At 41.1% G+C, this 133034-nt stretch overlaps 9 protein-coding genes across 10 annotated transcripts; 5 read left to right on the top strand and 4 right to left on the bottom strand.

Annotated features, from left to right (window-relative positions):
- The first annotated feature begins 2018 nt into the window (after positions 1-2018).
- On the top strand, positions 2019-10958 carry LOC131290926 (protein white). The gene is made up of 5 exons (XM_058320113.1): positions 2019-2154; positions 4442-4768; positions 8753-9702; positions 9769-10108; positions 10173-10958. The coding sequence occupies exons 2-5, from the start codon at positions 4703-4705 to the stop codon at positions 10917-10919; spliced, it is 2103 nt and encodes a 700-aa protein (XP_058176096.1). The 5' UTR covers positions 2019-2154; positions 4442-4702; the 3' UTR covers positions 10920-10958.
- A 961-nt stretch (positions 10959-11919) lies between these two features.
- On the bottom strand, positions 11920-12388 carry LOC131291234 (migration and invasion enhancer 1). Its single transcript, XM_058320420.1, has 2 exons — positions 12328-12388; positions 11920-12247 (listed from the first exon to the last, which is right to left on the bottom strand). Exons 1-2 carry the CDS (start codon positions 12357-12359, stop codon positions 11986-11988), a joined length of 294 nt encoding a protein of 97 aa, XP_058176403.1. The 5' UTR covers positions 12360-12388; the 3' UTR covers positions 11920-11985.
- Positions 12389-13619: 1231 nt separating this feature from the next.
- LOC131290481 (NADPH--cytochrome P450 reductase) lies at positions 13620-19965 on the top strand. The gene is made up of 8 exons (XM_058319629.1): positions 13620-13748; positions 14872-15078; positions 15207-15399; positions 15469-15618; positions 17713-17837; positions 17917-19012; positions 19087-19244; positions 19311-19965. Exons 2-8 carry the CDS (start codon positions 14906-14908, stop codon positions 19453-19455), a joined length of 2040 nt encoding a protein of 679 aa, XP_058175612.1. The 5' UTR covers positions 13620-13748; positions 14872-14905; the 3' UTR covers positions 19456-19965.
- A 10846-nt stretch (positions 19966-30811) lies between these two features.
- Positions 30812-64619, top strand: LOC131290647 (potassium voltage-gated channel protein Shaker). The gene is made up of 11 exons (XM_058319809.1): positions 30812-31053; positions 52232-52355; positions 52442-52610; positions 53162-53258; positions 53521-53716; positions 54047-54168; positions 54242-54395; positions 54479-54650; positions 56983-57112; positions 63838-64028; positions 64174-64619. Exons 1-11 carry the CDS (start codon positions 30929-30931, stop codon positions 64617-64619), a joined length of 1926 nt encoding a protein of 641 aa, XP_058175792.1. The 5' UTR covers positions 30812-30928.
- An 11869-nt stretch (positions 64620-76488) lies between these two features.
- Positions 76489-89664, bottom strand: LOC131290916 (disks large 1 tumor suppressor protein). The gene is made up of 17 exons (XM_058320104.1): positions 89646-89664; positions 89005-89136; positions 88802-88923; positions 88433-88576; positions 80806-80838; positions 80462-80737; positions 79782-80389; positions 79617-79692; positions 78820-78957; positions 78585-78733; positions 78217-78493; positions 77990-78092; positions 77779-77820; positions 77398-77544; positions 76991-77273; positions 76819-76910; positions 76489-76749 (listed from the first exon to the last, which is right to left on the bottom strand). The coding sequence occupies exons 1-17, from the start codon at positions 89662-89664 to the stop codon at positions 76643-76645; spliced, it is 2748 nt and encodes a 915-aa protein (XP_058176087.1). The 3' UTR covers positions 76489-76642.
- Positions 89665-97860: 8196 nt separating this feature from the next.
- On the bottom strand, positions 97861-102537 carry LOC131290920 (protein stoned-B). The gene is made up of 6 exons (XM_058320108.1): positions 100330-102537; positions 100009-100237; positions 99163-99921; positions 98661-99081; positions 98181-98573; positions 97861-98002 (listed from the first exon to the last, which is right to left on the bottom strand). Exons 1-6 carry the CDS (start codon positions 102535-102537, stop codon positions 97861-97863), a joined length of 4152 nt encoding a protein of 1383 aa, XP_058176091.1.
- Positions 102538-102628: 91 nt separating this feature from the next.
- LOC131291269 (protein stoned-A) lies at positions 102629-105212 on the bottom strand. The gene is made up of 2 exons (XM_058320457.1): positions 104102-105212; positions 102629-104001 (listed from the first exon to the last, which is right to left on the bottom strand). The coding sequence occupies exons 1-2, from the start codon at positions 105210-105212 to the stop codon at positions 102629-102631; spliced, it is 2484 nt and encodes an 827-aa protein (XP_058176440.1).
- Positions 105213-108482: 3270 nt separating this feature from the next.
- Positions 108483-111245, top strand: LOC131290702 (surfeit locus protein 4 homolog). 2 transcript variants are annotated; one of them, XM_058319866.1, is made up of 3 exons: positions 108483-108718; positions 108789-108998; positions 109862-111245. In XM_058319866.1, exons 2-3 carry the CDS (start codon positions 108948-108950, stop codon positions 110621-110623), a joined length of 813 nt encoding a protein of 270 aa, XP_058175849.1. In that variant the 5' UTR covers positions 108483-108718; positions 108789-108947; the 3' UTR covers positions 110624-111245. The 2 variants fall into 2 exon arrangements, with proteins under 2 accessions (XP_058175849.1, XP_058175848.1); XM_058319865.1 differs by having other exon boundaries at positions 108483-108668.
- A 976-nt stretch (positions 111246-112221) lies between these two features.
- On the top strand, positions 112222-116812 carry LOC131290648 (TATA element modulatory factor). The gene is made up of 4 exons (XM_058319810.1): positions 112222-112311; positions 112403-112901; positions 112977-115934; positions 116558-116812. The coding sequence occupies exons 2-4, from the start codon at positions 112455-112457 to the stop codon at positions 116810-116812; spliced, it is 3660 nt and encodes a 1219-aa protein (XP_058175793.1). The 5' UTR covers positions 112222-112311; positions 112403-112454.
- The last annotated feature ends 16222 nt before the right edge of the window (positions 116813-133034 follow it).

Raw genomic sequence — 133034 nt, forward strand, 5'->3', positions numbered from 1 at the left:
CAGCCACATGTTGCCGCCTACACAGTGTTTGGCGTCGGTCAGACAAAACACCGTCGGCCTATCTCCGCCGAATCCATCGAATGCTCGACCAACTGGGAGTCGAACGGTCTCGACATGTACTAGTTGCTGTGCAATGTGACGCAAGCGAAAAGAATTTATATGAACGACACATATTCAATGTCATATAAAAAAAACGACAAAATAAAGCACAAAACACATCGGGAACGACATCATCGTTCACCGGCGTTTAGCCCGGCCGGCCGTCAATAAATCGGGAACCACAGCATCCGAAAAATGAAAGGTTTGGAGTTCGCATGCATTCCAAAATAGGGAACCATTTTTAACCGTTTACATTATATGACGTATTTGATATTAAACTTCTATAAACCGTGCTCAATCACCCAGATTTATTATAGAAGCTTGCAGCTTGCTGAAAAACATTAGAATGGATTAACTTTATTATATTTAACGACGTTGAGGGAACGTATCATTTAACAGATTTTACTACATGGTGTTTTGGCACATATTGGGAATGTTATATTGTAGCTTGGCAATGGTACAGGCAAAATTTGCCTCAGCGAAATGTTCAAGCCTGCTATAAGTAATAGAAGCATTCTTCACTATTGAGTTAAAGAGGTTTTGATAGCGCGCGGCATACTTTTAATAGATCGACGATAAGCACTAACGTTTGTAATCTTATTCTGGTAAACATAATAATTCCGGTCGATAATTCAATAGCTTTTCACGGACATCGCATATCAAAAACTTGGCACAAATGATGTGCTCGCAGTAGCAACCCATAAATAAAAAAATAAAACCAAAGTATGGAAGGAACTCGTTCAACCAGATAGTCCGTTGCAGAAATTGATCGGCATCAGTAAGGCGTCACCGTGCTTCGGATTATCAAAATTGAGGAAATGTTTCAATTTCTGAGACCATCCGCTCGGTTCTTATTTGAAATCAGTTCGAAATGTTCGGGGATTTTGATGGAACGTCTTTTTTTTAGCATGGTAGCAGTTTTTACCTACCAATTAATGCGTATAACTTTGGCTAATGACCTGGCGGATGTGTAAATATCTAATTACCCGATTACAAAAGCTCTATGTCGTGATGTTGGTTGATATGTTTGATTGAAACTGAGATTTCAGTCTTGCGCAATTTTATCTTGTATGTGGAGCTTTCATGTTCATAATGAACTCTATTTTATTTCTTCTCAATTTCATATAGTAAGATTTCAGCAATATATACATTTCTAGTTTATTTCGTTCAAGACACAAATGTAGTAAGTGGAGCTTTATGCTCCGATTTACCCTACCTACACATCTAGTCTCCCTCATTAGACAATGTAGGGGAACGAAACCCTTGAAGTCTATATGTTGATACCAACCTCACGTTCTTCAGGATTTTTTAACGGAAATAAAATGTATTTTTTACGTATCATATAGGATCCTAGTAAAATTAAGATGTCAGGTGTAGTATGTAAATAAATTAAATGACCAAATTCGATAAAACAAATCGTGTCTTATCGCAAATGTCTGTTAATAATGTTTTTTTGAATTATCAAAACATAATAACTTCACTCCGATCGTGAAATGATGTAAACTGAGGATCCAACTACCGATATTCGAAAGTGTAGAAAGTTTTAGTTGAATAAGAAAGAATTGAGATAAAGGAAGAACTGTGTGGATGACCTGATTCCCCCGTTTCAAAAGAAACGATCATAAACTAGTACGTGGTTTTTGTATTAAATTTGAATTTTTGCAATCCAAAATTAGTTCCTTTTCCTGCAATAATAAATTCACTTTGAGCGATTGACACGAAAATTATTTTCTACCTACATTTGCCTTTAAGAGTTAGGACGGACGTAATACTATACTGCTGTATGCGTGAGCTTCTGTACTGTTCCTTTTACGTTATCTGGCCTCCGTCATCACACAAACAGCCCATGCTGTCGATCTATCGATCCCATGCTCAGTTTCCTTCCCGGCGCTCGGGCAATCTGCGTTCAGTTTTGAATAGATCGTTGGCAGGAGTGGTAGTGTGTACTGACCGCAGGAGCCGTGTGTATCGCAAAAGCCTGTCCTTCGACGAACTCCTTTCGCGCGTTTGACGAACCGAGAACGAATTAGTCTAAGTAGCCTGCGACCCTCGAGTGTAAGTGCGTGAAAGAGTGGATCACATTAAAAACTAGATTGATTTAATGTTGTGTAAGGGTTTATCAAAAGCATATAATATAATTACATCTAAATAGTACAGTTCTGAAGCGAACGTTATACCGAACATGTGAGTGTATTCGAGTGCAAGCACTCCAACATATCAAAGACTCGACAAAAGAAAAAAAATCTTTCGTCTACCAAAGCATTTTACGCATCGGAAAATTTTGTTAAAGTGCAGAACCATTGTAAAAAACACTACGACATATAGATTACACGATGCGGGAGACCCGTCCAGCTTCAAGGATATGAGGAACATTGAACATGTCCTCGGAAACTGTGCTTAGAAAACGTCATCCAATCAAACGATCGATTGAAATCATTTCATCTTCCACCATGATTGTTGGTACCGTAGGCGATACAACTCAACCAATCAACCTGCAAGTGAAGCAAAGAGAGAAAGAGGATGTCGAGAGATAATTAAAAATGTCTACGATCCGATGACTTCGAGAAAAAAAAGAAAGTAGAAACTAGGACTAAAAAGTAGACAAAATCAGTATCGCATGCTCTTATCGCGAAATGTTTGGTTCTTCATTTTTTTTAATAGGCAGTTAACAAAATAAATTAGAAAAAAACCATTGAAATTTTTTCCCGATCGCATAACCTTTTTGCCAGGGATTACAAAATTCCGGAGAGTATTATGAAATTGATTGCAAGGCATGCAATAAGTACTGTTAAGGTAAATGTGAATGGTTTTATGGTAGAAAAATGTTCCCCCTACATAAAGAAATCGAAGCCTGAACGCCAGAATCTGTCGAACTGTGCTTTAACAAGTCGTTAAGGCTATTTAGAGGTTCTGAGTGAAAACATGTCGCTTTTGTAAAAATGAACCTTACTCCATTTTCTACCCAGGTAGTTGCGTTCAAACAAACAAAGTTGTAAGCTCTTGCAGGCGCGACAAGAGATTGCATGTTCAAGGCTTCCCTAGCTTCAGAGAATATTTAGTTACACAATTTATACAATAATCGTGACGCGTCAATACACAATAAGGTTACACCCCAACTTTACTTCAAATTCAAAGGAAATTTTATTTCTTAGGTCTCTTGAAGGTGTACGCTTCTAAGCTTCTCGGTCTTAACGATGTTTTCCTCCAGTGTGTAAATTTTAGTAAAAGTGGTCCAATAATAGGTTCATTAATGCAAAATGCTTCCAACAACGTAAAAGAATACATGGTATAGTTGTTTTCTATATTGTACAACTTTTCAAACGAATGAAAACACCAAACGTCTCTGTTCACAAACTGTTCAATTTCACTTTTCTTCGTCAATTCGCGCATTGGAATGTCAATTGAAGCAGTGCAGACATCGTGTTATTTGACTTATGTTTTTGCTGTCGTTTTGGATTCGATTACAGTAGCGTACCAACACGGATTTCATAAAACGTAAAAGCAGAGAGTTAATTACAAAAAACGAAGACCACGACAAAACTAATCGGAACTCGAGTTCGAATTAAATGCAGCTTCAATCGCAAATGAAGCGAACACTAAAAAAACAAACCTTTTTTTAAGGCTTGGTTAGAAGTAAGTTAATGCTGATTGTGAAACAAAGTTGTAAGAAGAGTGCTGTCATGTTGGGCGGGCATGATGAAGCGGTGGATTGTTAAAAGGAATAGAATGTTGACCACGCGAACGGGCGCAAGAAATGAGGTCTTGGTTTTTTTCAATTAATCATTAATTTACGATCATCTTGAATTAAGAAAAATAGAACAAAACTTTTGCGATTGAACGTGCAATAGAGATTGAGACAAGTGCGATTATTTAAAGTAAAAATGATCGGAACAACGTGAAAAGCGCTGTGAATTAATGATAAAATGAAGCCATATACCAAATGCAGGGAATCCGTAGTACCAATGGCCATGTTCTCTTCATTGTCAAAACCAGCGTGGCAGAACATTTTTGATGTTGAGGTAGAGTTCAAATCAAACTGTAAACAACATGTGACTCAAGCTGATGGGCGCGCTTGGATCGAAATAAACTAGAATCAAGCCTTTGGATTTTTAACAAGGTTAATGAGCCGACCAGAAAACACTCGGAAAGCACTGAGGGTGATAACGGACCTGGGCTATAGCGAGCGCACATAAGAGGAATCGCGCAAAGAAATACACAAGAGTCTGGGTGGTCAGGGCCTGAAGAAGTGAAGATGGGAATGAATCTACACTTGTTTCATGATGGTATAAGCCGCTACTGTAGCACAGTGCAATAACAAATGTTGTGTGTCTTTTACTTCCAGTGTTGAATTGCAGCCGGATCGGTTCGAACAATCTATTGCAGAAAACGCAACGGTTTGAGACGCACAGCCTCTAGTTCAGAGCTGCAGGGAACAGTGCAGAAGCAACAACATATTTCCAACAGAAGATTCGTTCACCTCTGCGGTTCATAACCGAAGCGCTACAAGGTTAAAAAGCGACTTGTAGCTCCGTGGCAAACGAGTCAGTCATCGTGGAAATCATATCTTACGTTAAGACAGCCGGAATCAAGCAGCAATAATACCATGACAATCAATACCGATGACCAGTACGGGGATGGAGAGAATAAATCCACTATCAGCTCCAGTCGGGTAAGTCCGAGGTTCACAAGCATTCTCGTTTTGATAGCAGCAGGTAAAATATGTCCGGTTCGAAATTGAGAAGTGGATTGATGTAACTTACAAACCGCATGCTGTAAAATGTATTGGATGTTACTGATCCCCAAGAAGTATTATGAAGTCATAATAATAGTTGTTGGAGTTAAGGAGAAAATTTAGCATACGGTGAAATTGTAGTCTGAATATATGGATGAATTTCAGAAATGAAATTGAACAAACCATGTAAAACAATACCGTAAATCCGTACCAGAGTGAGGCATTCGTTTATTTCCTAACTACATTCTTAGTAAAACCCATTAGTCAGATCGTTTCCGGTAGTTTTCTGAGGTACATCCGTTTTTTTTTATAAACTAAACTAGCGCAGGAAGGCTCAAGCACCCTCCGACTTGTTGTTCGACCGACTTTCGTTTTCGCTGCCATACCGATGCGTCGGTTTCCAAGCGGTACGGTGTGCGTTGAGGCATAACGAAGCCCAACAACACCGGCAAACCGAAGATGTCACGCGTATCGGGCTGTTATAGTTTCGACCGGGGGAGGGTAGCGTTACAGCGCCTACTTTGAATGTGCTATTAACAGGTCATGTAAGTTGCTGTATTTGAAATGAACTAAAATTTAAGTAGGGGAGTACTGGCTTTTTTCGAAATTCTGACGAACAGGATAATAAATAACGTTCAGTCAGTTGGGCAATTACAGAACCAGAATCACTTTTCGTGACTGTGTGTCAAACGGAGTGGCTGTAGTTGTACAGTTTGCAAAAATAGTTTTATCTCACCTATTCGAGTGGTATTCCGTGTTAGGAATAACCACAGCAGAGGATCGTACCACTTTGATAGATGACACCTTGTCCTAAACTCACAACTCGACTGTTCTAGTCTTGTACGTTAGGGTAGGTTAGCGCTCTGGCACATACAAAGCGAAGAATGATAGCGATGCAGTCCCAGTAGCCCGTAAGGTCAAAAGTGTACTCAGTCGTTGTTTTGAACTCTGATTACAGGCACCACTGTTGGGTTGGATTCTTCTTGGTCGAGTAAGGAACAAATAAACATATTTTGATGCGAACGTATTCGTGTGAGAATATTGTTTCCAAACTCTTGACCAACAATCAAAATGGTTTACCTTTCATTTGTGCATATGTACGTTGTTTTTCATCAGCTCCCAAAGGAGTGGTTGTAATGATGCATGGTAGCCAACGCAATTTGATAGAAACATGTTCGTGAGTTGGCAATGGCTTAAGAATTATTTGAAAAACTCCAGCACTGGGACTTACCAATCTCTTAAGAAACTGATAAGCGTTCGTGGTTGGCGCTAGATTTAATCAGTTGGGACACACGCATGAACATCTTCCACTGATTTTCCAGAGACGAATGGAGGAAAAGATAATGAGCAAACGACGGTTATCGATTGGATTCATTCCGCCACTGTAACATTTCGTATGCGGCAATGGTGCGGTGACTTCATAGACAGGAAGCAGTACAGTAATCCCCCCAAACGGCGTGAACGGCCGCATCGATGTCCAGTTCCGACGACCCCGGACAAAGCTGATCGAGTGAGCTAACACACGCAGACGGCGTAGGGGGACAGCCACCAGACAGAAAACATCGTCATGAAAGTGGAAACTCCGGTTAGGCGAATTCACACCCCAAGCGACGGAAGGCACCTATGCTAGGAAGGCACACAGCGGTGAAACACGGTGCCGGCGTAGTTCTTGCAGCCCGATAGAGTTTGTATGTTTTCCTTTGCGGACGGGTCCAGCCGGTGTAGGTTTTCCCACACTGCCGCCTCGCTGCCAGCGGCCTCAAACCCGATTTCGTTGCCGACAAAGACAACCATGTTAAACCAATAGAGATTCTGGTCGTGGTTGGTGTTGAGTTTGAGTTGACATGAGAGCATGTGCTTCGCTGCGTATGTTTTGGGCTTTCCTGTTAGCTTCACTGTACCATTTTTGCTCACAGTGGTTTGCGTTTAAGACAAGACGTTTCTTTCAAACCGGTACGTGGATAGTCTATCGACGAACGGACCAAGTAAAAAACAAATTTGTTTAATTAAGTCGTATGCTACCAGGGCATTCGCGAATCATTTCGCCGACTGCACCTGGCAGCATTAATGTAAAGCCACCCGGTGGGACGAGAAGCACCCGGAGTAGTATTGAACGAAAACCGCAATGTGCTGCCCTCTTATTTGCTTGCTGCCCGCTCGGAATGCTGGTGGAATGCACCGCTTATTTTTTTTTTGTGGTTTCCACCCAAACCAATGCCATATTTTTGCAACGTTTGTCGTTGCTGATTTTGTTGTGGTTGTTTTACTTTTTTTTTTTTTGCTAAAGCATATCAAATTTACCGAACAAGTGCAGCATTCGAAGGACTACTGGAAATGTCTGTAGGTCAAGACGACTGGTTCGGGCTATTGGTTCGGGGTGACTAAAGTGAACCATTTTAAAACTCTTAAAGTGACTGTTATTACATATTCCAGAGATCCATTATATTTAAAAGTTTGGTTAAAGTTAGAGAAACTGGTAATGTTTCGGTAGCGTCATGCTTTATAAAAAAGAAAAGATCACTTTCCTTCAGCGAGGATCGAAAATTGAATATTTTTTAGATGAGTCAGGCTAGCGATTGGAAGATCGAGACTCGCTGTCTAGGTGATTGCCAGCATAATGAGCTACCAAATTGCAAGCTCGGCAAAGCAATGCTCGTAGAAAAATCAACCTCGTTTCCTTTTTTTCTCATTACTCGTTTTCCGTACGGATGAAATGCTTTTATACGGTAGATTGTTATCAATTTATTGTAACATACTGTGTACTGTAGAATATTCCTTTTTCTTTTATTACAAAAAAAGTAAATTAACGAAACACATTGCCGAAAATCTTAATTACATTCGAAAGTATACAAGAAAAATAATACACTTTTCACACTCGATTAACTAACGCATTAAAATGAAAATAAAAGAAGTACACAGACGACGAGGAAAGTGTAAAGTTTTGATGGGGGAAGATAGATTAGCGGTTTCAAGCATACATTCCAATGGAATTCTCATCTTCTCTGGTGAGGTTTGTCATTGAGTTCCTTTTCTTTTCGATTGATTTAAGGTTTCAAAGGGGGGGAAGCAGTGAACATGTGAACACTCGTTCTTCGGCCGAAGTTACGATGGTTTGGAAAAAAAACCATCAAGCAGTCACTATCGGCAGGCTAAAGCAGGAAGTCCTGCTGCCAAGGGAACGTTAGCTGTTCATTATTATGCACAGCCATTAATTAGACTACAGCAGTAAAAAAGGTTCTAAAAGATTAAAGAGAGCCTTTTTTTCCCTCTCGCTGGCTCCTCATTCATTACCTTATCGGGCGCGTTATATGACAACCGTTCGACTCGGCGTGAATCAAATGCAACCAAGCCGTAGCGGTTGCCCAACGTTGCCCAAATAGCTCCCGAAGGAACCCGACGAAAAACACTCTGCGCTCGTACGATCGAATGTAATGGTAGATCTTTCTATGTTTTTCTCTTTCTCTGTCTGCACACGTGTCGTGACTGGCTTGGCTGGGTTGATCCTTTTCGACTATTTCGTGTCCAACTCCGCCTGTCCCCGGGGTGGGGGCCAACTCGCTTGGAGGCAGCGCGAGATCTACGAGTGCACGTGGAGGTTGAGCTGCGAGTCGACAAATTATTACTTTCCTGTCACCTCATACGTAATTGTGACGCGTGCCGTACTCTGGCAGCTGGGGGGGGGGAGGAAAACCCCAAACCTGTCCCTATTTGCTACTTCCGATTCCCCTTTCCTGTGCCACGCTTGAGCCTTACTTTGTCACGCTCAACCAGTTCGTACTAGCCCGCATCCTGGCTCTTCCCTTTTCGAGGAGGAAAGGAGGACAAGGGAGTGGTTGACAGTGGCTCAATGATATTGTGCCGCGACTGGATTGCACTCGCGTTAACGGCAGATTCTTGCTTGCTTCTTCTACACCCATACAGCGCTACAGCACGAGCAGCTACCAGGACCAATCGTTGGAAGACGATGGCATCAACACAACGCTGACGAACGATAAGGCGACGCTGATACAGGTGTGGAAGCCGAAGAGCTACGGCTCGGTGAAAGGTCAGATACCGCAGCACGAGCGGCTCACGTACACCTGGAAGGAGATAGACGTGTTCGGCGAGGCGCCGACCGACACGAAATCGCGCGAGCCGTTCTGCAGCCGGCTGCGCCACTGCTTCACCTCGCGCCAGCGCCGGGACTTCAACCCGCGGAAGCACCTGCTGAAGAATGTGACCGGTGTCGCCCGGAGCGGCGAGCTGCTGGCCGTGATGGGCAGTTCCGGGGCGGGCAAGACGACGCTGCTGAACGCGCTCGCCTTCCGCTCGCCGCCGGGCGTGAAAATCTCGCCAATCGCCGTCCGTGCCCTCAACGGGGTGCCGGTGAACGCGGAGCAGCTGCGGGCGCGGTGTGCGTACGTGCAGCAGGACGATCTGTTCATCCCGTCGCTGACGACGCGCGAGCATCTGGTCTTCCAGGCCCTGCTGCGCATGGGACGGGACGTGCCGGCCAGCGTGAAACAGCACCGAGTGCAGGAGGTGCTGCAGGAGCTGTCGCTGGTCAAATGCGCCGACACCATCATCGGTGCGCCCGGCCGCATCAAGGGACTGTCGGGTGGGGAGCGCAAGCGGCTCGCGTTCGCCTCCGAAACGCTCACCGATCCACATCTGCTGCTGTGCGACGAACCGACGTCCGGATTGGACTCCTTCATGGCCCACAGTGTGCTGCAGGTGCTGAAGGGGATGGCGATGAAGGGCAAGACGATCATCCTCACCATTCACCAGCCGTCGTCGGAGCTGTACTGCCTGTTCGACAAGATACTGCTGGTGGCGGAGGGCCGGGTGGCGTTCCTCGGCTCGCCCTACCAATCGGCAGAGTTTTTCTCCCAGTAAGTTGTCCTGCCTCCGTCCATCCTTGGCGCATCCTTCGTTCAACAGCTTTCTCTCGCGCACAGACTCGGCATTCCGTGCCCACCGAACTACAATCCAGCGGACTTCTACGTACAGATGCTGGCGATCGCTCCGGCCAAGGAGGTTGAGTGCCGGGAAACGATCAAAAAGATCTGCGACTCGTTCGCGGTCAGCCCGATCGCACGCGACGTGCTCGAGACGGCTTCGGCGGTGTCGGGTAAGACGGGCTCCGATGAGCCGTACTTCCTGGGACCGGCTGAGGGCGTCGGTAGTACCGGCTACCGTTCGAGCTGGTGGACCCAGTTCTACTGCATTCTCTGGCGATCGTGGCTGAGCGTGCTGAAGGACCCGATGCTGGTTAAAGTGCGCCTGTTGCAGACGGCGGTAGGTGATACGGCATCATCGTGAGCAGTGGGTGACTTGTGACTCATGTTTGATCTTGTTTCAGATGGTGGCCACCCTCATCGGATCGATCTACTTTGGCCAGGTACTCGACCAGGACGGCGTGATGAACATCAACGGCTCGCTCTTCCTGTTCCTCACCAACATGACCTTCCAGAACGTGTTTGCCGTTATCAATGTGTTCTCCGCCGAGCTGCCAGTGTTCCTGCGAGAAAAGCGTTCCCGTCTGTATCGCGTCGATACCTACTTCCTCGGCAAGACGATCGCCGAGCTGCCGCTGTTCATTGCCGTCCCGTTCGTCTTTACCTCGATCACCTACCCGATGATCGGGCTGAAGGCGGGAGCCACCCACTACTTGACAACGCTCTTCATCGTGACGCTCGTTGCGAACGTGTCCACCTCCTTCGGCTACCTCATATCCTGCGCCAGCTCATCCATCTCGATGGCGCTCTCCGTTGGGCCACCGGTGGTCATTCCGTTCCTTATCTTCGGCGGTTTCTTTCTCAACTCCGCGTCGGTTCCGTCGTACTTCAAGTATCTGTCCTACCTCTCCTGGTTCCGGTACGCCAACGAGGCGCTGCTAATCAACCAGTGGAGCACGATTGTCGACGGTGATATCGCTTGCACCCGCGCCAACGTAACCTGCCCAAGGTCGGGTGAGATCATCCTCGAGACATTTAACTTCCGCGTAGAAGACTTCACGGTCGACATCATCTGCCTGTTCGCACTCATCGTACTCTTCCGTCTCGGTGCCTTGTTTTGCCTGTGGCTGCGCTCTCGCAGCAAGGAGTAAAATTAGGAATGATAGTGCACTGGCGCGAGGAAGCACCCCCCAAAAAGCCGCCCTCCCTCCACCCACCACGTATAAGCATTTTTTTTCAGTCGTTTATTATGTTTTGTATTTGTAAAATATGTGGCTTTTGTCTATTTTTGTTGGTCTATTGGCTCGTTCAACGCAATCGATTGCACGCCAACCAATATGTGCCTTTTTTATTAGGTTTTAAAAGCACCAAAGCTTCTACATAAACCCGTCATCCGATGGAAGACTATAAGCATGTAATAATCCTAGAATACAGCAACAACTAGTTACCGAACCAAACAGTTTTCGAGTAATTTTGTGTTTTGGTTTTCCTTATCACTCCCTTAAGCATTTCCCGATCCGGACATAGCATTTGAAGAGCAATAATCCTAAATTATAGAGTCTTGTACATCCAGCTCAGTTCGTTAACTGATTTCTATTAAAGTACAAGGTGTCATTATAACGGCGAACTGGACGTCTACCAAAATACTAGGATTCATCGCTGTGAATAAACGCAAAGCACTCACTACATTAAATACGAACGATCGTTGCAGCAGTTTTATCTTCACCTCGTTACCATTTAGTACCAATCACGCAGATCAAGATTACCAGGAGACGTTTTAAGAGTAGTGACAATTAACAATCAACATTGGTTGTACCATGATGTTGGATAATAAACATAAATATACACTTAAAATAAATTACCGACTGACTGCATTATTATTTCAATACAACAAGTTCTCACCGCGTTAAAAAGATTAACTACGACAGGGCATTTAAGACTTATAGAAATATTTAAATTTAGAGGGTAGGTTTTGCGAAGCTTTAGCTAGATATGTTACTTACCTGCGATAAAAGGTAACAGGTTTAATAAAACAGCAAATTAATTTCGCCACCCTCGTTCTGTTACGTTTGTGTTAGATTTCGTTTGGCTGTTTTGTATCAGTAAATATTTAATTTATTGTAAAAATTCAACTAACGGTAACAATTTCTACCTTACTATCTGGTAGGTACATGCATTTAATGCATTGTCGTTGCTTCAGTGCTATTGCATATCGTATTACTGTACTACGCAATCGGTGATTGGTTGCTGGGCAACAGTATGCACTGGACGACCTTCTTTGGCGTTCTGAACGTTTTTCACAACCTGCTCATAGTCTGGGAAAGCGAGCGAGCTAAGCTTCGAGTGCACCAATGTATCGTTTATCTGCACTTCAAACGAGCCCCGTCTTCCGGAACGGCAAACGACTTCCGCATCTGGTATTCGCTCACGAATGATGCTTGCGAGCTCTAGACACTGTGGCTTCGAATTGCAGATGTTACTATCGGGATATTGTGTAGAAATGGAAAAGTATAAATAGACTTAAAGATCCTTTAATGTAAGTTTTATCTTTTAACTCACCAATATTCAATTTCAACCAGTGTTTGCGGCATAACATTAATGTTTTCATTTTTCACTGTGTTTTCCATATTTGACAGCATAAAGCATAAGAAAAGACTCAAGCTGGGTCCACACGTGCGCGGTGCATCAGCCAGCAGCAATGTCAAAACGTCCATTGGCAAGCAATTTTTGATCGTAATTGCCAATAAAGGAAGGTAAAAGAAAACTTCGATCAGATTATTTGATCTCGTCTTTGAAGATTTCAATATGAATCCGATTGGATTATCGAAATATACTAAATATCATGATTTGACCATTCGGTGCATCTAGATGTGGACGTGCTTAACTTGGCACTTGGTTTTGGTCGTGTTTCTCAACAGGTAGCGTTGTTTTTATACAATTTCACAGGCAATCTTTTTTACTAACTATGACATACCAAAAAAACGTTGAGGTGCTAAAACAGATACGCCTAATTTAGGCGAGACAAAAGTGCGCGTCTAATATTCAAAAAAGGAATGAAGAAAACAGGAAAATTGTGTTTTTTGCTTTCCAAATGTCAGCCGTCGACACGTGCCATATCTTCTTCGTCTTCGTTTGTGTACGTGGATCAGTCAATCTGCTCATACCGGGGAGGGCCCGGTTTCGTTTGGGATTCGAACCCACGAGGCCGTATCCCTGAAGCCCTAATAAATTTCCAGGTATTTTTCGTCATAAACTTACCTGGCATATTGCATTGACCTTGCAGATGAGGCCACGGAATGAAAAACAGCCTTGTTAGTTTGACAGCTAGCATATATGTACAAACTGGCCAACTGGGAATTGACTGATCGCCTTGCCAGGTAGCAATTTCTTTAAAAAATAACTCAGTGGGAGTTTATTTTGCTTCCGAGAAAACTTTTTAACGCTTGCAAAAGATTTGTAAACAAATTGTCGTTGAATAGTATGCAAAAAAGCACGTATTTAACTCTACGTTCTGTTTGAAACGATTCACTTCCGTGGTGCCTTTGGGCAGGTTGTAGATTGTCGATTGGAAGTTGTGTGAACGAGGTATAAAGTAGCTCTTGCCTTCCAAAAACTGTTTCCAGTATGTTCGGTGAGGTTGCTTGGTGCTAGTGGAAGCGGACTGCGCATCACGACCCAACACACATGTGCGTAGCAACAGCATAAAAGCACTTGTGGCATAGAGCCGCCGTCGAAAGCTGCGTGTGCGTAAAGTGAAGAGTACAACCATTTTTGGTTGAGCATACAATCTCACATATATGCTGACGGCGCCGTCTGCGTTAAGGCGAAACACACAGGTTAGTTAAGTTTCAGTGTTCATCCGTGTCAGTCGCACTTGAAGTGAAAGCCTCAAACCGGGATTCGAGCGTTCGCATTGAACACCAACTGGGTTTAGAGATTATCACTTGAAGTTTGACGTTGGTGCCGAGTTGCGAAAAAATGTAAGAATTGCTGTGTCATTCTTATTTGCTCAATTGATAATATATCACGATACTGGTTCGTTTTGGATCGATGTGCGATGTAGTTGATGTCGTTTCGTTTCAAGAAGCCTCGTTTCATTATAAACAACTAGGATCTAGGGAAAACTGCCTCAGGTTAATCGTTTCTAAGTCAATTCCACCGTCCTCGTGTCTAGCGGTTATAGCGGCGTAAGGTTACAAAACTCTTACTGGAAAGTTCCTTCTCCTCGTGTATCCATTTGCGTAAATTACTTCGCAACGCTGCTAAACCACCGTGCCTATTTAACCGTCGTGGCCTTCGGCATCTGACGTCACATTCGACGTCATTCATTAATGTAAGACAAATTACAGGGTAACCGAGTATGTTTGCGTGCAAGAAACCTCACCGCTGAACGACGATAGTGCCTGGAAAAATAAGGAGATGATTTGCAATTTTATATTGCTTCGATAACAAGGTTCTACCTGGTTGGTATTGGTTAAGGGTACCACTGGAAGGGGTATGGTCACTAGAAATGGGAATATTTCTGAGCATGATGAAATTAGTTGTACCATTTCGGCGCACTCAACAGTTGTTTATCATCGTCAGTTTGCAATCGGAGGACAGTTCTGATCGCAGAGAACGTTATCAGAAGTCATTCAAATTGAGCAAAGGTCGAAATCATTTAAGTGTTGTTACAGTGCTCCACCGAATAATAATTCTGCACGCAGAACAGATCCAGTCATAAGCCCAATGCCAACGTTGAGCTAAACGTAAAGCTGCACACACAATCCACAACTTATTTTGAATTCATCCGAGAAATAACATGTAGACATTCTATCAACCGGAGATCAGAGTTGTGCAGTTTCTTAATACTATTTGTGTGGAGAAATAATACCATTGAGCAACCGTTCATCCATGCCAAATGGATACTTTCAATCAAATACGTTCCTGTACAACATCATTGGAAATTAATTTGCGCAATTCGTTCACGACAGATATTTTTCCCGTGCACTTTGCCCACGATGTGGCAAGCTCTAAAATTATAATATTGAGTTTAACGAAGAACCGAATATAATGCTGATAATGTAATTCTTCTTTTCTCTGTTTTCAAATCTTCACTGGTAGTGCGTGGTGTTGAGGCATACACATCGAAGCAACTATGGCCGACCAAGTTGAATCCCAGGTGCCAGCCGGAAATGGCAATGATGAGCCGTTTCTCGGACCATTAGATATGGTTTTGCTTGCTAGTCTGGTTGCAGGCGCAGCTTGGTACCTTTTGAGAAATCGAAAGAAAGATAATCAAGCAAGTCAGTTCAAATCGTATTCAATCCAGTAAGTACAATCAGCTGATAATGAATTTTCACGTGCATGCAAGCTTTGTGCCATGATAGGAAGTTCTGAGTCGCTCGTGCAAACTTGCTATTATATTTCTAAATTTATCATTAATTCATTTTAAACAGACCTACAACGGTTAGCACAATGACAATGGTGGAAAACTCATTCATCAAGAAGCTGCAATCCTCCGGCCGTCGTTTAGTCGTATTTTATGGTTCGCAAACAGGAACAGCAGAAGAGTTCGCGGGACGACTTGCGAAAGAAGGAATACGTTATCAGATGAAGGGTATGGTAGCCGACCCTGAAGAGTGCAATATGGTAAGTGTTAATTATTTATATCACCAAAAACATGCACCAATGGTCGTACTATGTATTTGTTTTCTACAGGAGGAGTTGCTGATGTTGAAAAACATTGACAAGTCCCTTGCGGTGTTTTGTTTAGCGACCTACGGCGAGGGTGACCCAACCGATAACTGTATGGAATTTTACGATTGGATCCAAAACAATGAAGTGGATTTTACTGGATTGAACTATGCGGTATGTTTCACATTAATGCGTACAATTTCCCTATATGTTTTTCATGTTTTATTCGACCAATTTCCTTATTATGTAATTCATGTGATCTAAACCTTATCTTTCCAAGGTTGCCTAACGCAACAGTGCTGAAAAGCAAACGTCATGGTGAATTTGTTAGACATTTGAAAATCTCATTGTGAGAGGAGAGGGCCACCTTTTTTGTAGTGCGTAAATGATAGCAATCAAGGTCCCTTGAGATAAGTATCCGTTGAATGCGTTGCATATTACTTTTCCGGGGCATAACTGACACTGGATGTTGAATTCCGGCCACGCGATCAATCGGGTGTAATCGCGGGGCATTCAAACGCAAAAATACGGCCATACCGACTCTATTGATACAGGAAAGATCCATATTTAGCATGTACCCAAAGCCAAATACCCAAAGCACACGAACTATATTATGCGTTAACATTCTAGTATCCTAAAACTGTCCATGAGATCATGTACACATGCAATGATAATTAAACAGGTCTCTTCGTAACACGCTGCAGGTCGGTTACGTGCTGAGCGACATGTAGCACGAAGCAAACGCATGGTGCTGGCAAACCAAGGGCCGTGATGAAGCCCCGGTTAAACAGGCTGCAAATAGTTAAAGACTCTGGTGATTGCCCTTGGTGAATTATACACACGTGCAGAACAGCCTTCGCCGGTCATTTAAGTGCAGCCATCCTACAATGCTGTAGATGGTTATCTTGATCCCTTGGTGGCTTCAATCTACGATCGATTTTCAGTACTCTGAATTTGTTTGAAATTATAATGAATTTAGATGTGTACAGCACAGCATGAAAAGGATGGGATTTAATTACTCCTTGAATCAATCTTCCATTTATTGCACGAACAGTAAATTATCAGACGAACTACTGCGTGTTTGTCACGATGGTAAAATGCTTCATGAATCGTTAGAAAAATGATTTTGAATATCTAAATAATCTTCCTCAATGTGTTAACCGAACAAATACAGAGGAAGCCCACCCAAATGTCCAGCTTTCCGTTGATTGGGAACATTATTTCTTTGTGCACTTTTGCACCATCATTGCGATGGCGCCGAGTGACCTAATTTTAACCTGCTTCATACACAAGAAAATGCCCATGTACGATTTGAAAAAAAAATCTTTATCAGTAACAAGTCCTTCAAAATCGACCACGAAACAAAAGAACTGCTCTGTTTTTACGTGCTTGAATTTCTGCATGTGGCATTGATTACGTTTTATTTGTTGTATTGTTTCATTGTAGCAACCTTTGGCAAATCGATGGCAATCATTGCCCATCATCATTCCATTTTTAACATTTTTTTTTGCTAATAACAGCAAAGTTAATACGAGGTAATGATCTTAAAGATTGGAATCATGAAAAGAATGTTTTAATATTTCATAGAAAAACCTTATATGTTGTGTTCATCTTTACAGCTATATTGATCTTGTTAGCTACACGTCAAACATGACGTGCCGTGCAATGTCAAATGCTGCATGACTTTACCTTATGTAACACAGTGGTTTTAGGTTAGGGGAAAATCATGCGGTTTGTGATTGGAAAGGTTAAAAAAACATCTTTAATTTTACCGTTGTTGTGAAAAATTTACGTTCTAATAACGTTAGCTTCAGTGGACCAAATGTTTTTTCAAGTGAAAAGTGAAATGAGCGAAGAACAGTGCTTAGAAAACCACTTAACAGGAAACATACGATGTGGTTGTGGTCAATCTAAGTTTTCTCCTCTTTCGTGAAATAGAGATTGCATTTAAAGCAAAACATGGCATATCTTGTGTGCTACAAGTACGGCATTCGTGCTTTTTTCCAAAGTTGTGTACACCCGCACCATTCTTTATTGGTTAAACCGCTACCACGTATACAGAATGCGCTTGCACCGCCAGTATTCAAATGTTTGGGGCAGTTTAAAGAATACTACAAACAGGTTGGTGTGAAATTTAAAACAATCATCGATTTCGCAATGCGATGCTGCTAAATATGAGTTGGTCGAATAACGACATGCTGTAGAACCTGTTTCTTGCTTGAATATTGAAATATTGTTTACATATGCTGACTCGTTTGTTTACCGCAGGTATTTGGGCTTGGTAACAAAACATACGAACACTACAACAAGGTTGGAATATATGTGGACAAACGTTTAGAAGAGCTTGGTGGCAATAGAGTGTTCGAGCTGGGACTGGGCGACGATGATGCCAAGTAAGTACATCAAACCAGCATTCATTACATGCGAACATCCGTAATTCACAATCATTTGTTTATGTTTTTTCCACAACAGCATTGAGGACTACTTCATAACATGGAAGGAAAAGTTCTGGCCTACAGTCTGTGATTACTTTGGAATTGAAAGTACTGGAGATGATGTTTTGATGCGTCAGTATCGGTTGCTAGAGCAACCAGATGTTGGTGCTGATCGTATTTACACCGGTGAAGTAGCGCGATTGCATTCGTTGAAAACACAACGCCCACCTTTCGATGCTAAAAATCCATTCTTGGCACCCATGAAAGTAAATCGAGAGTTACACAAAGCAGGCGGACGCTCTTGCATGCATATTGAGTTCGACATTGAAGGATCGAAAATGCGGTACGAGGCCGGTGACCATTTGGCGATGTATCCGGTGAACAACAATGACTTGGTGCTACGTCTGGGAAAACTCTGCGATGCCAACCTCGACGCGGTATTTTCCCTTATCAATACCGATACAGATAGCAGTAAAAAGCATCCATTCCCTTGCCCAACTACCTATCGCACTGCTCTAACTCACTATTTGGAAATCACTGCGTTACCTAGGACGCACATTTTGAAGGAGTTGGCTGAATATTGTGCGGAGGAAAAGGACAAAGAGTTCTTGCGCTTTATATCCTCCACGGCTCCCGAAGGCAAGGCCAAATATCAGGAATGGATTCAAGACAGCTGTCGCAATATCGTTCACGTGCTGGAAGATATTCCTTCCTGTCGCCCACCGATCGATCATGTGTGTGAACTGCTTCCTCGATTACAACCGCGCTACTATTCGATTTCTTCCTCGTCCAAACTACATCCAACGACGGTCCATGTCACTGCCGTCCTGGTAAAGTACGAAACAAAAACGGGCAGAACGAACAAGGGTGTGGCAACAACATTCTTAGCCGAGAAACATCCCAGTAACGACGAGCCGCTCCCGCGCGTACCAATCTTTATTCGTAAGAGCCAGTTCCGACTACCGCCGAAACCGGAAACGCCAGTAATCATGGTTGGCCCCGGTACGGGCATTGCGCCATTCCGAGGCTTTATTCAAGAGCGCGACCTGAGCAAGCAGGAAGGAAAGGAAATAGGCAAAACGATACTGTACTTCGGTTGTCGCAAGCGCTCCGAAGACTTCATTTATGAAGAAGTAAGTACTTTAGCTACCCCAAACGGTTGTTGGATGGGCTCCCACATTCATATTCTATTTTATTCTTTTACCAGGAACTTGAAGGTTATCAAGACCGTGGAGTCATCAACTTGCGTGTTGCTTTTTCACGTGATCAAGAAAAGAAGGTATACGTCACGCACTTGTTAGAGCAAGATATTGACCTTATATGGGACGTTATAGGAGAAAACAAAGGACATTTCTACATTTGCGGGTAAGGCTTTTAGTAGTAAGGTGTAAAAGAAATGCTCTCTGATGATTTTTTTATACCTTTTTACAGTGATGCAAAAAATATGGCAACAGATGTGCGTAATATTTTAACGAAAGTAATTCGTACGAAAGGAGGACTCAGTGAAAGCGAAGCGCAGCAATACATCAAGAAGATGGAAGCCCAGAAGCGATACTCGGCGGATGTATGGAGCTAATCAGTAGTGTCTTCCAGGGAGGTTTTTTTTATATTTTTCATGTTACTGCATACATAAGTCAATATTCTTTCCGTTCCCTTTGTTAAATCGGTGTTTATCTTACACTGTTGTCATTGGAGTCCTAGTTTTTTGTCTACCTTTATTTCGTTAACATCTATGTGAAAACCGTACATGAGTAAGACAGTTTGTTTATCCATATCTTCCAGTTTTTTTTTTGGTATTGCTTGTCTGATTTACGTTTGTTTACCTTTCACTTCGTTTTAATATGGGGACACGGTTATTCTGAAAATTTTAGATAGACAACACCTGGTTTGCATTGTTATACCATGGGACCATGATTGTTGATGTTTTATTTTTCGCGCTGCTCGAGAAAAAAGCGAACATGAGTTGGGAGTCATAATTCATTATTTGTTAAGAACCTTTAAGAGGAACAAGTTCACCTGTATAACACATTTTTTTCTGCTGTGGAAAAGGATCGTAAGGAAACCATAATAAATCCATATGCTTGTTATAAAAAAAACGTCAAACAAGGCATTCAAATGTTACTGGCACTAACGATCTTATCGAATATGTGATGTTGACAGTTACTAACATTTTGTAAATTGTTTTCTGGCAAATTAGAATTTCTCGCACACACCATACTGTTCCGTAGATTGTTTGTAGAGTATAATGTACAGTTGGTCTAATTGCAAGAAGGGTGGTTATGTTAGTATTGTAACGGGTTTTGTAAAATAGAATTGTTAAAACAACGTCCTAGTCATTCGTAGAAACTTATGTTTAAAAACGAACTACAGTATTGCAAAGCTGTAGGTGCATGCACAGTTAAGAGAACATCATGAATGTGATGTTTGTTTTTCCTGATTGGCAGACTTCCAAATGAGGCAAAATCCGAAATCCCATTTAGATTATATTGTATTATATTATATTAGGTTCTTTATTCCAGATTCAACAGGTTCATTACCTCAATGAGTCGTGTTTTAACAAATAGTTTACAAAAACAATCTTTCAGCTATCTAATAGATCTTAATTGCTACGCCAACATTTACAGGGTAGCATACCATCTGGTAGTCTTTAAAACACTCTCAAACTTCATTGCATGATTAATTTACATTGCGTTTTCTTTTAACAGAAACAACAGTTTGAAAACTAATGTTCGAAAGTAATGTCCGAAAAGAATACATTTGACACCAATTGCATACCTTCAGGCGCTAATGCGCAAAACATGGATGAGCCTCATTTGGGATGTAACCGCTAAAGGAAAGAAATAAAAAAAATACTGTGGAATGCTAGATTGGGTGAGTAATTGCTTATCCTGTGGCCCAATTGAGCGTATTTATGCATTGCATACTTCGAGTACAGTGATCGTTCGAATGATCCTACGGACGGTAGGCCACCAAGAGGGTTTCAGTTCCGTCTCCGGCTTTCCGAATCGTCTTACACCCAATTGAACTTTAAAATCGAATACAGATAGAACTATATTATACATGCTTTAAAAGAGACGTGAAGCGTTCAATTCTTTCCCAGTCGTTGCCATCTAGCATCGTCCCCGATGGTCACGACATCGCGATTTTACGAACGTGTGTTTTCATCAGAGCTATGAGTTGTAGCCATTGCAGAGGGAACTTTTGGCTCAAAGAACGGAACGAGAAAGCTACTATGCCTTCTGCCAATCTCTTCAGCAATACATCTGCGGCGGCAACGGCGATTTGAATACGATTCGCTGCAGCAAACGACGGAGATCGGAACTGAGTGGTAGCGACTGAAAGATGAAGGAGTGTGTGCCATCCCCTTGGGGCAGTTCCTTGGTGGAAGCAAAGGAGCTTGAGATTTCCATCCACCCACCTTCACCTAACCAGTGACGTTGGTCACGGGCATTCTTACAAGTCTGAATGATACGACGGCTATGCTATCGTATGCGGCTCTCAAGTCAAATCAAAAGATGGAAAGTGTTTTGTTGGAACTCTGCCATCTTCTTCGACACTTGCCGCATGGTGACGATCTGATCAGTCGCTGATCTCCCTTTTCGAAATCCTCTCGGTTAGTTTTCCTCGACTTCTCCTGCGTATGGGTCGTGTAGTTCTTGGACGGGAGTAGCTGATTAATATCTGGTGCAAAGAACAATATTGAACGTTGCAGAGCAACTTGGTCATAATGGATTTTTTACAAAGAAGTTGTAATGCAAAATGTGTTATATTGACTACATTGATGTGTTCATGTTGCCAAGATATTAGAGATTGGTAGTTTCTAATACATCAAATTACTTGTAAGTTATGGGATAGAAGGTGATCGTTCGAGGTCTAATTCTGAATGATGTAAAGTTTCCCTGTTTCTATTTAAAAACAACTGGCTATTAACTACTAATAATACTAACTACCTACTACTAAATACTAATACACTTTCATAGATTTAGGTTATACCGTGCTGCATGGTGATGATCATTTTTCAAATTGTTTGCTAATTTTAATTTGACAGTTACAGCTGAAAATTGATTGTTCTCGATCGTGGATCTACGTGATGGGTGTAGGATGTGGTTTTTGAAACGGTCTCCATTTGTTCTACTACATCCTTGAAATGCGTACCATTCATCACGATAATTACACCTCTAGCATACGATCGGTGAACGATGCACTCGGTATGATTAGGTGTGCACCCTTGCCAGTATAATTAGAGATGCATTGGGTATCTGGCTGACGGTTGAACCCGAACGACCTATGTATTAAAATGGGTTTCTCAAGCACTGTAGTTTTTTTCTTTTTTGATCTGAGAAAGAACTCGTTCGCTCGTTATTCCCGAAATGGAATATTGTTTGGTTTTAAGAGTTCGGGTGTTTTGTGTAGACACGCGAAGCTCACGAATGTTTTCATTAGGCCTAAGTAGGCAATTATTTACAGACGTTTGTTCAAACAACAGTATAAAGAACGATATAGCCTAGCATGTATCGAATGGACAGAAAGGCGTTGAAAGCTTGAAAGAGAAGCAGCATTGCGGGACTTATGATTTTTTTCCCCCCCTAGAGACAACCGCTATATATTAGCGCAGGGATCGGCAAACGTGCGGCGGCCAGGTGTTCGATTAAGGGAAATGCAAACACAAACACGAATCCGAGATGCAGCTACTTTAAACGATATTTAAATGTTTCGATTGAGGTAAAATGAGGGGTAAGCTTGTTGTACTGCCAATCGGCATAGGAAAGTATTTTTATTGTTTTACGAACAGTTGCATGACGGCCAGTTAGCCACTTCAACTGTGCCGACCACTGCAGTAGAGCATTGTGTTCTCTGTTAAACCTTAATCCTTCGCGTTCTGCCGCGCTCTTGTACAACTTTACTCAATTTAGCTTCGCAGTCTCTCGTGTGACGCATAATGGGCATATAAATGTGTACAAAGCGTGGTTGAGTAGCGGTGTAGGTATTTATATATTTAATATATATTATATATATATGATCGCTAGGTCGGTTAGTTCAAGGCTCGATTTATCTCGCCACCGCACCACCCCTGAAGGTATTAGTATTCGTTATAGTGACCCGATGGCATCGAGGACTACAAAAGGCTATGTACCACCAACAACAATGTTCTCTCGGAGAGCTCTGGCGGGCCAAGTCCGTGGTCTGCAACAGCCGATAGGTCCGATTGACAGGCTAAGGCAGAGCAGTAATGTTAGATTTTTTTTTTCTGTTGTTGTTGTTGTTCCCAGTTGCTGCTGCTGCTGAGGCGACAGATACCGTTCCCGACAGCCACGAAATTTAGCAAAACGTCATTCGGATGGCTATAACTGGCGGGAAAACAAGGTTACAGTGCGCGCACCAGGTGAATTTCGGTTTCGCATCCTCAGCTCTCCGCCGCGCTCGGCGGTTTTTACCTGGTTCAACGGTTTTTTTTCCACGGAGCTCCTGCTCCTGCAAAGTTTGAACGAAGGTGGAAGTTACAATACGAAAAGAGACTGGCCGCGGTTCGTTCCTGTGCGATATGGCGAGAGCGACCGACCGACCGACACACAAGGAAGTTTTGTGCGCGCTGTGCCGAGCTCCCGAAGAGCAACCGCCGTGTGTGTGTGCAAGGATGGGCTCTCCTGCCGGGGCCGGGGCTCTCTACGAAAACCTTCTGTTGCTGTTTTTGCTGCCGCATTGATACTTGCTCAGTCAATCGGGTTCTGCACAAAAGTTTTCACTGCAGACCTTCCCTTGCCTGCGCGCTGCTGAGAGCCGTTTCGCTGAGTAAAAACCTGTAACGCCAAAAAGGGCCGCGAAAGGAGCAAGAACTGACACGTACCACGGGGCGCAAGACCAAAAAACCCGTATTTAAACGTACCGTGCTATTCTGTTTTGGTTCTCTGTCCCACAAGCCACACGGCACTACTGTGAACTGTCGAGCGAGGCTTCCCAAAAATCGCACGACCAACGCTGAAGGGCCCACGATCTCTACAAGCCTGGTCGTGTGCAAAACCGTGCGGTGGAGAATCTATCGCGTCGAACGTGTGGAAAAGGAAAAAAATCAGCTCCCCAGCAGCGCTTCGTAGGACAGGCAGGAGCTGCGAGTAACAAGAAGTTACAAAAGCGAAAACTCACGATGAGTCTGGCTGTAGCAACTATACAACAGATTCTATTTTCGTAAGCAAGCAATTACTTCAAATTGAACGTACCCGATTTCTATTTGGTTCTAAGTCGGGGGCCAACAGCCAGCCCATGGAACAGAGAGACAGTAGAGTGTAGGAGCAAGCCGAAAAGCGTTAGGGAAAATGCAACCGGAGCACAGGAGGGCTGAACAAAAGAAGTTTTTTGAAAAAAACGGCAGCACAACGAGGAACGCGAGCCAGCGAAAGTTAAACACTAGTGCGTGCGAGCAACAAAAAACAAACGGAGGAGGAAGCGTAAAACAGTGTGAATAATGAGCAAGGATCGAGGTAAATCGAGTGCTTAATAGCTACACGCTCGAATGTGTGTTTTTGCCTGTTTCGCGATAAATCGTGCGTGTGCGTGAGAGTGAACGCGAGCCATGTCTCATACGATCGTGTGAATATCTATTGTTTTTGAAACACACTTTCGCTTGCGGTGGGCCATCTTGACTACAAACAAAAAAAAAAAAAGCTGTTCGTTCGTTCGTTCGCTCGTTCGATTGCTTGTGCTTAAAAGTCGCGGTTTGTATCGCTGAATGGAAGTTGTGCCCGAGCACCTGCCGCACAGTTGCACATTCTACAACACGGTGAATGTCTCCCACTTGGTGTTTACAAAGCCGAATGGCAGTTGGGTCAGCCAAATCGGCATCGCTTTCGATAGTATAATTAAATTGACAATTGATGCCGCAGTTGATCCTGCTGCCATCGCCAAAGTTTCGTTGTATGACTTTCCAATGCCGGTCGCTTCTTTCGCTTTCGGGGCAAACACACACCGCAGCGTGCTTCTTTCCGTTCCGCTCATCTATCAACCCACCACACATCAAAATGCTCAAACTGTGCTACATTTTCCGCTACCATTCAATTAAACTTGGCACTAGCAGCAGGATGCATTGTTTCTCGCGATGAAATGCGACACTGTGCAAACCCCCCCTCCCTGTGTCTGTGTGTTGCTTGGAGTGTTGGGTTTGATTGTTTCATCAGCTTAGCTTAGCATAAGAATTCCTTTATTTACGTCCGAGCTGACAACTTCGATACCATCGCAGAACGATATTTAAGGATCACTGTTCCAAAATGTGCTTCCTTCTAGATCCTTTCTTTATCGTTTGCATTCGTTTTGCTTGACCATTCTCGATGTACCTGTTCTTTTTGCGGCTAGTAGTGTCGTGTTACGCTTTATTAAATTTTCCTCTACCGTTTCTTTCAATCACTGGAAAAGTAATATTCTTCTGACTTCGGAGACACATTAATTTGTTCTTTCTCCTTTCGATTGGCATTTTACGTAATTGTTTGATTAATGTGCTGAAAGAGATGGTTGGTGCAGTAAGTGGTCTTAACATGTTACCTTCTTGTTCACAAATATCCCTGGCTTCAAGCTTTATTTACTGGAGCAGGCAAGAATACTCTCAAAAGTTCCAACAAACCGGAACGCCCCCACGCAAAACCTTTTCACTGTTTACAATAAAAAGCAATAATTTTACCCGAGATCCTCTGCAAAATAAAACTAAAGAGGATCGGTGTAGAAAATGAGCTTCAACATTTGCTGTGAATCATTGCCACCGGGGGGGTTTTTTTTTCCCCCGCAGTGAGTGTCCCCTAATGCTAGGATATCGCTCTACTAAATAATATTGCTCGGCTAATCAATCAACCAAAGTGCCATAAAGCAGAAGCTAAAAGCGAACCGAACACTATGCAGCGTTGTTCAGGTCGCTAGCGTTATGTACAATCTTTTTTAATTATTTCGTCCCCCCCCTTTTCGACTGTGGTTCTTCAAAACCCCGGGCAACGTAACGACAAACCTGCGTATGATAAGTTCAATATCGTGAACACATTTTCAAACCTCTCATTCTACAGGATGTTCGCTAAGTTTCAATGAGTCGTAGTCTGAGAGTATATTGGGGAAATAGGAAAGTATGTGGATGAAATAGCTTGCTAAACGAGGTCTTATTTTCATATTGAACGACCTCAAAAGCATTTCAAAAAGATCACTAAAAGGAAGCAACGCATTTGGAGACCTTTAGACAGGTCACGATCGCCATTACCACCTTTACGCTCTAGGTGGAGGGCTTTTTCCCTCTTGTGTAAAATGTCGTTAATTTTTAATTTTTTTTTTAACTCTATTAGACAAACTGAATTTGAACACTCCGGGTCGGAGAATAAAAGTTCCGTCAATTTTTATCGATTTATCCCGGTTTTTGCGGGTCGTCGACAAACTTTGTTTTCTTGTGGCAATTACAAAGTTTTCGCTTTCGATTGGTTCCGTTCGAAGGTGAGATTGTTGTGTAACTTAATCCGAGGGGGGGGAGGTGGCTTTTACAACCAAGCCAAAGGGATTTTACCATACCGCAGCACCCTTTCTCCCCTCGTACGATTGCATTATACATACTCATATCCTTAAACCTTAGCATCCTCAATCAACCACATCAAACAACCGCGTCACGCCACGCTAGCAACTGACCACAACAAAACGAAAGCGCAGGCCAGGTAACCAAGGAGCAGCATGATGGTATTTCCTACGGGGTACGGCTTCTAAGGAATGTCGTGCACCTTTTAGAGCATCGGGTCAGCGAGTTCGATTACTTAAGCGCTGTGTTCACGTGTGCGGTTCGATGGTCAGGCTGCAAGACAGCTCCAGTTGGTTTCGTTCTGCAAGTCAGGATTATTCGGTGGCGATGGTGGCGAAAAGGCCCAGCCAATCGGCCCGCCTTGAGCGGTCGATAACGATGGTTTTTCAAACTCCAACGGAATCGGCTCAGTTTTGCGTGGCCACTAGTTTCGAACCGACCGACGTGCTGCTCGAACGATTGCGTTGGAAAAGTTGGATTTTTAGTCATTTGGAGTTGGATTTAGCAACCAGCTTCACCGGCCCACCGTGCGGGAACCAGTTGTGAATCCATCGTCAATCACAAAGCATCTTGTTTGTCAACAGTTTTTGACATTTAGGTACCGACGAGCGCGCTGGTAATTAACATGGCTCACTGCCAATCGGCACCGCGAGGCGACCAGGGAATCCGACACCGTCTATAATTAAATCGATTTACAACCCGTCGCTGTAAGTGTTGTGTACTGCGGCACGGTGGTACCACGCACACTCTGCTTACTGCACTGTGCCACCACGCACGGCCTCCGATGTGGCAGTTGCATGCAAACGGTGCCTCAACCAGAACCAACCTTCAACATTGGGCTCCCGATGCGGTGCTGTTGTGAACGGTGAAACAGTTAAACACAGTGCCATCGGCGTCCGGGTCCATCCCCAGCTCCGACATCCGCAACCGGAAGAATACGGTTAGCAGGAATTATCAAACGCTCCGAGCGAAAAGTGACCAATTTGACCCCTTTTTCTTTTGCGATTATCTTTTCAAATGGTTGAAACAAGAAATACGTTTTCCTAGATGCCGAACGTACTAAAAGTACGTAGTAAAACGATTTTAAACGATCTATACAAGATGCTTCTGATAAAGAAGCACACTTCCGAGCAACAAACCAAACCTTTGGAGCGGTCAATACTTGACCGATGTGTAAAAAGTCTGCCTTTGTTCAGTATATTAGCTGGCTATCTTTTGACGTGTGTGTGTGTGTGTGTGTGTTTTTTTTTTGTGCGCCTTTCAATCACTCCGCTAGTTTAGTCTTTTTCTAACTACTTACTCCGTAGTGTTGATTTAAGTGCAAACAAAATGCTACTTAATTCCTCAAACAAGGAAAACTATGAAGTGAAATATCCTACTGGTTTAGAAAAAACTACCTAAACGTACGTTATAGGTTTCATTTGTCATTTTTCGTTCTCATTTTTCAAACTTTTTTGGCACGAGCGCGCCCGAACAAAAACTGAAGTCGATATCTTCAGATGAGTGTGCGTCTTTCATCAACGGCCTAAATGTCGTCCACTCTTCGTTCGATTCACTTCACACTGCGTCGCAAGCAAACTGCGTCGAGGACGTGTTTGTGCCTTGGCGGCCGGATTGATGTTGGGTGGTCGTCGCATAAATATCATGCCCCATGGTTTCGAGCAGCGCATTAACATTGATTTCCCTCCCTTAAATGAATGAGTTTGTATCGCCGAAAAACTCACGAAAATTCAATTCCAAATACTTTTTTCAATACTCTTGCATCAAAACCCGTTTATGGCCCAACACACACGGCTTTGAAAACAATAAATTAGGTTGGATCCGCTCATTTGTCACTTGGCCCTTCGGTTTACCACGAACGTTCGGAGTATTTTCAAACTGCATGCACTGCATGTCACGTGCGCTTATTTGGTTAGGCGTGCGACCATGCGCAATAAGCGAATAAAATAACTAAATTTCCGACAGATTATTTCTAATCCCTGTTTTTTCTCAGTGACCTGCCACTCCATCTGAATCAAAAACCATTGTTACCGTCCAGTTTTTACTCTCTTTCACTGTCGTTTTCCCTGTTATTTCCCAAATTCTAAATTATCATCGTTTCATATGCAAGTTACATACTGGTTTATCTTTTCTGTATAGTTAATCGTAAACTGAAGCAATTTGGAAGATAGCTTACCTGTATGAGGAAACCTTTTTTATAATGTATGTTTCTTGGTTCATCCCTTTGAGAATATCAAGAAACAAACACGGTTCATGTTGAATTCTTAAAGTCAAGCCTAGGCTGTAAATATTTTAGTCAAAAATTTTGTAATTGCAAGCTTAGTTGTTGGAATCAAAAGGTCGCTTGGATTACAACTAAGACCTACTCGCGGACGGTTTAAAGTTCACGCTTAAGACCGTATTGACGCGTGTTTTAAAACATTATGTGGTGGATAGAAAACATTGTATTTCCTCCATTGTCACTCGAACTCTACAAGTATTTTATTTAATTTTCTTTGAAAACACGAGTTTCGACAATTTTAAAAATAGTGTTTCTACAAATGGCGCCAACGGGACTCGAACTACGAGCATCCGATGGAAAGCAAACGGTATGCGGTGAGGCAGTCGCTAGTGAATTCGAATCACCCCTTCGATGGGGGTGGGTATGCGACACAACTGGGAAATCGAACCGGGATTCCGAACAGCTCTATAGCTTCCATGGTGGGACAAAGGAGCTGTGGCGTGCGTTGTTTGTTGTAACAGTCCTGAACTGCTAAAACGGTCACCTGGGATGTGGACCCTTCCTTTCCGCACACACACGCTGGACTCCACCGCACCTCCCTTCCGCTGGGTTCTATTTCCAGAAATAAAGGACCGTTGTGGGGCTCGAATTTTCAGCCCATATAAAGAAATGGCGGTAGCTTCTGCCGCACTGTTGAAGTCTATTTTTGGACATGACTCGAGTGATTTTGATTGCGGGTGGTTGTTAAAAAAAAAAAAGAAAAAAAAAGCGCGGCGTTAATAACGCAACATAAATACTGGAGGCGCAGTCCATTTCTTCGCAGTTCGTGGATGTTCGTCGCAGCGTTTTTTTTTAATATTTTACACAAGAAGCCTCGCATCGATTTTGTTCCATCCAGTGGTACGTGCTGCTTTCGTACCCTGTTTGGAGTAATTAATCTACACAAAAAATGATTACTGGTATTTTCAACTTCTAAAACTGGTACACTTTAGGAACGTTTTACATGGTTTGAAATATAAAGTAAGAAACTATTCCGTATCGTTCCTCGTGCGTGCCTAGTTTGTCGGTACCGGGGAGTTCGTTTTATGCTCCTTTATTGTGGTATTACATATTACGCAGTTATTAAACCCGAGATGTGTGAGTTTATCGTTGAACGTCGCTAAAGACGTATTAGGTTTAGGCACGGCTATGGAAAGCACCCATAGACAAATGCAAAACGATGGCTGAAACGAAGGGATCCTCCGAACCAAATGTAATGCACGTTGCGAACACTGGAAGATCTCCTGCTTAACAATTGGTCACGTATGAATTCGCTGTGAAGATGTGGGTAGCAAAGGCTATTATAAATTATTCGTTACTTGGATGTGTGGAGAGATTGTGGAGGAAATCGTGAGTTCTGCGTTCGTTTGCTGGCTGGTTGGGATGTATCCCAAAGGTGGGAACAGAGGGATGGATTATTCATACCGACCAAGGACACCGTAAGAATGCCGGAGGCTGTATTAGAGAGTAGTTATGTGATCTGAAAATCTGTGACAATGAACAGATAGAAGAGTATTGGGAAGTAGCAGCGAACGACAAAAAAAAAAAACAATTCAAGCACAAAAATATTAATGAATGTTGGTAGATTTCCACCCCTTGTGACCTTCAAGTGACAGTATTAAAATTCATGTTTACATCTCTACACCAATACCAATTTCAGTGTTTTTCATGGATCAGCCTGCCCGCTTATTACGCATACCGACTTGTACCGCCACTGTAACTACACTCCGTCCAGGCCGTTCACCAAAGAGGACTGCACGGAATCGAGCTTCCAACGGTGATGACTTCTCCATGTACCTGTAAACTGCAGATCGTGTTCTTGCAAGACTGATACGATTGTCTGCACCATGTACAATTTCATGCTGGGCAAGCGAAGCACCACCAGCACTTGCCGGAACGAGACCAAAATCGATGTGCGAAACAAGTTGTAAAGTGCCTCGACTAGCGTTGTTTGATAGACTTAGCTTTTCTCGAGTGATGCCATGCGGATGTGACAGATGCCATTCCGGGGGAACAGTACGGAGCGCCGCCAACTCTTACGGTGTTATCCAGGCGTGTGTGTTTGCTGAAAACAGTGGGTGCATCCGGTAGCTTTTGCAAAAAAAAAACAAAAAAAAGGAAAAGAAAACAACACAAAACCACCTAGCTATCACTATTTACTGTCGCGAACTAAAACGGTGTTTAATAGACAAAACCAAAAGTGATTACCAAAGGTGTACTTTTTATCAAATACGCGTGTAAAGTGGAACGATTACAATAATGGCTGCCGTTGCCGGTCTGTACGGACTCGGCGATGACTCGCGCCATCAACGCCAGCGCAGGCAGCAAGCTCAACAGGCAAATCAGGAAAAAAATGACAAAACACCCGATGGGCTCAGCGAACCGTAAGCGCTTTTTCTTATTATCCTTCAAGTAGACTAGACTATGCACCAGATTGTGTTTCAATTACATATTTTTACCGATTTTCGTTTGGGCTCAATATTGTTGTCAACTTTTAGTGTATGCTGTTGCAATTCAATTGCAGTCAAATGTTATTGTTGTGGGTTTTTTTCATCACTGTCGTCCGATTCTAAACCTATTAGTTCTATAGATTCAGATACTTTCTGATTAACAAATATCTCGGCCAAATGAAAGCCGTCCAATAAACAAATTTCTCCAAAATAAGCAAACGAATCAAAATATTTGCGTTGCAATAGTTGCAGTGTAACTTGGCGTTGCTGATTACGTACATCGCGTAGCAAGAGGTGTTGTTGACGAAATATTTGAATTGTCCTATTTTAAAATTATTTCATAGTCGTAGAATTGACTTTTTTTATAATATTAGTATATATAACATGAAACTATTTCTGCTCGTGCAACTGATAAGATTTTGGTGACCGTTTAGCACAACGTTCAGTGTAAACACTCAGTGAAACGGTTTCTTTCTAGCATGGAAATTGGAAAACGGCTAGCATTACCGAAATTGTCCTGGTAGTGGGAACTCTATAAGCGGCTTACTATGATCAACGTTCGAACGTGCCAACAAGCGCTGCATATTCCTTGCAGTGAGGATGTTCAATCACGGTTGATATTAGAGACTTTGACCGTTTTAAGCTTCGGTACGAAAGGTCCATCTCTCTCTTTTTACTCCATCACGTTCCTGACTGTTGAACCGTGCAACGGTATTAGTATTGGTAGTTTCCGCAATTGAGTGTTTGCATGTCATGACCTAAAAGTGCATTTGTTAGAGCATTTGAAAGATCTGTTTTGGAATTGATCCGTTATAAATCCCGTTTATATTGTTTTTCATATTAATTACATCATTTAGAATATTGTTGAGAGTTTGTGAAGGATTGACCTACCTTCAGTCTACCAGGTACTGGGCGCCCCCATCAACGATCCGTTTACCGCTTACTAGGCGCCTCCATCAAGCTTACTGATTACCGCACACCAGGCGCCTCCATTAAGGCTTTTGAAAAGTTAAAATGAGGAAAAGCAGTATTACGTTTTTGGTGGTGCAAAATATTCGACTTCCCATTAATCGCAACATTTTGTAATACGTGCATCAGCTTTTTCACGGCATTAAAAATTAAATAAAAGTTGAACACACACTTACAAACACAGCCGAACCGCTTCTTTGTTTTCGCTACTTTGGGCCTCCTCTTTATGGCCATTAGCGGAGCAGCGAGCGGCGAAGGGGTGGGACGTGTTGTTTACGTGCAGTGCGACACGGGCCGTTTACCTGGAAATTGCTGCTGAACCAGGCATCAATTCATTTATAATGTGCCCCAAGAATGTGCAACATAAACGCGGAAAAATAGGTCACATTCATTGCGCCAACGACACTAATTCCGGTGGCGCCAGCAAGCAGACAGAACAGCTCATCGAACAATGCGCATTACCTACGCGTATCGAGTGACATTTTAACCCACCGGGCAGCATCGCACCCCGTTCGGGAAGTTGAAAGCTTGCTACCCGATCGGAAAAATACTGTCCAGTAGCCGATCTACGATGTGTTTTTAGTGAGATCGAGTGTACAATAAATAATAGGCCGAGAAAAGGCGCTAGGTTCGATATTGAGACAGTTGGATCAAGCTTCGAGACATTGTATTCCAGTGTCAAAAGCTGCATGATGTATGTAGAATGATAGAAATTTAGACTTCGATGAAATGACTGCGTGGAGAAGTAAAATCATATTATTCTGAGCAAAACCAAGGTAGGTTTTTTTTTGCAAATTTCCACAATTATGATTCATGAAAATATCCGTAGACACGTATGAAATTCATTAATTCAGCTAGTGTTATATTTCAATGCATGAAACACGACAGTTTTGGTAGTGAAGAATTAAAAGAATTTAAGTGTTACTAACCAACTAGCGTTTATTAATTTGTAATTGAAAATATTATAAAAACTTTAGGTGAATACATTATAAAACGGACGCACACGGTAAAATAAGAGTGTGCTTCTGAACCAGTTTGAACAATATGAAGCGCGTTTCCACATGCCACTGCACAATCGTTCAAATAGATCGCATCGGAAATCTTCAAAACTCGTGCGAAATCGGGAAGCTTCAAAGCTTCGTTTTCAAATTTATGTTATGCCATTTTGGCTTGGACTGTTTTGATAGTTTTTTTTTTAAATTCGCACAATCATTTGTAACTCTCTAATCTGTTTTAATGTTTCCGTGCTATTCCCAAAACTTCAGAAATGGAAAATGTTTTAAAACTATCCACGTTGGAAGCTTACTTGGACTAAATTGATTTTTCAAAGCTTTCCCTCTGAGCTTTTGTTGTCTTGCCGAGATGCTACACGGAAGCGTTCAAACGCGTATAGCGTGTGGTCTTCGCTCCACAGTGCATACATCCGCATTCATCGGCTGTCATTTCAGTGTACCCCAAATGTTATATCGACATGCATGCACGGATAACATCTATCGGCATGCGAGAACAACATGCAGTTTTACTTACGATGCAGTTTTTGACACGCACTTGGGTTTTTTAGTACGTAGAAATAACTTCAAAAGCAAAGATCTGCGTGTTGTTGTGCATATCATTTGGTTTATTTCATTCCAAAGATAACTTAAATAATGAAATTGATATTAATTACACTTTTTTTGACGTTAAGTACTTTTGAAACATAGTCAAGAGTGTTTTGAAGTTTGGTTTTATTCAATTTTATTATTCATTCTGTTTAATAGCGATGAAGTAGACATTTTGCTGTAGATATGTTGATGATGAAGAATACTTATTCGTGAATTTAAATCTAATTTTCTGCGTATACCTTGTAGAACTAGAGATGACTTTTATTTCCGTGAAAAAGAACAAGAGGAAGTTCCGATGCGAACGGAATGAACCACTTTTGCGCACGACCAAACAATTGAGGTCATGCCGAGATAGCGACGCCACTCGTCGCGGCTTGTCAAAATTCCGTATAAAACGTAAACAACATGTTAAAAGAAAAAGATGAACAAATGGCAGGACGCGTCGTTTAAAACGACGCTAGTGGCCCGTTGAGAGTCTACGCGGGTACAAAATGACGCAGCGTCTCTGTTCTCGGGCAGGTTCCCTTGCTGTACTCAATTTTTCTTGGCATTCATAACAGATACTTCTAAATGTGGTCATTTGAATGGTTGGATTGCCAAAAACCTTGCGCCGTTGAGCAAAAGAGTTCACAAATTGCTGAAAATTTTATACATACCTGGGAAGATACTTCAAACATACTTTATTTATCATGCAAACATGCTCTAGCATGTTTCATGAACAAAGTTATTTAACGTTTGATTTAAAAACTTCATTACAACTCAAGAGGTACTAGGCGTCTCCATCGTGGAAAGTGGCATCTTATAAAACGATACTCCAGTCTATGACTACAACTTCATTTTACAGTTCACTTTGTTTGTTTATTATATTAATTATTTGTTTTAAACAATATCACGCTTCAACTGTTAAGATCCGCTGCACCCCAAAAGGCCTGTTTATTTTCACGATGGAGGCGCCCAGTACCTCGCTGGAGTCGTCACGAAGACTAGAAATAAGAACTTGAATAATGAATGAGGTTAAATATGACTAATTTAAATGTTATTTCGAAGTTTATGGAAAGCTTTAGCAAATCATTTTTGATCATTTCACATTATTTTGTTTCTAAAACTGTTCGCACTCTGTGTAAACTGCTTGAAACTGTACGACTAAACTCTACGGTGGTAGATGTTGGGAGGGTTAGGCCTTCAATGTAACAGCGCTCCATGTCTTTGCTATACAGTAGACTCCCCATTATTCGCGACAAGATCCGCAATACTGATAGGAAATTTTTCTTAAAATTTTCCTTTACATCATTTTCTTTATAACGAAGCTACTGAGCTACCGTGTTAAAATGGGACGAACGTGAATAATCTGGAAGTACGCGAATAAATAGGAGTCTACTGTAGTTGCGGTAGGATTCGTCGGTTTGCGAATCACCATAGTTCGAACCTACAACTGCATGACAATCCACTGGAACGGCCATGATGAAGGTCAAGGTCTCTGTAATAAGAATTCTTTTTTCCCTAAATGAATGGAAATTTGTGGGTAGTTTCTTTTTAACTTAGTAGCAGTTCGTTGTTCTGCAGTCACATTATCATTTTGTGCATTCGTCAAACAAAATTAGAAAAAGAATATGACTTAAATAATTACCACCGTTCAGTTGGAAAAACCAAATTCATAAAGACGCAAAATTGAGCAAACGTCCGTGCACCATTTGCGAGGTTGTAGAAGAAACGGGACGCTCCGAAATGTGTGGCTGCTGGTGGAAGTAACGAAAGCCTCACACTGCAGGGCTTGTATTGCAGAGAAACGAATGCGAGAAGACGAATTGACAAGACTGTCGTATAATCGAAAACGAGCCTATATGCTCCAAAAAACAAAGTCAATTTTGATGCTGCTGCTGCTCCACCCTTGTCTGAGCCGCACTATATAAGCATATATTTGCGACTCACGGAGAGGGCACCGCTGCACGCAACTGATGCTCGCGAGAAGAAACCGAAGAGCGGGCGGTCGGTCGGAGAAAAACAGCATCGCGAGAGCAGCCAGGAGAGCTCGCAAATTTTAGAAATCGTAGTCGAGCTCGTCGCCGAACTCAGTTTGACTATTTGGAGCAATCCGCGTTTTCCCGAACGTCGTTCGCTTGCTAGATCTACCATCTTGCAGTTAAAATCCCGGGGTACCGTGGCATACAGGGCGCAAAGGCTCTAGGAAAAACTCGTCGACAGTGGCCGAAGTTGGCAGAAAGCGCTACAGATAGGCAGTTTGTTCGCGATTTGGTTGCGGTTTTTTTTTATTTCGGGGTGTATTGTTGGTTTGAGGCGAGGCCGACAGACCAACAATATTTGCCCCCAAGGAGTGTTTCGTGCGGTTTCGTCTCGGCAGACTCGGCCTCCTTCGCCTTTGACGGGCAGAATAGCAGTCAGCGGAGGGCCAAGCATCGTTCGTTGAATGCTAGTTGCAACCGTACCCGTTAAAAGTGAGCAACTGCACGCGTGTTAAATTGCTGGATATAGTATGCGCGCATAGTAGCAAAGTTCAATCGTCGCCTCGGCCAGTGAAAGAGGAGAAAGGTGAAAAAGAACGGTGATTTGGTGGTTTTTTGAAAGTTCGCCCCCCCCCCCCCCCACCCCGCCCCCCACGCCCCCCATTTGCAATGTTTTTCCGTGTTATGGCAGAGATGTTGATAAGTGTGGCTCAGAGTCCAAGCGAATGATTCCATTTATAATGTAAATTTAAAAAATACACACACAGCCTCGCGCACGCGTGCGCGCACGTGCACACATACACACTCAGCTGCATCACATCCGAACACCATCCGTTTGATGAAATGAAAACGAAAATTTTATTGTTTGCTTGCACGGGTTTTGCTGCGCGATTTTCGCAAAGGCAAGGCAAAAACCTCCTTTCGCGTTTGGGAAGGTGTGTGTGTGTGTGTGTGTGTGTGTGTGGGCGGCTCGTCGTGAGGGCTAAGCGCCCCCCAAAAAGTTTTGCCATACGACCCGGTGGCATGGCCAGAATCGCAAAGAGTACGATATTTGCCTCTAACCGATTTTTTTTTGTTTCATCGCCATCAAACCATGCGGAACCGAATACCCCTTATCCGTTTTGACATACCTCTATTTTTAAATTAGGGAAAGTACGTCGAGGAAGGAAAAATCCATAGCCTGTACCAGTTTTAAACGGCCGTCTGCAACCGAAAAAGTAACGGGTTGCACGACCAAGCAAGCGGCGTACGTCTCTCCTTTCCCGCTTGCGTTTACCTTTGCTACGCTACGCTCGACGTATTGGAAAAGCCATGTGAGGCAGCAATCGATTGTAAAAAGTGCATGCGAAATTAAGAAAAACAATCAACACACTGTTACAGGATTTTTTGGCACTGGAAGAAACCAGCTCCGAATGTATGCCCGCTTCGAGCAATCTGTAAAACGGTCGTGCGCAGGCGTCTGCGCTAGTGTGTTTGTATCTTTTTTTCCCCCCCCCCTTTTTATTCTTAGTGAGAAGACGTCTAGGTGGATTGTAAAAAAAAAAAAATTTGCAAAACTGTTAGGGGCAGCCTCTGATTGAGAAACCGTTCAAACAATTACAAAATACTGTTTTACCTCGAATTGCTTCCAACTTTCACAAACCTCCCACATACGCTTGCTTGCTCGATGCACGGTTTGTTGGTTTTTTTTTGTGTTTTGTTGTTTTGTTGGTTTTGCTAAAACAGCTAGCGTGTATAAATAAATAAATAAATAATTTGCCAACCAGAATCCATCGCCTTCCGTAACCTTGGCCCCATCGATCTCTTCTTCCCTTGTTTTTTTGTTTTTTCCTGGGTGTTCCTTTTTTCATGCAATTCGAGCTCAAATTGTATTTTTTCTCAATTGCCAAGTCACCTTTGCATGCGCCAAAAATAGAAAAACGAAAACATCTCAAAGCAAGTACAAAACTCGTCAACTAAATTAAATCAAATAGGTATATATAAATATATATACACACATATCGGCGCGCGCGTGTGTGTGTACACGTATGTACATACTAATACATGTGTGCATATAGTTGCTCGTATGGCGCTGTGCATTAACGTTTATAGTTTGAAACGTATTTCGATATACATCATAGATCGGAACGTACTGAATTCATGGCAAAAACTGTGCACGTTTAGCTCTGGCGTACACATTTTTTTTTTTTTTGCTCGGAAGACGGTGCTGTCGTGCACCTGATTGCTCGGAAAGAAAAAGATAATAACCCCCGCACACACACACACACGCACACACGCATACAGGGCCCAACAAAAAAAAAAAAAACTGCTAACCTCTTGCGTCAGGGCTGCGGCTTGACTCACGCTAGAAGAGAAAATGCGTTTCTCAGGACTGTCACGGTGTTTGTTGCAAAGAATTTTCCCTACTGCCACTGGTGCGCGTGCGCAGTCGTCGTGCGAGTGTAGGTGAAATTGGTGTAGTGCCGAAAAACACTCTCGAAAACTAAGTGATTGAGCGGTAGCGGTAGAGAAAATGCTTAGTACAATGTAAAGCTGCATTCGAAGGGCGAACAAAAAACAAAAAAAAAACAAAAAAACAAGGAAGAAGGTACGACAAAGGTGAAGAGCGCGCCCTGCGAGAAAAAAAAAGAAATCCCAATTGGGCAGATGAAAATCGCTCACGAAACGCAGCTGCAGATATGGGAAACGGACGGGCAGATAAACTATCGGTACATCAACGTAACGAGCAAGGTCAGCCTACAATCAAACGATTGCTCGCGTCGCGGTAGAAACGGGCATCAAACTTTCACCAAAGCAAACCTGCTTCAATCAAATGACGGAAATCTGTCCGCAAGAGACCGGCAACGTTAGTGAACTCTCGATCGTCCTCGATCTCGCACTCTCTCTCTCTCTGACTCTCTCTATTCATTCTCTTCTCCTCATCCTCTCTCACGCAATCTCTTTCTCTCTCTCTCTCTGCACAATATCTCTCGGGCTATCTCTCTCCCTCCTCTCTTTTTCTCTCTCACGCACACATACACACATACACATATTTAAACTCAGAGCATTTCGCCCTTGTAGTCATGTTTCGCAACGAAGGCAGTTGATAGTGGTGCCACTGATGCTGCGAAAAAAAAAAACACAAAGGTTCTTCTAGTGAACTGTGCATTATACTCTCTGCAATTAAAACACATTACTGTGCACATCAGTCATGCACCGTACAATTTTTATTTGCGCATGTGCTCACCCCTTCCCTCGGACGGCCTACCAAAATGTCCTACTATAAACAAAGTCTCTCTTTTTAAATAGAATGTTTCAGTATAAACAAAACGCAGCTAATTTCAACGCAGCATTTTGTATAGCGCAACGTTCATTCACTTTAAATGATCTGCAACTGGCGAGTTTCAGCTGTGCCTTTTTTGGGTTTTGGCCACCGGTTTCGAAATCGGGTCAAGGGTTCGAACCGCAATCGGTCCAGCGCATTGGAAAGTATGCCAAGCGCCGTATAAGGTTTGCTTCCGAGCTGGCAAACGACCCGGCAAACGAGTATGTCGAAGCGGTAGAGGGTCCGTAAGCAAGGAGGAGATCAGGCAGGGAAAATAAGAATGCCAAAGATAGCCATGAGGAAAGCATTGGAAAACCCATGTTTTGACATTCGAAAGTAAAACATGATTGTTTTAAAAAGTTGGAACAAATACACCTAATACACAGATTAACTTACAATAAACTTTTGTTAGCTAGAGGCAACGACGAACTAACAAGTTGGTTACTCCAAAAGAGATACTAGATTACCCGCACTTAACCTCACAACAAACTGTGTGTTCATTTCGAGGATCCAGAAGATAGTATGGCTCTGAAGAGGGTCGCGGACAGCATTGGCTCCACTTGCAGTTGAGCACGTCGCGATGACCTTCCCCGGTCATCTCCGGTATCTTCCCGGTTCTGCTGCACTCGGGCAAAGCCTCCGAGCTGTTGCTAGGCTCTTCCGACTTTAACAACGTTGGCTCATCCACCTTCGGATGAGTTCAAGATATAGGCACAGTTTCCTCAGGAGTTCATAGAGGTCGACGAAGAGGTCTAGTCCTTAGTGGAGTCACCTCCAACAAATCTAGATAGTTAAAATCTCTATGAAACCTGCTTGAAAAGTTGACTTTATGTTCAGCTGTCAAAATTAGTTGTATGTCAGAATGAACAGAAAACCCTAACCTAAGGTTGTACAATACTGAATCAAACAAACAATGAGTATCTACCGCCTTCGGAGCCAATCTCTAAGGAAGAAACATTGATAAGCCACTTATAGATAAGTGGTTTTCAATCAAAATTGTATGCAGGAAAACGATAAAATTAGCATTACCCGTTTTTTTGTGAAGTGTACATTTGCGAATATCCTCTAAGGGTCCTTTGCAGCCTCACTACTACATGCCAAACATCATATTGAAATGACCTTCCTTGGTGTGCCTACGACCTTTCTAACCTGCTTTTGATATTTACGTTAGTTCAGGCACGATTTCCTGTCTGTCTGACAGATACGAACGCACGGGATCTATTATGAAACTGCAGGGATGCGTTCCCCATTGTGAACGCGCACGCGCCCGCCATCTATGTGTACGTGTCTGCATGCACAAGCTGGATGCATGTATGTATGTGCGAAAGGATATATATGTATGAGGTTTTTCTATCAATTATCAAACACCTGGAGCAAAAGCGGGTTTTCGAAGGCAGACAGTTTGGCGCTTGGCTGTTCACTGTTGCGTTTTGCGGGTCCTCGGATCGAAGCCATCACCGTCATCGGCGGCCCTGCTTGGATTCGCGAGCTCCTTTTCTGACGGATGTGTTGGTGCTGTGCGGTGAAGCATTCATCGTGAATCCTAGACATTCGGAGAAAGTCGTTTACCCGTGCGACGCAGACACTGGGTTACGTCGGTTTGCTGCTATCTTCTATTAACGTCATGCGCGGTTTAAATGCCTGCTTGCTGAGAGAAACAGGCAATCGCAAGCACTTCGATGAGATACTTGATCTTTGACTCAGGCAAAAAGGCCTGCCAAATTTGCTACCTCGGACATGTGCCCTATTTTTTAAATTGTTTTCAATGTGTTGTGCGAGTTTTATGGCCAGTTCTACCAATGGTTCGAGAACACGAAAGCAACGTTAGGCAATATGCGCCCTTACGCAAAACATTAATCTCTTGCTGTCCATCCTACAAATACACATTACATTTTGACCCCCTTCTTCGTCTAATTTGACATAACGGCTGTTTTTGGTCATAAAAAGTTAGTCCTCTCATTCACCTTTGCCTTATTGTCTCTAATTACCTGTTTTGCTTTGTTTTACAAAGTGTTATTTATTATTATGTTGTGTTACTTTTTTTTCCTTTTCTTGTAAGAACAATTTCTGCAAACTTTTAACAACTCCACAGCATGAGGTTAAGATGTTTTGTTTGTTGTTTTCTTAACACCGGCAGGCGATAATGAGGAGGAACCAAAGTTGGTCCGTCTAAAGAAGGCCCCTAATGCCATAAATAGAAAGAGTTTTATTTTGTTCTCTCTGATTATCAGAGGTATTTATCAGCAGTTTTTTTTTGAACATACATGTAAATCCGGTTAATTCAAAAAAATCTTTACTGCTACTGTTGGAATGACAGCTTCGACATAAATGACAGCTGTCATGAGTGAGCAGGTTGCTCGCGTTGTAAAATTAGTAGACCATTATTGGTTTTAGCAGTGCGTTACAAAATTAAGAAGCTCTTGCATGGTTTATGACAAATCTAGAAAGCTCGAGAAGTTACTTATTATCTGACCAATACTGTAACAGACTGACGATTAACAACTATTCCAAATCTAGCTAATTCTTCCACCTCCCCCCCCCCCCTCCCCCCGCCACACTCCATTTCCAACTCTTACGGCGTTTTCCTCTCGAAAAGGTTTGCTTTGGTGTATTAGCTTACGGAGAGGATGTTGATTACTAATTTTGAGAAGCCGCGTTGCAGTGCGGTGGAAAAGCTTCTCTGCGTACTATCGAACAAAAAAGCGTCCCCCTAATGGCGAAAGTTGGGTTGATTGATGTGCCAAATGATCATGCCGTAGATGGTTTAATGGGCCTCAAAGCTCAAAAAGGGCGCAGTATATAAAGCTTAATCGCTACCGCAATCGGAATGGCTTGCGCTACACAGCGCTTGGAAAACTATGTTTGTTGGGGCAAAAAACAAAAAAAAACCTGTAATCCTACACTTAGGGATTTGTTCGTGGAAGCGAAATGAGCTGCGAACTGTTAGTAACGCAATTCATTGCTGCCGCTACTAAACATTGCAAACTTTCAGCTGTGTTGAATCAACTTCACGGTGCCATTTACTGTTTACCTCAACACTGGCCACCGCGTGGTCGTGGCGAATTTTGAAGTTTGATAATCGAAAGAGTTTTTAGGTTGAATCTCAGAGCGTATAAGAGGAGTTTTGCAATAGCCGCAAAGAAGTAAATAGCAAAAAATGTGTCTTTTTGTGGAAAAAAAAACCGAGTTAATGTAGGCTAAAGGGAGAGGAAGCAGATTGGAAGCGGAAAGGTGGATTGAGATGTATAGCGGGGCAAAATTTTATCGACCGCGAGCCAGTAATAAAACGCATGAGAGACGCATTATCAAAGGAAAAAAAAGGGGTTAGGAAAAAGAATACACATGCAGTTAATGGAAAAGAGAGTAAACGGAGAGAGAGAGAGAGAGAGGAAGAGACACAGAGAGGGAGAGGAATAAAGATAAGGAGAGAGAGAGAGAGAGTGAAAGGAAGAGAGATTTCGCTCTCGAACGGGCAAAGGATAACAGGGAGGATATAACATCGGGGGCATATAATCCCTCGCTAGTGGTAGTTGTAGCTATTTTGTGCAGTATCCTTTGCTAGTGTGGTACGCCAGCCTAGCGCAAGAATTTTGCACACAAACACATCCGCGGGAGAGCGAGGGACCTACCTCGGCAAAAGCATCGAGTCTCTATTGCTGTTGGGTAGGGCCATGCATTGCAACATTCATTGCGCTGTGAGGCGCAGGTTTTAGTTTTTCTTCTACAATACGTTGAATTTTTCCTCCCGCAAAGCTCGGGGTGCTCGCGACCAGCGTGTGTGTGCACAAGTGAACAAAGTACCGCAGCGGGCGCACGTATCGGTGAACTGGTAGCAAATTCGTTGTTTTGCGAAGGATAGGAAAGCACGGCGTGTCCAGCACGCCGTGTTCAGTTTTTGAGGAATATAAAATATTTCACAGGTATAAAGCAGTAGCATTGGCCCTCTAAGCTCATGAGCACGCGCACGCGCGCAAGTGTGTATGTGTGACTGGGTGCGTGTGTGTGTGTGTGTGTGGAAGTGTATGTGAGTTTGCGGATGTGTAGCAAAGACGCCTTTGATAACACCAAGGACATGTGAAACTTCAAAAGACAATTCAATCCTTCTCTTTTCGTTTGTTTTTTTTTTATTGCACTCGCTCGGCTTTTGCTACACACTGGATAAACACACTTTTTCCCCCACTTAAACCAGCATACATCTTTGGGTACGTCGTTCGTTACACGCACACCTGCGACAGTCGTCCCCTTTTGCCTGCGGCTAGGGCAATCGGGTTCTATTCTCATCCACTCCGCGTATCATTAGAAGTTGTTGTCAGGATCGAGTGTGTTCCTTCCTCGAACAGCTCGTTCGTTTTCCTAGGGCATAAGCGGAAAGTTAACAGAGTATTTGCAAATACTTGGTAGGCAAACAATCGAAGAGCGCCACAAAAGCACAAAAGGTGCTGATCACACCTTCCTTTTGCCATTTTCTGCTGTCACAATCACCATTCTGGTCTCACCACACTCGCTCTCTCTCTCTCTCCGCGCGAGCTCCAAGCTGGCGAGGTACATCCGGCTACATCATTCGCAGTGAATGCGGGGAGATGCCAAGCATGGATAGATGGTCTAGAGAGATACTTGCACCGCACACTGCAACGGTGTGGTGGTCAGAGGGTCGGCGTATGTCAAAGTGAGCTCGTTGTCCTCCGTGCCCCGGAAACACTGTTGTGCCCCGCTGTGCAGCCTGCCAAAACCGTGTTTTGTGGCCCATCTCCGCTTCGGCATCGGCAGCAGCCGGGAGGGGCAGATTGTGTACTGATTGCGTATGTGTGTGTGTGTGTGCGCGCGCGAGTTTGCTGTGGTGTATGTACAACTCGGTTGGTCCTGTGCTTTTCAGTATGCCCCCACCGACATAGCAACGTCGTTCTTAGCGCAAATAATGGCCAGCAAGGTTGAATCGAAGCCATCGGTTCCTAAGTGACAAGTAAAAAAGAAAAACAAGCAAAATGTTTGTGTATCGCTAACGTTCGTGTCTCGTTTGTTGGCCACAGTGTGTCGGAATTCTTGAGTTAGTAGGCACGTACCACTAGCTAGTACCACTTCGCCAGCCTCCTCCATGCAGCGCACAGGTTCGCCACCCGGGGCTCAAACCTGGAAGTGATGATGTTTCGTGGTGCCTCGTAGTGGTGGTGTTGGTGGTGGTCAGCAGCGAGTCAAATAATAATTGTCACTCTTTTCGACAGCGAAAGAAAAACCGCAAATGAAAAAAATGACGGAAGAAGTGTAAACGATAACGCACGTAGTCGCAAGAGTAGGCAGGAAGAAGAGATGCAGAGCAAGCTGCTACCGTTTCAACACGGGGCGAGTCTGACATACCATCTATCAACTCACTCAGCAGCCGCCAGCATCAGCAAATGCACAATCAAAAGCCTGTAACTCGCCTTTCCAGCGCCAGTGAAGGTGAATGCACGACTCGCACAACAACAAACGCGGCACGGGGCTCCGGTTCTTCTGCCCTCCCCGAAACGCCCTGCAGTGTGAAATACCGACCGCAGTAGAACCCAACTGAATCGATTTCCTGCTCCCCGGGGGGGAGGAGCGGTGGGCGGGAGAGTCCAAGCGGAAGTGTGCAAAAGTGTCAAAGTGTAACCAAACCACCCCCCCCCCCCTCCGTCGTCGTCGTCGTAGGTGTCCAAGCATCCGAAACAGAGAGTGTGTCCGTCTCCCAAGACAAAGAACGTGATCGTTGGTCCGATCTGGCCACCAGCAAGGTCGCCGAGTCGCCAAGTGTTTGGGGTGGTGTTAGATATACGCCAGTGTTCACAGAATTTGCAACCAGCCTCCGTACCCCACGTGTGTGTAACGCAGTGTGTGTGTGTTTTTGCGACCGTGTCCTGGCAATAGGTGTGGGCGCACATCCCTCAACGCTCACCATTTCACACCAGATCACCAACCCACCACTCTCTCTCTCTCCATTTCTCTCTCTCTCTCTCCTTCTCTCTCTCTCTCTCTCTCTCTGTCTCTCTCTGATCTTCTTCCATCCCTTCCACTATCCTTGCGATCTTTTACTCTCTCTCTCTCTCTCACTTTCTCTTTCTCTTCCCCTTTTCCTGCTTCTCACTACACTTACTCACACACGCGCGTGCGCGCACACTCACAGTACCACACGCATATATATATATTATAAATATATACTACAAATATGCATATATATATATATATATATAAAATGAAAGCAATGTATGTATATATATACATATTAGAAAACCTTCTCTTCCATGAACATTTATATACAACTAGACACACCTATACATGCCTACACAGTCTTGTACATATATATATACAGATCAATATACACAAACAGCTCCTGCGCGCGCGCAAGGTCATTATTCAACCAATGCACAAAACATACAACTCTTTGACTTTGATCTTATAAAGCTTTTATGTATATGTATATATATATCTATGCATATATGTGTGTATATACATACAGTTATATATACACGTATATACATAAATACATACCAACATGGATGTACAAATATTCTTGTGTATCGAAAGACGTTTGAAGTTTAGATCGATCTGACTATTAGTACATATATGTTGATATATACGTGTAAATGTGTATATGCGTATATGTATCTATATACTAATACCTGTGTATGTATATATATATTAACATATATACATTTATATATATGTTTTTATATATATACCCCACTTTTCACAAGCGTAACGCACCAGTCATCTTCGTGATTCTTTTTTTGCTGTCGCAGGCCACTTCAGCCAGTATTGTCAAGCCATTGGTTTCCTATTTAAATGCAAAACCATAATCTACCGCAAAGATAACGAAAAAACGCCGTGTAATTCGGCATCAACCATTTCTCCGATAGATTTTGTTGAGAAATGGGGCCTGACGCCAGTACTTGGGCCCAGACAAGAGCCAGTCAGTTGCGGTGAAAGCCAGACGAGTGGTCAGCCCCCTCTTCTTGCAGACAGGTAAATTTTCACCATTTGTGTTGTTTTTCTTTCTCCTTCTTCTTCCTAACTACGGGCAACCATCTTTGTTTTTTTTTGTTTTGAAAGGGGGATTCTTTTGGGGCTGCTGAGAGGAAGGCACGAAATGAAATGAGTTGTTTTGATCACCCCTTGAGTTGTTATTCTTATAATTTCCACTAAGCGAATGTCATTTGAAACCGTTTTGATGATAACAAGATGTTGTTTGCATGATAACACTTACTCAGTAAGCAATCAAATTCATTTGAATCTCGGTGAATCTCTTTCTATTAAAGATATCGATGAATATTCGATCGACTCTTAAACATTATGTTTTTTTTTGGCAATCAAAGCTTCGTCCTCAATCTTCCCAATGTGCTACTTGGCTGAAGATAGAATGTGAACGGTCATTCTGCCAGTACAAATTCAGCTAAACAAATGCAAAAGCATCCAGTCGGTAGTCCAAAGGTAGACAGTGCGACAATTGACAGTTGTTCAATCTGTAGCTTGTGTAGTTTTTCTTTCTCCGGGGACTCTTCGTACTCTTCTTCGTTGCGGGATTTGCAGCTAACCGATACTCAGAGGCGCTTTATTTGAGGAAATAATGGTGGTCACGCGGGTAAAATCGATCGCGCGAGCCCCAAATGCATGTATTTTAAGCTTTCATGCTTTCTGTCAAATTTTCCTCAGAACTTCTTCAACCGTCCTCGGTCAAGCTGACCGATAAAGACACTAGACTTTTATCGTTACGTTCGTGGATAGTCGGTGCTCTCGTACAGGGAAGCGATAAGTGCGATGTGTTATGCGCTTGTTATTTTGACTGGTCATTTGATATTATTGTTTCTTTGTTCAAGTTTTCCATTCCTTGATTCATTAAATTGTCCGATTCGGCGGATGGTTATGTCTGCATTGTCTAAACTCGCTCAATGCCCCTTAGAAATCGGTCTCGATGGGAAGAGAACCTCTCGCCTGATAGGGGAAACCAGGGACTGCAGGTTGTGTTTCCATCCACCATGACGTACATTCGCTGTCCACCTCATCAATCGTATTAGTTTTAAGTAAAACATTGTACACCATTCGAAATATGCGATGCGTGAGTCTTTTACTGGATTCGTACAGCACTTTAGTGCGAACTCAGCAGCTTTTAACGTAACGAGTCCACCTCATAGTACATCCATTCAGCACGCTGGCAGTGTGAAAAGGAAAACACAAGAAGTTTTACTTGTATTTCTTTTCAAATTAACAGTTGCACGTAATATGCTTGCAAATATGTGCCTTTGATTGGTTGGTGACTCTCACATACGGACACGACACCAGCGCATTCATAGTTTCGGACAGCAAATTTCAACGAAATGAACGAGTTATTAATCACTTTGACGCACTATAGTCGCTGTACCATCTGGCCCGAGATTAAAATTGAGGTCGATGTCGATTATCCGCTGCCAAAAGTTGTTTGAATGCTTGAACGTGCATGTTTACAAGAGTGTTTCGAAATCTCCACACAGCTTTTCCGTACGTTATTGTTCCATACAATATACTGTACGTTCGTGTGTATAACATCGCCTTTGTATAACACCATCCGAGTATTTTCGATCCGTTTTGCTTGAAACGAGTGTTTTGTTACAGTTCTTTTTTTTCATAATTATCTAAGGCATTTGACTAAACTACTTTGATTTAAAAGAAATGATTTTATCTCTCATGTTGTTTGCACAATGAATGCTTTCGGTCTGTTATGCGTTCCATCCATCGTCATTGAATAACAGTCATCTACTTCCAATCCATAAAGCTTTTGATTTCACGTTTTGGAGCAAAACATTTTATAAATATTTCACGCCCTCCATGAGTGCATTTGTTTGAAAAAAATACACGTAAAAAAAGGAAAAATTACATGTCAACTCTTCCACTGGCCGATATGTTCGCTATGTTTGAGAAAAATTTCATGCTTTTACCCAGATACACTAGCCTATACACTACTCTGACAGTATGGATGATGTGGAGGATAAGAAAGTGTGCAAGGCTTGTCAGATTTACCAATCAGCTCAACTGCTGGACACATTGGCGACATTACACAATTGTTACGATACAAACATCATGGTCCAATTCTTTGTCCCAGTTTTACTAGCGGATGTCGTTTTCACCTTCCTTGCGCCTCAGAACAACCTACGATAGGATTGTTTAGTGGGTTGTCCGGTGTCCTGCACTAAAGGAAGTGCTACTTGTGCTTTCGACCAAGAGCTTAAGATTTGAATTACGAGCATATGTTTAAAGTAATCAACACATTTTCTCATGCCAATCAACATAGAACTTTCCTGTAGCGGACCTTCCATTGTCGGCTTGGTTTTAACCGTTCGGATTTAAAAGAAAAAGAGTGGGAACAATTGTTGTTTGGTTTAGTGAAAGTGAAAGGTAAATTATTAGTTTTGCTACATTTGTACGAAAGTATCATCTAAAATTTTATGAACTTCATCGATACACGAGATATAATTCAGCTTAATGAGAGTAAATAATTATTTTATATCGATAGTAGGCTTGTCTATAGACAGCATCAAAACTTTACATGATTGTCGGTTGTAATAAAACTTAACGGTATTCTGTCGAGATAGCATTGTTGCGGAAATATGCTGGTCGTCGGCAACAATATTGATCATTTTACGAAGTTTTTATAGAACATTGTTTTGATATTCCAGCTAAGAAAATAATTATTACAGCCAAGAACATTATGCGGCCTTAACCAGAATAAGATTTGATCTCCGTTAAAAGCTTTATGCGCTTCAGGATAATATTCTATTGTGTGTGTTTTTGAACAAGTCACCAGAATCATGTCTAACCGTTTGAGATAAACTTCTTCTTCTAAGTAACTGTCAATGTGATTGTCCTATCAAGCAACCTTTGAGTGAAAAGTTGGATCAACTGAAAATCGTTTTACAGTTAGATAAGAGCTTATATCGACCGTACATTCCCATTTCAAGTTTTGCTCTACTCATTACCATGCTTCAGCGAAAACAACAAAATCAATTTAGGATAAGAAAAAACTCGTTTTTATTTTTCTTTGATTTGATTCTTAGTTTTAGGATTCGGTCAGTAAAATGTGGATTAATTCAAGCCGTGGATGCAACATTGCAATGAATGTTTCAAGTTGTGTTAGTACAAAGTGCTGTACTGAAAAGCAGTGTTGCTTTTCACAACTGAATAATACGTAAGTGAACGTTGATTTACATCGAATGATTCTTGAATTCTAACACGTTATTTATTAAAATTGCTTGAATTTTGCTGTTTAAGAAACTTAATCGCTGTATTTACAAGGCGTGTCCGTAAATCAAAGGCTCCTTCTGTTTGCATGGTAAACCATACTTTACTGCAAACAAACATTACTATTCCAAAACTCCTTAACTTTCATTGTTTTTTTTTTGTACGTAACCGTTGCGGGTACGTTTTTCTTCATCGATGGTTGGTAGGGCAGTCACTATTCCGATCTGTTGTTGCTTGCTCAAATTACAATTATTCTGGCTGGCTTCTGACACTCCACGATATGGGCTCAAATTCACAGATTTGTTGCACAAATTTCCACTATTCAATTCTCATCATGTGTACAAATGTTGAACGTTGTAGAGAAGAAAAGTGAATTTGACTGCCTGGCAAAATGAACATACATACTGTAAATACATAAAGAAACCATAATAGTAAATATAGAAAAACAAGTTGAAAAATTATATACTGACATGTAAAAAACAACGGTTGGACAAAAGTAAATGGTGCTCAACATAATCAATCTGTATCTAGAATATACACAGTGCAACCAACGTGCAATAAAAAAGCATATTTGTATAATAAACCAATGGTTAATTAGCCTGTTGTAGAGATATCATAAAAAAATCATTAAAGTGTTCAAATAATTTACTGAACGTTTCAAAACATTTTAAAGCAGCTTTACTGCAATTTTGACTGAAACCTTAGTAGCTGCAAGCGATTCAGTAACGAATGACGAAACAATAAAATGCTGGGGCCGAGAGAAAACCTCAGGGAAGAGAAAAATGGAAAAGGAAAGCAAACCTGTGTTCGCTGTGCACAATACAAATTGTTTTCCCAGTTGCCGCAAGGAGTTACCCAGCAAATGCAAACCCGTACCGTGTATAGTGCTTCTTTTTGTCAAAGTTTTCACGTTCTCGCAATCACAGTAAACAGGTCAAGTCTTACAGTAAAACTCAAAAAGACCATCACAATATATTAATGTAGAAATCAATGGCGTGGAGTCTATGAGCAGAGCGTGCTGGAAAGAACATAGCAAGATGAAGTGGTTAACAGAGGACGTCTTTTCTTTTGCTCCGGTCGGTGACGTTCTGGGAATTCTCGGAGAGTTTCCCAACCGTCATTCTTTGAAAATTCTTTCGGAAGCCTCAAACATGCGGTGCAACACAAGTTTTGCATCTTACGGCAAGGTTACTGAGCATCACACACAGTCTACCGAGTGTAGCTTTGGTGAAGGGGCTGATACAGCATCGCAGGAGACTTTAATTTACGGAAACGCCTCGTATTTACATTTGGAGCTATTTGGTAAACAACGCGATTGGGTTTGGCTTTAAAGGCACATTACGTACGTGGATTAAGCTAACAGGGTCAAAGTTCTTTAGGTTTATCTGGCTCCGTTACCTACACCAAACGAACCACCACTGTCCTATTTTATCGTATCAGCTGATTGTACTGTCGCGGCTATAGGACAACGCAACGCACGCTAAGGTTTTAGCTGGTCTATTGGTAAATGCATTGTAAGTCTACGAATGTTTCAATTAAACTGAAAGTCGCATTCAATTCAGAGATAATATATCTCCCAAATGACAGACAAAAGCATGCACTTCCTCCAAAAGCTACAGTATTTGGACGATTTTAATAGCTATCGTTAATACTTATGAAAAACTTATAAACTGGATTTCAGCAGGACACATTTTAAGCACACATTTTTAGCTAGAGCTGTATGTAGAAGCGAAATCATGTAGCATTAAGTGTGTGATAAACCCCCGTTTCTTTTACCACAGTAGCATATTGTAATTAAATTTGTGACACAAACATAAGAGTACAAACAACAGTGAATGGTACAGTAGTGTTGCAACATGTTTATATCTTCGCTTGATGGCTGCAGCATACCACACCATTTTTCAAATCACGCCCTAACTGTGCAAACGCCAGCTCGTACGAATTCGATTACGGATGGACAGCATGAACGTTTAGTTTACCCTTTTTATAGGTCAAATTGTTGTTGAAACTTGTACTAAAATGTGGCCAAAGTCTTACGTGTTCTGGTCTTGGTTTCCTAGTCTTGGAATACTCTTACATGGCTCAGAATATTTCATAAGCTGTGAGTTCCTAAAGCTGATATTTACAATAAAATGTACAGTGAGATACTCACAAAGCTAATCAAATTTGATTTGAACTACAATTTTTTGTTCAATTTTACAGTTTTTCAAACACTTCACTTTGTTTTATTTTGGAGGTATGAGCACTATACAATTATATTTGGACACATCTTTGATCCTACTATTATCTTTAGCAATACCATAGCTGGCAATGTCTGATGTTTGTCCAATAAATTATATAGAAGTATAAGATTCCAAATGGAACTGGGTCTGTACAATAAAATGTCTTCACCTAATCACGATTTGGTGTTGTTGAGCTGAAGTTCTACGTTTCCCAATAAGCAGAACCTACTATCTACCTACTTAAGAGATTTATACCAATTATAAGAGGAGGTACAACATTCAAAACTACATGGTCTTCGAGGTAAAACGAGTTGATGTTTTGAGAAACACCCTATGTGGCGGCTACTCGATGTCTATACATATTCTTCTCAATTCTGAACATGCGAACGTAAACAGTTACAATCCTGGATGAGCTAGAATGTTTGTTTCTCATCGATTCTATATTCTCTAACGTGTTTGAGTACCGAACTTGTTCGCTTTGTAATGGGACAAAGAAGAGGCATACGTTTTTAACATTGTTTTCAATTACAATTATATTATTTCTACCACTACTAACCAACATTCATGGTAAGTATTCGGAGGGCAAATTAAAATATGGGATGCTGGTTCATTATAGGTGGGAACGTGCAACGTGTATTCTTCTTACAAGGGGCTGGGTTGGGGATTGATCTTTTTTTTTATATATTTTTTGTATATGTTCAAGTTTTTTTTTAAATAACCTTTTAATATTCGTGCGAAGACGCGGATTAATAATTTGTGCGAAGCTACGTAACCATCTTTTCGACGTCTGTATTTCTAAAGTCTCCTTTCTTTCGTATGTCTTTTCCTTCGTAGGTCTCTACCCAAGTTGAGCAGTCAGGATGAAGAAGGGGGGGCGGCGCACGGATTTGGGGGAGGTCATACTCATTTTGAACCCATACCACACGATCATGATTTCTGCGAGAGAGTTGTAATTAACGTGAGTACCCGGAGTATGCTGTTTGCCGAACCGTTATTAAAACATCCTTTTCCCTCCCTCAACCGCGCACATAAACGCGTTTACAGGTCAGTGGTTTGAGGTTCGAAACACAGCTGCGGACGCTAAATCAATTTCCCGATACTCTGCTAGGCGACCCAGATCGAAGGCTAAGATATTTCGATCCCTTGCGGAATGAGTATTTTTTTGATCGAAATCGACCGAGCTTTGATGCCATTTTGTACTATTATCAAAGCGGTAGTATATATCAATTCAATTTCCCTAAAAGCGTCGCAAACAGAAAATTGTTTAAAAAAATTCTTTCTCTCTTCTTTCTCTTTTTTCGATTATGAATTCATCGATTGTACACCATATTCGTTTGCTCGATCACGATTTATTCACGACAATGCATTCAAAACACCGTTCTTTCTATTTGTACATTTGTTTCTCAACCTTTTGCAATCGTTCATCCATAATTTGCCGACTTTTATTGTTTTAATCTTTTTTTATCCGGCTCAAAACGTATTGGAAATGGTTTTTGGCACTTTTTGCGCTGATTATCACATTTAAAATATCTAAACTCAACTTATCGAATGGCCATCGACGTTTGGTTTTCTTCTCATGATTTTGCCATTCACATTATTATCTTATTGTTTACGAAAATGTACTAAACTACACCGCATTGCCATACACTGCGTACATCACCCTGCGTACCTGTGCTTGAACACGCCAATTGCAATGCTGTGCCCCCCCCGTATTTTACTACTCAAACGTGACATGCGAATTTGTGTGGATGACCTGTTCCCAAGGCGGTCGGTTACGGAGACCAGTCAACGTACCTTTAGATGTATTTAGCGAAGAAATTAAGTTTTATGAATTAGGCGAACAAGCAACTAATAAATTTAGGTAAGCATCCACACTTAATCATCATCATTCGTCTCGAATGTGAAAACAGTTTGAGACATTTGAACAATTATATTTAGACCGACGTACAACCGTTCGCGATTATGCCAATCTTATGGCGTTTTACATTGTTGTCACTGAACAGAAATGCATATGACTAAATTTTAATCGGACGAAAATCATTCTGAACATTTGCTGCAATCGATTTTCACTAATTTTCTTTTCTTCTTTCGACTCTTCCCCTACACGAATTCCACCATCGCAGAGAGGATGAAGGTTTTATCAAAGAGGAGGAGAAACCTTTGCCATCAAATGAAAATCAAAGAAAGGTTTGGTTATTATTTGAATACCCCGAGAGTTCGCAAGCGGCCAGAGTTGTAGCCATAATTAGCGTATTTGTTATACTTTTATCAATTGTTATATTTTGTCTAGAAACATTACCCGAATTTAAGCATTATAAGGTACGTACCGAAGCCGTGACGAATGTTTGTTTTGGGGTGAGGGTGGATGAAAATAGACCAAATTGCTTCCCTATTAAGAAAACCAACAGATTTCAATCGAAAAGTATTGAACTCGATGCGATTTGCCTGTATGTATCGGTCAGATTGTTCAATCTGCTTAGAGAATAGGTAGTTCGCTATGTTTCTGTAAGTGAGTCTTCAAAACTAATGAAATATGGCAACGTAAATTTAGTGCGGAGGTTCAATTTGGTCTTTTCTAACATGTTATATCTATATGCTACATTACTGTAACGAACCAACATTCATATGATACGACCTTCCTCAACACAGGTGTTCAATACAACTACAAATGGCACAAAAATCGAGGAGGACGAAGTGCCCGACATAACAGATCCATTCTTCCTCATTGAGACGATATGTATAATATGGTTTACGTTTGAACTTAGTGTCAGGTATGTTGTCTGCGAAACGAAGCTGCGCCCTACACGTCATGCTCATACGCCCCCCCCTCTTTACTTCTCGCAGGTTCCTAGCTTGTCCAAACAAATTAAATTTCTTCAGGGATGTTATGAACATTATCGACATAATCGCTATCATTCCTTATTTCATAACTTTAGCAACTGTAGTTGCCGAAGAAGAGGATACATTAAACCTTCCTAAGGCGCCAGTCAGTCCTCAGGTATGTGTGAAACACCGGGTAGTTGACCACCACTTACTAACGAACTTGTGCACCTTCCCGTTCTGCTCTTATTCCATCCATAGGACAAGTCAACCAATCAGGCTATGTCCTTAGCAATATTGCGGGTGATACGATTAGTGCGAGTGTTTCGAATATTTAAATTATCAAGGCATTCGAAAGGATTACAAATTCTGGGCAGAACATTAAAAGCATCCATGCGAGAGTTAGGTTTACTGATTTTTTTCTTGTTCATAGGTAAGTAAAAACCCGTTTGCAGCTAATAGCACTGATGAATGTTACCTACTAACATGTACATATATACCATCGTAACACAACTGCTCATTAAAAAAACCCAAATGTAAGGCAATTCGCCAAGGGTGCTTAGTCCAAATCAAGAATATGACATATTTTTCTAGATGGAAATTTCAACAGGATGATTGGAACGATCAAATCTATTGCTCAGCACTGGAGACTCTGGAGACTATTAAAATTAAAATCGCTTCTCCCAATCAAACTATTCCATACTAAGAGTAAACAAAAAGTTGTGTTACGCATTGTAAATACGATATGTACGTGATTGAAAACTAAATTGATCCTATGTGCCATTAACCCGAGCGATGAGGGGCGACAATTTCAGCATTTTTCAGTGTCAATATCCTTGGTGTGATTTGGAACATTTGCTAAGCAAAGTAATGTTCCAGTGTGCGGTGGTTATTTGACTGTTGCTAACTGTTCCATGGTCTACCACAAGAACCAAAGCTAGTTTTGGTCAGTGTAATTGCGTTTGTTTACGATCGAAACGTGCTTTAGTTTACTTCATTATTGATTTATATAATTTATTCATTTTAAAACATACAGCCAGAAGTTGCTGGTTGGTAACAATTGTATAAGATTCGCATCCAGCTTGAGGTAGGATGTGGGTTAACATATTTATCGCTTGTCAAGCAACGGTGGTCTCTGTAAATACAGCGACATCTTGCCTGCTTTGTCCTTGCTACCCTGGAAGCGATCACTTCAATTCGCTGTGCAACATCACGTTTTGAGCACACCTGGCTGGCAATCCGGAAGCGATGAACTTACATACAGTGACAAGTTGAGTGTTATCCTGAAAGCGTCCAAAACGTGGGTCCATCAGGATCTCGATACTTCAAACCGTGTATGATAAAAACTGCAAACGATAAAATGTTCAACAAAATTATGCGATAACCGTGGACGCAAAATCTCTCGCTCGAGCTGAGTAAGTTTACAATATGTCAAAATATATTTTCCATAGCAACAACGGTCCGTCAACGATGTTTTGACACCCGAATATCGTCGTGTGCGTTTCTATAAATCGTCGATAACATAACATTAGAAAATGTTGACAGTAAGGTCAACACGTTTGTTTACTTTTCGAACATCTAAATAGATGTTTTGGATTGCTGATTCGGAATGAAAGACTTATTTGTAAGCGTCGAAATCCAACGCATCTTTAGATGCGATTCTACTTTGTTTCGGAAACCTTAAATTCGACGAAAAAGAATAGAACTTCCCTGCAGTTCTTACGTTAGTCAAATTACCCTCTAGTTTGTTCGGTTTGTAACGCACTTATTAAGTCTTTGTTTATTGGATGAACTTTATATGTTCATGTATCGAAGAAATAGAGCCTTTAGTTTACACACCACTAGGCGCCTCCATCATGGCATGTATGGAGCCTTTAGTGTACACACTACTAGGCGCCTCCATCACGACACACCCATTCGCGTCGTGTGTAGTTATCACCACTTTGGACTCATTATTGAGTTTATTGTGGCTCAAACAGCTTTCTTATTAACCGGATGTCAACAATCTTTTTTTATTCACTAATCTGCTAATCGTCGCTGTTTATCAGTGAATACACAATGAATTCAACTGGTAAAAATAACTTCTTGTGGGTGGATAATGTGGCGAAGTGTGTACTTATATTACAAAATCCACTCTTTGTATTTAGCTAACGCCAACAAAAACCTTAACTGGGCAAAGGCTGAACGATCAATTTATACAATCTTTTAATTTAAAAACTTTAAGCCTATATTGTACAGGCACGTACTAATATATAAAACTTACAAAACTAAAGCTGGATAATTATGCTTCAAACTGAGTATTCTTGTTCCATCGGGGTAAATTCGTTACAACAATTAAAATAATTTAGGTTGAGCGTTTTAAAAACAAGGAACAGTGACATCATATTTTAAGGCAAAAAGGTACTATATTTAGTCCCGCTTGATGCAGTATGCTATTACAAAAGAGTAGGCACATTAATACTAAGCATACCGTTGCATCGTGTTGACAAAATTATCACCCATTTTCGGTATATTGCTGTTACGGTTTGGGAAAAAGTTATGGTAACAGCAGTATCATGCCAAAATTAGGTATAAATAAGGTGGTTTATCTAGTTCCTATTTAATGAGCTATGTTAAATAATCAATTTAAGGGAAAGATTTGAGCTAGGAGACATAACTTCTATATTCCTACCGTACGATGTTGTATGAATCTTTTCGTAATGACGTGTTAGAATACCCAACCAGACATTAAACACAAGAAACCGTACACGTTCCATTTCACACAGGTGTTGTTCTTTTCTCGTCGGCTGTGTACTTTGCCGAGGCTGGCACAGAAATGTCCTTTTTCAAATCGATACCGGACGCTTTCTGGTGGGCGGTCGTCACGATGACCACTGTTGGCTACGGCGACATGAGGTACATAGCGGTATAGCACTGAGCTAGGGCTGCCCTTGTTTTCTGCTCAGATGTTGGATAACCGAAACGCATCGTTGATGTTATGTTTGATGTTGTGCGTTATTGCTGTTGATCTTGATGTTGTTACCGTTACATTGTTGTCAAAATTTACCTTTCTTCCTTGAACTCTGTTGTTCGTCTGTCAAATATCTATCATACTTGTTATGTTTCTCTATAACCCGTCACATCTCCACACCGTTCAAACCCTTTTGAACAACCCCAATTCGTTGTGGTCTGTTGTTTACTACTCTTATTTTCTATTTCTCTCGTTCTGTTCTTTCTTCTCATTTAATTTTCGCAAACAAATTCTTATTTTGTTCGCTCCTTCTTTCTCCATCCAGTAAGTAGATATTCTGTTCTTTTACAAACGTAGCCCTTGTTGTCACCTATGACGCGCCCGTTTTATAATTTGGCTTATTATTGTGTGAGGCTTGCGAATCTAAAACCTTCATGCGTATGAGATGAGGTGGATCGGCGTGCCACATCAACCGATTCTAGATAAACAGCTTTTCGCTTGACTTGTTTGTGAGGTTGGTTTATGGTAGTAATATGAGTTTCGTTTCCAATTGATTTTCATCAGTATGTTCAAGAGGTAAACTCTTTCCAAGAACCGGTTTCTCATTTAACCTACACATTTCATCCGCATTGGAGATCTGTTTAATTGTCTTTATTTTTCATACTACACTGCATTTAATTGAATTTGAGTTCGTTTGTTCGATTGTTCTACAGAGTACATCAAAGTCCCCTTTTGTTACACCTATTGTTGAAGTGCAAAAAGAAGTTTTTACGTAGCCTATTTTAAATATCCTAAGCATCTTCAAGTATAAATAAGGCTACTTTGATAGAATGCGATGCCACAACGATAGTTTACTTCGATAGGTGATAGGTGTTAGCCGAAATAACAATTTACTTAAGATTTCTTGTGGTTTTTTAAACTTTCGACAGCTCTCCTCTAACGAAGCTCCAGCCCCAGAAAACATGGCCTACTTTGCCAAAATTGTGTATGAGTATTGCTACCCCCTATAGTTACTCTTCCTTCCTCGCTAGCCTCTGACGTAGAATGAAAAACAGCGAAAGCGTTCGGGCAGGGGAATATGATTCGAATATTGAGCATTGAGTGAACAAGCAACGCTTTGGATACGACACAATATATTTGAACTGTATTAGTATACCACGTTACTAACAAACAAACGCTCTTGTGTACGTAGTCGGACAATTCTGTGGATTTCTGGCAAAGTGCGAAGTGTAAAATAACAACATTTCAAGCACGACTTCACTGCTTTCCACGAAACATGAGGGATGTTTCGACAACGACAAGGATACCGTACTATCTAAACTAAATCATAGGATTAAGTTCGATTAAAGATTGGGTGGGTGAGGATATCAATTCTTCTTTTTTCGTGACGTATTTGTCGACCGTTTATCGTTACAATACAACGTACTTTGATTATATTTCACGAGTTACCAGGTCTGACAACGACTTATCATCTGAAAACTTTCAGAACTAATTGCGAATTCAACTGCTTACTCTGATACGTTATACTAGTTAGACTTAGTTTTTTTTATTGATTTTCATGAATTGCCACTACTTAGAAGTATTTAATCTTTCAACTGTTTGATTAATACGTTCGGTTGGCGTTCATATACTTTTAGAATTGAGGTCTTGACAACCACAAGAGGGTGGGGTCAAGACTTTACAAGAGGGTTAAGAACAATGTTCGAATGTGTGCGAAAGGTTCACGCCGTAGCAGGTGGATCCTACTTTACAAAGACCGCCTCGGCTTGACTTGGATAAAGGCAACATTCCGGTAAGAGTTCACCGTACCAGTTTCCTTTGCATTGTTCATTTCTAATGTCTGCAAAGAAAATATAGATCGCATGAAACTGTCAAAATTGGGTTTTTCCTATTGGAAATCTGTTCGAACAGATTTGAACAAGATATGATGAAGTATGATGAAGAATCCACTAAAACATTAAACGACGCTCTGTGAACAGTTTTTGGTTCCGCTAAGCGGTCTTGCCCAGGTGAAGCTCAAACTGAAATCGCAGACATATTCGTTTTAATATTGTTATGAAACGAAATTCATTATTAAATTAAGTGAAATTCAACCAAATATTTGTATTTTACTTTCGGGGGAGTGCAAGTAACAGAAATGTTTATTAATCTAAGAACACATTAGACATGGGCTGATTTCTGATTCAGATAACAGCTCCTACGTCGTTTGACTTATTTCATTGGGTGTGGTGTGATGATGGTCAAAAAGAGATGGTAAAATGATTCTGTCCTAATGCTTTTCTATCGAACAATTTAAAATCAGCATCTTTTAATTTTGATTTTAAACGAAACTAACTAAACAATCGCTCTCTTTTTTTTCTTTCTTATTCCTCCTGGTATTGAATTGCAGGCGTTGTACTCTTCTCATCAGCGGTATATTTTGCGGAAGCAGGCAGCGAAAATTCATTCTTCAAGTCCATACCAGATGCATTTTGGTGGGCTGTAGTTACCATGACTACTGTCGGATATGGTGACATGACGTATGATATTGTCTTCTCTTTGATTATTAGCTTTTGTTTGATTAACTGCTGTTTTCATTGTTTCAACGCCTTACTTACTCTTTATATTAAATTTTTAAATGCTGAACTCTTTCATCGCTACATCCTGCTTTGGCATTTGTTCATCCTGTTTTAGTTGTTTCAATATTTCCTTGCTATGCTAACAAGATGAGGAAAACATCATGAGGAATTAAACATCTGTCAAAAAAATCGATACCGTCAATTATGTTTTCGTTCCTTCATATTACCTTTTTTAAACGCATGACTGATTCTGTTAATAATGATATAATCTTTTATCATTGCTATTAATTTGATGTCGATGCTGTTTGATCGAAATTTGCACGCCGATTACATATTTCATTCGTGTTGCGATTTCCTGGCTTAACTAAAGCCATCTTCGCCGCGAGGACCTATGATCTACATGAATTTGTAGAATAACTGGAAAATAGATTTTCACAAAATTATAGCATAGTAAATAAACTAATATTTATCAAACCATTCACCTTGTTTACTTCATCAATAAGCCGGACATTATGGCCGGAGATGGGTTTACAATACCATCACCATTATCTCAGTTTACAATACCATCACCATGAAAAAATCCAGTGAGAGAATTATATAGCAAGAAAAAATGTTCAAATGTTGAATTAGAAGCAACGATCAAAATTTATCAAATCATTACATACCATTTTTACTACAGAATTCAGCCTCTTACATGAAGTTTGACATCGATCATTGACACGCAAAACATACCGTACCATGACCTACTCATTTGCCAGTAGCATCTATGTGCGCACTGTTCCGATTGTTTTACTGTATCACATCTACCGCTGTTTCATAACTTAAAATTAATTTTCAGCTAGAGTTTACACGCAATTTTAAAAAATTAATGCACCATAATAATAATTGCACAAGCACATGAACTGATAATTCTCAAACATTTTTAAAATAACAAACTCTCGTTCTTATATCCAACTGAAGAAGCTTGTACTCCTGGCTTAAAATTGTTTACGTGTAGAGTGTAGGCTATAATGAAACGGAATAGATTAATCAGTGTTTCCCTTTTGTTTTGTTTTTTTCTCATTCATTTGTTTATCTGTTCTATAAAACCTCATATCTAGCAAATAGTTTAGCTAAAACACACGAAACATTTGCGACAGATCATCAAACACTTAGGGCATCCAAGTTGTTTACCTTGAGAAACTCTGCACACTTACTCCACAGAAACAATATTGAAGCTCGTTATTTTACTGTTTTGAGCGTGTGTGGTTTTGTACATTTCCTGTGGCGCTTTTGATTTGAATGATTTGAGCGTTTTGTTTGTCGAATCGAAACCAACTAGTTCCACTTTTCGGCAACGTTCAGCAAATCTCACCCGTTTTCTCTCTATTTGCTCTTTGATACTTCGGTAGTTTTATTTGATACTTGAAATACAAATTTTTAAGAGGCTTTTTTTAACGAGTGTATTTACGTTGCATGTGAACCTCGTTTTATGCATTCAACTTAAGGTTGTTGCACATTGAAGTCGGTTAACGTCTTTTGATTAATCTTTTGATTGACATTCTTCTACTGATCCATCACTGCTTGATGTAATAGGATTGAAAAACGCTGTGAAAATAGAATCACTTAAAATGGGTGTTTTAAAAATCAAAAACCATGATTTTTGTTGTCGAACGATAAACAATATTTTAAATAAGCTGAAATTGTACAGCTCAACCATATTTTATAGATTTCCGATTCACAAATAATCTCGAATGTGAAAGATGGGTTTGCATTGTCATCTGTAAAATACCGTTTATTTCCATTTGCACATCGATGACACGTTATCATAATAATGAACATGATCACAGAGTTAATAAGAATACTTCATTAAATATCCATCATTTAGCGTGATTTCAAATGTTCATGCATTCCCTTTCACTTTTAACCCCTAAGGAAATGCTATTTCGGATTTTATCTCAATCAAAATCTTAACGTGCTTTGTTTTTGTGTTTCACGGGTTTGCAACGGATCGGCAAACTCTCAACACTTCTTAATGGATCAAACAAACGTTTATCTTGCGTTTGTTGCTCTCGTTGCGCCGTCATGTCGTTGTGTTAAAAGAACTTTCATCTCATTCATATTACACACACTTTTCATGCCAATCGCACTTTATGAGTTCATGCTGTTGGAAAAAACGGTCAATCATTTTGTTGATATTAACCCAAACGTGAACGCGCAGGAGTGATGTGTGATAGCTGCGTTCCCTGTAGGAATACTACTTGTTCATTCCTTTATTCACAGTCCATGCATGTTTACTTAGGGAGAAGTGGGACCTTAATTAATAAAACAGGCGGTTTTCCAAATTCCCCTTTCTAATACATTGATCACGGTTAAGGATTTGGTCGATTAAGGTTGCCGTACATATAGAGTTCCTTGTTATATCGGCTCCTCCATTATCCTTCTTCACTTACGTGACCATTGATCCTTCTTGTCAAGCATGGCTATGAAGATTTCTTCAGATTTTGATAAATTCCATGAGACCGAGCCGTGACTTTAGCTGAAAAATGTCCTGTATGATATAAATCTCAAGCTTCTTGACGAACGCTTCTCATTCCAACGAGAGTTTTGCACAAACTATCATGAACCATGATGTGAAGTGTAGATTCGGACCTGTTGGAAGTATAATTAGGCCTAAAAGATTTCCTCAGTTTTGGTTGAAAGTCTACTCGCACTCCCACACATAACCAAATTTGATAAATTCCCGCTAAAGCAGGTGAAGAAATATTAAACAAACATTTAATATCGACGCCATAGTCCTTCATCCTAAGCTGAATAAATTAATAAACATTTCGTACTGTCTAAAATATTGGTGAACAGTTGTTTTTTTAAATCCACTACATCCGAGAAGGGCTAAAAGTTAGATGAAATTACTCAAAATAGAGAATATACCAATCGATATAGCTACGCTTTGTTACTTATTCACCTCCAGAGAGTTTTACTTTCGGTTTGCCTCCGTTATGGTTTGGATTTCTCCGTTTATGTTTTCGTTTTTCTCCTTGTTTGGCAAGTGTTAATTGTTGTACGGCGAAACTGTGGATTGGCATGTAGTTTATTTCATTCCTATTGCTTATGTCCCTTGTAACTATTGATAATCATGTTCAATTGGGTGTATTCATAGCGTTCGTGTATAAGTGTCGCAAGGTTCATGCTACTTACAAACTTTATTTCCTATTTGATTTTGAACAGTCGTACTTGCTTGTACATATTGTTTACCAATCCATGACTGTTGCTAATCGAGGATTGCATGACCATATAGTACACACCCTCTTTCATGTCACTCATGTCACTTTTTCGTTACGAAGCGATCACACGGACGAAAGATTGCCTAAATGTTCAGCGTTGCTAGTTGATTGGAGCTTCCATTTTTTGTATCTTACCCCTTACAACGCGCGCTTTTAAATAATGTAAACCCATTGTGCGTTTTACTCTACCTCTTTGTTCAAGTTTAAAGACCCGTTATTGCAGTTTAGAGATCAGGTTTAGAAGTCGGGCGATACGCACAACAGATTTACCGCAAAGAAAATGCGTGTAAAAACACACACAGTACATTTGTAACATAAAGTTATTCCGATTAGTGAAATATTGCTTAAAGTAAAAATACTATACGTTTTCATTATACGTTCTGCTTTCACCTGAAATGTTTAAAGAAGAGGAAAACATTACAAGTTTTGGCAAAAGTAAGGCAAAGTTCCTCGAGTATGGGTGAACCTTATTTTTGCGAATAATTTAAGTGACGTTCTAGGAAGGAATGTTTGTTTTGCAAACTTTTGCCAAAATTTTTAAAATTATCTTACCTGTTTGACGAGTCCTTCGAAGCACGAATACTGTTCCTCTTGCATGCATCCGCCTTTATGTCATTTGCTTCATCTCGTACTTTTTGCAACCAACACAGCTCACTTACCAACATACAATCTCACGAATATTGATTCACGCCTCACACAACTGTACGATACGCAATCGATCGTCGATCCGAAGATGTTTTACAAGTATTTTAGTTGAACCGAGTTTGCCGGTGGTACTTACTGATACAACTTTGCCTCTTCCATCTTTTCCCTCTCCCTCCTCCGCTCGTGTCCGTTACCTTTTTGCAGACCGGTCGGTGTTTGGGGCAAGATCGTCGGATCACTGTGCGCGATTGCCGGTGTGTTAACCATCGCACTACCCGTTCCTGTTATCGTGAGCAACTTCAACTATTTCTATCACCGTGAGACCGATCAGGAGGAAATGCAGAGTCAGAACTTCAACCACGTAACCAGCTGTCCTTATCTTCCTGGCACCTTAGGTATGTTTGCCGGCGCGCTTTTTATATAGAGAACGATGAGAGAACAGCTGGACACTATTGTCTCGCGGATCTAATGGATTAACCGTGTGTGCCTGTGTCTGACATGTGCTGTCTCGTTTTTTTCTCTCTCTCTCTCTCCTTTCAGGCCAACATCTTAAGAAAACTTCCCTCTCCGAATCTTCATCCGACATGATGGACCTGGAGGATGGGGTTGAGGCAACATCTGGCCTACTAGGTGAACAAAATCGTATGGTTCCATTTTTAGGAGCTCATCTTACCGATAAACACCAATTGCAGCAGCAGCAACAAAACTGCTGTAAACAACCATCTAACGGTGGCGGTGGTTTAGGTGGTATTGGCGGTGGTGGTGGTGGAGTTATCGGTGATATTGGCAGTGGTCTCGGCGGCGTCGGAGGTGGTGGTGGTGGCGGCGGCGGCGGCGGCGGCGTTGTTGGTGGTGCAGTGAGTGGCGTCGCCATCGGTTGTGGTGTCAGTGCCGAGGGTGTCGGTGTCGGCAGCATCGTTGGAGCAAATAATTTACAACAACGCCATAATAGCGCTTTAGCTGTTAGTATCGAAACCGATGTCTGACTACTGGGTATGGCTATTTCTGCTAGTTTAAATTATTATTTAATTATTTTGTTTATTATAGTTCCGTAAATTGGCTTCGGACGGTGCTCACCGGTGATACATGGGTCTATTTGTCAACACTCATCCACTACCCACTCTTTAGGACAACACAGTTCGGGGGGTTTGTCTTAAGCTGTTACCATTCATAGACTTTGCCCGTGCCCTTGGGTGATGTTTAACACGTTGCGTACCAAGTGTTTTAGCACACTTTTTAGTACAATTTTTGAAATTACAATTTGTTTATAATATTTGTTAAACCGATTGTTTTCGAAGGCCAAGCAAAAACTTAGCCTCCCAAAAAATTTATATAAAATATTATAATAATTTTTATGTTGCATTTTCATTTCTTTATGGGTCAAAAACTTTGTTGTACTAAAACTGCTGTCACCCATATTTGGGTGACGCGGTACGCAACGTGTTAAACAATGATTGTTCTTTACGTTCAATTTTCTCCCGATCATGCTGCAATCTGATCGAGTTTCCTACATTACTCCGCGCTGGATGAACTAATTATGTTCCTTTTGTTAAGTGAGACGTCAATAAAAAAACCCATCGGTTTGAAAACATTCTTGGAACCAATCCTTGGATCAATGACCAAATGTACAAGATGTGTTAACTTTACGACGCTTAACACAGTTTTTTTTTCTTTCCTTGTTGTTAATAAACAGTGCTTACGATGAGTATTAAACATTTGCCTCCAGCTCAGCAACCAGCTTGACCAGCTTGTAGACAAAACAATAACGAAGCCATGAGGTCGGATTAGAAAGTCATAACATAATCCTTTTTGGATAGACCTAGTGCAGCTGAATCGTTTGAGCACATAACATAAAACATGCGACTTTATTTAAGGTAGCTGAGACTGAACCATTCACGCATGGTGTTTCATCGTCCGTTCAACCCCATAAACCTTGCATTACAACCTTGTTGTACAGACAAAAATCGAAAACATTCTCATCAAAAGGTAATGTGCTCTGACTTAGGTGGGGTACTCTTGTAAACATGTTGGAGAAGTTTTTCCACCAAAAACAGAAAGAAATTTCGATATCAACGAATCTTGTTCTTCGTATCTTATAAGCTCGTAGACATATTTCTCAACCTGTTTGAAAATGGCTCCGTTTTTTCCACTTTATTGGTTCTTCTCGATCTTAGAAGTTCTTGCAGCGAGTTGTATTGCCAAAACACATGAAAACAAACACATCAAATATTGTATCACTATGAACTAAGAGGATTTGACGAAATCGTGCTTTAAATCGCGAGTCCTTACGACAAAGGTTGTAGAAACGAGTTCTTCTAGCTACCTACACGCAAACACTTGCCATTTAACCAGCGAACGGTTTTCCCTAGCAAACTATCTACCTTCACAGGACGTAGCCGGCGTGCAAATGTATCTAACCAGTGAGCACCCGAAGCGGCCTGTAAGTAAAGCATTGCTCCATTTATTATATGCACATGATCGAAAAGTACAAATACAGCTTCTTCACGTCTATCACAAACACGCCTACTCACGCCCCCCCCCCTTTTACTCGATTGCTAACGATTTGAGGTGATTTTGTACACTTTGCTACTAAAGGACTAAAAGGAACATGCTTGGGCAGCGAAAGAATGCTGCAAGGCAGAGGAAAATTTGACGAAACATAAAAACAGCCTCTGTTTGCAATCAAATAATTCCAAACCAATTTTGTGCCTTACATTTTGACGTTACTTATGACCGGAGAGGAATGGCTAGAAATGGAGGGTTCGGATTAACAAACCAAATCAATTGAGTTTTGTCTGCACCGGAGACAGACAGGCCATTTTAATCGTTTGGTTCCTGTTTGATTCTTTGATTTTTGTTTGATTCAACTTCATATCCTGTAGGCGATCTACGGAAATGGGGGAAATAAGCCTGCGTCTGTTTCAAGCGACTGCATCTTAGATGAGTCATTACGAATGAATTGATTCGAATTGGTGCAAAACAGCGCGAACCGTAAACCTAGCAAACTTGCACTTCATCACTGCACACGTTCTTCAGCTCGAAAGTAGCTTGTCAGCGAAACTCTTCTTTTATTTCAGTTGTTCTTTGGTTTGATTCTGATTGTGTTTTTTTTTTAGTGGCAAAGTTTATGTTCCATTGGCTGTGCAATGCAGCAATTTCCGAACGAAAAGGGTCTCATACTACGATAATAATATTTGTAGACCATTAACACTGCAATACCAATCAATCAATCACGACACGTTATGTACTTTTTTAAAGCGGGACGAGTTGGGGACGGCAGGACGGGAAGCGGTCAACACATGTGTTTTTTTTTGTAGAATATCCATAACTTTGATTTAAAATTGATGACAAATGCTGACCGTAACAAAAGACGATGAGTGTTTGATACTGAGTTCTAGTTTTAAACCTATCAAAGTTGTACATGGGAACAAGTAAAACAATTCTCGACAACAATTAAACAATTCATTCAATTTTGAGGTTAAACTAAAGTAAGCAGGACATAAAGACGCGCGAATAAGAGTAGTTTAAGAAAAAAGTTCACAAAAATGATGGTTAGTATTGGTTACAAAATTCTTTAAAAAACGAAAATCTATATTTTTAATAAGGTCAAAACTCTTTTCAAGAAAGTTCCACAACGGGGTTTAGTTTATTGGTTCTGAAAGGGAGTAAGTTCAGTTGAAATTGCATTAAATATCAGAATATTAAGTTAGGTGTTCATATCTTGTCTACAAACACGATCATCCAAATCGTGTTCCTAACATCGTGTCAAGTGATTCATTCGATTGCTTTATATTTCCTCCCCTTTCCTTTGTAAGTTCACCAAACACATAAATAATGTGTTACACAATTGTGAATATATTTTTTGAAACAGACTTGCTTGAACAACACTCACCGGGAACAGGAATGAAATTTACCGATCGACCATTCGCAACTGCATCCGTGTTTGTAAACGATTCGGTTCGAAACACCACCTGCTTGTTGAAATTGGTGTGTAAGCATTGAAAATGGCTCCTGTGCAGTAAGTTTACTCCACCGTACGTTCTATAAGGATGTGAACAGAGCTAATACGTGGCCACAATACTCGCTAATAAAGTTGATATGGTTGTGGGTTATTGAAGCTAGTAAAGATAGTGTAGAATTCGAACTGGGAAGCGATTTGGACCTTTGGCAAGCTGCTTCCGTATATATTCAAGACGTTGGTGTGAGTCCAATGCTTAAATATACGCAACTAGTAAGGCTATCTAGATGACTGTGCTTGTGCTTGTCATAAACTGTCACAGTGTGCCCCTTGCCTCCTACTTTTCATTCCCTATGCGCCATTGCGAACCTCTAGAAGTGAACAAGCAGCTACTTAAGCAGCAGCACCACTCTTTCCTCCTGGGGCAAGCACACTGTTGACATATTTGACCCTTTTTTCAGTTCCTTTAGCAAGTAAAAACAATAACATACAAACATACTGAAATCTGAAATATCTATATATATTAAATATCACTAGAGCTGCAAGGCCATAGTTTAATAAGAACCATTTTGCTCTTCTTTTCCCCTTCCATTTGCTTTCTCTCGAACGCTTGCCGACAACCGACCGACGTTGGTGAATCCTGTTGACGATGTTCCGCCTGAATGGACGTTTGTCTGTTGTGCCTTGCGTGTGTGCATACGTGTGTTTTGTGTCTGTTTGCGTGTGTGTGCGTGTGTGTGTATGTGTATACCTTGTTTGTAATCAGTGAAACGGACACTTCGGGCAATCTTTTGGCCGGCGGAACTTATACGCTGGCTACCAGTTTCCCCAAGAGCAGTGTGAGCGGAAACCCCTCAGCACGTCATGAAATCGTTCACAAACTCATCGCAACTGTCACCAGTGTCAATGCCGAATCGCACATCGCAGCGCAGCCGCCTAGTTAGCCCAGCTCTTCTTCTTCTTTCTTTATTTCTGCGGAAAAAAAAACCGACCTGTATTCAACAACGATCTGAATCGACCGATCTCTACGACAAAACCAAAACAAAAAAGAAAGAAAAAAAACCCTCCACACAAAACATACCGGATGAAGCAAATGCACAGCGCGACGGGTGCAAAAAGGGAGAAATGTTAAAAGACAGGACGTTATAGGCATTAGGATAGAACTAGAATACGAGCAATCCGCTCTGGACAGCGATAAAATGATCAACAATGTTTTTTCTCCGAAGTTTTTTCGTTCGACTGCCAGTTATGTACACATTGAATCGAACTATCGAAAGCGTAACCTACGTGATACCACATATGATAGCCATTAAGTTAGTAGTCTAGTATCCTGGTGCAGTTGGACTCTGAGTCAAGCGGAACGTTAAAACCATAGGTCGATATTCTCTAAGACAGCAAAAAAAACAGTTATAGCTCATACGCAAAGTTTTTTTCGTTCAGTTCGATATTTTTCTATCGACGACAAGTGTTGCGCCTCAGTGGAAAATTTGATTAGGATTGGTTTTCACCGATGCAACAAAAAGGGTTTTCTTTTTTCGGAAGCTGACAAGCGTTATCAGCCGATGAAATCACACAAGTCGATGTGGCGGCATCAAATGAGTACATACAATTCTCATTCCTTCGTACTGTTTGCGTTCAAATCCGGGATACAGAATCAATTGACAGTATTGCCGAATTCAAGCCGTTCACTAACGCCTGTACTCATCGAGCCACACGTTGCATCCTTCACCCTCAAAGGTACCTTCAAGTTCGAAACAGCTGCTGGTAGCATATACTTTTCGATGCAAACACAATTGTTACGGAGCAAAGCGAAACTATCCTACAAGGGCAATGTTTTCCCTTCTGCTTTAATGATATTTTAGCGTACGATTGAGTATGTTTATGCGTTTGTGAATCTGTGTTCACGAAAACACATTAAACAATCTTACCAGAGCATGGAAAAAGTGCTACGCAATAGATGAAAAAAAAAGGTAAATAAACAACTTCCACTAACGGCAAAAGTTCTTCTTATCGATACTTACTGTCTATACCAACGAGGACAGGCAAAGAATGGCTTTTTTAATGCTGATAGTTTGTTAAACACTTTTCCTACTGGTACAAACAGAACGATATCGATGTTGATTTTGTATTTTGCTATTTCTTTAAATTTTATCCACGAAAACAAAACAGCAACTAAAAATCAATGTAAAAGCCAAAACGGAGTGGAAAGAAGGCCGATTCGATGCCACTACAGTAGAAAATACCAATGTTAAACAGCAAACCAAAGGTAACGAAACCAAAAAGATATATATTACATAAATGAAATCCTGAAATCCTCTCACAATCATACAAAAAAAAAAAAAACATACCGCATACCATAGTAATATACAATTTCCCCAAAATAATTAAGCTTTCACTTTGAGACAGCAGCCATACAAGGAAGTTTAATATAGAGAAAAGAAAAAAAAACTCATAACTATTAAGTAGCAGACGGATAGAGAGACAAAGAAGATAAAGTTCTTAAAACCTTTTTTTACTAACCTTACGGAATCAACTTAAATCTATTAAAATAAATAGATTGCCAATCTGCAGCGACCGCAAATGGGCTCCATTGGTTATCAAAAAACCCTTCGCAAGTGAAAAGAGAACCATTACGGCACCTACTTCAACTGATGACTTTGAAGTCATTGGTAACTCCTCTAGCACACTTTCATGTTCAAGCTGTCCCGTTCCGCTATTTAGGTACATTATGGTAAAAAAAAATCGCCAAAAAAGAGTGTTTCGAACGCGAAAAGAGAAAAAAGAGAGATAGAGAAAGAGAAGAAAAAATATCCCAAAACCAATACATTTTTTCGAGTAAAATGATAAGGATTAAGTGCTACCTGATGTTATAAAGCCGTAGTCACAAACATAACATAACACACAGAATACATAAACACAGAAACACTCGCAAATCAACATCAAAATTAATCCTACCACTTTGTGTGAATTCCGAAGAGATTACCTATGCTGAAAGAAAAAGCTTAAAAATTATGAAGAGAGTATAAAGAAATAATAAATTTGTCCTGCTAGTCTTTACGATAGAAAAAAACATTTTATAAACGTTTCGCGAATTCATGATCGGATTCGAGCGAGTTCGTGATACGCAACCTGATGCTGAAGGTGCGTGAGTCAGCTATTGTAAATTTTAGAGTATACGCTGAATCGAGAGATATACACAAATAAATCATGCTGAAGTTAATTTGAACGAAAAAAATAGTAAAACAAAACGACCTAAAATGAAACCAAAAAAAAAAACAAAACATAAAACAACTCGTTTTACTCTTGCTGTAAAACAAACCAAATCAGCTTAATTGCGAGGAACCGAAAAACCGACGTCAGGAAAATAGACCCAATTCGAACAATGCATCGGAGGCAATGCATCGAACAGCCCCATTTCATTTCTTCCGTAATTTTTTTTATGGATTCCACAATGTTTTGCTTCTTGATTGATATCTCTTTAGTAGTTCTCTTTTCGGTTAATCAGTCTAAAACATTGCCCATTTCAAATTTACGAAAAATCATGTCACAGAGGTAAACAACTTGTAGGAATGTAGAGCACATACAGGCAAACTGTTCACTACCATTTAAAAGGTCTGCAGCATACTATGATGTTTCTTGTACAGGCACTCATTTGAACAACACTTTTAATGTTGATGTTGTTATTTTTTTGTTCTTATTCAAACGAATTTCATATTAAGATGTATGATGACCTTTAGCGTTTGAAAAATTGCATCCAAATGAGAAATAGTCACGGAGTTCTGTACTGTTGCTCTACAGCTTGAATTTCACTTTTACTATTGCTCGAGCTGAATACTTATTTTCCAGGAAAAAATGATAATGCGTTATTGTGAGTTTGTAATGCGAGAGCAAAACCATATTTGTGTTGGAATTATCTAACGATTTTAAAGCCATTCATTCTGTTTCTTATGGTTCTTTGCGTACGTTGGGAAATCATGGAGTAGTTCCCAAAAGCCTATCCATTCTGTTTTCCGAGCTTCTGTGGCAACATTAAACCCAAGTACGAAAAACTATGTGAAGTATGTTACATTTTCTTAAAGTTTTAAAAGTTCGGTAGCTTACCAATCCCTTTTCTGGCGACTAAATTACCCTGATCCTTGGAAATAAACATAAAAGTTGTTCCATTTAAATTTTCATGACGAGCTATTACTAATTTTAGTATTTATTTGAGAAATATCACGGGAAATTTTGCCCCCTTGAATGTAATTGTTGTCGTTTCCAAGACAGTTTGATTCAATTTTGTCACACATTTTACGCAAACTTATCAACATGGCAGAGGAGTTAGGTATACCTCGTCGTTTTCACCGTATACTTACATGTTTAGTACCATTTTGAAACATATCTCGAATTTTCGGGAGGTTTAGGGTGAATGTAAACGAAACAAAAAACAAAAACGAGTAAGGAAAGAAAAAGGGTATATGTGGAAACAACATTACCCAACGGAGAACTCGCACGCACCCCCGGTAGGATGTGTCTTTAATCCCGTTAACGATCCGGCCGCCGCTTACTAGAGGACATGTTTCCTACGTGCTTTTACAAAAATATTACAAAGCCCTTAATCCCCGTTGGTTTGTTAAACTTTTCTAAAAACTGAATATTTATAGCCGATATTGTTATTTTTACCACTCTTCGCCCTTTGGCGTAACACGAACATATGAAATTATCACGTTCCGCGAAATAGCTATATTCTTTTTTTTCAACTTATGCAGTCGTTTTATTTCTTAAATTTCAATTTAAATTTGTTTGTTTATGCTAGCACTCACTGTTCATTTATATGTTCAGATTTGCATTATTACTTCTCTTTCTCACTTGCTTCTTCTTTGGATAATATGAAGGAAGTATAGTATTACCAACTATCACACAACTATTTCAACAAAAACTAAATTATTTTTGCCATTTTGGCTGATTCAGACCTGTTCAACCCGCTTGCTATAGTATCTAGGGTGGGATAGGAGTTAGAAAAAGAAACTGCAATTGTGGGCCACTTTGATTTAAATCGGCTTGAATGAGCAAAATCGCCTTGCAGAGCAATTTTTGCTTCGGAGATAAGCGAAGATTGAAATATATTGAATATATAGAAAAAATTTAAAAACGAAATTTTCATCATACCTAATTTTGATTATTCTACTTTTCTTCTCAAATCGAAGTTCAACTGCAATTTTAAAAGATAAAGCTTTGACAAATAGGGAAAAATTGTTTCCACACTATATTTAGTTTTATCCAATCTCAAATAAAATAAAACTCGCAAAATGATCATCGTCAGCTCTTGTTTATCGCTTGGTTATCAAATAGTTTTTAAATGAATAGATAAGAGGAACGTTAAAAATCGAGTAACAATGATTGAACTTCAAAAAATAAGCAGATGTATATATAACTATGAACAGCTATGATAGAAACGAGAAATGTTTCGTAAAATATTACTAACGGTTAGTTCAAGCGACTCCCTAGAGCTCAGTCGATAACACGTGCAAACAGGTACGAAGTAAAAAAGTTCAACCGAACATTTAAAAACCTTCTTTTTAAAAAGGTTGGATGCGATTGTACTCAATAAAAGAATAAGTAAAGATACAGTAAATAGATCAATAAGAAAGTTAAGTAATGCTTACAGCCTATTATGTTTCCGGGGAACAGAGGAATAAGCAAACAAAAGAAAATTATAAAAATGCAGTAAAAATTAAAAAAAAAAGTGAGAAAATAAGCTGCCATCCCAGTTATTGCGTCCATTTAGTTGTACGAACTTGAACTACCTGTCTTCAATGAAAATCAACTGAATGAAAAGCCAAAACAAGTAGTTATAAATTGAAAATGTTGGATGTGATCCAACGACAGAAAAGAACAATTTTTCTTTCATGGCCCATTGATTTTTTTCTTTCTAGGCTACTCAAACAAATCAGTTTGGTTATTACCTCAATAAAACGAATAAATCAAACTATTGAAGATTTTAAGTAACTGTATTAAACGGGTTAAAGTGCGCAACGTTGTTGAGCGAATTGTAGATTTTTGCGAGCAGCGTTTGCTTGCTCGGTTGGAAAATCTTTCCAAAATAGTAAAACAGTGGAATGTTTTGGCATTATGTCACATGTACTCGTTCCTATTGTTTCCGTAGCTCGATTAAAATTGAACTAGAGTTGATTTTTATCTTATGGGTTGTCATAGCTAAGTAAAAAGTTCATTAATATATTGATTGCATTGGTACTGTAATTATGTTTACTATTGTTCACATTTTTACTACTTTAAATTTAAAATAAGCCGAACAGAAACTTGTAGATCCAATCCAATCCAAAGACAAACCAATCAAAATGCGTAAAATGTTGTTAATCTTACGTATTGTGCTAGTTTTTATCGTTCAATTATTATAGCTTAGACAAATTGTTAATGTTTTTGAGACATGTTTTTTTTTACTTTGAAGCCTACATAAAGTCAATTCCAATTCTGTTGTCGGGAAATCATCACCACAATCTGCATATCTGCATATTTGTGGAGGAGTAGAGAAGATGGTATATTAGCCCAGGATCAAACTTTTATAAAAAAAAAGCAAGATCCGAATAGATGCAGAGACCTGATGAAACTTGTAGGATGTACGGCTTGTAAGCCGGTGTACATCAACTTTTGTTGCATGCATCCAGCATTTTTATTGAAACTACGTCAAAACATAGTGTGCTCTTTAATCCGTAAAATACGATACATAGATCTATTATTAAAATACTTCACGTTTTCTTCAATTGTATGTTCAGCATTCCAAAATAAAAAACCATTTCCAGTAAAATTTAAAAGAAAATCAAGGCTATTCGCTAACTTTTGGAAGAAATAATTGAGTGAATAAACAACAAAGTTCTGCTAATATGTTTGCCAAGAATCCAAATTAATTATTTCCGATTCTTATCAAGGCTGTGGACCTAACATAAGACTTACAATTGTAATTGTCGTAAGAACACTTCATCATTAGTAAACTGCACAGGGTGTCCAGCATGAACTCGCTTATAAATTTCTTTCATGTTTACATGCAAAAGTCGGATATGCAATAAACCTAGCGGCGCGGTATGAGAGGTACCCACGGCCTCCGCTTATGTTACAAAATAATAACAAACTCCATTTTTTCGGCAAACCTAGTGCGGTTCGCTTATTCTGCTCGATGCAGGCCGTGTCATAGTGATTCGTCGGAAGAACATAAACATTGTATCTGACCCATTGAACTGCCGCCTTCTCCATTGTCCCCCGCTCATTAGGCGCAGAAAATCCTTTCCTCTAGCAGTTCGGAGCTGCAGTCGCACAATAATATCACAATATCAACTGAGGGGTTTATCCTGACTACGGTAAGTTGCCCTTGAGTGTTGTAACAGTAGACTCCCGATTATGAGCTTGTTTCAGGTTTTTGCTTTTTACTGCCTCACGCTCGTTTATGAAGAAAACGATGAACGGAAAAGGTTGGTTATAGGAAAGTATTTGATTGATATTTCTTCCCAGAATAGAATGGACAAAATGTGCTGATTGTTGATGAAATTTCCTACTTCTTTTCTAGTTTGCCAATCATTCCTATTTTCAAACATATGAATAATGGTTTTCTGAACCATATATCTTTTTTGATGGGTTTTTTAAATGTCCTTCCACGAACACAACACCATGCAACTGAGACACAAACGCGCGACGTCACCAACTGCCGACGCGTCGAAATCAACCTAACGTGAAAGAGAATGTGTGGAATTTCTATTTGCCGAATCGTATGGTGAATAAGGTATGGTTTTTAGCTTCAGCAAGTAGACTGTAGTAGAAGAGAAAATAAACGAAGATTTGAAGGACCTACTTACAATTAAAAAAGGTTGTGTTGTTATTTAAGACTACTCGAAAAGCAAGGCGTCGAACATATCCACATTTTTTTAACCCGATTTCACCGTTGGTTCAATCAGGAGTCAATTGGAATTCTTCAGTGATTTGATATTTTTGTTAGAAAGAAAACAAAACCCATGCTGTTTAATCGGCTGCAATCGTTGCTCCTCAAGAGAAACTGAACACGGAGAAAAGGACGAGAAGGAATTCAAGGAACACCAACAAGCAATTTAATTTTTAACACAAAGCCAGTTATTGTGTCCCCTTGAACAACGTTTATTAGTACAATGCATTACTAAAAATGAGGGAATAAATATTAAATTCGACCCGCAGAACATTGCAATCAAGATGTTACAATCTAGCTAGCACAATCTGGCGGCGCGTTAAGTGTACAATTATTTGTTTGCTTGCGGAAATAATTTTGTTGCATTTGCTTAAACTCTCAGGTCGTGCTCACTTATATGCGGCGACAAACGATGTAACGATTCTCTGCTTGGTGTCGTTTTAATTATATAATATTCGATTTTCTTTGCGTTTTTTTTTTTGTGGGCGTAAAAGCAAACTACCAGAAAGACTCGATTAGGTATGATAAGTATCACTCCTAGATCATGTCATAAAAACAATAATTATAGAACATTCATATTAAATTAAAATAAAAAGTTATTTTCTATCGTTCTCTTTCTCTAATTACCTTGCATGCATATACTGCAATGATTTGAATAATTTTGCTAACAATGCCTGTCTGTTCAATTAAATCGTTTAAAGGCAAAACAGAAGGGCTGAGGAGAAACTAATCGGCATGCAGGAGCTATTCAACCCTTTTTTGTAGAATGCACAATTTTGTTTGACGATTGTTTTGAATCCATAGAACTTTGCTTAGAAATGTTGCCGACAATCTGTTTCAATACATTCATTCATATTATATATCAATTGAATACGCGCATTGATATTTCTCAATGATTAACACTTGCGCTAACAATTTTACTATTTGTCATCGCTGTTTTATAATTTTGTTTTGCATTTGCATCTGCCTGTTCTTCTTTCAACTTTCTCCGAGGGCACTAAATTGTTTTTTTGTTTTTTAATGTAGCTGCATTCATTCTTCCACCGCCATCAATGGTAACAAGAGCGGGAAACAGATCGGGCGCGCATGTTAAGTGGTATCGTCCAAGTTAGGTTTTCCTGTGGTCATAGAGATTCCTTCGTTGGTACCCAGATTGTCGGCCCACCCTGAGACCAGATGACGTTTTTAACCTTGCCATAGATCTCTTCGGTTGTTTCACCTTGTACGATTGCTGTCGAAAAGAGAACGGAGGGTTTTAAGCGCATTGCCAACTGGATTTGCTCCCCGGTTGCACACTTACCGGTGAAATATTCACCAAACTCATGTTCCATTTTCAATGTTCGTTCATAGGTCTTTTTCGCCTGTTCCTCAGTCATGCGCCTGTTCATTTCCCTGCGAGAACAGAACAAATTACAGAACCGGTAAGAGATAAAGTAAGAGTAAAGCGCATCTTCACGCCCCTCGCTACGTACATGATGGACTCAATCGACATTGGCTTGATGAAAATGGAAATCGGATAGAGTTGTGCCACCTGAAGCCGTTTGATCGCGTTACCGGACACGTCCAGTATGCAGTGTTTGCCCTTCTCAGCAACCTCACGCACTGATGCCACCGAGGTGCCGTACAAGTTGTCATTGTATTGTCCTGCCTCGATGAAAAGATGGTTCTGAATGTCCCGCTCCATCTGCTCTCGTGATGCTATAAAATGATAGTCACGACCGTCTACTTCGTAATCGCGCTTGGGTCTTGTAGTATCTGTAATTGAGTTTAAAATTGTGCAAAGAATTGTTATATGAAATGTCAAAAAAGGAGAGCACACAGAGAACAAGTCCAATTCAATCTCCAACTATTGTGTAGTATGAGAAGAACATTTACTTACGTGGAACACATGAACCAAACTTGTTCGGGTACTCCGAGATCAGATCATCGTTTATACGATCCTTCAGTGGTCCCAGAATGATGACTGGTCGTGTATAACTTATCTGCAGCCGATGCACCGACTCATACGAAAGAATACTTTCCTCCGCTAGATGATAGAAAGCAAAACGAAAAACACAATAAACATACTATACAGAATGGGAAAACTTGGATATGGTACAATAATTTCTAACAGGACTAATCTCATGTTATTTAAGCAGCCCAGAACCAATCCAGATAAAGCAGCAACCAACATTTCTCTTATGAAGTGAAAAGATCATAGTGTGGATGTGATAACCTTCTCTGTCGTTATCTCGTTTCTATTCAACTAAACTTAACGTACCTTCTGCATTGGCGTCCTCTTGTGTATAGCAAAGCATGAATGCTGCAAAAAAACAAAACAAGAATCGATTAGACACAAGAAAACATAAACAACCTCCAGTGACGATAGGAATAAAATTCAATTGATATAACCGCAAAAGTGTAAGTAAAAAGATCCTTAAAAGTTATAGAAATATACACAACAGTATAGTATCATAGATTGAAATACATACGCTCCTGATCAGAACCATCCTCATTTTTCTCATCTTTACTTTTCATGAAAGGAAACCTTCTAGAAAAGGAAAAGTTTTTCTTCTTGCGATCAAGTGTGGCAACCTGTAACAGACAAAACATGTAAATTAGAGGCTGGAACTTTTAGCAATGTCAACGTTTTAGCAAAGCTGTTCATTTGCAACTTCTAATAGACTACATAAGTTGGAGGGTAAGCATTCACATTCACCTCCTCGTCTGATGGTACCTTTTCCAGGTTGTTATTATTCGGGCATGCGTGGCCTTGGAACTTAACGCTGCGATCGCGCGCACGCTGTTTTCGCTCCCATCGTCGTTTCGACGGTACGATGCCGATGCTCTCCTCCTCGTCATCGCCGATAACGCGCCGGGCCTGCCACCATTCATCATCCGAGGCATTCGTTACGTGCAGGATGTCACCATGCCGAAACTGAAGGCCTCGCGTTGGGAGACCGTCATCCTTATTAGGATCGTAATCGAAAAGCGCTCTGTGCGGAAATGGAAAAAGATATTGAACACATGATATAACTTCTTCATTTTTACAAAACCATAATTACAAATTATGAACTATAGCAGTACCTGACGTAAAGTGTGCGCTTTTGAGAAGTTCTCAAAAGTGTCCCAGTTCCTGTAGCGACAGCTTGTTTCAGTTCTTGAATACGCTGCTCGAAACGATTATAATCTTCCGGTCGGTATTGCACCTCCAGTGTGACCGTACCTCCTGCATTCTGTAAATATCGATGTGAAATGCACATGTTTTGATGGCAACGACATTTACATTGAAATTATATTATTATTTACTAAAAACACGTACCTTAAGTGCCTGAGCTGCATCTTCATGCGATGCATCGGTCAAGCTGGTGCCATTAACGCTCAGCAGCTGATCGCCTCGTTTGAGCTCGCCGCCCAAATCAGCCGCACCTCCAGCCAATACGTACGATACGTAAATTCCCTACAAAAATAAACAAACAAAATTAATTGCTTCGTTAATTTAATTTCTTCACTCAACAGCTACACTCGTTATTTCGTTCGTTAATTATTGTTGTTGAAAAGCGCGTAACTAACATACAAACATCAAAGGTCTTGAATAAAACTATTACCATGCCTAGGGTTATGAAATGATTTTGAAACGGTGATCCGACACCTTTAGTGTTATTCAAAAGCCTAAGGTCCCTTGATAAAAGCGCAACTTTAATTACACAATTTCGCAACTTTAGTTACAAATTCGTTAATTATTGTTGATAAGAAGCGCGTAACTAACATACAAACATCAAAGGTCTTGGATAAAACTAGGACCATGCCTAGGTTATGAAATAATTATGAAACGGTGATCCGACACCTGTAGTGTTATTCAAAAGCCTAAGGTCCCTTGATAAAAGCGCAACTTTAATTACAAAATACAAAATAGTCAACTAATGGTAAAAGTAAATCGTCGAATGCCATGAATGATTCAAAAACATAATGTTTAGTTAAGTAGAGTAATTAATAGCGCTTTAAGTATATTAATAAAGCACACAATGCCAAGTGTATTCATCACTTTAATGCAATTTGAAGCTTTATCCCGACTTATTGATCAACCGGATTCGACTATGCAAATTAAGACTTGCTTACCTGACCGTCTTCACCTCCAACAATATTAAAGCCAAGGCCGCTGGCTCCTTTACGAATAACAATAGTGCGTGGCAAGCTGAAATAAACGTGAATAAGGACATTAACGTTTAATAAATGTAATGTAATAAGCATGGTTTTGAATTAGCCTTAAAAAGCATCACCTACCGAGTTATATCTTCGCTGCTCACGGCTTTTGGTGTTCCTATTGGCATACCCGTCTCCAGCACGTTAGAAGATGCGTAGCGAGATGAGGTATTTTCCAGCACAAATACCGGTGAATGGGACCGTGTGGTAGAGAACTCGGCATCACCTTCAGCGCGACTCTCGCCTGTACCGTTTCCTACGTCACCTGCCAAACCGTGGTCGACCATGCTGACACCAACCTTGTTCATGGCGTTCGTGGACAGCGAGTTCAAGTTGCTGATAGAGTTTGCCAACGCCTGCAGGATGTTTGTTTTCTGCACCACCAGCGTGGCACGGTTCGTTATAGCTTTGAGCGTGGCTACAGCTTCCTCATGCACGACGTTCTCCAGATTACGCTCTCCGGCTGTTGGCGTCAGCACCGCGATGAGCTTGTCGCCGACAGCCAACCGTCCGTCTATGTGGGCCGCACCACCCTCCATGATCTTGGTGACGTAGATGCCATTATCGCCGGGAATGTGCTGGTTACCAATTCCTCCAGCAATCGAGAATCCAAGCCCTTTGTTGCCTTTCAAGAGTTCAATCTCTTCCAGCTTTGGCGCTTGGACAGGCGGTTTTTTGCGCCGGATGTGCTGCAAATAGAGAACGAAAAGGGTAACTTTTGCGGTACTAGTGAATTGCGGGTGGTGCTCGCGTAAACTTACCAGTGTAACTTGATCGCCTGCCTTCTTGAGAGCATCTACCGCTTGGCCGTGAGTTACATTGACCACCCGTACCTCATTTACCGCCACGATACAATCATTCACCTGCAATCTGCCGTCGGCGTGTGCGGCTCCGCCAGGAATAACCTTAGTTATGTAAATCGACGCATCGAGATTTATATGCGGGTTATCCGTGCCTCCAGCGATCGAGAAGCCGAGTCCAGTCGTACCACGAACTAGGGATATTTCATCGTATTCCCACGGAGAATTTCCGTTCAGCTTTTTAAATAGAAAAAAGTAAACATTAGTAAATAACATATTACAAATGGATATCATTCTATACTTACATGCTTCGTATCATCCGAGCTAGACACAGCGGTCTGATGGAATAGAAAGAGAGCAAAAAAAATAGAATTGGTATTAGGTAGGCTAAAAACAATTGCACACATGTATGAAACTTATTCCAAATACAATTTAACAGCATGACAAATATGGTAACATTCATTCATAATCGTATGAAGAATTTTCCAACCTCCTAGCAAACGTTTTTGAGGTCATGACTAATTTGTCAGTTCCCTGTCGAAGAATATTACAGATTGATACATCATCTACAGTGCACCATAATTCCGAGTTTCATTTTCTGGATATGCATCATCCGTACGGCAAACACTGGGCATTGATTAACACATTTACCGCTTTGTCAGTCTCCGGGCTAGACAGAGCAGACTTTCCGTGCATTCCCCGTCAATTGCTGAGACATGACAACTGACGATTCGTTGTGCTTTTTCCGTCAGTATCAGGCCATCTGTTTTCCAAGTTTACCCACACATAGTCTTTGCATTGGGCGTATATTTTAGCTACACATTCCGTCATGTGTCGAAAGCGAATCGGCTAGAAATTTCAGCCGGTGCAGCGTTCACAAAAACTTACGCAAAATACTTATCGGTTTACACGGTAAGGTGTTGAAAAACATGGTTAAACAACTGAATCGGGGTAGCCATTCAACTAGGAACTGCTTTTTTGACAAACTGGAAGATCCAAAAAGTCTTTTAAGGTACACCCATGCGGTTACGCGCGACAGAAAACGGCTCTGGATACAGCACATCTGTTCGAAGTCTGCAAATTTTAGAATCCACACAGAAAAGATCGTCTGACATTCTGGTCTCGTAGAGATATGCACCTAGGCAGCTGTAAACATTTCATGTAAATCAGGGGAATTTAAATCAGGGGAAGGTAGAATCTAAAACTAACGTATATGAACTTTCGTTCATACGATTTCGAATTATGTTTTATAAGCAACAGTTTTGCAAGGCTTTCCACTTATCTTTATCGCATGAACTTGTGTTTATCAAGCCGTAATAACTCTAGCTGGGGTGTAAGATTGAGAACAGACATAAAACTGACAAAATATTTTCTCATATAACCATAACCAAGGTGAAAAAATAAACCTTTATATGTCCGTCTGAATCAATGGTACGATTTTTGAATAAATGAGATGGTCTTAAAACATGATTCCACAGGACAACAAATAGTAGTAGTAGTAAGTATGGATTATAGAGGCTTTGGGCTGTGTGGCTTCTTTCGCCTCTTCTAGACAACAAATGGAGCGCAAGAGTTAGGATAACATGTCATTTCAATAACAAAAAAACGACACATCCGCAGTGTTACAGCTTGTTGGGTTTGTATTTTAGCAAAGCATAAAGTCTTCACAAAATGAGGGTTCATATTTCCTAGCCAGTTTAAAATTTAAGAGTTCCTGTACCGAAGGTGTTAAAACAATGTATCAACATAAACAACGCAACATACAAAAACTTAAAGCCTTGTTATAACAAGAGGTCTATTCTGTAAATCATAGCGCCATAACTAAGCCCCTTAAATACGACATTTCATGACGACTTTTTTTTTTATTTAAGTTATGAAATTTTGTCTGGAAGACATTGTGAATTGTGAAACGTATCAGTTTATTACACTGTGTCATTGTGCTTTTATCGATAAGAAAGTACAGTCTATAAACATAAATAATAAGATGAAATAATACTTATAAACATAAGACCTATTGCTACTACCATACCGTTTCCAGGTTGAATAAGGACGACACTTTCTTGAGGAATCCTTTTCCTCCTCCTACACCAATTGTGTCTGCACCATCTTGCTGCCGTTTCTTCTTCCGTGTCGTCATTGTCAGACTGACGTGTGTATGAGTGTTCAAATTAGTTTATCGAATGTTTGATCTAATTGAAAGAATGTTAAAAACACAGGCAAACAGGCCATTAAGACCAGCATTTAACATACGTTGCAATATAACGCTGCGCGACATCGGATCGCTTTCCGAATAACTTTGCGAGGGGACGATGATTGAACTATTTCATGTTAAAATCTACTTACAGCGTTTCTACACGTAGCGAAATTTTCACGCCGTGACGATTTCACAAAGAAGCTAAATTCTGTTGGCAGGAATATGGTCGTGATTGAATTTTTCGCCACAAGTTGTCAAATTTGTGTTACGTTAATAAACCGGCTGTTTTGGATGTTTGGTGGAAACTAACAAACAAGAAGTCGGAAGTATAGGTACACTTTGTTCACCCAATCGAACGGTTAACATTCTTATTTGTTTATTTAATAGAAATTAATTGAAATTGCAAATCTATAGACTTCAGTTCTCGTCTATCATTACATCCATAAACTCTCACATCACAAAGACCTACGCCCTTAAAGCGACAATTTTTAAATTCAAAGCGTCATGAACGCATAGAGTTTTCATTTCTATAAAACAGTATATTTCGTAAGTACGACAAGAACATCGTCAATTGTAGAGTCTTCAGAACGTGTCGTATTCTTTGATCCGATCGTGTAATTACCGTTACTAACCTCCACGTGCCAATCAAATTTAAATCATGCGTGTCATCAATTAGTGAAAATAACTGCAACAATGCTTATTTGAAAAAGACTTTGCGAATAAGTAAAAAAAAGCCTGCTATAGTCTGAGGAGAGTGTCAGGAAATTTCTACGTCGGTTGGAAAGCTTAGTTTAGGATTCTTGAACGACCCTTTTCTCGCTCGTTGGCTTATTTCGCCCCCGCGGGAACGGTTTTCAGTATTCATTTAAAAAGCCAGTTAGGCAACAGTTGTTTGCACTGTAGAATGTAACCCTTCGTCTATCCAAACCGAAAATTTCCAATTCAGATTACTATAAACAAATAAACATGGCAGAACCCGTTTAAAGTTTCTCGCGATAGACTTTGTATAAACAAAAATGCACGAGTTCTCGCAAATTCAACCATTTATACAATACTAAATGTATTAAATTATTGTTTTCTCAAATTATAAGAGTAAAACCAGTTCCTAGTAGGTGTATGCTCAGTGTTGCAGTTGACTGTATCCGGGAATGCTGGTCGTATACAACTGTAGAGTCTATCGATCGTAGACATTCTGGAAGTAAGGTGAAAAACCTAGACAAACCACATCATATTTCCTATCTTCCCCATAGTATTCAATCAAACGGGTTGCCTTCTATTTTATTAAGAAATTGGCGAAGAAGTTAGTCATTAAGCACAGACAATCTTGTTTGTAAACAGTTTTGGAAACAGTACGAAATTAACATGGCGGACATGGCCTTTGAAACGTCCAGGTAAATTTGTCTGTCTCTGGGATCATCGATATTAGAAATGAACTCAAGTTCACGATTTGACAATCATGATCTGATCCGGTTCACCCCATGATCAGATGTCGTGTGGCACGGCCATTACAAGCTCCTTCGGATTATTTGTAAACGTAAACTGTCTACAAAATCCAACCTCCTTCCTAGATTGTTGATACTAACTAATAAACTAAACTACATCTATATCATGTTAAGCGATTATTCAATACTGCAGCTAACAGAAAATGTTCTTTCTGTAGAGACAAATTTAATAATTCTGCTATATGCACTTGAAGCAAGTGCGCAGGTTGAATTTGCTTCTTGCGCGCAGCACCATTTTTGCCAGTTATCCAGACTATTTAAAACGCAGTGGTTCAGAATTAAAAATAGATTTTCTACTGCTGCGCAGGTTTAACAATTTTTTCCGATCGTCCAACTTTTTGCAGCAACGATGAAATGTGTTTGTTTGAAACAGGTGATTTTATGAATTTGCCCAAATGCCTTTGCGCTTAATCATATTTTATTGCAGCGAATAATACAATTTCAAACATTGAAGTATGCCGGTTAATTGTAGTTTAACAAAGTTTCTAAACTGCGTTAATGTTGGAAAAACGAGTTGAGCCGTTCAAATGAAGAGACCAATTGATGGCAATGGTCGAAGATTGTCAAGGCAGTTGTGGCAACAGTCTTGCTTTACGTTTTACATGTAACAATATTCTCACTGCATCAATCGTTGCAATCATACAACATACTGCGCCCCATCACACAAAAAGCGAATGACGCGAGGGATCCGCTTTTCGGATAATGTTTTTGTTCGTTGTAAAATATTAGAGATGATGGATGGTTGATTGATTTGGTCGAAACATTTTCGGTATGCTAGCTATGTTTCGGCATGTTCACTGCATAGCCTGATTGTGTTGGTTTGATTCTCACGCATAGATGCATACACACTACACACACATCTTTACACTCATAAAACGCACTGATCTTCATTACGAAACCGATCGAAATAATACTTTTTCAAAGCCACAGATCACAAAACAGCACAGCGTATCTCAAGGTAACGAGCGTCCAATCCATCATTTTTATCGCATCGCCAAAGAAGATATGCGAAGCAAAGCATTGCACGCACGTAAAACTCGGGATGCGATTCTCCAATGATGTCAATACACAGCGACCAGGCGGCTTATGCTCGTCAAAGCTATTTGCTCACGATATGCACAGAAAGCGAAAATAAATATGAACCTCTCATCAAAATTAATGCACACATCCAAAAGTTACACGCGAACTTAAATCCAACAAGCGACTGACCGTCATTTTATGAGCGTTCTGTGATGACTGATGCGATCATAATGTACGAGCGCTCCACCCCAAGTGGTTTATACTGGCTGATCTAGACAACTTTCCTGCGCTTGCACCGTTGTGTATCAAACCTCCACATTTAAGGTTTATATGACGCGACCAAGGTCGCTGGAACGAGGCAGTGCTTGGTTCACAAGGTTAAGCAAGAATTCAACGCGACAAACTTAAGCGGTTCTACCTGGGAAAACGGGTAATGAGTTAATAAGTTGCTATTATTTCCCTCAGCCCTGCCTCTTAACCATTTACACTCAGGTCAAATTGCCATATGGAATTTGCAAATCTTGAAAAAGGTTCTACGACACAGTATCAACGCGTTGATCGGCATGCTTTCTCGTGCATTCTAACATGATTTTCAAAATCACAGTTGATATAGAAATCTTTCCTCACGATGGCGAGTCTTACTTGCCAAACTTCATGGCTACTTTACAGTTTCCATTATTAATTATTTAAAAAAATGGTGATATGTGTATGAATAGATTGTAACAACCAAAACTTCGCTCGCTCGTTCAAATTATTAAATTGAGGTTTTTTTCCATCAATTTTCCTCACATGTTGTTCTAGTTGGCTATAGTTTTTCATGAACCGTTTAAAAAGGTGTACGATCGGAGGATTTTAAATTATTTTATTTTTCTGTAGCAGAGGACCACTTCACGGATAGTTTTAATATTTACCTCATGTACCACCTCATGTGAGACACTGCACTCGATTCATTGCTTCATTATTAATGAAAAATCCATGAACTCTCGTCTCAACTAAATCTACATTCGAAAAAATCCTATATTCACTCCAGCACTCACTACTCATATTTGTTGATATTTTGTTTGCTCCAATATAATCAAACGTTGATCAAAGCGATTTGTGTGGTGCGGAATTGTTTTAGTTTCTCTCACTTTTTAATGTATTATTCGAGATTCAAACTTATAGTGTACTGAAGGGTCCAGAACAGCCGTGCATACATTTCGGTTAGATCGGCCGGGTTAGAACCGCGCTAAACCTTTTCGCCGGTGTTAGGATTCAAAATTACAGGAACAAAACAGTACCAGCTTCAGCAGGTTAAATCGGCACACATTTTACGTGTAAAGCAGGGCCTCTTAAAATTGCAATTCAATGGATTGGTCAATATGAAAATGTATTATGAAATATTGAATGTAATACGTTCATAGCATTCAACCATGAACAGTACACATAAAAAGCTTCATAAACGTTTTGAGTAGTTTATATAATTACATATTTTGCTAGGGGCTGAAATGGTTGGCTGAAGCTGATCAATCTAAATGTGTTTTACATCGTTATTCAATTGTTTCATGTTATAAAATCACATTTGCTTCCCAATGATCTTTTAAGGCACATGTTTTTCGAACAATAAGCGGACTAATGTTGGGGCGCACGCAAAGAACCAGCACGATTATATGAGGCCATGATGGTGGAACGCTTACTATATCGATACTACCTACCGAAATCGCATGCAAATAGGGACTTTAAAAAACAAACGAAAAAATAACCGATCCCTTCGAGAAATAGTGGAGAATTCTACACAACGCCTGCGTCCCACCGAGAGTCTGTGCGGATACAAAAGGACGTAGACAAATCTCGAGCACGTTTCCTCGCTATGAGGGCTACGTGTGCTCCACTTATCTTGTAAACTACCACAAAAAATTCTGAAATGCTTAAAGTTGTGCAGAAAACGGCGAAAATCGCATCAATACCTTAATAGTTTTATCAAAAAAGCACCAACATCAGGAGACAACTCATCATGACCTCAAATAATTTCATATAAACAGCATAACAGTAACAGTAACAGTAACACAAAAACACCTTTTGAAAAAAATGTAGAGACGTATGTAATGTTATGGTTGGTTGTGTTGTAATTTTATGTAACTATGTAACGTTTATCAATTTTATTTGAAAAACAACTTTGTGGAGTAAAAATACTTTACTATAATAAAAAAAAATCGTCCAATCGATATGACGAACAAAACACACATACAAGCAATCACACGCATGCATATTCTTGGGTTGGATACAGTTGTGATTAGCGATAGGTAAATTTTCATTGCAACAAGCTGCAAAACAGTGCATTACCACTCTCAGTCATAGCAGCTGAATTTCTAGTTGATTTAAGACTGAACTAGACATAATGATCAAGAAGCGTAACATATTTTAGAAAAAAAAACAACCAGCTCAATTTTAAAGAGGATAGTTGTCTACAAGACAATTTCAGACATTGCGCCGTCATGTGGTAGCTGCTTTGAAAGAGAGTGGTGCGCATTGTGACTTGTTTTTGAGTGTTAAAGTGTACTTAACGCCTACTTATGCCTGAAAAGTGGTCACCAAAACTTCAACTAGCTGCAGATAGATACAATGAAAAATTTAGTGTCTCTAACCACTCCTTATAACTATTCGAGATCGAGGGGCGATGTTCACTATCAATCTCCATTTCTCCTGCTATTGCAGACAAACGGATAACTACCGGACAATTCAACAATGTTTCCAGTGATGTAGACATCGCTCGTCCTATAGTACATTTCTAAATTGCTACATTGTTCAGTGGACAGTTCATGTCAACAAAATACAGGGCAAATCAAAACCAAATGGTAAATACGGTCTACAAAATATAATTGAAATAGAGAGAGAGAGCTGTAACAGATGTGCAGGGTAGAAATTGCGTTGAATATGTATACATTGCTGGTAACATTGCTTCATTATTGCGGTTGGAGATTGTAAACTGTTCTGGTAGATCAGTCATCCAGACATTTTGGTAGATTTGCAGGTTCTCTGTCTTTTATGAGACACTTAGGTTTTTTTTTCTTGTTCCATGTGCAATGCACGAACCATTACGCTATTCGTTATCCTTATGATAGCGGTAACTTTTTGACCAGATCTGACCTCGATTTCGGATAATGTGTACCAACCCCAAGGCGAGCGGATACTTAGCATTGCCGCTCGCCAGCAAAGAAACGGACTCTAACGACTCACTTTGGATGTCGATAATTCTGACGAAGGCAGTTCGATGAAAGGTTGTTTTTCTACTTCTGGTAGGTGTTGCGATTGTCGATGAGTTTGTTGCTGTGGCTGCTGTTGTTTTTGCTGCGGCTGTTCTTGTTGTTGGATACGATTTGTCTGAGAGAATACAAGATAAAATATGAAAATCAATAAGGAGATGTTAATTTAGATTCGTGCACGATCGAGAGGATTGCAATTCTAATTTCATTATCATGTTCTACAGGACGATATCGTAAAGGGCGACTTGGTCTCATTCCAGGGCAAAGATCGAAAGAGAATGTTCATCTATCGGAAAGCCGGCAATATTCCGGTTGAAGTTTGATATAACTTGATGTAATTTACCTCATTCGATTTTACTACATTATCATGCTCCCATTTACTGGCAATCAGTAACGTTTCTATCGTCTTTTGATGCACTGTTTTCGAATCGTCGAGAAGGGTGAGCTCGTAAAACTCTTGGATATCTGCAGGACAGAAAAAGATGATGTAGATTGTTTAGTCCGGTAGCCGTTTTGAGAACAGAGTTGAGACAGTTAAAATCTTACCAAGAAGGGCTTGAAAGAGGCGCGATTTGAATATACGAATGACTCGTTCGATTGCACTGCGCAGTGCATGGTCCTGTGGTGTTGATAGACGGGAATGATAGTCTTCTAGCAATTCGAGCGCTCGATGTGCCTCTGAAATGACAGGAATAGACAAAGTGTGAGTGATCCTGCGGATAGAGCCTAACCAATATCTCCTTGTATGACATGTGCTGTACACATGTACCAAATAGAGACATAGTTTATCTTCAAGGCAGTAAGATGAACGAAAGTGTGAATTGTATATGTGATTGTACTAATTATTTATACCAAGCATAAAAACGATAGCTTCTTTTGTGTTTATGAAAAGGAAGCTATTGTTACGGTAGACACAACCACAACACAAGAAAACAAATTAAAAAAACCAACGCAATGTTTATGCACAGTTCAAAAGAAACTGAATAAATTGTAGCAATTGTTAAACTTTTCCCATTTTGTGTATCGTCGATTATCGAAAAATTAAGTCGATATCAAATGAAGCCAAGATGATCGCAATAATATAAAAAAACGAAAGATGCAAGTTTAATGATACGCGGGCAAGTTTGCATGATACTCATGAATGAAACCGTCTAAAACGGTGGTTTTCAATTGCAAAAGGTACATACCTTGTTTTTTTACCGGCATGATGTACAGTATTTTTTATAGGTCGAAGATTAAACGTGTTCCAATGAAGCCGTGCAAGGGCTCAGTACACTTTATTAACGTTAAATTAGTTGCTGACTGTTGCACTTCTATCCACTAATGTTACAATAGTGTTTCACTTCACTGTCGCTTTCAGAGTTCTCGTTCATAAATCAAATAACTTAAATCAAAAATAATGTTGATGTATACACAGTACAACAAATACGCAACATGGGACACAAAAACAGAGTATCGGTGCGCTGTAGTTGATTAGCTGCAGTGTTTTTTGATGAGCCAAAAGTGTCGTTACGAAAAAGGATGATTTTAACTTGAAAATGGGTTGTCATACGTTCGTTTTCCAATCGATTGTTTTTTGTACTTTAGGACCATGCTCGAATGCTTTCATGTTTTAAGATTTCTTCTGATCTCAAAACGATCGTTGTAACACTCCTGTTGCCTATCTTTTGCTATGTTTAAACTAAATGTCAAATATGTTAAAAATCCTTTAAGGCCCACATTAAAGCTTGCTATTGCTAATGCAAGAGGGGTAATTTACCCAGCATCCCACAAGATAATATAACAATATGATCAAGCAAAATTCGATATCCACAATGTCACCGTCTAATCATTTCAATCTCTTTGTTATATTTTCGATAATCCAATGTAGCAACAATCAATTGAAATTTATTTACGATAATGAAACATGCAGAATTTATAAACGAAAAAAAAAAATCGATACTGTTTTCTACTCCTACTACTACTGGCATATTTTTTTTGCATATTCGTAAAGGGGTAAGGTATGAGAAGTACCCTGTGATGTTTTTGAGTCGTGACTTTGGGGGCAGAATTTAACATAATTTACAGTTAAAATACTACCCGATTTTAATGCATTGGCTTTGATGAGTTATACCAAATCCATATAAAACCAATTTTCACAATCTTCTTTTTTCTCACGTCGGAACCCCTTTTTTAGTCTGATGTAAACTAGGTTACCTATTTTATAGATACACTAACCGTTGCTACTAGCCATTAACAGTTAAAGAAAAACTGTCTACTAAAGCACCATTAAAAGTGTCGGTTTAGTTGGGAAAGATATGTATATATTTTAACACAAAAATAAATCACAGTATTTTCACATAAACATAATACCAAAGAGACTAATACCCTGGCGTTTTTCACTCGAGTAGGTCCTGGGAAATGCCTGCCATTCCGAAGACGCTTGTCTAAACCAACTACATATGCACTGTCCAACTATTTTTACACATATTTACATAGCTGCTGCAATGATGAAGGTCGCCTTGGTGGAAGATGGACATTTTCTTTAACTTTTGATGGGAGTTCACGAGGAGAGGTTGAGGTTGGAGTTGGTATCGGCGTGACAAATATCGACTGACTTTTGCATGTACCTTATCGAGAGCACGAGTTTCTTTCCGCAATCACACACAATCAATCTACCAATGCACGGTAAAACTTGACCTTATAAAATAAGTAAGGGATGTGGAGGTACTTATTCTTTTCAGCACGGACAGTAAAAATCTAACGCACTGTTCTGCATACTTTTATCACTTTTTCCACCTATTTGGATGGCGAATGAACAAAAACAAGGAGCGATGAAAAAGAAGGATAAGAAATGTTCAATAGGATGGAGTTCTTTTATGCGTGCGGTTGTACTAGAGAGATGCATTGTTTTAAGGATTCATTGGGAACAGGACACTGTGACATAATCGAAATGGAAAGGAAGAGAGCGGAAGTTTTCAACAATAATTGACAATTATGGAAATGAACACCAGCAATGGGAAACGAAAATGGCAAACATGCAGAACCACTGATGCTAAACACAACGTTGGAGCTGACGAATAGTACCTTATTTTAGAAAAACAACGACCAGATATCGTGATCACAGGACCACTCTGTCAGTTTCTACGGTTCAGGAGCTCGAGTTCTTTACAAGAAAGCAGATGGAAAATCCACAACCCCTCAGTGTAAAACTTCGGAAAAGCCATACAAACGCACACATCGCAACGCGCTGGTTTATTTCCGTTCTCGCACCATGCATGGCCGTGCTGTCTATATAGGATAATTTCGTATGCGTGTGGTCGTGGAATATCCTCGCCTAGATATATTTAAGGGAGGTTGGTTCATACCCTTGTTTAAGGTTGCTGGAACGGACTATTGCTCCTTTCAGAAGGTTGGGCAGTTTGTATTTATCTTTATCTTGATTTTGACGACTTTTATCAATTTTTTCTAAAATTGAAGTTTACCGCTTTTCGAATAGTCGGTACGTGTCCTTGAACATAGGAATTAAATTTATTAATGAATGCTAATTTGTTTTGGACAATACTTTCTCAATAACATATAATTTTTGCATCCAAAACTGTGCCTCGCTGTTAAAATGTATGTCAACTCTGTCATGAATAGTATGTACCATTTATTATCGTTGTTGAATTAACGCTACCTAACGTCGCAGTTATGATGTAATCCATTCAATATGGCTGCCAGGACGAGGCTATGTTTCGCCACCTATAATATTCATCTTGATCTGTACCAAGTATTGCTTCGTTCTAGCAACCTTCGTTCGGCTGACATATTGCAGTTGTCGTTCGGCTCGTAAATTTACTTTGTATGCGTCCAAGAAACCACTTCCCCGTGGCCGAAATGCGATGTCAGCAAAGTTGCATTGCTTCACATTGTTTCCTTCACCATACCCGATGCGATACGGAATATGCTCGCCTTGTGCAAACTTACAGCTCGCTTCTTTCCGTGAAAGAAAAAAACATATTGCATACGAGACCTTTTTCAAATTGTTCCATTCGCTAACCACTAGATCGTCAATAATTTTTTAGGTTGAAGCGATGCCACTGAGCACAGTTTACCGTGGAGGGTTAAAAATAGCATATGCACATACGTTTACAGATTTTCTTTATCCTGCCGAACGTAGCCGGGTGCGTATAGATGGCGCGAAAAGCATGCTCTCAGAACGCTATGTTCATGCCAATCGGATGCGGTATCGATTAGCCAATCACAAACCACAACTTTTGGGGACGGTTCAGCTGCGGGGAGCCAGGGTTGTGACGCAGGGACAGTGGCAGAGCTCTTCTCCATCAACGGAATCACCCAGCCGAGCACACGTGCTTCTAGGATACCTTCAGTTCCCCGATTTCTTTCCACGTTTTTGTTCAACCCTAGCCAAGGATCTAATTTTTGTATGAAGTAGATCAGGGATGTCAAACATACGGCCCGCAAGAACATCGGATCCGGCCCGCGATCCCTTTGAAGCAATACATCGAAAGTTTGGATCTTTGAGTACAGTTGGTCCCCGCAGTACGCGAATGTTTGGGACCGGACGCAATCGCGTATATCGAATTTTCGCGTATTGCGGATTTCCACTGCCTTTTCGTTTATACCTCATATTGAAGAGTTGACACTGAGAGGGAACCGCTTATTTAACATATCTTTTATCGAAATCACTAAAAAGTGTTCCATTTCTTACATTGCATAATTATGTCTTTGTTAAAAAGTGCATATTAAAAACTTCATTCTACCAAAACAAAGTAAAATTGACTAGTCAGAACTCAAGCAACGCTATGAGCTGTCAGTTGTAAAAAATCGCGTATTGCGAATTCGCGTATATCGAGTATCGCGTACTGCGGGGACCAACTGTATTAGCTTTTGTTTGAATAGCAAAATGTGTTTTGTTGAATTCAATGAATTGCAAGAGAACTGAACGAACGTCAATTTCAACAATTTCTATAAGAAAGTGATACACAACTTTGATCCACATCACGAGGATATATAGCGGTTGACAAGAGCAAAGATTTCACATAGATTTTCGAGAGAAGCGAATAAATAGTGTTCATACAAAACAAACGTCATGAACTACAAGAGCATTCTAAATAAAATAACAGATGTGGAGCAATAAGTTAGCTGTAGTAATAACGCTCATTTACTTTTTTTTTAATCTTTACCAAAATGCACAGTAGTGTTAAGGAAAATTTATCTTTTGCTGAAAATTGTAAATTTTATAAGAAGTAATATAATATTTAAAAAAATTTAAGGTGTTTAACACGATTGACTGTTTGGATGAAACCACACTGATAAGAACATATTTTCATCAATCCAATCAATTTTAGTTTTTGGCCCGCGAACCTATTTTAGGGCGAAATGTGGAGTTTGACACCACTGAAGTAGATGGTCTTTGAAGAAGGATTCTTCCTATGTGTCGCATAAACATTGACTGATTCTGTTCGCTGGGAATGTTGCATGCAATATGATGGTTATTTTATTGCTAGGCAATCATGAATAATGGGTATTGTGCCAACGAATGAGGAAGTACGAATTCATACTTTCAAAAGCAATATTTAACGGCAATATTTCAAACAGTTGATGGATGGATTTCGATTATTTTGCATCTTCAATTGTTTTTTGTATAGACCAAATAATCCGATAAGCTAATGAGTGTGCGTTTTAATGCAATTTAAAAATAGTGTGTTGTTCATTCTATTTTTTTTTAGCAAATTTTAAGTACTATTGCTAGACGTTTGCGTGCATTCCCGAATGCAACTGCAAGCGTGCCGATTTGGATTGTCTTTTTTTTTGTTTTTTATTTCCTCGCGAAAGCTGAAAGAATCGTAGGTGATCGCTTAAAATTGGTTTTGCTTCGTAAGATAAAAGAAGGGTACGTTGAGTGGATGCGACACTTATTTAGAAACACCAAAACATTCGTACTCGTCCCCTCGGCAGTGCACTTTCACTCTCGCTGTAGGCCGAACGCTAAACTTAGTCGAAGTTGTGCGACATATTTTTGCTGCATTTTCTGGTTGAGTGTCGTCGTGGATAATTTTTACATCGTAGTTTGGCATTTCAGTCAACGTTTTGGAGTGATATAATTGTTGGAAAAGGTTCGACGCACCTTGTACACTAACTGTTTGTAGCTATCAACCACAATCAATCTTTTTACTGCTGTCTTCACTTCAGGAAATGCCGTGTAAAACGTGCGGTAAAGGTAAGGTGGTCTGCGAGACGACATCATGTAAGCGAGATAGTTAAATCAATTGAATATTCCACAATACTAGATTGCAAGTGCTTACGCATGATGAGTAAACGGAGCTGTGGTACGCGCTCGTGTGACTCCGACTGCACCTGCCCTTGCAATACTGCATCGAAAAACCGACCCTCGGTAACAGGTGACCCGTCGTTGCAGTGCGAAAACGAACAGACTAAGTGTACCCAATCAAACAGCACGCAAATGGTCGTAGCCAATGCAAATGCCGAAACAACTAGCGCCGGATGCGGATGTGCCGACTCATGATTGTGGCAAGAAAACATGTATTTATCAGATAGCACGGCTAAGACGCCCGGTGTAGTTATGAGCAAGTGAAAAGCATGGGAGAAATACTTCAATAAACCTGTAAACTGCTCAATCAAAAATAAATACAATATCTTTTTAATTATGCCTTCCTTTCAGGGAACAGCTCAAACAACACCTGATCACAACAAGCAACGCCTGTTTTACCTGCACTAAATTTTGCAGAACGATAACATATGATTTATATACTGAATGCACTTTCAACTTTCATACTTTATGATCTACAACAAACACTTTATAATCGAGTCAACGAAATCAATTAATCTATGCACTGTGTGGTAGGTGTTATGCACTTGTTATCATTTATTTGCTTCAAGTAAGTTTCCATGTATGTATATTTAAATATATACATGCTAATATACATTTATTCATGCATATAAATAAATAAATATATATTATTTGTATATATGTATTTATACACAAATTTATACAGGGTTTCTCCACATTGTTTAAATATTTTATAATTACATAGATTATTCCATCTATATTAAGCATTGCAATATATTATAATCAAGTGAAACGTATGTCTCAATCATTATAATCAACCGTACTAGATCTCATCCGTCGATGAGATGATGATTGCAATACTCTACGATTATTTGAATTGCCTATTTGTTCTGTATTAAATATCAATGCAAACGATGTCCGTTAGTTCGTGAGAATTACATTCATTAAATATTTATATAATATACATGATGCATATTTTAATACGTTCAATCTACATGATATTGTTATCGCAATGAAGCGTACTTTGGTTAAAAAAAAAGAGATAAAGTTCCGGCCACAGCTTTACGCAAACTGATGCGAAAACAGAACGTGTGCAGTAACCGGTGACGGCAATCTCGCTATCTCTTGTATGGAATAAAACGCCAACGTTTGCGTAAAGCTGTTCCTATATTGGACAACATGTACCTTTCATAGCTATATATTGTTATTAAGAGTAATGTTGATTAACGAAAAACAGGAGCTGATTGAAACGAAATCGTTATTTTCGCAAAGGATTCTTATACACCCCATTTAAAGCCTAATCCTGCGCATTGTTTTTTTTTCAATTAAACTCCATCTCATTGCATTTATATTATTATTCAGTTACAAGATAGTTGAGCTAATAATACAAACAATCACGAAAGGATTTCCTTCAAATTCATTGTACTTTTTCTGCTTTGAATTCAAATACCTTATTTTTTTTTAAAATGCGCAGCCTTAAAAACCATGTTTTTATGTTTTTCTCTTGTATTCTTGCTATTCAAACAATGTTTTTCAGTAATCAAAGATATGCCTGTACTGTTCCTAATAAATCGGCAATTTAATTAATTTAAATAAGGTACACGCAAAGAACTACTCATGTAAGTAATATATGTATTCGTTGGAATGATTCTAGAATGATGACCTTAATAATCTCATAGAATTGATTGTGTTTAACTGCGTCTTTAAAGTCAAACTATTCAAAACGGTTACTAATACACCACTATAGCAGCCTGCATGGTATTAATTTGTTTTTTTTTTTTTGTATGAGAAAACATATTTAACAAACAAGAAGTTATACGGAAGAGTTCAAACCGACTGCCCCCAGTGTAAAAAACTTATTTCGGAACCTTAAAACAAAAGTTTGTATTTGGACGCAACATTCCTTTTTCTTTGCTGCAACTTCGAAGCTCCCATAGCGTTTTGAAAAGACATGTTGTTTTAAACGGCATATTTTGATTGGATCTGGTTGTTTGATTATTCTAGATTAACCGATCTTTTGATCCAGGCTTATCCTCAAAGCTACTGGAAACTGTTTGTCACTCAAACGGAACGAGGCTAGCATCTTGATCGAAGGCAGCATCTTTGATAATTCATGCGTATATATTTATATATTTCATGTCCAATCCAACATATTGTAACAACAGCTATATTTGTTTCTATTTAAATTGTATTTATATGTACTATGACTTACGGATGTCATCCATTGATGGTGCTGCGAGCTTTTGACTTTAAATATCTACGCCAGTCAGATTTCCAAAAGCATTTTGTGCAGGCTAAACAATGCGTAAAGTAGAATTTTATCAGTAATTTTGAGCAAATAAAAGATTATGAGTTTTGCATTATCGCGAGTAGGTAAAAATATCACGGATTGGTTAGTTTTCAACATAAACTTCACTAGGAACATGTATGTCCATGCCTAGTGCTGGAATGGATCGCTTTACTAATATTCTATCGAGCTGCGAGGTAAGCAGCAGGATGTCTTTATAAAATAACCTACGCCTAAGAACAAATCAAGGAACAAACACAATGGACCTGAAATCACATCACGAATGAGATGTGTGGGGGAATGGGATGTCATGCTTGAAGAAGCAACCGCCTCAGCGCTTCTTTAATTACTGACCTACATATTTAGAATCAAAAGTTTCCAATCAACGTAGTGGGATGACCATTGTTAGTGCACGGCATGCGTTAGTAATTATATATTGCCTTGCTTGAGATGCTCACTAGGAAATTTTAGTTATGATATCGTCATTGAGACTAATAGCTTTTTCGTACATTTATCGTTAGGTGGATAGCAGATTTCAGTTTTGCGTTTAATCACCATCGGTTTGGGAGGACTCTAAGCAACCACCGTCTGGTGTGTTTCGCTAAGAACCTGTTGCTTTTCGCGATTATACTGTTTTTGAATACTATAATTTTTAGTGTTTGCGACACTCCGACGTTGGTTTGCTCGTTGACCCACTGCAGTGTACCTCGGGTAGTCCGCCAGCAGCTTTCGGAATGCGTCACTGTGCCTAGACGACTTAACTAAAAACCAAACTCGAGCGAATTTCGTAAATGAAAAGATTTTTCCCAAGTCAATCCATTCAGTTGGAATCGGAGTCCGAATCGCTCGGTGCTATAGGTGTCGTTGCCATTGGTTGCTCCTCTTGGATCGGTTGCTTTGATACAGTCGTTGCAGCCAGGTACGGATTTAACGTTTCGCCGGTAGTATGCTCGATACCAACGCTTTATTTGAATGTAAAAGATTCGTCGTTAGGATTGTTAAAATTTTATACTTCCAGCTTGCTTATAGTGTTTAGCAATTATTAAGCACACCTTAGGGTTTCCATTGGTACATAAGGGTGTGCTTTATAATTGACAAATACTGTATAAAGTGTTTCATAAACAATCGTTGGACACTCACCGATATTCGTGCCGGGCAAGATAACGAACATATTTCTCCGGTGGCTCATCACTTTCGGAGTTCTGCACACTCACTGAACGTACCGTAGTGTGAGAGGCCTGTGTCGCGGGCATGGTAAACTCCACGTAAGCATACGGTGCCAGCTGTTCGGGAATTTGGTCAAAGCTGGTCAGGGCCATCCGGCAGACGAGTTGATGCGTCGTGTAAGCACCCTGCCCTTCTTTAGGAAGTCGCGGACAGCGCCAGACGATGGCTCGGTGGTGGTGCTCGTACTTTGCCTGTCCGGATGTAACCTCAATCAGCGACTCCTGCAGTGTGTCAACCGCTCCCAGGATTCTCTCTATGCCCTTTATCTTGCCGGTGCGCCTGTGTGCTGACTTGACCGAGCCATATCTGTGGGATAGAAAACAAATTAAGAGTATTAAAGAAATAGAACACGTAGGTCCATAAGATCGGGAAGTTGACGCAACCCAAGCTAACCTGAAATGTTTCTCTACACGAAACAGATAAATCCAGCATTCGGGTATCGGAAACCGTATGGAGACATCTTCGCATGGAATTTGACCAAGCTTGCGCGAGGCGAAGCCTGGTACCAGCACGTCGGCCCGAAGCTCAACCTTGTTTCCCGTAACGCACCACACGGCCTTCAGCTGCAACGGAAGTTCCCGATTTTTTGGCGGTCTTATGCGAAAACGCATCAGCTCGATGTAGCACGCATCCGGCGGTTTGAACTTGATGGTTCGGCTGCGCTCATACTCATCCTGCTGTACGCAGCTGTGAAACTCTACACCTTCGAGACGAATCCACTCCTCCGTCACCACCGGAATGATGTCATGTCTTCCAACGACTTCCTTTCCCTGGCGCCACAAGTCGTTCACGCCGAGCTCTATATCGGGCATGCCTTTTTAAGGTTGTAAGAGGCGAGTGTAAGAGATTTGAGCAAATTAGTTTGTGAATAATGTTCGTAGCCGAATGCAAATACCTGTTAAGAAGGCCAGGAAGAAGAGCCGTACTCGAGCTATCTGTTTCAGTACGTGGCCCTCAGCATCCTGTTCGACGTATAGTTCATCCACTGCTGTCACCTGCACCTCCTCAGTCTTGTACGTCAGCGCACGGTCACGGTGCACACTCATCTTGAACAAGGCTTCCTCGATGCATACAGAAAACTGCTTCATATCTTCGTAGTTCATCGAGCCGAGCTTGAACAGCTGGGACACTTGTGGTGCGTGCTCTACCGGCAACCCAAGCTTTTTCAAGTCACTGCCAAGCTCCTTCACCCCCTGATAGTCGCCTTGAATCGCGTAAGCAGCGAATTGGCTAAGCTTGTTGGTCAGACGCTCCGCTTTTGTAACCTGGCCAGGCCGCACACCCGGGCGTTCCTTGTAGAAGATGTACTGCAACTTCACCGTGAATATCTTACCAAAGTTGTCATACTGCTGCGCACCGATTTCCGACACCGAGTAGCAGCCTTGCAACGGCAGCTCCTGAAAAGACTCCTTGTCGGTGGCGGCGTTCAACAGCTGCAACACCGGGCTGTCCCCTTGATAAACTAAACGTATGAAGACCTTTTTCCAGAACCGCTGACCGGTAATTTTTTTCTTGTTAGGCTGGCGTAGCTGCATCTCCCAGCCATCTCCGTGGTATATCACGCGCGGATAATCTTCCAGCGGTTGCGAGACGTCCTCGTCGAACAGCGGCGTTGGTGGAGTCTCCTGAGAGTCGCTTCGTTCCAGTTGGCTACCTGCCGTATGCAATTAACAAAAAAACAAATGTCGCAAGGAAATCATTAACCAACTCCAAGGTATTCACAAAGCTTCTGTGTACGTACGGTCTGGCATGCTGACAGGGATAGGATCACCGTCATCGCTCTTATCGAACGGATTAACACGCGGCGAGGAATCACCCGAGTACATGGATGCTGTTTGAGGGCTTTTAGGTGGCGGTGCTAGTGCAAGTACGGAGAAGTTGGATTCGTGGCCTTCTTTTGGTCGAATGACAACGCTGAACTCTCTGCCATCTTCTGAATCACGCGAGTGTGATCGTCCGAACGGTGTGCTCTATAAAAATAAGTTTGGGAAATAATATTATCTAATGCCTAACGACTATGACAAGACTATGTGCTTAGGTAAACATAACATTAGTAGCTCACCTCAGGCGCTGGAGGTGCCTTCATGCTAAGGAAAGGATCATCAGCACCGTCGTCGGCACCGAATCCATCTGCTCTCGAGTCATCAAAACCTCCTGCTACATTGGCCGCCGTACCAACACCCCAAGCATCACCACCGAAAGCGTCTTCATTCACTCGTTTGTCATCAAGAGTTTGATCCATTTCCAGCAGAATGTTATTCGATCGATCGTCACTCGCCACCTGGCCCATTCGTCCTGCCTGCTTACCCTCAAACTTAACCGCGAACGAGTCGAAAGCATCGGGTTCGCTTGCCTCTGTAGTATTCATCTCGATTTGAGGATGATTGTTGTTTACCATGTTGGTGGCACCGAACAGTTTATTTGCATATTCTAACCCTTTATCAACCGGTTCAGTAGTGCTTTGGGTGTCATAAACTAAATTTATCTCCTCAGGCTCCGCAAAGGGATTGACCTGCGATATTCCGTTTGCAATCGCCATGGGAGGCTCGATTGCATCAGCGTTCTGGAATGTTGTCGAGAGTTGGTCTTCAAATAGCATGCTCTGGGCAGCCTCTGGTTGATTGTGCTCATGATAGCTGGAGTCGGATGTTTCGATTGGTATATCAACACCTTCTTCGATCATAGTTATGTTGCGCATTTCACTATCAGGTAGGCTACTGTGGTCGTGTGTGGGAATGTTGACGATACTACCGGAGACAGAACTAGGCATGTTACCAGACGTAATGTTGGATCCGGTCGGACTATACTCGGAAGAAACTTCCGACTTCCCTCCCTCGATTGGATCAGAAGCTGATGCCACCTCGAATACGATTTCCGGGGAGGGCTCCATAAAGTTATCGAGCAATGCACCGCCTTTGTTCGATGTCTCACTCAAGGAGTCCATGGTAAGAGCATGTTCTTCTGACGCTAAAGGCTCGGGTGCATCCATTTGAGTTTGCACAATCGAAGCTGGAGGTTGGGCTGTTGGGGCCGCCGAGTCCATTGGCTGATTCACAACAGTTGCCATATTTTTAGCCAGATTGGGCACGAATGCCGATTCAGGCCCAGTACCGCCAGACGGCATCCCCCCTAGGAAATCGTCCAGATCATCACTCAGTAGGTCCGGTTTTTTAGACTGAAGAGAAGTAGCGGCTGTAGTTGGTTGCGCTGGCTGGGCGAACAAGGAGAGGATATCTTCTTTTGTTTTCGGGGCCGGTGGTTTTGGTGGAGTAGCCTTCTTCGTGGTCGTGCCGGACCCGAATAAGTCGAACAAATCTGCCTCCTGCGGCTGGGTAGCAGTTTGTGGTATGACAGGTTCTGCAGCGGGAATGGGTCCAGTACTGTTGCTGATGGGCGAGGATGCCAAAGAACTTCTCGGCGGAACTGGTCGGGGTGGTGGTGGACGCGGCCTTGGTGGTTTCGGCATCTCCGGTTTCGACGATGCGAAGGGTGCATCCATATTAGGTGGAACCGCCGCTGGTTCTACGCTAGCGAAGGGATTATCAGCGGACAGTTCACCAACGTCGCTAGGAGCAACATTGGAGTCCATCAAATCGCCATAATCAAATGGCGTTGGACTGGGGGAATGCAGATCACGCATCGATACAGGGCTGGGAGTGCGCGTGACTGGTATCTTTTGTAACAGATTTGTGCTGGTCTGATCCAACTGATCCGCGAGAGAGTTAATCAGCTGTTGGGTGGCTTGCGATGGTGGAATAGGACGCGGTGGTGGCGGTTTGTGCGGTTTTTCTGTCTTCTTCAGCAAGTCACTATCCCCAAGGGACGTGTCGTCCATCAACGCCGCGGTCGTGTTTGCGCCCAAGTGGAGATGCGTTGGCTTTGGTAAAATAAGGTCGTCCTCCTCGTTGATTGTTGTATGGAAAAAGTTAGTGTTACCATTAGCTGTGGTGGATTCGGCAGGATTCACCGGGACGGCAGCACCTGTCATGGCATGGCCGCTAGCAAACAACTCCGGATAAGAGCCTTCGGCGGTATTATTGCCACTTTCTTCACCAAAAAAGTTCACGGTGGAAACAGCTGCCGGTGCTATCATCATCGGCACGTCCTCACTGCCTGCCGCATCAAAATCTGCAAATGGATTGCCAGCTTGCGGTAGAAACGGATTGTCCTGCTTCTCGGCTGCACCCTCGTCATCGTCGAAAAGAAACGGGTTCGGTGTCGGTTCATTCCCCGACATTGGGTCATCGTTCATCAGGAAGGGATTTGCCATGTTGATCGTTATTTAGTTGCTTGTTAAATGCAGCGCAGGTGTAACTAGTAATAGGACGTTTGCAGTTCTCCTTCGGTGCCTTCTCTTGCACTTACTGGTCTATGAGTTCACTCTCCAGAACCTTGATCTCCGCTTTGCCTGGTCCCAAATAAGAGACAAACGATGTATCAAATGGGTCGATCTCTTCCTGCTCTGTATCAAGGTCCAGAGAGGTGTTGCTTGCCTGGGGCGTGAGTACTTTCACGAAAACGGAACTGGCCTCGTTTGCTCCCTCCGACAGAATATCTGAAACCACACTTTCGTTTTGAGATGACCGTGGAATAAGCTCGTCCTCGAGTAACTTAAGCTCCGCTCGACCTGGCTGCAAGTTTACAGCAATAGACGTATCAAACGGGTCACTACTGTCTTCTACTCCTGCTTTTCCTAAATGTGCAGGGGTCAAAACTTTGTGGAGATCCTCGTTCGCCTCGTTGACACCAAGAAGATCAGATCGTTGGCCTTGTAGTACTGCCGCGTCAGTTAACGCATCCGCTCTCGGATCAAAATCAGGATCAGAAAGACTATGTTTCAGATTCACACTATTAAGCTCCTGATCCAACAGATGCAGCTCGAGTTGTGTCGGCGCAACCGACGGTACGAATGATGTGTCAAAAGGATCGGCTTGGATGGTCTCACGATTGTAATAAGGTGTTAGTGGTTTCCTACTCACGGAATGCTCAGCATCTATGTTTAGCAAGTCAGGGGTTGGTACGGCAAACAATACAGATTTGCTGCGACTTCCTGAGCCCGAAGTGCCTAATCCTTCTTCGTTGATGTGAAGACTGAGAGATGATTTACGCTGTGCAATAGTTTGGAAGTCCTCCTCTGGCCAACGGTTTTCTTCTTGTGGCTGGTTATCGGTGACACTCTTATCTTCACAGTCCGCACGTGGATCAAAATCTGGATCGCTCAACGAGTGGTTGAGCGTCGCCGGTCGATCTGTCAGTAGTTCCTCTTCTAGAAACTTGAGTTCGGTTTTACCCGGTGCGACTAGAAACTTGAAGTCGGAGGTGTCAAAAGGGTCAGGGACAGAATCACTAGCTGAAACTACTTGTCCTCCCACTGAGCTATTGGCAGCTCCTAGGGGCAAGAGCTGTGGCAATTGATCTAGCTCTGGATTATTTCCAGATAGCAAATCTGTTTCCACAGCAGGTTTATGTATGCTTTCGTACCGCTGAGTATCCCCTTCAAGCAAATCTAATTGTTTGTCCTCGTGATGAGCTACCGCTCGTGGATCAAACTCGTCGTCTTCAAACGCAACCTCGTCTTCAGCACGTGGATCAAACTCGTCGTCTTCAACCGCAGTGGCTGGAAGAATTTTCTCTACAAACTTGGTGTCGAATGGGTCGTCTATTTCCGACTCATCGAGCCCTGCTAATGTAAGTTGGTTGAGGGCATTTGCCAGTACATCCGATTGCTTGGTGCCTAGGAAAAGGATAATAGAAATAATCAATAAATAAGTATCACCGATAATGAGTGGTTTCAAACATATCTCATATCTTGTAGGCCATTCTACGACACTAACCATTGTCTGATTCAATCTGTTGTGCAAAACCACAGCTACCAACGTCCAAAGGTTCGCGGTTTTTCAGCTCATCAAATTCGTCAAGATCAAGGACTGTGCTTGAGTCGACAGCAGTTTCCTGCTCTTTAGTTTCTTTGCTTTCTGTCTGTAATTGCCTTTGCAAGCTCAAATGTAACGAAACGCTCAGATCATTAGCGACGTGGTCGGAGCAATCGGTCAATTCATCGAGCAAGCTAACACTGTTCACCTCACCTCCTACAGCAACTTTCTTCGCCGCTGCAGTAGCCTCGTGGGCAAGTGTTTCGTCAGATGCTTCTGGTTGCCCTAGCTGCTGTTCAGCTTCGTCGAAACTGCTCAATAGAAGATTCTGCAGACCACGGCGTTGGCGGTTGCCTTTGACAATTCCAGCGCCAGCGGATTCAACACGCCCTGTTAGAACCTCTACTGCAGAGCCGATGCTAACCAACTTCTTTCCTCGTTTGGAAACCTCTGGGCCTTTGATAACTTTATCGGCATAGGAAGTATCGAACGGGTCCTCTCCTTCAAACGACTCGATAACCGGTGAATCTGGCACGTAAGCGATTGGCAGCTCTCCACTAGCTATTGCATCAATGTAGCCCGTGTCAAAAATGTCATCCTCCTCGACTTCCGAGTTGGACTCCGAGTCGGTGAGCTCTACGACAGCGTCGATAAGCTTTTCCGCAGTAGTACTTTTCTGCTCCGCATTTTCTTCCTCGGGAAGTTGCTCGCGTTTCTCCTGCTCGTGCCTGTCGCGCTCCTCGCGATCCCGCGTCGCCTGCTCTACCTGGGTTGGTACTTTTTGGAAGAATGAGGTGCTCTTGATGCGATCTAAATCCCCCTGGGTTTTTTTCAACACCGAATCGATGCCACTAGTGAGTGCTGCAAACTTCGACCATTCTTCGTCGTTCTCCGACTTCTCACCACCTGGATGGTCCTCTGTATCCGATGGAACCACCGAGCTCCCGGAAGCCGATGGCTGCTGATGCTCGCGGCGGTACTGTTGAAGCTCTTCTTCAGTGAATAGCTCCTGATCTTTTTTTGACTTTTTGCCTTTCTTTTTCTTCTTCAGTCCTTTGGGTAGCTTGAGCATTATCTAAACTACCGAGGCATTGAAGCGTCTGCATCACGCGCAGCAAGGAAAGATAAAGGAACAAGGGACAAATGGTAATGAAAAACGCAAATTAGTTCAGCAACTCAACCTAACGCCTATTCCAAAGCGCACGCGGTTACATAAGATGTGTCGCTTACAGAGTCGCTCCTTAGCCAAAGAATGCAAAAGTTCTGAAACATTCATTTGTTGGTATTGTAAGTACGTTTCTCTTGTTCTTGCGAGTATTCTATGGGGCGTGAGATAATAAAATAGGCTAATTATATTTCTTAGAAGTCTCAGGAATGTCTAAAAATCAATAACCTCAAGAATATGAAAGTGATAGACGGCCTCCATATAGTTGCAGGTGTCAACCAACTTACACCACTACGGGGAGGAATTCACACGATGCAGAAAATCCTTCCACAAATATTACCAATTAAACATTAACCAACTTAGTTATGCACTAGCACTGTCATGTGACACAGCCTCACGATGCGTCCAGCAAGGAGAAGTATCTGTTTGACTCAAAGCGAGAGCAAAGAAAAAGATGCAACACCATATTTGATCTAAAGCGCACGCGTGCATATGAGTTGTTTTGTTCCTGTATGTTACGTTTGTGGAAAGATTATTTTCTCGGCTGATCGAAGGGATACTCACGACCAAGAATGCGAATTGAATGTTACAGAACTGACGTTCTTCTTATTCGATAAAAATTTGTAACACCGTTGATGGACGGAACTGCCAACGCTAGGCTTAAATTTATCAATATATTCATTCAATACTAATATTCATTCAACACAACCTCCTCTCCTGATCTATGATAACCGACTAACTATGAGTAGATTGTTGTACATAAGAGCGAAGAGGGAACTTCCTGGAGTTCAATTTCCTCTAAACGGGCCTAATAGAAATGGATTGGGAATGCAACCTAACTGTAACTGCAGTTGTCCTTTTCATGGTATTGAACTGATCGATTCTAACCGAGCAAATCAATCACTAGGTGATCAAATTCGAGATGCTCATTTATAACACTTTCGTATTTATCGATTATTACATACATCGATCTAGGGTAAAATCGAGTTACCAAATTGCCTTGCTTGCAAAATTACAGCTGATAAACTGAGTGTCAACGAAACAGGGATTGCCTTTGCCTGGTCAGGCCTGATGACGTTCAAACGAAACGTGATTGCCTTTGTTCAGACAAACGGCACTTAGAATAAAATAGGTGGCAGTTTGGAGGAATGTTTTACCATCAACCGTCTAATTTTTCATTCGATTGGTAGGCAGTCAGCTCTTATTTGAGATAATTGAAACTATCTTACATGTTTTCTAAAACCAGTCTGCTTGATCACATAATGCGATGCGATTGAATGATGGTTTTTAATTTTTCATATGTTCTTAAATTATACACTCACAAACACTCACACGCACACCTACACACACATATACATACACACCGAGGTGTTTGCGGGTTATGTTATGTAGTTTGGCTTCCTTTCGGATTTTGGTCCTAATTACTTGAGAAGAATCGGACATTGGATTTCTATGCATACATACGCAAAAGTATGATTTCCCTGCTAAATGGTCGTTTTCGAGATGATTGAAGGTGGATTGACTTTTTGCATCACACGACGGTGCTAAAACTATAGTGAACTTCTAAACTGAGGATCTTGTTAACGTTGAATTACAAGGCGTGTCGTTTCACTTTAAATACCAACAACAGAATATTTCACAACGGCTTGATGTTTAAAAATTGTGAATTTTCCTAGTCTTCTAGGGTTATATATCTTTGGAAATTCACCTAAATTTTCACGAAGCACGCAAACAGGAAGGCTTTTCACCATCAACTGAACGATACACTCGTTTGAAGTACGTTGCAACCTTTTATCAATTGTAGGCGCATGCGCATCAAATCCAGAAAATGAGTGTATAGTAGTGTTCATGCTTTTCCTTTTAGCATTTTAATTAAGGTTACAAAAATTTCCACAGTGCTGATAAGCAAAATTTTTGCAATTATTGACTTGTGATTAAAACAATATTTTTAAACTTTTTGCCGATATCAATCAAATAACAGCCCCCTCTTGTTACAACCCGGACTTTAGTTTGAAGCTCTTGCATGGATTTGCTTCACAATATCTTTATCGATTCATTCTTCATCTTCATTAGAAACTAAAAGCGCGACTGCGCAATGCTTGCCAGCCACCACATGATGATTTTCGTACGCTTTTTCATCTTTCGAGCAACACTTTCATGTCGTCAATGGTAAGAAGCATTTTCACAACTTGAATTCATTTGGTGAACTGATATGTAATGTTATATTTTTAGGGAATGTCTTTCTGAAACCTCTGAACAAGATACTTGTTACCAATTTAAAAGAAATGCAATACAAAATTGGATCACTTTCACTTTCATGATTCGGGCGTGGATATTATCGTCATTCAACACAATTCAGACAAAAGTTGAGAGTAGGACACTACATTTATGAGTTTAAAATCAACAAATCGTGCTATCGTCTGGCCTTAGGTTGATTATTGTTACATGAGGTAGAAAGGTTCAAATCATTTTAACAAAAATAAACTAAGCAAATGAAGTTTAATCAATACTTAACTCAAGGATAAAAGTGGTGATTCAACTCACTTCCTGCGCCGTCGGTTTTTATGAGACCTGTTTTAATTTCTACTAGAAACTAGATAATTATTCTTTTCGATCCGGTTCGTTTAGAATATAAACTCATATTTTGTAATTAACTTAATTTGGATTTTAGTTATAAATGAGTTTTCTTATATATTTATGAAAAAAACATAACTAAGGGTCTATGCAAACAAGTTCAGTTCAACCGATAATTACACGTGATGGGATCCGAGAATTCAAAACATTTTGAATCCGTCGCACGACCAAGGTTACTATAGTGAAGCAATGGTTGAGATGCCTGAAAATCTAGTGTTTCTTCGCTCAAGTATTGCTTCTGAAGCAAAAGTAAATTTATTTCAAGTAGAAACAAGTGGTATCATAAGAAAGTTTGGTTTCTCAAACAGTAATAAGTGTTGCTAGTCCAGTAAACAAGCGTACCGCAAATAATAAATTGCAAATAATGTACCTTGGCATGAATGTACCTTAGATCTAGACATGTTTTCTTGGTAACAACCATTAGGCACACAGCAACAGTCGAAATGACATTTCTCCCCATAGGAACGTCGTACGTCGTGGAGGGGTCAACTGCAGTAACTGCAATAATTACACATCAACACTCTTGCGAGCCACACAGCCGGAATCGGCACTTGATTTGGTGCCGTGTTGGGGGTTCGAACCGAAAGAGAAAGTTACTTACGATCACCGCAGCTTAAATTACTTTCATCCAGAAATCCTGCGTTACGAAATCCCGTCTCACTTTTGTTTTGGATTATGTGACAACCGTGCACAAGTGTTTTTCTAGCTACATTCCAGGGTTCCTTTGTGGTAAGCCTTCGTTGCATTCCAATACGCTCAGTGATAGTGCTTTTATCTGGGTAACAACCGCTTTGATCGTCATATTCAGTAAAAAGTGATACTCATTGATGCATCTGTTTTTTTGTATAGCACCAACTCCTTCTCATCTATAATAATTGGTCTTCAGATCGTTGGACGTGAAGGCGCTTTAAAGATCCAGCTGGATCAATCGAGAACGATCCAAATCTTCGTTACACGGTGTGCAACACTTGCCGTCGAAGGAATCTACCTGACTAGCGCCCATCAACCATGAATATACCAAATCAGTACTTAGAAAAAACAGAAGAAGTAGCCGATCAGGTAATATACCATATAATAGTTTTATGACCACCAATTTTACTTCACACATCGCCTTGGGCCCTTCATAACAAAAGTCCATGAGGGCTATTCCATCAATACTACCTAAAACTAGTTTCAGAAATCATTTCGTATTAAATTTCAAACCTTCATAGAAGTAACTTTAATCGTGATCATCACAGCTAGATACATCCTGCTTGTTCTGATAACATCTCTTTTAGGAAGCATTATTTGTTGTGCTTGCCTACATCTCTATTCATAGCGAATTGCTTTTTTTTTATAGACTGTTCATAAGGTTTTTGTCAACACACGATTTAAAAGTATGTATCTTGCATAACACTAAAATCCATTACAACAAGCTGGCACATTTTTCGAATGTACCTGTCGTATATTCTTTGCATGTCGAGTCTACAATGGAAGAGAATAAAAATAGAGCTTTAAGGCTATGTTGTTACTGCTATTCAGTATCGAACATTGCATATTTCGCCAAGCAAATCTTAAACATCCTGAAGGTGGCACTATTTGCGGTCAAATTCGTCTTATGTTTCTTTTTTTAGCCATCCATTAACACGATGCTCAAACTGTTTCTGCTATAGTTTACATATAAGCATACTAAAAATTAAAACATTTTTCAATGAAAAACTGTGATGTGTTGTTATAGCATAATTTGTGCTGTTTGATGTGTGTAATTCTTAAATTCATATTTTTCATACAAGGTTTCAATTTTGTTAGGAAAATATTGCATGAAATGTTAATCATCTCAAGACCGATCCGCAAAACACACAAAACATTATGTTCATTTAATAATTCAAAGCTATTTGCTATGAAGTTCTATATCTTTTTTCTTCAAATTGCGTCCTTCACAGGTAATTCGAAAAGGTAAACATATTCTACCACATGTCGCTCGATTATGCCTGATTGCCACATTCCTGGAAGATGGCATTCGTATGTGGGTGCAATGGAACGAACAACGCGAGTACATGGACATGAACTGGGGCTGCGGCAAGTTTCTAGCTACGATGTTTGTTCTGGTCAATCTGATCGGTCAGATCGGTGGATGCGTGATGGTACTCGGCCGACTGAAGGTGAGCATCGCTTGCTGGATGCTGTTCAGCATTGTGGTCTTGCAGACCGTTGCATATTCCGTCCTGTGGGATATTCAGTTCCTACTACGCAACCTGGCATTAATAGGAGCGTTGCTGCTCGTACTGGCGGAATCCCGAGGTGAAGCGCGGTCCCTGTTTGCCGGTGTCCCATCGCTCGGCGAGAATAAACCGAAGAACTTCATGCAGCTTGCCGGACGAGTACTTCTTGCATTCATGTTCATCACACTGATTCGGTTTGAATTGAGCTTTCTTCAGATTGTGCAGGACATTGTTGGTTCCATCCTTATGGTGCTCGTCACGGTCGGGTACAAGACCAAACTGTCGGCACTAATCTTAGTCGCGCTTCTAACAGTGCTCAACCTCTATCATAACGCCTGGTGGACCATACCTGCATATAAACCGCTGCGTGACTTCCTTAAGTATGACTTCTTCCAGACGCTTTCCGTCATTGGAGGCCTGTTAATGATCGTTTCCCTTGGTCCTGGCGGTGTATCGATGGATGAACACAAAAAGAAGTGGTGAAAATAGTGCCGTAAACTGTAACATTTACCCCCTACCATTCAAAATCACTGTTACGCCCACGGCGTGCTAAGCAGGTAGAAATCGAAGATACATTTTCGGCGAGCATGAGAGTAATATTAATTCCGGTTGCTGCTAATGAACAAATGTCGTTGGGTTTTCATCTTTGTCTTCGATAATGATCAACTCTTAATTTTGGGACAATAATATACATACCACCACGGCAACTCACTATTCACGTCTATGAGAATGATGAAAACACTTTTTTTTTAAATACAGAGTTGAATGTACTCCTAACACCTCATGGTTTAATTCCCTCAAATGAAATGAAAGGTAGTTGCAGAGGCCCCAATCGAAGGAATAAACAAATCTATTTGAACATTTCACAGCAAAGTACTTTCGAAGGCATACAGGACATAGCGTTTACTTGAAATATTTGTTTCTTTATGGCTTTTTTGTCAACGTTTAGAGATCTATTTCTTTTCATAAGTTAATTTGTATGTTAAAACTACTTTGAAAATACCCGTATTCTGATCATTCGGGAACCGTGTTATGAATGCATCGGAAAATGACGACGGCTTTATAAAAAAGAGTAAAGGGAAAGGAAAATCAATAAAATATAACAGCTGGACTCAAATATTCAAAACTGGGACAAAGTTTTTTTTAAAAAGAAGAATAAAAACCTTCATTTACAGCGAAAATTTTTTAATTCTATTTGGCTATTCATTTACTGAGTACGGGTACTGTTGATAAGTTAAGCATTGAATCGAAATCTGTGTAGTTTTGGGTCTATTAAAATTGCATCGTCCACATCGACCAGATTTACCAGATCATTGGTGCATACCAAGCCGAATCGCCAAAAGGAAAATGCAATTAAATTCCAAGCAAACGTTTGTTTCGTTTTTGTACGACTGTATGAATTGCTGTTTCCAAAACCACAAAAGTGAAATATTATATTTCATAGAAAATTGCTCACGCTTGCATTAAATATATATATATATATATATATATATAAATTATCAAATTTTCTCAACTGAAAACCTAACTAAGATCTGTTACTTATCATTTTGGGAAATTTATTCGTTCTGGCTATACCATGGCTGTTGTCGCAGCATCAACGTAACTGGCTCCATGTAAACATAGTTTATCCCTGCTGTCAGATTGAATGCATAACCAAGATGAAGCAAATATACAGGTATCTTCAAATTTAATTAACCAATATATGAGGTACATTTTATTTAACTACGTGTAAGGAAGTAACATTGCGGGCAGTAAATTGCCTTTTACACGACCAGATATATTGGATTATCTAATCATTTTACATTTTGGCCGTGACATTTGAGAGACACATTTTCAAAATCGTTCAATATCTTCAATTTGCTCGTACCAATGTACAAACATTTTGGCATTGTATTCTCGAAATGGTGGATCGTTTAGTTTTCACAGAATAATAGAGTGTAGAACAATCAACCGTTTTTCTCCCAACGAAAATTTGGTAATCAAGATTCAACTGCGATGTCGTAATCTCAATCTTCTTGTCAAATTGGATGCATATGACATGACCTGATCCTACTGACGTTGGCTCCTTGCTTCTTGTTCCACCTCGACTGTGCTTTTGAAAACCTGTAGAAATCAATCAAAACAAAATAATGTCGACGGAAGCAAAATAAGTGTGGGAAAGAAAAGCAAGGGTAAGTTGTCCCAACTGTTTAAGATACGCAGCAACAAGTATTGTTTGTTGATTATTACTCAACTCAACTGTCTTTTCTTTTACTTGCTCAGGCTGCAGCGTAGACGGGCTCGGCTGTAGAAAGCTGCGCATTCGTGCATAAGAATGAATTGGTTCGATACGACGGGGATAGCAAACTTAGCCAAAACTGCTCTGAAAGAGGCGCAGAAGCAGATAGATAAAGCGCTGGACATCAAGGACGACGATGACGCGATTGAGACGGGTATCGATGACGAGACTCCAGATAGTTCAAGCCGAGCTGTCAGTGCCACCGTGAACAAAGACCAGCTAGCAGCGAAAAACAGTGAGCATACTGATGTGGCCGACTCTGGGACGGGTGCCGTGTCACCAAATGATCCACGCTCAAGCATCACAACGGTCCTCAAGAATGAAACAATCGAACAAGAAGCAGCCGACTCGCAGCATGTTGGTTCTGTTTCGTGGGGTTCGTTTACTGGATCATTTTTCGAACGTCCCACGGGCTCGGTGGAGAATGTTACCGTTACAAAGCCCCCCGCAAGTCTTAAGCGACAAAGTGTTGAGGATTCAGAGGGTAGGGAGATTCCGAAACCAATCTCCAAGGAGCATGCTCGATCGGGATATTCGAAGGAATCAACTGTTACTGTTACGAGCCCACTCACCGGCTCGCCACCAACCGAAAAGGATAGCTCCGAATCAATAGAGGTGCTGAGCACAATTACCACGCCAATATCGACGCTCGCCTCGCCCAACCTGCTGCCTTCCGGGGAAGCTACACAGTACGATGGAGAGTCGGAATCGGTTGAAGTGCTTGGCACGCAAGGTACTGCGTCTAGTGTTTCGTCCCCGGAATCTCTGACTGCAGCCGACCAGAACAGCCCCCATGGTCAGACTGGGAACAATGATGGTGACTTTATAGCTCTATCTAGCTTCGAGATGCACCGTGGAACGTCGGATGATCATGAGGACGATATCAGCATAGAAGATGATTCTATGTCGTACACTTTGTCGGAGCAACCTGTAACGGTGATGGAGGCAAACAGTACGATGTCTCCCATTACGGTTGCACCAACTCGCAGCGGCCTTCACCTTCCTCTTCCCAGTACATTTTCACCGAGGGACGTAAAAGAGGGCGTGCGCAATATATCCGTGGTTGAAACAGCTGCGAATAATTGGGCATCCTCTTCGACGGCCCGGCTCGGTTTCACCGGTACGGCGGAGTCAAGCGAATCCGAGTGGGCTGCCGGCGGTGAGGCCGGTTATGAAAAAAAGCCACAGCCGACACAAAACGACGAGCAGGATTTGGATCGGAGCTACGAAAACGTCGAAATTCAAACACAAACATCCGATTCGACGCAAAGCTTCGAGGAGATCACCCCGAGTGGTAGTGTGCTGGATGTAAAGACTTCGCTGGATGATAACGAGGAAGTGCAACGATCGAGACAGACGGCAGTGATCGAGGGTACATTCAAAGCTACCGCATCCGCATCGACGATGGTTCCGGAAGGGGAAGAAGGCATACACCACGCTGGTCCCAACTTGGGCGACGATGAGATCGAAACGACCACCTCGTCGGATATCGAGATCATCTCTAGTCCGAACGGGGGAGACTCGAGTAGCACGCACAGCAATGGTGCGTATCGTACGAGTCCCCTTAAGGCACGGGATAACAAAAGTGAGGACATCGATATTCTACTCACCCGAAAGCATCGTGGCCACATACGCGAACCATCGGAAGCGTCGGTTCACAGCGGAAACAGTGATGAGTCGGGTCACCAGACCGAGTCGGAGCGATTGATGCGACGGCTAGCGGAAGTGTCGGAAACACTCGAGCAGCGTGAATATCGGCTCGTCCAGCTTGGGCGTCAGAACGCGGAGTTGCAGGAACAGAACACGGCGCTCCTACTGCAGCTCGAGACGAAAGCGGCCCGCACATCGGAAGGCACCCCCGATTCGGAGGGCTATACGCAACGCCTTTCGGCGCTTGAGCGCAAGTTCCAACAGGCGATACGGGAGAAGGAAATTCTAAAGCGGCAGCTACAAACGCTGCGCGCGGAGGAAGAGCAGAAGGTGGCGCGCAGGGAGGTGGACAAAGTGCTTGCCGAGCGCGACTTTATGATCGGCGAACTGCAGAAGGAGGGTGAAAGCTTGTCCAAGCAGGTGCTGCAGCATTCGAACATCATTAAGAAACTGCGCGCGAAGGAAAAGGAAAGCGATGCCTTGATTCGCAAGCAACGGGATGAACTAAGCGAACTGGTGGAGGAGGCGGAACGGCTCAAACGTTCGCTGTCCGCTAAGGAGGAGGTCGAGCGGTCCCAAATCGACGCCGTCCACAAGCTGTCGTTTGAGAAGCAAAAGCTCGAACGAGACTGCGGTCAGTTGAAAAGCAACCTGGACGATCATGCGCAACGCTTGGAGACGCTCCGGAAGTCGTTCGACTGCGCTCGCAAGGAGCTGAACGAGCAGGCCGAGTCGTACCGCGAGCTGCAGCAGCGATTCACCAAGCTGCAGGGGATCGAAACCGAACACGGTAAGGCGCAGAAAGCAAGCGAGCAGATGGTGATGCAGCTGGAGGAGCTGCGCGAACAGCTGAGGCGCACCGAGCAAGAGTACAGCCAGCGGTTCGTGCGAGCCAAGCACGAGCATGCGGAGCTGCTGAGCCGGCTGGAAGCGACCGAGATGCGCGCGGAAGAGGAGAAAAACTCTGCCGCTTCGCTAACGATACCCCTGATGAAGCAGCTCGAGTCCCTGCAGAACACCCTACGCCACAAGGATCAGGTGTGGGAGCAGCGTGAAGCGGCTGTCGCTAAACAGTTGGCGGACGCCCTCGAGCAGGGCAAGTACGAGGCCGAGCGCGAGCGATCGCACCGGGACCAGATCGCTTCGCTGCAGAATCGCATCGCCAATTTGGAGGAGCGACTCACGGCAGCCCTATTTCAGGTGGAGGAAACAACGAGCGAACTAATGCAGAAGCAGCTCGACGTGGAGCTGTTCGAACGTGATATACAGAAACGACTGGCAGAGAGCGAGGGAGAACGCCTCTCGCTGTCCGAACGGCTGCACGAAAAGGAGCTGCTAGTGAGTAAGCTTGAGCAGCGCCTACAGCAGGTGGTCGGCAGTCAGGATCTTGCCTCTACCCTACACTACCGCGCACCAGACAAAGCAACCGTTTCAAACCTAGCCTACCATTCCTCTCAGCCATCTTCTATGGCAAACGAAACCGCAACTGCACTCGCTTCCAACGCTCCCAGCGAAAGTCCCACGGTCGAGTACACCGCGTCCAAGCGCGGCGTGTGCGACTCTTCGCCAACGCCCAGCATCGGCAACCTTTCGCTCTCCGAATCGCTGGCGAGCATTCCCTGGAACGCGACGGAGGAAGAGACTGGTTCGCTGGAGGCCAGCACCGGGTATGCAGACGGTGCGCCTGGTACCGGTTTGGCACCGGTGCATCTTCTCAACAACACATCGCTGCTCGAGACGCTGCAGGCGATGCTGAAGCAGCGCGACGGCGAGGTGCATCAGCTGCAGTGGGAAGTGAGCCGCTTCCAGCAGGAGCGCATCATACTGAACACAGAAATATCGAAGCTCACGATGGAACTCGATAACGTAAGTATTATTGTTTCCAGGTTAAAACAGAATTCTATCGTAGACAGTATTCTTACACATAAATGTAGGGTTTCCGATTTTCCACTCTCTGAATCCCTACTTCCCTTATCATTTCTTTTATACACATCACTATATCACATGTTGGTGATATATGATTTGTATTCCTACACTTCTTTGTACATCCTAGTCACATAAACGAGAGACACAACCTCCAAGGTATAAAATCAACTATATTCTAAAGGGCACGGTAAACGAAGCGTAATCGCTGGTCTCTCGTGTATCGTCGATATTCAGGCCAAGCGTCATCTTTGCTTTGTTTATGTTTTGCGATTTGGTAAAAATGGCAACATTTGTTGAAGCTACTGCTATTATTTTGTTGTTTATTGTAATAAATACAAAAACTACGCTAAATAATCATAGAAATTTGATAACTAGTCACGGATGAATGAACTATTGATTGGTTTGTTTACGTTCTGACAAGATTACGCATGCGATTATAGGGTAGGTGAGCCAAAATTCTTTTTGACAGATTGACCAGCAGAATACCACGATTACGCTAGCGATTACGCTTCGTTTCCCGTCCTCTTAACAACCATGATCTTCATTTTACACTTCAACAATAGATACGAGAGAAAAACAACCGTCGATTCGAGCTGGAGGAGGAGCAAATGGAGCTGCAGAAGCGCTACGACGCGTTGCTCCAGATGTACGGCGAGTCGGTGGAGAAGACGGAGGAGCTGCGATTGGATCTGGTGGACGTGAAGGAAATGTACAAGCTGCAAATCGACGACCTGCTCCGGCAGCAGCGCGAACTGATCGCCACCATCAACTCCAGCCAGCAAGCGTCACCGCTACCTTCCAAGGCGAATCCAAATTAGTAATGTTTACATGATTGTTTTTAAATTAAACCCCCTCACACCCCTCCCGTACACGCGCGTCCCACGTTAAACTGTACGCTATATATGCTTAATCTATGGTTTCTAAAACCTGACGTTGAGATCCGTTGCACTTGAGTTGGTTAAACTTTGGTAATGTGTCAACTCCCGGCGTAACGTTAAACCCATTGAATTGTTTTGCTCAATTTCGATATCGGATTGGATCGTATCGGAATACACCAACACACTCAACAGGTTTAAGCGAATTCTATGCAACGCGTAAGGATATATGAGCGGGACGATCGACATCAGTCTTATTGTATTTATTTTTTAACTATTCGTATCTACGATGCCAACCATTCGAAGGCGATCGCTGAGAGTCAGACGAACTTTAAGGTTAAGTTTAGTCATACAGAGGATATTACATTTTACGGCAGGCTTCAATTCGATATTTATATTTTGACCAGCCTAGCACTAAATTACACGTCCAGCGCATCGTTCAACTTCCATTGCGTAACAATCCGGTAGTGAGCTTGAAGCGATGGTCGAACCGGGTTTAACTTTACGCTTCGCAAACGTAAGAGTTAACCCCTTGCCTATCGTAGAATGTCGTTTCGTGTGTGGTAAATTTTGTGAGGGAAACAAGCAAAAGACGTTTAGAAAATTTAGCCATTAGATTCTAGAGCGAGGGTTTGCGGATCCTGTCACAAAATGGCGAGGTAATGGGATTAGGTGAACCGAGTACACGATGAAAAGAGTCAAGTGAAGCAAGTGCGTACAGGGTGAGTGATAAAAAAAAGAATGCAGCAACTGTCCAACTGTATTCGACACCTCCTCTCAATCTCTTTACTAAATCGCGATATGCTTTAAAAGCTGCAGCCAGTGATAGATGGTTATGGCAATACCACCAGGATGAATAAAATCTTTATTATATTGTATGTTGAAGGGTGTTCCGCTTCGATTGCCTGGCGTGAGCTAAACGCTCTTTTTACTTGTTTCTCTTCATTGACAGAACCTTTTCGTTTCGGTTGTTGAAGGTAAATGATTGTCTAAATTCTAGATCATTGACTGTGAACGCCCGGGCACTGTGTATGCTTTTTGTAGAGGCCAACAAATTTACTAAGTGATTCACAAAATTCTCAAAATGTAAGCCTGGTGGCGGGGACGAGGTTGAGAGAATTATTTGTACATAAAAATGGCGAATAAACGTTAGCATCTTATTGAAATTTTAAAAGCTGTGTTTTTTTCTTCCTGATAGCAGATAGTTTTTGGTACCAAGTGCCCGCCAATCCTTACCTCCTCAAAATTCTTCGCTCCTGTTACAAAACTGGAAATTTTCAGCTCGAAGAATCGACCTAAAAATCGGCCAACATTTTACTGAAGTAACAGGAGCGCAGGATTTTCATTTTCGCAGGGAGTTCAACTGGCAATCGGGCGAACCGGTAATTTAGCCGATACACTTTCACACAAGTTTCGCATACAAGTCTCAGATAATCTTTTTTGATAAAAAAAATGGTTTATAAAACAATTAATAAGATAGAAAAAATTCTATTACCAAGCACGGAAGGTTTTTCTTAAAGTGTCAGAATTCCGGATCAGAAGATCATTAAATACATTTGGATCTAATTACAAAGTTTCGATCCATATAATGAAATGTTTAAATAGGTAGAGAGAGCATTTCAAAAGCATAGGGGATATTTTCAACCGGTTGAGAGAACTTTGCAATCGTATAGGGGAATGTTTCGGACAGCTAGGGGAATCGTGCAAATCTTCCGGGAAGCTTTGCAACCGGTTAGGGGAGCTTCTAACTTCACAAAACTCATCGTTTTTATGTCAAGGTATTTTAGATAAGATACTTAAATATTTGAAAAACGTATAAGTTGTTATCAGCTAAAATAAAACAATATTCTCCGATTCCAATCGATCCACTGAGCTAAACGTAAAGTGACGAGTCAATGTGTGATATTCGATATGAGGTTCGCCACGTTTATCGTACTAAATTCGTTGGTTAACAAACGAATAGAAATTAGTTGATCCAAAAATCGAAGACACAAATTTTAATCAAATTAATAGACTAGTAAAAATACACAGTAATTAATTTTCTTTTCTTGCGTGAACGTACAGGGGTGGATTAAAGTAAACAAACAAATTACAACAAACGAGGACTTTTGTGAGGTTGACAGCTTGCTCCCCTAACCGGTTGCAAAGCTCCCCGGTGGGTTTGCACGATTCCCTTAGCTGTCCGAAACATTCCCCTATACGATTGCAAAGTTCTCTCAACCGGTTGAAAATATCACCTAAAATGTTCTCTCTACCTATTGAAACATTCCATTATATGGATCAAAACCCTGTAATACGTTTGCAGCACCGTTTGATTATCAACAAAACTACACCAACGGTTAGTTAACATAAAGCGCAAAAGTATAGTTTTGCTGTCATTTTTTTTTGCTTTCGTTTCGTGAAGACGTTACTATTCGTGAGAAGATGGAAATCAAATCGCATCTACATCTTATCCACAAACGTTATACACTATCGCAAACAACCAGTTTTCGCAGCATTCTGTGCTTTGCAAAGGTTGCTTTACGCTTCATGCGAACCTGGCATTGGCCTGGCATGGCATTGGCCTGGCCTAGGAATTAGAAATTCACACTTTTTTCCATAAAATGTTCAATCGTAGAAGCATAAAACCGTGCCCGGGAACGAATCCTCTCGATGTACATATCCAAGTGTTGTGAGTGACGTAAAACGAATCCACCTGCAGAAGAAAAGTAACCAACAGGAGGAAAAATGCTGCTTTCTTTCTTTTGCTGATGACACGCTGAGGATGGTGTAAAGAAGAGAAAAAGTTACATTCCATGTTTATTTTTCATCTTCGCCTCATCAGATGGTGTTAAAAAGTTACGCTGTTGGAAACGGAAGGTTTAGTGTCAAATAATATTTGAATAAATAGACCTTGAGTAGATTCATGTATAATTTGTACAAATTTCTACCATTTGATTTTTTTACATCGCTACAGTAATGGCAAGAACTTACTAGTTTGAAATGTGGTCCACTCTGAAGAGAATTAAGCAATAAACATAGAAGAAAACGACTGCCCCGAGGAGGATGGACGCTGTTGCCCCACTTCGACCCGCTGAAGAACTATTCAGTCCTGGTACAGATTATCCATACAAGTGCCATATATTTTACCATCAAACCCGACAAACACTCAGCGCGAACAAACAAAAACAAACGGACGAAGGAAGCGCGAAAGAGTAAGCGATGAAAGGTGAAAAGAAAATATCCAAACCATCTTGGTGAACAAAAGCAGAGATTAACGTTTAATTTATGATACCAATTCATTAATGAGCCCCGAAAGATAGACATAATTTGGTAATTTGGAGGGAGATAACGCCGTCACACCTTCGTGGATGCCGGAGCCGGGGCCACCTGGATGCTAATACGCCCCGCAATCCCAACACACTGGGAACACTGGGCTGCCTAAGAGCCGATGCCGGAGACAAATTTTCGCCGCTTCAATGAGGCGTCCGAACGGAGCGTTTTTATCCGTTTCCTCAACCCCTTCCCCCCCCTCGCTTCATTTTATATTATCATATATTACGGCAAAAAGGCACACAGTTTGACGTTTGCTTCGGTTTCTACAAATCGGTTTTTAACAAGGACTTGCAAGGATCGGAAATAGTGACAAACTCTAGTTGGAAGACCTGACCGAAGACGGTCTTCACTTCAACGAGTTGGTTTCGAAACGAGTTTGAGCCTTTCGAATAAACCTTTCATTTATTTGCCAACCCCCGCCATGATGTCTGATTTAGCAACTTTAAGGTTAAACGATAAACGGTTGGTTTATCGAAATTTATTAAATTTCGTTGCCGATTAGGCTCCGGATAAGCGCAACCTTCGAACGAACGCGGTTTAAAAGGAGAGCACGGCAATGAAATGGCGTTGAAATGGCGATGGTGGGAGAACCAGTAACAAACGCGTTTTTGGACATCGTTTTGTGGTTAGAACAAATCATTCAACTTCCGCTTATCGCCAAATGCAGTTAGGGGAAACCGGAGTGGAATAAAATGTAACTGCATGTTTTATGTTGAATTATACCATTTCAATAAAATCAGAGAAGATGAGGTAAAATACTAAAAGTTTGAAAGCATGTGGATGCCTCGCTACCATTTCTTAAGGCGTTACATATCCATATTATCCAATCTGTCTTTGTCATATAATAGGCAACGTTCTTTAACTTACACTAAAATATTTGTTTTGCTTTAATTCCCAATAATGTTTAATATTGTGCCAAAAAAATGATACAGTTTGTAGACCTTCGGAAGTACACACAGGTCATTTTTAGCCCTCTCTTCCTCTCTAACAATCCCATCCTCTATAATCCTCTGTGTTTCATTGATCATTTCATTTCTTTTACGTTTCGTCGCTTCTTGCTGATATGGTCTGTTCGGACATCCAACGACATGGAACCGCGAGGAGCGGGGGGCCTCAAAATGTTCATCCAATATGGCACTTTGCGCTGGAGAGGATAGGCCCACTATCAGTAGATAAGTTTTGGGCAGGCCGACCTCCGCCGAAGAGTTATACGGTGACAAATTTATGACCCATTTTAAGAGAAACGAAAATGATTTGACGCGAAACCTCGTAATTGATGCTTTTCATAACACGGTGGTTCTAATGCTTTTCTATAACCATTGTAACTAAGTAGGCGATGATCCAGAACCACCCGATTTACCTTCTGAGTAATCAATTGCTTAATTAGGTTGAGTTTAAAAGCGAACGATTTATCCCAAATAAAATTCAATAGTTAACGCCTTCGCAACTTCAATGTAATTTGATGTTGCATTCTTTTATTTTTCTTTTATACTAAAGTATACCTAACTTTGTGTTTCGTTCAGCCATCCCCGTCTTGTCATCTCCTTGCGTTAGCCTCTCGCTTTGCGGCTTTAACTTTCACGTCTAATCACGAGTTCGGTGTTTTCCACGCTTTTGCTGCTTCGAGCATACGAGAACAACGCTTGTTTAACGTTCAATGTGGTTCGATAGCTGACTGTTTTAAATTATATCTATTCATGTGAATTATGGAAATTTAAAATGCTTAAGTTGATTGAAAAAAAGATAGAATTATCAAAAATTTTGAAAAACAAACAGGATGTTGACAATAGCGGCAACTTCTTCTAATAAGAAGAATCAGACCATGAAACAGTGACTTTGAATTTATCGATAAAGACAACTAATTTCATAAAACTAAAGTAAAACTGAGATACTCCAAATTTGTTCTAAACAGAGAAGTAAAAGTAATTTAAACAAACTGCTTTCAGCCGTAGCCACCTGTCCTTGCCTACCTACTCATGGTTGAAAAAGCGCCCCAACATCTGTCTCTAATGCATCTGAGTTTGTCTCTTACTCATCCCGCTTTTGTCCTGTGTTCATCTCGTTTTATCTACTGATTTCAATATTGTACCTCTCTCAAAATTTGACTATTTAAAACGAATGTAAACATGAAGATTATTGTTTGTACGTATAATGATTTTATGAAGTAATGATTCTATAAAAAGAAACTGAGGCAAAATTATTAACACATTGTAAGTTTAGTTTAGTTTAGATCAAAATTTGAAAAATACACGGCAACGATTGTAAACAAACGAAACAAATGACGTATATAAAAAAATTAATATAAATGTATAACCCCGAATTCTACGCTTCTGTGCGAACTTCAAATTACGTCAATAAAAATGTAACATGAAAATTGGTTAAGAAGTCATGGTAAACGACACAAGTTAGCTTCAAAACATGTATTGATTATTGTTTATTGTTGTGACAGTGTCATTATCTAGGATAACCACAATTACCCTTTTGATTTTCATAGTTTCGGCTTGAGACAAAAGCTCCCGTTTTTAAACATTGTGCCTTTGAGATAACACTATCTGCTGTCGAGACAAAGCTCTTCCATAGTTTAGCATCTTTTATTGATGCTGACTCTTTCAACGACTCTGTGTAACGCGTTATAATATACAACCATATAATAACTTGTGTAAAGGATAATGTAAAGGATAACGAGTTGCGCCAAGCAATGAACAATGATGCTGAGAGGCACCAATTTGAGCAACAACCATCGAAATGGACATAAACAAATTTGGAATCATGAAACACACTCAATTGCTGCTCTCAAAGTCTTAGTTCGAAAGACGTAAAACCGAACCGAGCGATCGCCGAAGAGCGCAGTGGTCGGGTTAATACAATACTTATGATAATAAAATCAAATAAAGCGAAACAGCATATGAAGACAACGGCGAAAAGGAACATACCGGTCGATTCCTTTTCGAAAACGGAGGAGAGTTGTGTGCAGATGCTACTTAAATTGGCCGTTGTTCGCCTGCACACACTTACACCGCAGCGATCGAACCGCTCCGAATGATGATTGACCGAAATGATCGCAGACTCAATCGCATACCCCCTCCTCCTCAGGCACCCCTCTCCCCCGGCGCTGGCGGGGTTCGTAGGTTTCGGATGGTGTTTTTCCTTCCGATCTCGGGAACTATTAATATTTCAATTAAATAATTATGTTCCGGAGCCGAACCAGTCGGATTCGGCTGGCACCGGTGTTGGGCACTCAGGTGCCCCGGAACGCCTCGGACCGTCTGGGCGGTCGGGCGGGGTCCCGGTACCGGACCCCGGTCGCTATCAGCCGCCTCAGAAGGGACGCATTAGCAGCTCGGCAGGTCGTTTTTGGAGGAAGCAGAACTTGTGCATCGATTCGCCGGTGCTCGGAACGCAGTGCTCGTTCGGGGGGGGGTTTTTTTTTTCGGGTGCTACGTGTTTTATCTACGTGGTGTTTTGTGCCCCTCCCCGGTTTCGTCCGGCACGGCCTCCCCCCCCCCCCCCCCGCCCGGGGGGATGCTGTTTGCTCGCTCTGTGAACATGTGCGTGCATGGCGGTGGGTTTCTTCAGTTGTAATTTCCCGATCGCATCGCGAACACTTCAGCGTTCGAAGTTCAACCACCAATAGGGGTGGTGGTGCCGATTTCCACCAAAGTACCGACTTCAACCAGATTTTTCAAATGTTCGCTCAGTTGGTCGGTTTCCCCGTTCCGGTCACTCGATTTGAGGCCGCGTCCTCTTGCCAAGTTTTACTGAAAATATTATATTTACTCTTAGTATTTTCTTCTGTTTCCGTTTCAAACACTTGCCGTCACGCTTTAAGGTATTTGAATTTCGTCTCAACGGGTTTTTTCCACTTGTTCTGCTTTGTTTGTTTTTTTTTGTGTGTGCAGGTTGTTTAGTGCTCTTGTCTCGTCGTGTGTACCGATAAATGCAACGCGGTACCTTCAACCATATGCAATCGACCTTTGAAGTGCAAATCCGTTTCGAAAGGATATTCAAATCATCCCAAAATCCGTTACACTTACGCTGGAAGAGCATGTGCTTATGTTGCCTTCAGCGTAACAGGGTCTGTTAACCCCACCACCTCCCTCTCCCACTCCCCCCACCCCCAACGTTGAAAACTGATAAGCTTGGTGTCCCACGAAAAACGTGCGAATGTGCGAGGCAATGCCACAGCACACCGCTTCCACCGTTCTGCCGAAGTTTAAAAGTAAACAAGTTTCAACCGTTACCGTTTTTCGCAGCATGTGATATTTACGCCAGGTGCCAGCTGGTTGTTACACCGTTCTGTTGTTGTTGTTGTTGTGCCTTCAAGTTTATCAAATCTAACATCTATCAAACGGCGATCCTGCAGGCAAAGGATACTTTAACCCGACGACCGCAACAATGGACCGACAAATGCTTGGTGAGTGGATAAACATTTTGTTTCACTTGTTAAGAAATTTTCAGTTGACTGTGTGCTTGCTACTGCCCTGCAAGACTTTCTTATTTTACAGCCTTAATTTATTAATTACTTACTCCTTCCTGTCAATTTTTTATCAATCTTAACTTATTTCAGTATTTGAACAGTTTTTCTATATCAAACTTCTACGAAATCTGTTTTTTTTCTTTACAAAGAGTACCTTTGTATCACTTATTGATGCACCAAAAAACATTAGAGTATAAATCACTAAGGTGTGCTAGTGTCCAATTGCATTTATGGTAAAGTTATTACTGTTATCGTTACAGTTTAAACACCTCACCGTGTATTTTAATACGAAACCTGAAGACTTTTCGTTTTCAATTTGATTATTTGTGAATGATGCACCAATTTATATACGACAAAACTCAAGGTAAAATGTTCAACAATGGTTATGAGTGTGTCATACAAATAACGCACAATAAAATAGATCAAAAATAGATGCGCTAAATTTACGTAAACAAATGAATTAAGATCACCATGTTCTCTATGAAATAATTGATTTCAAATTAAGAAACAATGGAAACTGTATAAGAGGGACGTTTTCTGTATTTTATACAACAAAACGTTGCAGAGAAATTAAAAAGAACAACCAATCCTGTCGCCTTAGTATGTTGCGTTCGAAAGCTGTAGGCAGAAACGTTATTTATTCCTTGTCCTTGCAAATCTACGCTCAAGGACTAGTTTTAGAGAGGTTTTCGGTGGGCAAATCAATTCAATCGCTTTTCCCCAAGCGACATGCATAAAATATTACCAACAATCATAGCCATTTTAAAATAGCAACTCGCATAAGCGCGCAGCCCTTTAAAGCCGGCCTGAAAGCATCGGTATTGATGCCGAAATCAATTGATTTATCTGTTTGCTGATGTGTTTCCACTTACTTCGCCGGCCACGGCGGGGGCGGGGGAGAAAGGGCGAATGCTGCAAGTACGGGAAAAACGCCACCATCGCCGAAGCCAGAACCGATCAATTTTCCACGTCAACCATGACGCGCCGAGGGAAGTCGGTTCGTCGGGCCGCACTGCACGTATTTACTTTGATAACTGTGCAGGGACAAGTTTTTCCGGGGCCCCGGAGACGGAACTGTACACACACGTGCGTGACATTTGCACCGCTGTCCAGAAGCCAACAAACCAAAGCGGGACTCTAAATGCGTTTCTGGCGGCAGGAAATAGCCGGAAAAGCTACACTTACGGACACAGCCAAACATGTTGAAAGCAAAAGGAAAAACTCTATCCAACTCCTTTTCCAAGGGAACGCATACGGTAGGGGGAACGAACAATCGGCAGATCCTGGGGCGGACGGTTTTAAAGGAAAAATCGGCATCGTAAACATCGTAAGGGGTTTATTGATATGCAGTAATGCGTGGTTGAGTTCAAAAGAATGTGGGTTTGTATGTTTGTATAGAAAAGCTGTGCGGATCAAAACAACCATTGACATAGTAGTAATATAACTCTCATCCTTTCCTGTCTCTTCACCAAAGGTTGTTTACATTTTTAGGACATTTTTAAATCTGTTACCTTTCCATAGGATTGTAACGCATGTAACGCCGAGATTAAAGAAAGAAATAAACATCTTCCGATGAAAAACAAAATATAACTTGGCCCACTTTGAATTTAATAGTTCAACGAAACTTCAATTTAATAGTTCAGTGAGGTTAGGGTGCGGAGTTTTATTTTACATTGAATGCCATGGCTATCATTTTTGTTAGCCAGCTGTCAGTAGTTCTAAAAAGTGTTTGTTCCATAAATAAATGAAAATGTTACGTAAAAATTACAGTGATATGTAATACCAATTCTTTAAGAATCAAAGTCTATGCTAAGCGTAAGAAAACCATCGGTTTAATAAGTATTATAAACAACTTTTATCAAAAGAGATTGTACTAAAAAAGTGTGCTAAAACGATTGACAGTCAACGTGATATGCATTTCTTTCCCGGGCTATTGGGTAATGCTATCACTATTTCGCACGGAGCCCTATGTGGAACGTCCAAGAAAATCGCCAGGACCGAGTGACTAGGCTTGAGACGTTAGCTTTAGCGTGGATAACCAGCCCCAAGAAAAGAGTTCAATTTACCGCTAATGCTATTATCAGGAGAAACATTGAAAACGGCCGAAAAAAGAAGAGACATTTTCACAAAGCTGATGGTTTTTGTGGTTTTCACCCATCTGCATGTTATTTCTACGTATTTTGTGGCTTCTTTGTCGCTATTTCAAGGCGTTTAGAGCCGTTTTCAAATCAATGTCACCTGATTTCGTTAATATGTTACTATTTGCAACCTCTATACCACAGAAAAAGAATCCGAAACGTAAGCACAACACAATTTGTTCTACCAAATCGCTAGAATTAAACATAAATTAAACAATTTTCCGTTAAAAACGACTTTGATATTACATCTGGAATAAGTATCATACGATATCTGTAAATTATATTTATTTATTTTTGTATTTTGTGTTTTTGTTTTTGTTTTTTGGTAATCACGCAAAACACTACAGTTTTTACTTAGTTTGATTATTATTTTCAAATTAAAAATATTCAACTGATCGAATGTTACTTTTCTCTATTTTTCTCTATAACTCTTCTCTTCTTCAAACATACGGTAATACAGTGAGTATTCATTCCCTATTGCACCCCTCAAACTTGAGGAAAACCCTCTTTCAGCACTAAGGGTGCGCAAATTTGCCAAAAACAATTTTGGCTCACAAACCCGAACCTTATCATAGGTGCTAGACGATTTCACAGTTGTTAGTAGCGATTATGCTTCGGTTATGCCGCGCCTTTTATTCTGCACCTCAGCATGCTTCAGAGTCAAATCATTCCATACTCAATAACTTGTTAATGAACTTCGAAAAGAGTTAAAAATGGATGAATCAGATCGAACTCTGTATAACGGGTACGTAATACTGTGTTAAAATCAGCCTACGAACCATTTCAACGAAAACATATAATATCCCTATCAAATACAGAAATTTTTCCTCCAAGATTTAATCTACTATCTACTGAAACTAACGATAGAATAATGAAACGTTTGTCACGAAGTTATTTGTAACGAACGGTTGACCAGAATAAGCTGGACAGTGTCTTAATGTCAAATCTGAGACCTCTTACTCAAAATCATATCTTTGAACCAGAAAAGTACTACGAAAGCTAAAGTAACGTTCTGGACAAGATAGGACATCACAATTTCTTTCTTATTCGTCCTTGATGTGATTTGTTTTCAATCTGTCTAGGGACGGACAAATCTAACTAGTTTGAAGACGATTTATAGACATAAAGGGACTTGCATCTAGAATACATTCTTAGACGATACCCTGCTATTTAAATGTTCAATTATAATTAAACTCAAACATCAACCGTAACAAGCTTTACACTTTTCCTGCATGTGATGATATCTAAAGTTAGAAAGCAGAAGTTACGATGTCAATTGCAAAGGTGAAACTTGTAAGAATGAAAGAATGTTTCCACGCAAAACCATGTTGGCTTGTTAAAGATGTCAAATTGACGATAAAAATTCTGTGTACGTTAGGTGCGGTTATTAGACCTCTAAAAAGTCCGATAACGATCAGACACTTAGATGACATACAAATTGACCGAAATTATGAAACACTGAAACCAAGAAAAAGGTAGGAGATGGTGTATCGTTCTCATAACGCGCATCGCTTGCCCGGGAGGATGGCCACTAGTTGCCGCTAATTGTTGTCAAGAGTTTCCGCGCGAGTGATCGCGGGAAAAACCCTTCTGGTTCTTGTTTTTTTTGTGTGTGAGAAACCCAAAAGCTGTCGCACACAATTAACTTACCAAGCATAGCAGAAGGTGCTCCAGTATGCATGTCCTACGTGAAACATATCGTTTTCTCGTAGCGATATACAGCTTTTATTGTTCACTGTACATTTAAAACTCTGGATTGAATTGGAGTGATTCAATTCACGAGGCAGAATACACTACAGAAAAACGAAGATTATAATAAAACGGTGAAATCATTATTCATTTAATAACCTATGTAAATTCAAAGAATTTTCTATCACGAAATTGTACAGTGTCCTTCCTGAATTGTCTTCTTTAAACTGCACAATTTTGCTTTTACTAAAGGGTATTTTCAAAAACTAGGAAAATTTTATAGTTGGCAAACGACGTTTCATAGGCTTGGAAAGATTTAATTGCACCTCATGATTATTCGTAGCACCGCCAAACGGAAAATCCTCGCAAATGCTCCTAATTCATCCCTCGCTTCATAATATTAATTGATGATAAATCTTTTTATCGTCATGTTCTATACTGCAACATTTGAGAGGTTAGTTAACACAACACCACTCACCCTAATTTCACAAAACATGTCTCAAGGGTGTCTGTTTTGCCAACTCTTTGACATCTGTGTTCAAATAGGTTCACATTTACATGCAAACTTGAATCTGAACAATTTAGCTATTTCAAGTGAAGTATAGGAAATTTTTGCATTTTTGTTTTGCAATGTTTTGTCATTTAATAGATTTTATACAGTCTACCAAATTAACGGTAGTGAGGCAAGTTGCCTAATCGATGCTCATACTGTTATTTTACAAAGACAACTCCAGTTCCGGCAAGCTGCTCGTCTTCATCCCACGCATTCCCAAATCATTTGGATGAACAGACGTTTGAACTTGACAATTATTCGCAATTTTTCATCTGTTTAGATTTAATGTTTGAGAGTTTTACGCTACGCTTACTAAAGTGAAGACATATAAAATAAATAGCTTTTGATCTGGAAACTGGAAACTAATCACGCATCAAAATGTTGAGTAGCAATCGCAATGAACTTTGCCAATGAAGCAAAAAGAAGACTTCATAAAAAAACCTTTGCAATCGGTGCTAATGATATAAAACAAAGGCTAACTACAATCGAATAAAATACACAGAGATTTGAGTTTTTTGGAATCTAATAGAAAATTCTATGTTTTGCATAAGCTTCAACGGTAAAGTTTATCTAACTACAACTAGACCTAACGCTTTTGAACTCTTTTCTTACCATCTTTATTCTTTTGTATACACGAACGCTATAAGTAGAATTTCATATAAATACATCATATAATACTGTACATAATGTTTGTTGAGTTTGATACAGTTTTTATCATTCTCTTTTCTTCTTTAAAAGTTCAGTTGACCTCACATATCAATGAAAGTTTTGCTTACTTCCCCAAATATTAATTTCAAGAAATTAGCTCCATTTACACGGGAGCAGCCAGTGGAGTTCTCTGCTGCCGCTCACCGATTAATGGGCAGATGCTTAGACACCGCAAAAGGAGAACAAAAAAAAAACGGCGGAAGGTACTCCCGCACGGAGGGCTTTTTTTGTCATTAAACATAATTACACTTAACTACCTATTCACGTTGCGTAGGATAACGGACACGGGGACACAAACGAGGCAATAAAAGCAATCCCTCGGTGAAATGCTCTGCCCTGTTTCTCACACGTTTGCGAGCTAAGGTGGTGCTGCTATAGTTTTGAAGAAGTGTTTTAAACTGGAAAGTTTTTCTCAAGTGTGTATTTTTATATCGATCTTGAGATGAATTAACTCAATGTAATTCGTAAACAGTCGCAAAGCGGAGATAATTTTTTTAAACTGTTTCTAAATGGAAAAACTTACTTCCAACGGTAACATACACTTCGCTTTCATTACAATGAAACCTTTCAAATAAAATGTAGAATTTGTTTTAGACATTTTGACTTCTTCATTCATCACCGGAAAGCTTTTTTTTTGAAAACACAAGCAATATAACATTTTTTCTTGTTGGATTTCTTCTTGCAAATTCCAGATGTGTGGAATACTCTGAACAAAATAAGTCCAATAACAATAAGCAAGATCTCCTTTAAAACTTCCTGGAGTGGAGTTTGACCACTCGTATCTTGCGATTACTTGAGACCACGTCCTTTATTTGTGCAAATTATTAAGCGTGGACAACTTTGATCGGTTTAAAAATCATTCATGGTAGTCTCAGTCGGTCGATTGCACCCTTCCCTTTTTTTCTCCGGAGGGTAAATTTATGCTCACCCAATTCACAGACAAATTGTGTATCGAATGTTTTCCCCGGGAAAAAGGTATGTGTTGTTTTTTTATTTTCACAGGATGTTGGTTTGGCTAGGCGGTTGTTTGGGTGGAAAATGTCTATATTGATACGATTGAATGGTTCCATTACAGATCAAGACTAATGGCTTTAAGTCGTTGAGTTTACAAATAATAAAATAACCGGAGGGTTCTCCGGAACGTTTATAGTTGAATGCCAAGTCTTAAAATCGTCATTTTGTCTCGCAAATTCAACAACCAAGGTGCGGCCTAACAAACGCACGAGCTATATTGGAATGCATAAGGGAAGGGAAAAAGCACTATATAAATATAGCGACGTGAAGAAAATCGGCATTTCGTCCTCCACAGAGCCTAGGATGCTCAAGCCTAAGGAGCCTGGCTGCGATGCCTCAGGAGACAAGATTTTTCGCGGGCGGGCACGGAAGAACCGGGTACAAAACAGAGGGTAAAAGAGAAAGGGAGAGAGAGAGATGAGGACAAATGAAATGAAGGAAGAAAAAGAGTGAAGGAGAAGGAGAGAGAGAGAGACCGTAGAGTGGGCGGAAGAAAGAGAGAGGAGGTAGCAAGTAGGAAAGTAAAAGATCTTTATATTCCTCTAATTTCCGTCCTGCCGAAAAAAGGCTTCGTCGGAACACGATTCGCTTCGGAACCGTGGCAAGATTCCGGCGACTGGTCTCCTCCATTTCTGCCATTGTCTGGCGGGCATCTCGTCTTCCCGGCCGCTTATTAGCATCGCTTGGCGTTCTCGGGCGTGTGGTTTGTTTTGTTTTTCTTTTCTTTTGTATGTCGGAGCGAAGATTATGCCGTGCGTCGTCGCCCTGGTCTCTTCCGGCACGCCGGCGTTCACAATCGATCAATCGATCGAGTGCGACGGAACCGATCCATACGGCGGTCCCGCTCGGGCGGCACCTTTAAGCCGGGGGTTCGCCATGCCATTGCCATGCCAAACGGAAGCTAAATCGCCGCCTGGCAGGGAAATCTTCCAGCCATTGCCCGCCGCCGCGGGGGGGGGTTTGCTTTGCGTTCGCGAGACCGCGCCCCCTGTCGGCGGTGACGTGCTGGCCCACATCCGGTGTGTTTGCAATGTCGAGCCGAAAAAAGGAGGGCGTGGCCATCGCGCAAGAGAACCAATGCTCGAAAAGCGACTATTGCTTGACGCGTTGTTCGCTTCGCTCTGCCCTCGGGCTGGCGCAACAACCGGTTGGTCTGCTCGCACTCACAAACCCGTTACGGCACGCCGTTTCCGAGGTGGTCGGAGCGCTGACGAACCGTCGGACCGTCCGGACCCACGGGCCGGTTCCTGGCGCGCGGGCTCACCGGGCCTCAGTATTAGTCGAACGCTTCTCGTTGGATCATGTGCGGTGGAGTGCGCTGCGTGCGATCTACCTCCGGAGCCCGAGCCAGTCGATCGAAAGTAGAGTTGGCGTAGAAGGTTGGCGCACTGCATTCCGGCTTCCGTTTTGTTTCGCTCGCGTCGTCGTCGCCGTCGTCGTCGTCGTGCGTCGAATAATTAGGCCGCGAGTGTGCGATTGTGTGTGTGTGTGTGTATGAGAGCGCGTTTTTTTTGCGTGAGGTGACTGACGGCATAAGCCCACCCCCTACCCCTCAGCAACGACAAGCTTCGGGGTTGCCGGCCGGTTTGTTTTGGTTTGAGCTCAACAACCACCCCACCCACCCTCCGGCAGTTTAACAGCAGCATCCACCAACTTCCGGTTCATTCACATTACGAATCGTGTGTGTCTGTCTGTGTGTGTGTGTGTGTGTGAGTGTGCGTCTGTCTTTTTTTTTTTTTTTGGTTTTCCCGTGCGTGCATTCGTGATCATTTTACACCCCCGGTTTGTTGCTGAGTGACGCCTCGACCAAGGAGCAAAGGAGCCACTCACTCACTCACTCACTCACTCACTCAGGCTGCCCAACCAATCAACTTATCAACTGACCCAAGCAGCAAAGCAATTCGCATCCAGAATCAATCAATGTCATCTCCACCCCAAGCGGGAGGAAAAATAAGGTGTCAAAACAACACGAAACAAAGCGCAAACTACTACTACTACTACTTTGGCTAGTACCGATTGGAAAGTGAACTAGTGTCCGTCGACGCGTATGTGTGTGTTTGCGTGTCCGTGTTAAGGACGAGGACGAGTGGATCTCCTTCCGGGGCGGTGCGCGACCGTTGCGCATTCCGGTGTTAAGTAGAGGCCTAAGTATTGGTATTGACGGAAGCACTAAGGAGGAAGGAAACACTAGGAGCAAGACAGCGAGTAACAGTGTGTACCGTTATAGTTCGTGTTGTTGTGTTGACGCATCCTGCCGAGACGGGGGGAATT

This window comes from Anopheles ziemanni, chromosome X, assembly GCF_943734765.1.
Source record: "Anopheles ziemanni chromosome X, idAnoZiCoDA_A2_x.2, whole genome shotgun sequence".
NCBI lineage: Eukaryota > Metazoa > Arthropoda > Insecta > Diptera > Culicidae > Anopheles > Anopheles ziemanni.

Coding starts and splice junctions, on each gene's coding strand:
- LOC131290647 (XM_058319809.1), top strand. CDS start 30,929: ATGGCTGCCGTTGCCGGTCTGTACGGACTCGGCGATGACTCGCGCCAT. Junction 53,717..54,046: donor CCGAATTTAAGCATTATAAG/GTACGTACCGAA, acceptor TCCTCAACACAG/GTGTTCAATACAACTACAAA. Junction 57,113..63,837: donor GTTGGCTACGGCGACATGAG/GTACATAGCGGT, acceptor ACCTTTTTGCAG/ACCGGTCGGTGTTTGGGGCA.
- LOC131290926 (XM_058320113.1), top strand. CDS start 4,703: ATGACAATCAATACCGATGACCAGTACGGGGATGGAGAGAATAAATCC. Junction 4,769..8,752: donor CCACTATCAGCTCCAGTCGG/GTAAGTCCGAGG, acceptor ACACCCATACAG/CGCTACAGCACGAGCAGCTA. Junction 9,703..9,768: donor TCGGCAGAGTTTTTCTCCCA/GTAAGTTGTCCT, acceptor TCTCGCGCACAG/ACTCGGCATTCCGTGCCCAC.
- LOC131290648 (XM_058319810.1), top strand. CDS start 112,455: ATGAATTGGTTCGATACGACGGGGATAGCAAACTTAGCCAAAACTGCT. Junction 112,902..112,976: donor AAAGTGTTGAGGATTCAGAG/GGTAGGGAGATT, acceptor ACTGTTACTGTT/ACGAGCCCACTCACCGGCTC. Junction 115,935..116,557: donor TCACGATGGAACTCGATAAC/GTAAGTATTATT, acceptor CTTCAACAATAG/ATACGAGAGAAAAACAACCG.
- LOC131290702 (XM_058319866.1), top strand. CDS start 108,948: ATGAATATACCAAATCAGTACTTAGAAAAAACAGAAGAAGTAGCCGAT. Junction 108,999..109,861: donor CAGAAGAAGTAGCCGATCAG/GTAATATACCAT, acceptor CGTCCTTCACAG/GTAATTCGAAAAGGTAAACA.
- LOC131290481 (XM_058319629.1), top strand. CDS start 14,906: ATGGCCGACCAAGTTGAATCCCAGGTGCCAGCCGGAAATGGCAATGAT. Junction 15,079..15,206: donor TTCAAATCGTATTCAATCCA/GTAAGTACAATC, acceptor CATTTTAAACAG/ACCTACAACGGTTAGCACAA. Junction 15,400..15,468: donor ACCCTGAAGAGTGCAATATG/GTAAGTGTTAAT, acceptor TGTTTTCTACAG/GAGGAGTTGCTGATGTTGAA.
- LOC131290920 (XM_058320108.1), bottom strand. CDS start 102,537: ATGGCAAATCCCTTCCTGATGAACGATGACCCAATGTCGGGGAATGAA. Junction 99,922..100,008: donor CCCTGTCAGCATGCCAGACC/GTACGTACACAG, acceptor TGCATACGGCAG/GTAGCCAACTGGAACGAAGC. Junction 98,574..98,660: donor CGTGTAGAGAAACATTTCAG/GTTAGCTTGGGT, acceptor TCTATCCCACAG/ATATGGCTCGGTCAAGTCAG.
- LOC131291269 (XM_058320457.1), bottom strand. CDS start 105,212: ATGCTCAAGCTACCCAAAGGACTGAAGAAGAAAAAGAAAGGCAAAAAG. Junction 104,002..104,101: donor ACAGATTGAATCAGACAATG/GTTAGTGTCGTA, acceptor TCCTTTTCCTAG/GCACCAAGCAATCGGATGTA.
- LOC131291234 (XM_058320420.1), bottom strand. CDS start 12,359: ATGCCGCAAACACTGGTTGAAATTGAATATTG. Junction 12,248..12,327: donor CTGGTTGAAATTGAATATTG/GTGAGTTAAAAG, acceptor ATATCCCGATAG/TAACATCTGCAATTCGAAGC.
- LOC131290916 (XM_058320104.1), bottom strand. Junction 80,839..88,432: donor CAGAATTATCGACATCCAAA/GTGAGTCGTTAG, acceptor CTATTCCATCAG/ACCGCTGTGTCTAGCTCGGA. Junction 77,545..77,778: donor AGAGGACGCCAATGCAGAAG/GTACGTTAAGTT, acceptor TCTATCATCTAG/CGGAGGAAAGTATTCTTTCG.